This window comes from Lutra lutra, chromosome 2, assembly GCF_902655055.1.
Source record: "Lutra lutra chromosome 2, mLutLut1.2, whole genome shotgun sequence".
In the NCBI taxonomy this organism is placed as follows: Eukaryota; Metazoa; Chordata; class Mammalia; order Carnivora; family Mustelidae; genus Lutra; species Lutra lutra.
This window is the reverse complement of record NC_062279.1, coordinates 155,695,370-155,839,548: the sequence shown is the minus strand read 5'-3', so window position 1 is coordinate 155,839,548 and position 144,179 is coordinate 155,695,370.

Sequence of the window (144,179 nt, the reverse complement as noted above, 5' to 3'; positions counted from 1 at the left end):
CATTTCACCCAGAATCTCTCCATAAAGCCCATGTGGCAAATCTAGCTTAGAATTCAGTGTCAACTTTTAAACTGGACAAATAAGACCTGAAATCTCCAAACACAACACAGTTCCTGTTGACCAAGTAGTAAAACAAAATCCAGGAAGGGGTAATGGTGAGTTTGCGAAATTCAACAACCTCAGGAGTTATTAGACAGAAGACTTTTCATTTTTAACAAGGGCTGCAGGGTACACAAATGAATGTGGTTCTGATTTAAAATATCAGCCACATATTGCATACAAACATTTAAAAGAAGGCCAAGTTGCTGTAAAGTTTCTACGGGATCAGGTTACATCAAAACTCATTCTGAAGAATTTGATTAATATGACTCCATTGAATAAGAAGGGAGTCAATACCCATTACTTCCCACTTATTTTGAAATATGAGTGTCCCATATTGAACCAAAAGTACCTCAAGAATATATGCTCCTTTAGGCATCCATTCCACCATCACTGTATATCACTGAATTCCTGTCTTCCCTCCAGGATCGCCTATAAAAGTGTCAGCCAACCATATTTTTCCTTAAGCAGATGCATCTGCATCTTCAACTTGGTTTGCTGCCCTCATGGCTCCAAGGGTTGCATGCTTATGGCATCATCCTACAAGCGCACTAGTTGGTGGCCAGGACCTCTGCATACCTGTACTTCTCTTTGGTTTGTATTGCACAGCTGAGTGGGTCTGTCCTTGGAGTGACTGCGGGGACAGGGCCCAGGAGATAGTCAGAAATCCAAGTGACAACTTTGCTCAAACAGACCCCATCATCACAGACTGATGTACTTCAGAGGACACGTGCCAACAGCTGGCATTTCCACCACATCTGTGGGCTTAGGCATACATATTTACTTAAAGCCATAGGATTTACAGATCTGCATAGGAGCTTAGAGTCCTCCTTATTTTACAGTGGAAGAAAATGGCACCTCCAGAAGTGAAGGGGCACTTTCACCGGGCACTTTCATGTCAGAACTTGGACTTGAACTTATGTCTGCTGACTCTCCTACTCCTAGAAACAAAACTCTTTTTATAGTCTCTTGAAATTGCATTATATACTATACCCCTGGACCAGGACAGCTAGTGTGTGAGTAGTTTTCCTCTCTTTTTAGACATAGGCTCTCTCTCATTCTACTGAAACTGCCTTGCAAATATGAGCAGTTGATTTATAAAGAGAACTTTAAATGAAAATATGGTTTACTCAGTCTAATTCCATTACCCATTCTGGGAAAGCCATTCAAAGTCTAGGTCCTGTTTATGTTTAATCTCTCAGTATATGTAGTTAATATAGGACCTCTCAATACAACTATAAACCAGTTACCCAATGTATTTTATTTGAATTAATTGTTTCCTTGAATTATTTGGGGATGTGTGTACCAAAGTGGGCTGTCAATTAAGCAGATGAAACTGTCCACATCGATGGAATTCAAGTATACTCATAGTATAGAATAATTCTTCCCATGAAGAAGGTTATGTACACAGTAGACAAGTACTTCCAGCTGTACTGTCTTAGCTATCCACCAATTTACCCTTCCCTGGCCTAGGCAGTATAAAAAGAAAGGTGTTAAGAGGGTGTTAACAATAGGGCTGGAAGGAAGGTTCAATCCATTCCAGATGTGGTAGTTGACACCTTGTCTTAACTTTGTTCTCAGTCTAACACCTCATATATCATTGACAATGGGCCAATCAGGAAACACACCCAAGACTGAAGTATCATGATTAGGTGCTAATAATTAGGGTTGGAATTCCTTTGACTGAAACAAACCTGTTGGTAGTCTGTTTCTCAGAGTTTCATACCAGATCTTTTTTACCCGACTTTGCAATTATACTTTTTAAACCCAATTTTGCAATTACACTCTTTTTATTCTTTTGTTCTATTTGGAAAACATGTGTGTGCTTTGTTTTCCTTTTTTCCATGCTATTTGAAAACCACAGGATATGAAATTCTGAGCTACACTGCAGAACCTAACTTATCAACAGGTATGGGTTTAATGCTATCTAAATGCAGGTTTACTGTGAAAAGTGTTTTGATCCAAAAGGCTTCTTTAAAGAGCTTTGGAAAACACCAGAGGCCACACTTTAAGAACGAATGAATTAAAAGATATTCTCATAAAGCTGACTAATTTCCAAGGGATTGGAGCATGGAGGTAGAGCAGGGATAGAAGCTGAGAATTGAAAATGAGTAACATGCTGAGTGGGGTGGAGGATACTTCTTATACTAGGAAGAGGAAGATTAAATCAATGAAAGAAAGCAAGCATCTGATTAATGTAGAATAGCTTATTCTAGAAGAGCCAAGCCTCTTTAGGTGTGGCATTGCTGAGAGAGAAGAGCCTAGGACAGGTACAGATGCTTGAGGAAATGCTGCAAGTATACACACCTACAGGTAAGTAAATGTGCTGAAAAATCTATGCTAAAATTATTGTTCTCCAAGAGTCAGCTCCAATATATTTCAGGGGAGCAAGGGTGCACCAAACCATTTAATAAATCAAAATCCCTATCAAAACAGAAATGAATGAGACTTCTTATCTTAGACTGGGGATCCTTACACTGGGGAGGTTGTAACTCTAAATCAGACATTTATGTTAGACCTCATAAGAAACTGACATTGAAACAAAGACAACAGGTGAGATGTAGCCATTTAGTTATCTGAGTGAAAAACAGCCAGTGGGACTGCTGTAGGTCAGGAAAATGCTGGGACAATTTAAGAAAACCTGTTAAGGAAACCAGGACAGTTATGCAGAATAGCAGTGGAAATGGTTGCAGAGAATAAGTTTAGAGAGGTAACAGCATGTCAAATTGTGTAGAGTGTTGGAGGTCATTTTAAGAATTTTGGCTTTTTGGGGTACCTGGGTGGCTCAGTTGGTTAAGTGACTGCCTTCGGCTCAGGTCATGATTGTAGGGTCCTCGGATCGAGCCCCATATTGGGCTCCCTGCTTAGTGGAGACTGCTTCTCCCTCTTCCTCTGCCTGCCCCTCTACCTACTTGTGCTCTCTTTCTCTCTATCTCTCTGACAAATAAATAAATAAAATCTTTAAAAAAAAAAAAAGAATTTTGGCTTTTGGGGCACCCGGGTGGCTCAGTCAATTAAGCATCCCACTCTTTTTTTTTTTAAGATTTTATTTATTTATCTGACAGAGATCACAAGTAGGCAGAGAGACAGGCAGAGAGAGAGGAAGGGAAGCAGGCTCCCCACTGAGCAGAGAGCCCAATATGGGGCTCAATCCCAGGACCCTAGGATCAAGACCTGAGCCGAAGGCAGAGGCTTTAACTGACTGAGCCACCTTGATCTCAGCTCAGGTCTTTATCTCAGGGTCATGAGTTCAAGCCCCACTTTGGGCTCCACCATTGGCATGGAGCCTCCATTTTAAAAAAGGTGCGGCCTTTACTCTAAGTGAAATGGGGAGCCATTGCAGAGTGTTGAGCAGAGAACTAACACGATCTGATTTATATGGTTAAAGAATACTCTTGATGATTCATAAATAGTAGTGAAGGGAGAGGCAAAGAAGAAAACAAAGAGAAAAGTGAAGTCCTATGGCCAAGTCCCCAAGGTGATCCCCATCAGTTTCCTTCCCTCCCTGTAGGAGGTACATGCTACTCTTCAACACTAATGAGGAGAAACTCATACATTCCCCTCTTGAATGTGGGGTGTGCATATGACTTACATAAGAAAATGAGATGGAAGCAGTAGAAGTGCTTCATAAAAATCTTCAAACTAATTCTCCTAAGTATACTCTTTTTTTTTTTTTTCCTAAAGTATACTCTTGAGAAGTTCTAGCTGAGAACCTAGCTTCCATGTTGTGAGAAACCCAAAGTACATGGAAAGTCCATATGCAGACAGTCCAGTAGACAAGCTCAGGTGAGCTCTAATAAATAGCACTATCAACTGCCAGCCAAGTGAGTGAAACATCTTGGACATCTAGTCTCATATATCATCTGACTCTAAATGCAGGAAAGTCCTCAAGTAAGAACTACTCAGTGGTGAGCACTCAACCCAGAGCATGATGGGAAAAAATAAAATATTGCGTTAAATCACAAAATTTTGGAGTAATCTGAAGAAATCTATGCAGCTATACACAAATGAAGTATAGACTATTTCTTAGTCCATAAAGAGGTGGCAGGAGAGAGTGCAAAGAGTTTAAAATCTCAATACAACTGCTGAAGAGGAAAATGGACCATCTGATGCCTGGGTGGCTCAGTTGGTTAAGCATCTGCCTTTGGCCCAGGTCATGATCCCAGGGTCTTGGGATCGCGCCTCACATGAGGCTTCCTACTCAGCAGGAGTCTGCTTCTCCATCTCCTGCTACCTCTGCTTGTATAACTCTCTCTCTCAAATAAATAAGCACATAATAAACTCTTTTTAAAAAATGGATCATCTGACTGATTAATGTACAAATGGACGGGAGGAAAGACCAAGAATTAAGAATGACTACACAGTGTTTTACCTGAACAACAGAGAGGTAGAAATTGCTCTCAAATAAGTTGCTGGTTAGCAACAGCTGGAGAAAACATAGGGAATGGATAGGCTTTTGCACAGAAAAGTCATGAATGAGTGATCTATGTATTTATTTGGTACGGTAAATAGGGTAGGCAAAAGGGAAACATTAAAAACAGGAATTAATGGAAGATTATTATCAGAATCTGTTCATAAGGTAAATCTGGCCTTCTTAAGAGTCATTTCAGAATGGATGGCAAACAAAAAGAAAATGTGTAAATCAAAGAATATGTCAAAGGAGACAAAGACAAAGTCCAATGTCAAGGACAGAGTCATATTATTTGGAAAATACAGTCATTGTTTATGAAGTTATACACCAAAGACGATGTCAAGAGTTCTATAGTCAGGGACAGATAAATGGATATTTCCCAGCAATGACAAATCGGTGAAAGTACATTAAAAAATTCTGAATAGGGGGGAGGAGTCAAGATGGCGGAGAAGTAGCAGCTCAGACTACTTCAGGTAGCGGGAGATCAGCTAAATAGCTTATCTAAAGATTGCAAACACCTACAAATCCAACGGGAGATTGAAGAGAAGAAGAGCAGCAATTCTAGAAACAGAAAATCAACCACTATCTGAAAGGTAGGACTGGCGGAAAAGTGAATCCAAAGCGACTGGAAGATAGATCACGGGGGGAGGGGCCAGCTCCTGGCGAGCGGCGGAGCAACAGAGCACAAAATCAGGACTTTTAAAAGTCTGTTCTGCTGAGGGACAGCGCTCCAGAGGCTTAACTGGGGTGAAGCCCAGGCGGGGTCAGCGCGGCCTCAGGTCCCACAGGGTCACAGAAGGATCGGGGGTGTCTGAGTGTGGCAGAGCTTACCGGTATTAGAACAGGGAAGCTGGCTATAGAGATAGAGCTGAGGAGTAAGCTCTAAACTTGGGGTTACCTTGAACCGGTCGCAGGCTCGGTCAGCTCGGAGCGCAGCTAGAGGCCAGGGTGATGGGAGTCATTGGTAGCTGTTCTCTGAGGGTGCACTGAGGAGTGGGGCCCCGGGCTCTCGGCTCCTCCGGGCCGGACACCGGGAGGCCGCCATCTTCATTCCTGTCTTCCAGAACTCTATGGAAAGCGCTCAGGGAACAAAAGCTCCCGAAAGCAAACCCAGCAAACCCAAGCGGATTACTCAGCCCGGCCCCAGGTAAGGGCGGTGCAACTCCGCCTAGGGCAAAGACGCTTGAGAATCACTACAACAGGCCCCTCCCCCAGAAGATCAACGAGAAACCCAGCCAGGACCAAGTTCACCTACCAAGGAGTGCAGTTTCAATACCAAGGAGAGCGGCGGAATTCCAGAGGAGAAGAAAGCAAAGCATGGAACTCATGGCTTTCTCCCCATGATTCTTTAGCCTTGCAGTTAATTTAATTTTTTTTTCTTTTTCATTTTTTTTTCTCTTCTTCTGCTAAATTTTTTTACCTTTTACCGTTTTCTTTTTTAATGTTTTTTAAATAGTTTATCTAATATATATATATATTTTTCCTTTTATATTTTTTATCGGCTTTCTTTTTTTAATAGTTTCTTTTTTTTTTCTTTCTGAACCCCTTTTTATCCCCTTTCTCCCCCCTCACGATTTGGGATCTCTTCTGATTTGGCTAAAGCATATTTTCCTGGGGTTGTTGCCACCCTTTTAGTATTTTACTTGCTCCTTCATATACTCTTATCTGGACAAATGACAAGGCGGAAAAATTCACAATAAAAAAAAGAACAAGAAGCAGTACCAAAGGCTAGGGACTTAATCAATACAGACGTTGGTAATATGTCAGATCTAGAGTTCAGAATGACGATTCTCAAGGTTCTAGCCGGGCTTGAAAAAGGCATGGAAGATATTAGAGAAAACCTCTCAGGAGATATAAAAGCCCTTTCTGGAGAAATAAAAGAACTAAAATCTAACCAAGTTGAAATCAAAAAAGCTATAAATGAGGTGCAATCAAAAATGGAGGCTCTCACTGCTAGGATAAATGAGGCAGAAGAAAGAATTAGCGATATAGAAGACCAAATGACAGAGAATAAAGAAGCTGAGCAAAAGAGGGACAAACAGCTACTGGACCATGAGGGGAGAATTCGAGAGATAAGTGACACCATAAGATGAAACAACATTAGAATAATTGGGATTCCAGAAGAAGAGGAAACAGAGAGGGGAGCAGAAGGTATATTGGAGAGAATTATTGGAGAGAATTTCCCCAATATGGCAAAGGGAACAAGCATCAAAATCCAGGAGGTTCAGAGAACCCCCCTCAAAATCAACAAGAATAGGTCCACACCCCATCACCTAATAGTAAAATTTACAAGTCTTAGTGACAAAGAAAAGATCCTGAAAGCAGCCCGGGAAAAGAAGTCTGTAACGTACAATGGTAAAAATATTAGATTGGCAGCAGACTTATCCACAGAGACCTGGCAGGCCAGAAAGAGCTGGCATGATATATTCAGAGTACTAAATGAGAAAAACATGCAGCCAAGAATACTATATCCAGCTAGGCTATCATTGAAAATAGAAGGAGAGATTAAAAGCTTCCAGGACAAACAAAAACTGAAAGAATTTGCAAATACCAAACCAGCTCTACAGGAAATATTGAAAGGGGTCCTCTAAGCAAAGAGAGACCCTAAAAGTAGTAGATCAGAAAGAAACAGAGACAATATACAATAACAGTCACCTTACAGGCAATACAATGGCACTAAATTCATACCTCTCAATACTTACCCTGAATGTTAATGGGCTAAATGCCCCAATCAAAAGACACAGGGTATCAGAATGGATAAAAAAACAAAACCCATCTATATGTTGCCTACAAGAAACTCATCGTAAAACCGAAGACACCTCCAGGTTTAAAGTGAGGGGGTGGAAAAGAATTTACCATGCTAATGGACATCAGAAGAAAGCAGGAGTGGCAATCCTTATATCAGATCAATTAGATTTTAAGCCAAAGACTATAATAAGAGATGAGGAAGGACACTATATCATACTCAAAGGAACTGTCCAACAAGAAGATCTAACAATTTTAAATATCTATGCCCCTAACGTGGGAGCAGCCAACTATATAAACCAATTAATAACAAAATCAAAAAAACACATAGACAAGAATACAATAATAGTAGGGGATTTTAACACTCCCCTCACTGAAATGGACAGATCATCCAAGCAAAAGATCAACAAGGAAATCAAGGCCTTAAATGACACACTGGACCAGATGGACATCACAGATATATTCAGAACATTTCATCCCAAAGCAACAGAATACACATTCTTCTCTAGTGCACATGGAACATTCTCCAGAATAGATCACATTCTTGGTCCTAAATCAGGTCTCAACCGGTATCAAAAGATTGGGATCATTCCCTGCATATTTTCAGACCACAATGCTCTAAAGCTAGAACTCAATCACAAGAGGAAATTTGGAAAGAACCCCATTACATGGAGACTAAACAGCATCCTTCTAAAGAATGAATGGGTCAACCAGGAAATTAAAGAAGAATTGAAAAAATTTATGGAAACAAATGATAATGAAAACACAACGGTTCAGAATCTGTGGGACACAACAAAGGCAGTCCTGAGAGGACAATATATAGCGGTACAAGCCTTTCTCAAATATAAGAAAGGTCTCAGGTACACAACCTAACCCTACACCTAAAGGAGCTGGAGGAAGAACAAGAAAGAAACCCTAAACCCAGCAGGAGAAGAGAAATCATAAAGATCAGAGCAGAAATCAATGAAATAGAAACCAAAAAAACAATAGAACAAATCAACGAAACTAGGAGCTTGTTCTTTGAAAGAATTAATAAGATTGATAAACCCCTGGCCAGACTTATCAAAAAGAAAATAGAAAGGACCCAAATAAATAAAATCATGAATGAAAGAGGAGAGATCACAACGAACACCAAAGAAATACAGACAATTATAAGAACATACTATGAGCAACTCTACGCCAACAAATTTGACAATCTGGGAGAAATGGATGCATTCCTAGAGACATATAAACTACCACAACTGAACCAGGAAGAAATGGAAAGCCTGAACAGACCCATAACCAGTAAGGAGATTGAAACAGTCATCAAAAATCTCCAAACAAACAAAAGCCCAGGGCCAGACGGCTTCCCGGGGGAATTCTACCAAATATTTAAAGAAGAACTAATTCCTATTCTCCTGAAACTGTTCCAAAATATAGAAATGGAAGGAAAACTTCCAAACTCATTTTATGAGGCCAGCATCATCTTGATCCCAAAACCAGACAAGGATCCCATCAAAAAAGAGAACTACAGACCAATATCCTTGATGAACACAGATGCAAAAATTCTCGCCAAAATACTAGCCAATAGGATTCAACAGTACATTAAAAGGATTATTCACCACGACCAAGTGGGATTTATTCCAGGGCTGCAAGGTTGGTTCAACATCCACAAATCAATCAATGTGATACAACACATTAATAAAAGAACAAGAATCATATGATACTCCCATAGATGCTGAAAAAGCATTTGACAAAGTACAGCATCCCTTCCTGATCAAAACTCTTCAAAGTGTAGGGATAGACGGCACATACCTCAATATTATCAAAGCCATCTATGAAAAACCCACCGCAAATATCATTCTCAATGGAGAAAAACTGAAAGCTTTTCCGCTAAGGTCAGGAACACGGCAAGGATGTCCGTTATCACCACTGCTATTCAACATAGTACTAGAAGTCCTAGCCTCAGCAATCAGACAACAAAAGGAAATTAAAGGCATCCAAATTGGCAAAGAAGAAGTCAAACTATCACTCTTTGCAGATGATATGATACTATATGTGGAAAACCCAAAAGACTCTACTCCAAAACTGCTAGAACTTGTACAGGAATTCAGTAAAGTGTCAGGATATAAAATCAATGCACAGAAATCAGTTGCATTTCTCTACACCAACAAGACAGAAGAAAGAGAAATTAAGGAGTCAATCCCTTTTACAATTGCACCCAAAACTATAAGATACCTAGGAATAAACCTAACCAAAGAGACTAAGAATCTATACTCAGAAAACTATAAAGTACTCATGAAAGAAACTGAGGAAGACACAAAGAAATGGAAAAATGTTCCATGCTCCTGGATTGGAAGAATAAATATTGTGAAAATGTCTATGCTACCTAAAGCAATCTACACATTTAATGCAATTCCTATCAAAGTACCATCCATTTTTTTCAAAGAAATGGAACAAATAATCCTAAAATTTATATGGAACCAGAAAAGACCTCGAATAGCCAAAGGAATATTGAAAAAGAAAGCCAAAGTTGGTGGCATCACAATTCCGGACTTCAAGCTCTATTACAAAGCTGTCATCATCAAGACAGCATGGTACTGGCACAAAAACAGACACATAGATCAATGGAACAGAATAGAGAGCCCAGAAATAGACCCTCAACTCTATGGTCAACTCATCTTCGACAAAGCAGGAAAGAATGTCCAATGGAAAAAAGACAGCCTCTTCAATAAATGGTGTTGGGAAAATTGGACAGCCACATGCAGAAAAATGAAATTGGATCATTTCCTTACACCACACACGAAAATAGACTCAAAATGGATGAAGAATCTCAATGTGAGAAAGGAATCCATCCAAATCCTTGAGGAGAACACAGGCAGCAACCTCTTCGACGTCAGCGGCAGCAACATCTTCCTAGGAACATCACCAAAGGCAAGGGAAGCAAGGGCAAAAATGAACTATTGGGATTTTATCAAGATCAAAAGCTTTTGCACAGCAAAGGAAACAGTGAACAAAACCAAAAGACAACTGACAGAATGGGAGAAGATATTTGCAAATGACATATCGGATAAAGGGCTAGTGTCCAAAATCTATAAAGAACTTAGCAAACTCAACACCCAAAGAACAAATAATCAAATCAAGAAATGGGCAGAGGACATGAACAGACATTTCTGCAAAGAAGACATCCAGATGGCCAACAGACACATGAAAAAGTGCTCCATATCACTCGGCATCAGGGAAATACAAATCAAAACCACCATGAGATATCACCTCACACCAGTCAGAATGGCTAAAATGAACAAGTCAGGAAATGACAGATGCTGGCGAGGATGCAGAGAAAGGGGAACCCTCCTACACTGTTGGTGGGAATGCAAGCTGGTGCAACCACTCTGGAAAACAGCATGGAGGTTCCTCAAAATGCTGAAAATAGAACTACCCTATGACCCAGCAATTGCACTGCTGGGTATTTACCCTAAAGATACAAACGTAGTGATCCGAAGGGGCACGTGCACCCGAATGTTTATAGCAGCAATGTCTACAATAGCCAAACTATGGAAAGAACCTAGATGTCCATCAACAGACGAATGGATAAAGAAGATGTGGTATATATACACAATGGAATACTATGCAGCCATCAAAAGAAATGAAATCTTGCCATTTGTGACGACGTGGATGGAACTAGAGGGTATCATGCTTAGCGAAATAAGTCAATCGGAGAAAGACAACTATCATATGATCTCCCTGATATGAGGGAGAGGAGATGCAACATGGGGGGTTAAGGGGGTAGGAGAAGAATAAATGAAACAAGATGGGATTGGGAGGGAGACAAACCATAAGTGACTCTTAATCTCACAAAACAAACTGAGGGTTGATGGGGGGAGGGGGGTTGGGAGAGGGGGGGTGCGGTTATGGATATTGGGGAGGGTATGTGCTATGGTGAGTGCTGTGAATGTGTAAACCTGGCGATTCACAGACCTGTACCCCTGGGGATAAAAATATATGTTTATAAAAAATAAAATTAAAAAAAAATTTTAAATTTAAATTGAACACACACACACAAAAAAAATTCTGAATAAACTGTTCTAGTCATAAGTGGGTAAATGAAAAGAGAACATATGTCCATATTCCTTTGTGAAAAAAAAACCCACATGGATTATGATTTTTGTTTCAAGGTTGTGTCAGTGTATTTTTGTGTGTGTATTTATTTTCTTTCTTTATGGCAATGAGATGGAAGATAGTTTTGATTTTGTTTATTTTCAGGAGAAGGGTAAATTTGTCATTTTCTGTCTTATTCCAAAATGTTCAGGTTAAATGTTGTGGCTTTATTTGTAACCCAGAGGCACTTGAACTTTCAAGGAAAATCCGTATCTTAACAGATTCTCAGTATAATTACAATATATTAGTGATCCAAATAGATTTAAATAAGCTTTGGCTAAATATCAAAAGTTAATATTCTGTGTGCACAAAATCCCAAGCCCACCTTTGCCCTTCTGAATGAGGAAGAAAGCAAATCTAAACAGTGTTCAAAAGATCAATGCCAAAAAGCATTTTTTTAACAACAAGGACCAGAGAAAAGGGAATATTCATTGTCTTTGATTTTATAATCTTGACTCTTTGCTCTGTTCCTATGAGAAAAGAAGGGATGGGGGTAATATAGGAAGCATAAGTACAGTCAGTCCCATTTTGTCAAACTGCAGCAAGGATCAACACATTTATCTTGATGCTTGAAATTCAATTGTATTTAGAAGCCTAACTCCATCTTTATCATGAAACCTGATTCGCTTCACAGTGCCAGTGTTCAGAGAGGTTCTCCGATAGACATAAGGGGTGTCGATTAGTTTTCCTATCGTCTAGCTACCCTAAAAGCATAAAATACAGTACCTGCACTAATTCTGCAGCCTCAGAATCACTATTTGGTATTGGACATTCCATGTATACCTACTAATTCCTTTATGCATACACATATAAATAATGTGCTTTAAAATTTGGGGTGATATTATTTTCATTATAGGGTAGATTTATGGAGGTAACAGTTTACAGTAGAAACTATGTGGCAGGCATTTTTCAAAATAGTTTGCGTGCATCGTTTCTTCCAATCATAAGAAATTTATAAAGTAGGCATGACTCTCCCTATTTTACAGATAAAGAAACTGAGGCCCATTAAGATTAAATAACTTGTTAACGTTACACAGCAGATAAACTGCAGAGCAAATATTTAAACCTAAGAAGTCTGGCTATAGAATATGTACTCTTAACCACTATACTAGACTGCTTACTTATGTACATTAGAGGAGGAAAAAAGGGAGTGCTATCAAAGAAATTAAGACTGAGGGAAATCAATAGTATGAATTATTAGTGAGATACAAAAATTTCCTAAGGACTTCTAGAAGTCTCTTGGCTTGGTGATAGGAAATAGTAAATGAATCTAGACTCATGTACTTCAGTAAGTGATGAACAAACTGTGGCCTATCAATGCTATGGAATACTACTCAGTAAAGAAAAGTGACAGATTGTTGATACATGCAACAACCCATGTGAGCCTCAAAGCATTACACCAAATGAAAGAAGCCAGTCTCAAACACTTATGTATTGTATGGTTTGATACAGGGTTAAGAGTAGAAGTAGGGAGTAACTATAAGGATATAGAACACATGGAATATTGGGGGTGGTGGAACTGTTCTAAATCTTGATTACAAGATTTATGATAGTGACATAAATCTACACATTTCACAATTTATAGTTAAGTAATTTTATGCCAAAAAGCCCACTTCACTGTAAGATAATTTAAAAAATAAGATTTTAGTAATCCGGAGGGAAAAAAAGGAATCTTGATCCAAGATTTGGTCATTCTATTTAAAACTGTGGATCCTTGATCAAGTTACCAAAGTCTTAGAGTTTCCATTTTTTTCTCTTTAATTAACAAGTAACTAAAAATGCCTATCTAGCAGTGTGTTGTTAATGGTAAATTTGGGGAGGTGCTCAGTACTGTGGCTGAATATTAGTAACATTCAATCCATGATTGTAAATACTATTCATTGTCTTGAAAAAAAAAAAGAAAAAGAAGAAGAAGAAGAAGAAGCAGCTTCCTTTGCCCTATTTCCAGATGTCCCTATAACAAGGATGTGATGATCTGGTCCCAGGAAGGAAGGCTCCTATAGGAGCCGTCAACAATAGAACCATTCTACTAAGCAACTATTTGGTGCTTTTACTACATCCAAAGGAAAACTGTCTTCTTGTGATTACCCAAGCCAACAATGCTTCCAAAGAAGCTGTAGAAGACAATTTCAACCATGGCAGCAAAAGAAATGTTAGCCCATTCTTACTCACTTTTCTTCAGCCACCTCAGTTTCACTGCCCTGCTGAAACACCAGTCTCCCTTTCTGCAAAAATGCCCCCTCTTTTCCCTTCAGTCACCAACCCTGCTCCCTTTGGGCCCATGAAGCCCCAACATTGTCTTTTCCCTGAGTTCTCTAAGTACCTTACTATTTGAGCAGCATGTATCACTCTGTAACCACACAGCCCAGTAGCTGATTCAGCATATCACATGATCAGGCTGTATTGTGCCAAAGAGAACCCAAGTTTCTTGAAGATAGACAGCCATAAAACTAAAATGTGTTATGGGGATGCCTGGGTGGCTCAGTCAGTTAAGTATCTGCATTCAACTCAGGTCATGAACCCAGGGTCCTGGGATCCAGCCCCACGTTGGGCTCCCTGCTCAGCGGGGAGTCTGCTTCTCCCTCTCCCTCTGCCTTGTGTTCCCCCTGCTTGTGCTTTCTCTCCTGATATCTTCCTCTCTCTCTGTCAAACAAACAAATAAAATCTTAAAAATAAATAAATAAAATATATTACAAAGCTGCTGTGTGTCTGGCCTTCTCAGTACTTCAAATGCACTGTTAGATTTTTCTTCAAAACAAATAGGAAACTTTACCCCCATATGTTCAAAAAGAAACAGAGTTAGTCTTTTCCCAAGGGAAAATCATATATGATGAAGCTGGGATTTGAACCTCACTGTGACTCAAATTTCACTCTACGTTTTTGAATTTTACACTACACAAAAAAAACATTTTTCTTTAAATCCCACAGGAAATTAAATACATACAAGCTTCATGACTTATCTGTAGAACATAACTGAACTGAATCTTTCCTACCTACATCAGCATTTTTTAAAATAACAGCTTCCTGTTTCCTGAGGAAGATGATGATTGAGTTTTACCAAATAAAAGTTTCAGAAGAGTGAAGAAGGGGCTTAAAGGTGTTTTTACATCCAACTTCCAAATATAAGACTTGGGACTTTTATTTTCTTGTTTCCTGTCTCCTTTCCTTTTGTCTTTGCCTTTCTTACTGCTGTTCTTCCTCCTCCTTCTCCTCCTCCATCTCTCCCTCTTCCTCTTATTCTCTTCTTTCTTTTTTTGTTTTCCTCCTCTTCTTTCCCCTTTCTCCTTTTGCTTTATCTGTATGTCTGTTTCTCCTTCTTTCTTTTATTATTTTCATCTTAAATTAGATAGGTACCATTTTTTTAAATCAAAAGCGCATCTTACCAAGGCACTGTTAGGATGTTATGGATGGCATTGAGCAAATCTATAAACCAGTTGTGAATAACAAGAACTAATTTTGTGTTTTCTTTTCAATTGGCTATGTGTGAGGTTGGCAAAGGAAAAAAGAGCAAAGAGAAAACACAGCAAATAATTTTTCCTATAAGTTGATGAAAATTATTCTGATAATATTGAAAAGAATGATGAGTGGAATAGAATCTGTGGAAAAGTTTATCTTCCCCTCTTTGTTGGGCTGTGGATGCTCAAGTGTTGTGCAACCCCAGCGCCACTGAGGGAAACTTCCTTTCATGGTAATGGCATAGGAATCAAGTAAAACTCAGGACTCTGGTAATAGGACTCAGGAGAATTTGGAACTTGGTACTAACAGCAAGAGTCCCACATATTGCTCAACCTCACTGATGTATTTTAAATCCATTAGGAAAATATATTTTTACAATACATTATAGGATAATATTTAAAGTTCAGTATACACCAATCACTGTAGCTAAGAACTTTGCATCCATTGTCATATTTAAATCTATAATGATCAGGGATGATTTTCATCATTTGCATTCAACAGGAGAGTAAGCTGAGACTCAAAAAGGTTAAGACATTTCAAAAGACACCCCCTGCCAAGTAGGGGATAGCAGAAGCAGGATTGTGAAAGAAACCACTGAGCTACCTGTGCTCATAACAGCTACACTATGTTGCTTCTCCTGAGGAACAGCATCTACTGGAGCCACCTTCACTGATATCTAATAAAAGAGTCCATATTTATAGTCTCCCTACTGTATAAACATTTGCATTTAGCTGCTGAAATGGGATATTTGCTATGCATTCCCTGAAATTTATTCCGAAAATACAAAAGGCTTTGTTTGATCATTGCCTAAATGCACTCTCAATTATTCTTCAAGCTAGTTTCTTTGGATGGGTATTGATGGGATTTACGCTCACAGAGAAATCCAGCTGACATGCAAACAAAGACAAGGAGAAGGCTTAGCTACAAGCTAGTATCATCCATAATGATTGACCTTGTACTGTGAATTTTAACTGTCAAGCAATTGAATTTCAGACTCCAAGCAAAAGTACAATTGTTACATGAGTATAAGGATAGCATTATGAGATTGCACTGACTAAGGCAAGGAAGAAATCAGGTATCATACCATCATTACTTTGGTAGACATGAAGGTCATCTGCAAAAGTTCACTCACCTGGGGAGAATGTAATTAGAATTTAGGTAATAAACTGGTCACCAGACACTAAGACAAATGCACTGAAGACTCATTTCAATACATCAATATACAATTTCATATATTTTGGAATACTAGCAGAAGAAAAACATAGTTTATTAAAAGAATAACGATGTTATGGCATTGTCTTGGATATAACATATTTTTATGTGAGGGAACTAAATGAAGACTTGTGTTTCCTTTTACTTGAATGTGTTTTTTCAGAAAAAGATGTCATGTTTATTTAGTAGATTTCATGCCATGGACACTTGTTTATGACATCTTTATTGATATTATTCAATACTATTCAGTTAGCAACTTCTATGGGATGATTTGTGACCCCCAAAATTTAATTTTTGAACCCTAAGTCCTAGTACTTGAGAATGTGGAGGTAGGAGGTAGAGCCTTTAAATGGGTAAGTTATAATGAGGCCTTTACAGGATGCCTTGCTCCAATATGACCAGTGTCTTTATAAAAAGACATACAAAAATACACCAGAGATACATAGAAAAAGACCATTTGAGGACATGGTGAGAAAGGAATCATCTGTAAGCCAAGAAGAGCTCAAATCTCAGAAGAAAACAAACTTGCCAGCATCTTGGTCTTGAATATCCAGCCTCCAGGACTGAGAGAAAATAAAATTCTATTGTTTAAACCACTCAGTCAATCTGTGGTATACTGTTATAGCCACTCTAGCAAACTAATACAATAACTATCCTTTAATATATTTTGTCACACTGGCTGGAAGTTTCTTCTTATTCATAAGATATTGGATAGTTTAATGTTCTTAATATTAGACTGAGAAAGTTAATTAATTTTTGCAAAAGTAAACAAAAGAAATTATGTTTTTTTAGACTGTTCTTTGTCATAAAGTCTTAATATATGCTGAAGAATAAAAAAAAAATCAGCTTAAAATAATAAAGAAGGGCAACTTAGAAGTGAATTAGTGTGTGGTGCATTAGAACTGAGGAGTCCAGGGTTCAAATCCCTGCTCTACCCTTGGAGAAATTACTTGGGTTACCCTTCCAGTGCTCAGACCATTTGTGAATTTAAATTATGTCCAACAGTGACTATGGCGAGAGTGCTAGATCAGTGGTAAAGAATATCTGGTTGTTCTTCCGAAGTAGCCAAACTGCCAGCCCAGTTGTGATCCAATTCTTGCCAAATCTCAGTGGAAGGAAAGGTAATATCATCTTGTATCTTCTCTTAATAAGTAACCAAATTATGACAGCCAGAAAGCCAAGTGCTCTGATCTCACTATCAATCCTCTTCATGGAACAAACACCCTGATAATTGTTTCATTCAGAAAGAACACTGGTTGTGGGGTAGAACAATCTAGTCATCATTTCAGCACTGCCATGCTGTGTGTCTGTGTCACTCTGGACTTACAGACTAGTAGGAATTAACATTTTTAAAGAGCTCCCCCAGTAACACTGAAGATAAAATCTGGAAATGAGTGTACTATACTAACTATAAGCTTCAAAAGAACAAAAAACAGTCTCTCTTTTCAGTCTTGTCTCTAGTTCCTTGCAAAATCTATGGTACAGAATTGGGAATCAATGTACACTGGTTGAATGAATAAATGATTATGATCTTCTGGAAAACATAGGTATTAATACTCATTACACAGATGTTGCAGATTAAAAGAGATAAATGATATATATTACTGTGTAGAGAAGGTGCTCACGATAGGGTAGTTTTGAGGTTATCATTCATTCATCTTATTTTATTTTGTTCCCATTTTAGTGTGACCAGTTTGCAAGGCAGCAGAGCTATAAAAGTTGACAAGACATTTTTCCCCAAGTCTACTACAAAGGAGATGGGCAAACAGTGACTGTATCATGCTACCATTAATTAGAGTTTTAAACTGCAAATTTTCTGAGACACAGTCAACATATTAAACTATTTCTTGGATATTTCATTATAAGGGACATCTTGGTTAGCAAAATTAATGAATTCTAAATTTAAATTCCTTGAATCCAATTGTCCCGGTATGGCACAGAGGTGGTTTTCTTCCACATGCTATTCAGCCACCTCCTTCCTCAACCATCCTCTATAGAGTCCTTCTGTCTCTGTATTCAGTGGGAAGATGTGGAAAGTGAGCCAGAAGAGGACATGACTACTTCTTAAACACCTTACCTTGAAAGTGATGCCTATCATTTCCACCCACAGGCCACAGCAAAAGCTAGCTAAAGGATTACACCTCAAGGAAAGGGAATCTGGAAAATGAAGCCCCTGCCTGGGAAACTGCTTTCTATGTGCTTTCTATGCACATTTGGTGGGCAGTTGTACACGTTTGTGCCATCAGCACCCAACGTGGGTCAAGCACTGCCTGCCTGAGTCGGAAGAACATTGCCAAAGTAGCAGCACATGATCTGAGCCTTGCATAAAGAATAGCCATGGTCCAGGAGGATAGGCAAGAAGAGTATCAAGGGGGTTGATACTTGAGTACTTATTTTCCCATTTACATGTATCTAACCAGCAGGTTAGATACAGCAGATGTAAATGGGAAAATAAGGGAGCTCCTTCTTGCTTCCACACTAACTATGTAGTAGTGAGTGGTGGAAGATGAGTCTAGAGGGATAGCTGAGGAGCTGTAGATGAAGAGCCTAAATGTCATTATAGTAACACCCTATATTCTCATTCAACTCTCCCTTCCCCTCAGAGTTTCCATTGATTGGGTCTAGGTCCTCACAAACAATCACTCTCATTCTTGCTCATTCATGAGGATAATCTGCTTGCTAGACAAGGCCACTAAAAGGGAAATCTTTCCTATTCAATGACTGACCTTTTAATTCTTTCCAATTGACTGTGTGGATAAAGCCTGGTCATGTGTCCCAGCCAATTGGCCCTCTATTGAGAAGAGCAGTGCAAGGTTCTCTCATTGACACAAACATAACTCGAGTGCACCAAGGACATGGGCAAGGGGATCGTTCATATAGCGTCTGCTAATTAACTGCCTTTTGAAACGTAGGCAGTTCAGTGTATTGTGTTCTGGTATTGTGTTTCCTCATCGATACCCTTCAGCCAAGAGAGTTCAATCCCCAGTGACAGCAATATGTTCATTTATTTTTAATATTCCATGACCTACTCAGGGTTATGGCCTCATTAAAAAACGATTGATGTCTTTGGCATAAGCCTGTGAAGTGTCCTTGTTGTCTGCATTTAAACATGATGAAGAAAGAAAAAAATGAAAAAGGGTTGCCCTAGATCTTTCCAAGACTGTAACAAAACCTGACAAGAGTAATTGTTTGCTACTTTGGGGACTTACAAAAATAGATAACCAATCAAATGAGGTCAGTAAATTTCACTTCTTCTATATGTGGTTGAAAAGGTGTTATTTTTAAGTTTTAAATAGCTAACATTAATGGGAAAAATCTGGCTTCTTATTAAATTGATTTAATTAATTTTCTGTTCTGTGTAATAATAGGATATGAGAATATGTAGAATCTTTTAAAACTTATTTATGTAAATCCCACAGACCATCTTTTCATTGATCTCTCTATAAATACTATAGTGGGGAGACTCATGAATAATGTGCATAAGTCTCCATGGTTCAGACTGAAAATTAAATACTGACAGCTGTCAAGAAATATGACTATTTGTAGATTATGTGGAAATTTACAGACAGTTACAGTAAAGATAAGACCTTAAACAGAATGTATGTTTATTCTCATGGTTGTTGATAACTGATATTTATAATGAAATATTTCTCCTAAAGCCCTTCTTTGTCCTATAGAATGTCCTGAATGACACAGGAAAGATTACATCTTGCTAAGCATCATTTTGCTAATAACTATTGTAGGACAAATTGATTATTTGAAAACCAAATGTCAATATTTGGTGCATATGTTAACCCAAGTACTGACTAAATATCTAATGTCTACAAAGAATGCTTCAGGAGTGGGCACACAATGATCAACAAGCTAAGGCCCCTGACTTTGAGACATTCATAGTTTGGCAGCGAAGATGAGGATGTGAAAATGATTCTACTGATTTTGCATAAGTATTAGAAGAAAGATGAACACAAAGTCTTCTGGGAGCAGAGGAAGAGAGGAGAATGAAAAGAAATCTGCATGGGACTTTAGGGTTGTATAAATACAGGCTAGAATACCAGACCTTCTGTTTCTTTATTACCTGTGAATGGTGTGATCTTGAGTGTCTGACTTTAGTTCTTCAATCTCCATAGAGATATTTAAAATACATGATGTTGTGAACACTAATAAGAATAACCCATGCAAATGGCTGAAATGATGTATGATAGAATATATTCCCCAGGTGTTTGCTCCGCATTATGTTAATATTAAGGGAGATGGGTAACATTTCAGACTTGTGATATTTAAGATCACTCTTGAAAGGGGAAAAAAAGTGTACTAGGTAGAGAAGAAAGGAAAGAGGAATATTCTAGGGAAGAAGAAAAAGATGCAAAAGCACAAAACTGTGATATTATGGGATCAGTGACTTAGGGTTCCATTTTCTTTGCTTCAAACAAGAAGAGAAAAATAGCAAATTCTTATTTTACAAAGAAAATAAGAAAACTAATGCATGTTGAACGCTGTCTACATAACCTCATAAATCCTCAAGTTCAGGACATCCTATCTTACCAACAAAGAAACTGAAATGCCAACAGACGAATTAACTTGCTTTGGATTACTAGACTAAAAAACAAAGTCTATGGAACACTGACGGCACCAGTTGCTGACTAGGTTATACAGTAACAGAAACTCATTCATTGCTGCTGAGAATGTAAAATGGTACAACCACTTTGGAAAACGGTACAGTTTCATACCAAACATACTCTTGCCATATGATCCAATGATCTTGCTCTTTGATATTTACCCAGATGCGCTGAAAACGCATGTTCACACAAAAGCATGTACATAAGCGTGTATAACAGGTTTATCACAGTTGCCAAAATTTAGAAGCAACCAAGGAGTCTTTAAATAAGTGAAAACAGGGTATGGGGGGGGGCACTGTGGTACCTCCAGATGATAGAACATTATTCAGTGCTGAAAAAATAAATGAGCTATCAAAGCATAAAAAGCCATGGAGTTAAGTTAAATGCATATAAATAAGTAAATGAAGCCAATTCAAGAAGGCTATATACTGTATAATTCCAGCTATGATATCCTGGAAAACGCAAAGCTACTGAAACAGGAAAAGATCAGTAGTTACCAGAGGTTGGTACATTCAGGGGGAAGGATGATGGACAGGGAAAAGAAGATGATTAAGGCAGTGAAATACTCTGTATGAAACCATAATGGTAGACAAATGTCATTATATATTTGTTCACACACAAAGAATGTACACTACTAAAGAATAAACCATAATGTAAACTAGGGACTTTGGATGATCATGATGTGTCAATGTAGGTTCATCATCCTCAACTCTAATGGGAGAGGTTATGAATGTGTAGGGGCACAGGAGTATATGGTAACTCTCTGTATCTACCCCCCAACTTTGCTGTGAACCTAAAACTGCTTTAAAAAATAAATTCCTAATAAAAACAAACAAAGTCTAAAATTCATGCCCCCTTAATCTTATCTCCAAAATCTGTGCTATTTTCACCAAATTAAAGCTGGGCTCTGATTTGACTGTTCTAATCAACATTGTATGAGGTAGAGAATCCATATCATTCAAAAAACAGGAATTCAATATTTAAAAACAAAACAACAACAACAACAACAACAACAAAAACATCCTCGGTCAGGTTGGTTGTTTGACTGAATTATCCAGCAGGATTTTACTTAATACTCAACAGCAAGGAGGTATAACTACTTTGGTAGAGAAAGTGAGGCTCAGAAAGATAATACTGAAGTCTCTAAGCATAGATGAGAAAACTCAGATATCTAAAATGCTGGGGTCACCAGCTCACAAGTGATGGAGTTAGAAATCCAACCCAGTTCTGCCAAACTCCCATGTCTTTTCGATCACATCTGGATACCTCTTTTGATTTATAATTTGGCCAAAACTAATGTATATAAAACCCACTGCATCTGGACACATCTAACAGTCCTTCAGACCACTGTCCTGTATATCTCAACAAAGATGATCAATACCTCTCTTTCATCAGTCTCCTTTTAGGAAGAACTGTATTTAAATAAACTGACTAAAGAATGAGTTGGAAGTTCAGAATGAGTGGCAATATGAGCTAGGAAAATTACAAAGTCAAATCCTCCATCATTCCCATCTGTATTACATTTGTACTCCAATGGTCATTGCCCCTATCCTAGATCAGTAAGTCAGAATGTGCTTCTCCAAGGAAACTTTTTGGCCCAAAAGAAATAGTACCCCAAAAAGCTGATAAAAGAAATATTCTTTAACCAGATAATATCAAAACATCAGTTCTCAGGCAGTTAATACAAATACAACCACCATCCAGACACTCAGATTTCAAAATAGTTTCCCTCCTCTCTATAAACATAACTAGTTTCAAATTTAGCAGTAGTATAAGAAGTGGGCTTCAAAATAAGATTATAGATAATATAATATGATATCATATCATGTGACATATCTATACATATATGAATCATATTTATACATACAGTCTATAAGGAAGACATATATAAATGCATAAGGATATAATATAGTGCATGTATAACGTATACTATATATAACATGTCATCTATCTCTAAATATTATATAAGATAGATCTTTCTGCTCGTTAGGTCACTTTCAGAAATGCAATGGCTGTGATATGGCTGTTTTTAGCCCTGTCAGATATCATTTGAAGAATGAGAGGAAGTGGACCTTGAAAATGGCTAGGCTGCATTTTCTCTACTCATTTACTGTTCCCATTCAACAAATAGCTAACATTAATTAAGCACTTGCCATGAGCCAGATCTAAGAATGTGCATGTATTTTTCAACACAGTCCTTACACCATCCCTAGGAGGCATTGCTATTTTTGTCCCTATGCTGTTGATGAGAAAACTGAGATCCTGATAAGTTAAGTAACTGCTTGTGTTCTTGCAGCTGATAAGGAACAGAAGCAGAATTAATAGCTAGGCAATCTGGCTTCAGAGTCCACACTTGATTTCCTCTCCAAGTACTCATTTGGTATATACTACATAGTGGGCACTGTGCCAACGCTTTCACTACCATTTAATACACCCATTCCTTTACCTTCTGGCCCCTTGCATTTGAGACTGCTCAAGTAACTGACCAATCAAACACATCACTCCTTTTTCTCTCCTCTATTACCTTAGGAAGCCTGGATAAGGAGTGATCTCTGCCAAAGCGGAGATGAGGTTGTGGAAAATACTCTCACTTATTCTAAGATGTGTCCTGTGCTCCCAAAGTAGCTTTTGGTTAGGGGTGCAAAACAGATAACAAGGCATGCAGCCTTTTGAAGTCCAACCAGATGAAGGAACAATCGATGGCCAGCTGCAGAGCTCAGACCTACAAAACTCCTCTGCCAATTCCTAGTCATCTTCCCAGGGAGCCACATTGTTCTCATCAGCATGCTCCATAAATTTTGCAGTAGGATGCAAGCTGCTGGCTTGAAGCTGACACTGATTGAAAAACCTCGCCCCGGGCCAAGGGCTGTAAGAAGAGAACTTGGGGGTCCAGAAGGAAACACCACGGCTTGTTGTTCAGCAGATTTGTCAGCATTTAGAGATCACAGGAGAGATAGAGAACACTGAGATAAGGCTAATTCCCCCAAGGGGAGATATTGCAGGGCTGTGATTTCATTTTCTTTCTTTTCTTTTTTTTTTTTTTTTTTTTTCCACTTTGGTCAAGCCAAAACAAAAATTCCGTATCAGGCAGGTTGTTCTTGGTAGTTACAAAAGGATATTAAGGAGATTCCATGGGCCACGTTTTTTGTTTTGTTTTGTTTTGTTTCCTTTACCTTCCAGTGAACTTTCTTCTTTCTTCCTTTAAGCAGTAAAGAGTGACTAGGCTACAGAAACCAGGTTTTGTCTCATTAGAAAGTAGCCAAGGGCCCTTTAAACTCATAAAGCAGGAGAAAGATCACAGATAAAACAAGAGAGGACATTCAGGTGGGGATGACAAGAGAAAGCCAAGAGGGTTATGTTAATAATTACAGTCTGATGGTAAAAATGAGACCCTTATTTAAAAAAAAAAAAAGCTACTTTATGATGTCTTTACAGCACTTTCAAAATGTTCTGCATAATAAATCCAATTTTGAAGTCTCCCATCCTCCTTCCCCAATAAACAGAACGGTTTTCCCCAGGAAATTATTCAAAAAGCAAAAGTAAACACTTTCCCTCTGCAAGCAGAATTGAGTCATCTTTTACAACAGGAAGAAAATGAAATAAAACATGCACTCTAATACATCGAGATTGCTTTCTTTAGCATGCTGGAAATTCTGGAGGGCACATGTCTGGATCCGTGAAGCAATTTTCCTTGGTAAAAAGCTTACAATTCGCCCCCTCTGAGTTCCCCCTTAATTCAACTCTAACCAATTGCAGGACTTTTCTTTCTACCTCTCCTGTGCTTCCCTATCACATCCCGAGCTACCTGTCGATGGACTGTTGTTTTAGAACACTTCACGTTAGTGCTTATTTATTCGTGCTATAAATTTGTCCAACAGGTACCTAGGGACAAGAGCATTGGCTAGTAGTGATGTAAAATGAATGAAACTGGGTCCCTGCTTTGATTAAGTCACAGCACTAGAAAAAATAGATACACACAGAAATCTGTAATTACACCTTGTGAAGCCTTAAAATGTAATGTTTATAAACACATTCCATGAGGTCCAGTGCACCAGGCTTTGATCAATATCCTTTTCACTTAATACATTGACCTTGGTTAAGTCACTTAAGTTTTCTGAACCTTAATTTCTTTATCAGTGAAATGGACATAATGCAAACCTCAAAGTGTTAAAGCAGCGATGAGTGGCGCCTGGGTGGCTCAGTAGATTAAGCTCTGCCTTCACCTCATTTCATGATCCTGTGGCCCTGGGATCCAGTCCCTCATCTGGCTCCTTTCTCAGCAAGGAGCCTGCTTCTCCCTCTGCCTGTCACTCCCCCTGCTTGTGCTCTCTTTCCTCTCTCACTCTCTCTCTGACAAATAGATAAAATCTTTTTTTTTTAAAGCGATGAAAATAAATGTGGTATATAAAATGCTTCATAGTGAATATTCTAGTGATGAGGCAAATAATATTTTAGGTAAGTGAAGTATGTGACTAAGGCACAGGAGGGACTGACACAGCTAAGGCTTCCCAGGAGATACAAAATTTGAGGTGGGATCTAAAGAAAGTATCACAGACAGAGATGTAAGAGGTAGGTAACAGGAAATCCTGAAGGTCAAATCCATATACAAGTATGTAGAACTATCCAGGACTAACAAGTAATTATTTGTGATTTGGGTTCATGCTGGGCAACAGAAGCAAATGAAACTTGAAAAATGAATTGGGAGAAGACTTCTGTTCCATTCTAAGGAATTTTAATCTCTGAAAATGATAAATAATTAAAAATCTATCAAAAGTGGAATAAAATTGCAGAATCCTACTTTAGAAGTGAAATGTGGAATCCTAAGTGCTTTGTCATCAGTGGGTAACAGGAGGGGGAGGCTAGGGACAGGAAAACTGGTTCAGAGGTTATAGCAAATATCTACATATAATATTTAGATGTAAGTTATATGTATATTATGTATAATATGTATATTATATAATGTATAATATGTATATTATGTTTATATTTCATATAAACCTGTTTCTATTATATAATAATATAAATACAATAAAACCTACATTTATATAATAATATAAAAGGAAAAAAAAAGCCTTAAGTCAAGCAGTAATAAAAATGAAAGAAGGGATGGGAGTGAGAGAGAAGAGCACAGGAACTTTATGATTGAGTCCATATAGGTAATTAGGCATCTGAATATACCAAAAGCATTTCTGAGGCTTATAGCCTGGGAAACTAAGTGATTTGTGATACTTTCATGATTATATGTAACTCAGGATGAATAGGCAGAATGCGGGAGTACGGTGGTTTGGATTATCATTCGCCAATTCTTTATGGTCACCCCATATATATCTACCTCCTTTGCTAGGTGCAGTGTCTCCCACTGGAGGCAGAGTACCTTTCCTTGTCTCATTGATGTTGAGTTTGGCCATGTGATTTACTTTGGCCAACGGAACATGGTTCAAGATGTCAGTCCGTCAGCTGCAGGTTGAGGCTTTAATAAGTATCCTTTATTTCTGCTCAGACTCATGTATTCATTCCAGGGACGCATGAGGAGAAGTGCACATTCCAGGGAGCTTTTGGTCCAAAAAGAATGAGAAAGCAAAGGGAGTGTACATAAATCCAATAGACAACATAGGAAAAATCCCAATCAAGCCCAGCCAACTCACAGCCTGAAGCAAGCTTCTCAAACTAACCTGCAGAACTTTGAGCAAGAAAAATAAATTCTTGCTATTCTCTGCCTTCTTGAAATAGTTTTTATTCAGCATTATTGTGGCAATAGTCCACTAAGACAAACAGGTAGAAATAGTGACATTTCAGTATCTGGTTCCAATTTGTTCCCAAAGCCAAATCTCCCTACCCTTGGATTCTCTGAGCTGCCACATTACTCCAATTAGTCCTTTTTTTTTTTTTTTTTTTTTTTTTTTTGTCTTCTAAATCTGAGTAGAGTGGTTTCTGTTATTTGTCACCCATTTAATTTTATTACACTTAAAATTCTGCTGAGATACTTTAATCTTAGTTATCTTTCCGGATATAGTGGTAAAAGGAGGCCATATGTTAGACCAGGAGTTATCATGGATAGGAAAGGACAATTTCATTAAAGATTTAGTCAACTAATTAATTAACTAATTAATGACAGAGTGGCTTCCATTGCTATAGACTATATGTTCCTTTATGCCAGCTAAAGCATCTTGAAACCATGTTCCACTGAGGAGTAACAAAGGGACTGAATTCAAGAGTACAGGTAATATAAATATTTAAGATGTGATTAAATAAAGAATCAACTGAGAAGGAATATGAATGAAAGAAGACTAGGAAATAGGGATGTTGCTAAAGCAAAATGAAAACTGAATTAAAAAGGAAGTGGTAAACAGTATCGAATACCAGAGAGATAGCAATTAGGTTAGATAACCATTAGCAGAATTGGGTTATAAGTGAATTTTCCATCTGAGCAATTAAAGTGATATTTGTGCCAAGGGAGTCTGAGAGTCTTTACAGAGCACATACTTTCAGAGAGGAAAAGCCTTCCAGAAACTCTTCAGTATCTGGAAAGGAAAAAAAGAGGGAGGAGGGAAATAGGTAGGAAAGGAAGAAAAAATAGACAAGCCCCAAGGTTGTGTTTAAAATATTTCCTGCACCCAAGTTGACTCTTCTCTCTCTATTTTAGTTTCTAGTAGACTGATACTGGTGATGAAATCAAAGCTATTTGTGATTATTTATATCATAATTAGTCATGATTGTGTATAAACTAATTGTTTAGAAAATACGGTGTTAAAAAATGTTTCCCATTTTTTTGTCTTCAAAATTCCCACATTAAAAACTCTATTCAATTCTTACTACACATGAATAGAGGCAAATAAAACCAATTATGTGATCATAGCTTTTGTATCCAACAAACTAGCCTTGGTTTATTTAGACTTTTTTATTTATTTTAGGAAAACAAGTTTCAAATCTGATACTAAAACACAATGACTGCCGTTAATTGGGTCTTTCCAAATAAGCTGAATTTACTTTAAGAGCAGATGTGCTATGAATGTACTTACTGAATGGCCATGAAGGGAGAGAATTTTTATGCCTCTTTTTATAATTATGTTTCCTGTATACAGAACAGTGTCTGACATAGAGTGGTTCTCAGAGAATATCTGTTGAATGAATCAATAAGTGAACATGTGTCTTTGGTTTGTTTGTCCTCTCTCAGCCTTAAGTTTTGAACAATATGCTCTCAAGTTTTTCCCTTCTCCCTCTGCTTTTTCCTCTCTGTTTCAACTAGTAAAATCTGGATAGGAGATTCCACTATGATGAGAACACACCATAGTGGTATGTATGTTTATATATTTATATAGTTATTATGCTTGCTTAGTAATAGCATCCACATCACAATGTCCTTGAAAGAATTGGCAATCAATCTTGTTTCATGCTTCTTTTGGAGTAAATATTAAAGTAGATGAGTAGAGCATCAGGGTAGTGGTTTAGTTGTACTCAGTGGAATGCTAGAGTCCTGATTATAGGAGAATCCATCTGGATTTAAGCAAATCAGAAGCCAAAGTATAGGGACAGTTTTCACATACTTCATTTCTGCTCCCAACAAAGACTAACAGGACTTTGTCAGGTTGCCAGAATCAGAAGCAAACAGGGCAGAACTCAAGGCAAGCCTCCTCACCTGGATAAAAACGGAAGTGTCAATCAGAGAATGGCACCATTGGCCAGAGAGAGTCAAGACCACAGTCAGGCCAAAGCTAAGGAAATCACAGGAGGGAAAACATCCCTCATAAGGGGTTTGACAACTGTCTATTGGAGTAAGATTACCATCCTAAGACCTAATCTGACAGGATAGGTTTAGACACTAAATGGGACTGAGTCTACAGGACTGGAGACTTTTAGTAGCCGAACCTCCCTGGGTCCAGGAAATACAGGGATGGGTGTTCTCCCTGTGAAAGCCCAAATAAGACCACTGCCATGTGTTTACCTTATGCAATCTGGCAGGGATATCCAAAATATTATAGTTTGTTTTAAAATTTATCTCCCAACCTTTGAACCCCTGAGTATTTTTCTGTGCTTTCTAACACACTTTAAACTTTGCCTTAATACAGGGGTTTGTTCTGATGAAATAAATTTCTGTTTCATTTATATTTATTACAATTTACAGAATATCTGAAATCTGGAAGTTCATTCTCTTTGGTGTCAGGAATGACCCCTTGCAGGCGATTCCTGAAGACCATTTCAGTTTTAGTCAATTTAGACATCAGGTACTGTAACTAGAAAGAAATTTCAAGTGCAAGTAAACTAATGGTTACTAAAGAATGTTTGCTGTGGTTTCTTAAGAGTGAAAAACATTGAATAATGTTAGGAAATACCACACATTGTATTCCTCTTTTTGAAATTTCTCAAAGCAATTTAACATCTTAAAAATGTCAAAATTTTCTTTGATGAAAACTACATATGTTTAAGCCACCTTCAAATAGTGTACCACAGACCACTTTATGTGCAAGACATCAATTAATAATCAGTACAACTACTGGTAGCCCTGAATAGCTAAAACCATTCAAATGTGGACATTCATTCTCTTTACTTCAGGACTTGGGAGGGGTTATTAGCACAATGATCCGTTCTTTTTTCCTCTTGTTTTCTTATTCTACTAATCTTCCATTTGAGACTCTTTGCTTTGGCTTCAACTATTTCCCACACCAAGTTGAAACTGACTCCAAGAAACTACTTGCTTTTGAGAATTTTTCTGAGGCCCCTATTCTCACATTTAACATCTTTCTGGACTTTTGCCCTTGGTTGTTGTGCTAGAACACTGAGCTACTCATTTTATGCCTCCCCCAAACTCTTTCCCATCAGAATGGATTACACCAACATACACTCGAGAATGCTTGAATTCCTCCTCCTATATTTCCTCCTCATCATCCTATTAAAACAGTCTCAAAATCCTGTCACTTTCACCACCAAAGAGCTTGCAAATCTTCATCTCTCCTTGCACACATTAATACAAAAAGGCTGTATTAGTTTGAGTTTCCTGTAACAACAAAATCTGAGACAAGGACTTGGGCGCAGGTAGTTGATTGATGAGGTGACCCCAAAAAGCAGGAATAAAAGAGCTGGAAGAGTGGGCCAGAGAAGGAAGAAAAACAATCAAAGCCATGTTGTTGTTCTGCTTCCCACTGTGGGTAAAGGAGTTCAGTGGTGCTGGGGAAGCTCTGCAGAACCACAGAGAATGCATCTCAGAATTTTCCCTTTGAAGGATGGGAAGTGGGTCTTTACACCTTCTCCCTTCCTCTCTTGGTTGAAGGGGTGACACCTGCGTTAAATCTCTTTCACTTCTGGGCTCCTCTGCAAATATGTTCTGAGAGAGAAAAGCTGACTTAAGGGAGGCACTTTGAGGTAGCATGCTGCCCCTGCACACAGAACAGCCCAACACAGCTGCAGCTGAAACCAGCGTGGTCAGCAAAGGAAGCGGTGTTTGCTAAACAGCCTTAATAAGTATGTGAAAAAAGACTGGATAGATACTCTAAATTACCTAGAAGATATTGTGGAGAAAAAGGGCAAATGATTTAGTTTGGCTCACTAGAAGTGGGTATGCAGTGGAGTGGATGGATTGAAAATACGTTTAGAAGCCAGTCAGCGGATTGGCAGTGAATTGGATATAAAAGGCAAGGAGAAAAAAGAAAAACAGGAAAAATGCGTAAATGTTTGGCATGAGCACTCAACAGCAGACCATTTTTAAGACAGGCAAGCCTGGGGGGAGAGTAAGTCTCAGGAAGAAATAATAGGTCTCTGTTGACTGTTAAATTTCAGATGATTATTAAGGTATACATGTGGAGATAAACTTAAATGTGAAATTGTTATTTTCTCACTTAAAAATTCTTCTAGAGCTGTACCTGCCCTCAGGATAAAGACCAAACTTGTTGGTAAGACATATTCTGTATTCAGAAAACTTTCCCTTTTATCTATGTACATATTCTAACATTCAGTCACATTGATATCTATTTGCAAGTCTAAAAATGCCACATTCTCTTCACGCCTCTTTAGGCTTCCCTGAAACATTTTTCTATTCTTTCTTATTCATTCACTCTCCTCCCATCTTAGTACTGGTTTTATCCTTCATAGACCTTTCCTGAAAACCCTCTTCTGAGTTGAGTTCATCCCACTCTGAGTAGAAACACCTCATCCTCATCTGTGCTTTCTGTACTTCTATCTAACATAATGCTTAACACATTTTGTGCTGTATTTTTTTCCACTCTTGATTTGTTTTCTCCATTAGTTGATGTGCAGGAAAACTGTATTTCCAGCATCTAATACTTTCCTTCAGTAATATTAAATATATGATTCTGTTGCTTGAATAAATTAAGAAATGAATGAATGAATGATGAGTGAAAAACACAGAAATAGTTGAACAGCACACGTTTAGTTAGACATCTACACATTCTTGAGTATAAGATAATATTAATTTTACTTTATTCATTTGGGTTCTTCTTTTCAAAGTTTATAATGACATGCTGATAAGAAATTAGAAAAATTCTAACTTCTACTTAATAGTGAAATTAAAATTTATATCTACGTAAGTCCTAATATAGCAAATAGTAAACTGAAGAAAATATTGAAACTTTATTATTTAAAACCATTTATTATTTGTAGCTACACTCCGCCCAAAAAGTTGTTTGATGTAGCAAACTGAGATAAATATGGTAGAAGGATAAATTATACTTTGAAGCAGATGAGGAAACCAAGGATGATATAATTTAAGGATTAATAAACAAAATAAAGCCATCAGTCAACTAATAGCCACAGGGTTCAAAGCTAGCCAAAAGGCAAAGAAATATTTAGAAATATAATTTTTACTTTTATTTTTTTAAGATTTTATTTGTTTATTTATTTATTTGACAGAGAAAGACAGCAAGAAAGAGAGAGAGAGCACAAGCAGGGGGAGCAACAGAGGGAGAAGGAGGAGCAGGCTCTCCACTGAGCAGGGATCCCAATGTGGGGCTCAATTCTAGGATCCTGGGATCATGACCTGAGCCGAAGACAGACACTTAATGACTAAGCCACCCAGGCTCCCCTGGAAATATGTATTTTTGGTGGGGGGAAATAAAATTGTTAAAAGAAAGTTTCAAATGTAACCACCAGTTTAAAGAGTTACAGTTCCTGCAGGATAAAAACAAGTTAAAAAATACTGAAGTCAAGTAAAGTATTTCTGGATCAAGCAACAAATATCTTTCCTTGGAATAAGAGAATGGTATGTTCAAGTAGGTTTATTTAGAATGAATTCTAGTGTTCTTTCCCTTATAAAAGAAAATGATTCAATGATGATAGATCTAAGACTAGGTTTGTGGGTCAGTCCAGGTTCAATCAGAGAGGCAGAACCTCTAGGATATATATTTAATGAGAAGATTTTTTTACAGATATTTGACCATATGCAATTGTTGGAGCAGGGTAAACAATTTCTATTGGGTTATTGAGTTTATATCTGAGGCTACAGCTTGAAGTCTGCAAGGTATGTCATTGGGAAAGGGAGATATTATAAAGTGGGGGAGAACAAGGATGAGCTGGAAACAGAGCAGCAGTGGGAGCCCAGGAAAGCCAGAAACCTGTGTCAGCTCTTTCTGACTTTGACCTTTAAGGCGTGTCTTTCAGGACCCTTCACCACGCAGCTAAACACATGCATCTGGTCCGGGAGGCAGAACAGATGAAGACATATTCAAGGGAAGGTAGTTGCAGACTTGAGCACTGCCGTACACCAACAAAGGCAGCAGCAGATAAGATAATATGTGAGTCACACCAGGGCTTTTATTTCACTTCCACCCTTCATATCTCACACTGGAAGTCCCTCTTTGGTCCACCCTGATGGGAAACATGGGAGCTGGAATTCTGGAAAATGAAGTTCAGTTTAGGCAAGTTGACACATTTCCAAAGCCAACATTGTTTAGCATGATGGACTCACAAATCTAGTATGTATTGAGTAAATGAATGGAAATCTAGGGTGGACTGATGGATAGACAGGTGGATGCATGAATAAATGCATAGGTCTCTGCATTCTTCCCAAAGGCTATTTGTCTGCCAATTTTCCTTGTAATGCCTTATCACCAATTCAAATCATACATGCTTTATGAAAACAATGCATGATTATTATCAGAATTAACATAAATTAAGATTAAACATTAACAGAAGATTGATTCAAAGTTTGCAATTGAAGCTCTAGCTTTAATATTAATAGCTAACCCTCACCGAGTACTTACTTGATCACATTAATGATCTGATTTAGTTCTCACAACAACTTATGAGTTCCCTTATGTCTTATGGCTTTCTTCTAAAAGATACGAATTTAGTTTTGCTTTAGGATTATTAAGATAAAATTTATTTTTTCCCTAATTTTGATTTTTCTAGACTGACATGCCCAAAATATTGCTCTTCTCTTAAGCAATCTTACTAAAAAATATGATAGATTCCCTAAAATTGTGTTATCTTGCACACTAACCCCAAAGAAGAGAGTTGGCTATGTTATTCTGAATCCCAACACAAAGAATATAAGGATAAAACCAACTTGGGTAAAGTGTGAGATATCTGATCAATATTAGTAAGGAAGACAAAACCAGTTTATTGCATCTTTAGTTACTTAAGAGTAATGGACAAATAGGCTCCAAAGAACTATTTAATTGTGAACATTTTATTTAGTAAGATTCAAATTGTATTCCTCAAACAGAGAAAACAGAAAATATCCAAATAAGGAATTAGTTTCACCTACTTAGACATATTTTGAGTTTATTCTATAATTGTTTTTCCCACACTTATTAATTTGTTGGAATAGCTCAAATTGAAAACAAAACATGTGCCCTTTGACTGAAGTCCAGTGGGATATAAGTTGCCTAGGATTCTCTGGAAATATTCTAACTCAAAATTCAAACAATTTCGGAGAACATTGAGATCACCAGAGTAAACTCACTGAACAAGCTGCTTGTCTAAAGATTACTTTAAATGGTTTTACAAACAATTTTTGGACAGTTTCCCCAAAGAAAAAGCACTGCTCTCATCATTTCAGATTTGAACTCATTTCCTCCTGTGGGTAAAATGACTAAAGTTTGGTAGAACTAAAGTAAGTTACTTTACTTCCAGGAACCGTGTTGAGTACTTCATGATGATCATCTCATTTAATTAAACAAAAGTTCACTAAGTGTTTTATCTTTCAAGTCTTTATTCAATGAACTTTAAATACTCCATAAGCAGAGCTCTGTTGTCCCATGCACCCCCCTCGACACATAGTATAGTAGATATTCAGTAATAATTTAAGGATTAATTGATCAATTCAATTCAATCTAACAGTTATTGCCTATCCACTCTGTGCCTGACAACAGGAATACAAAGATGAATCAAATGGGATGGTTGCTCTAAGAACTTCAAAGTCTAGTGAAAGAGTCAGGGCTGTGGGCAAGAAAGTGTAAGTAAGTTCAGAAAGTAATGCAATAGACACAAGAGACAAAGTACCCTGGAAACATGGCAAAGCAATAAACTCTTGGTATGCTTCATCTTGCAGGAGTGTAAGGCTCTTACAGCAGGAGGAGAGGGTATTCCAAAAAATGACAGCAGGGTAAAGAAAATACAAACATTTGGTGACATGGGAAGGACAATATAGGTGGAAAGGGATGGCTGCCTTTTCAGTGTGGCTGTAATAAAAGTTGGGTAACAAAGGAAAGGGATGAAATAGGAATGGTACAAGGGAAGGAGACTAAAGAATTTTGAGTATTCAGCTAAAAAATTTGGACTTCATAATGGAGGCAAGACACATGTGAGACCCTGAATTTGGTTAGCTTTGATTTTAAGAAGTTAAGCCTCTGGGAGCAAGATTTTACACTATGCAAAAGGATTTTCACATTTTATTGAATATTTCTAACAAACCATGCTGGAAATACCATAATTACTTTCATTTTTTTTAAACATTGAAGAACATGAGTGTTACAGAGGTTCAGTATCTTAGCTTGTGCCAAAGACAAGCTCCAAAGCCAGCTAGGTCTGAAAAATTATTAACCTCTTATGTTATCAGTCTCTTTCTAAGTTTCTAAGCTAGAGTATATCTCTGAAACAGTAGGAGAGGTTCGCCTATGCTCTGAGTGCATTTCCTCCCAAGTAGAGCACTGGGTGTAAGAGCTGAACTTAAACGGCTCTAGGTCATGACTAACTAAAGCCATATCCAATAATATAAGTTAGTTTGAAAAGGGACAGGAGTTAAGCGACTAGTGATTTTAAAAATATCTGCTTAGTAATTGGAACTAAGAGTTAGATTTTATTTAATCGGAGTTTATGTTCTATCCTCACAGCCCCAGAAGAAACTCAGCAAAACCTTCTGTAAAAAAAAAAAGTAATATCTTCAGGATGTAGAGATGCAATGTGCAAGAAAGAGCATAGGACAAAAAAGAAGAAAATAGAGACAAAAAATAGTGGATTTCAGTCCTCAATAGTGGTTTGTCCTGGGTCAAACATTTACGATTTCTCATTATCCATTTCATCATCTGCAAAAAGGACGTAGCATTATTCATCCAGTAAACATCTCACATGCTTAAAGTAAAGAGCTTGTGGAATCATGTATGTGAAATGGCTTTGTAAACTTTTGGGTCCCCTAGAAATATTTGCTTTCAACATCACGATAGCCCTTTAATTAAAATCCCCTTTTAACCACTGGAAGGGGAATTCTGCACCACTTCAATTTGATGTTGAGATTAAAATACCTTATTTGAAAAAATAACAGACATGGTCTTCAAAACTCCTAGGAAGGACCATGCATGTCTATACATAGTATCACATATGAAGATTGAGTACTTACTTGAGACTGTGCCAAAACTGTATCAGGCAAAACCATCCTTAGACTTCACAAGGCATCAACACATCTTGTGAGGGCATAACAAAAGCTCTGTGGTAGCTCAGGAAGGCAAAATTTAAGATGGAAACAGCCAGAGACCTTCCGGCATGTGAAAGAGGGGGAAAAAGTGTCTAGTAGTACAGAAGTGAAGAAAATTCAAGGACAGTGACCATAATCTAATTATGGACTATAATTAGAAATTCAGTACATTAAATAAAAAATTGCATGTTCATTTCAGGAAAACAACCTTTTAATGGAGCTGAAAAGCATTGGTGAAAACCACAGTCATTTACTAACTGAGAAAAGTTTACAAAAAAATGGAAAATCTTGTAGCATATTCCCTGAAAACCATGTGGTTTATAAGGTAGTAAAAACAGGTAGGGAAAATATATTCTGAAGTAAACACTTAAAAGAACAAACAAAATATTTTTGAAAGATAAGCACATTGACATTGAAGGCTGAAAAACAAAAACAGACAACTGAATCAATGGTAAAAATATAGTAACAAGATGAAACATTTTATATGACAGCAGGAATAGAAGAACTGGAAATCTAGGTGTTTAAACTCTAGTACAGACCTTGTAACTAACTAATGTGGGCCCCTACCCATGACTGTTTTCTCCTAAATATAATTAAAAGATTGGAAGAGACAATATCTAAAGTTGGTATGATTTTATTATTCTAAGGAAAACTGGAGTGACATTCTATTTGCCCATCAAAACTTTAAGTACTGATGTGATAGCAAAGGTACTAAGAAGGCTTTTTTTTTTTTTTAGTCAAAAATTACACCCATTGCTCCCCCTAATGTTCCAACTGCCTAAAGGAGTACATATTAGTTTGCTAGGATTGCCGTACAAAATATCGCAAAGTAGGTATTTAAACAACACAAATTTATTTTCTCATAGTCCTGGAGGCCAGAAGTCCAAGATCAGGGTGCCAGTACACTCAGGTACTGGTAAACACTCTCTTCCTGCCTTGTATACAGAAGGCTGCAATCACTCCATGTGCTCAGATAGCCTTTCCCAGTTGTGTGCAGGGGAGAGAAAGAGGATAAGGGAAGAGGAGGATGAAGGAGGGGGTGGGTAGGGAAATTATCTCCCCCTCTTCTCCTAACGCCCCCAGTGCTGCTGGATTAGGGCCCCAGCCTCAAAACCTCATTTAACCTTTATTACCCCCTAAAAGCCCTATCTCCAAAAACGATCACATTGGCAGTTAGACTTCAACATGAAGGCAGGGCAGGGGGGTTGCAAAATTTGTTATTAAGGCTGTAGGGTATAAATCTTCTTATAGACAGTAATAGCCCATGAAAGACTTATAGCATGGGAGGGGCCTAATCAGATTTGTGCTTCATACAGGTCACTCTGGTGGCAGTAGGTAGAGGATGGATTGGATGGTGAAGATGTTAACAAAGAGAAGAAGAATATATCACAGAAGGATACCAGCTAAGTCAAGAGTTTTAGCAAGACATAGCAGGGGGAACGGCCATGTGAAGTAGGGGATATGGAGAAAGAATATTCCAGGCAGAAGGAACAGCAGTACAAATGCTTTGGGGCGCCATACTGGAAGAATGCTGAAGAATGGACCAAGATTTGGTCCATAGCACCAACATCTCTGATTTAAAAGAGGTCTTAAAAAATTACTAAACTTTCCCAGTAAGTAAGGTCCTTCCTCATGTCCCAGTTACAGAGACAGATGGGAAAGGTTTTTTTTTTTAGGCAGTTTTGAATAAAGATATGGTGAAGTACAAAGCTGGATCAATAATGCCCTAAAGGTATGAAGAACCACTGGTGAAACTGATCCTTGAAAAATGAAAGGAGTTAGAAGTATTCATGCTTTTACTCAAGAATGTGATTAGTTTGAGGAGTTGCTTGCGGTTTCAGCTTTTTAATTTACCAATCTACCTTTGGATGGAAACTAGCTTTAACCCAAAAATCTAAATGAGAACACATTAGATCTTTTCCCAAAGAATATAAATAAACCCAGGGCAATCTGATTTACTTTGTTTACAAAGGAGACCAAAGAAATAGGTGCTGGAAAGCTTTACATCTTCTCAACTTCTGAAATGGTCTAATGGTAGGAGGCTAGTGATAAGGCAAATGGTTCAGTAGACTCATACTCTATTTCTACTTTATTTACTCATTAGTTAATCCCTGATTTTCTAAACCAGACCAATCTGCATATGTGGAATACTCTATAGTTATCAAACAGATTGAAGAAAAATATACTTTCAATTATTAGAAATGTCTGAATGTCCAAATTCTGGAAGGTCTGTATCGGTTAAATGACATTAACTATGGAACCAACTTTAAGCCATTTCTGGTTCTGTCACTTCTTTATTATTGACCTCAGCCAAGTAACTTGAGCATTCTTTTTCTGTTTCCTCAGCTGTAAATTGGATACAGTAAAAATACCTGATTCAGAGGGTTGTAGTGAGGATCAAAACGGACAGTAACCTTTGAAAAATGGTATGCAGTTGACACACATTACTGGCTCTACCACCATTACTACTACTATTGTCATTATTATTTGATATATTAGAGGAAATTTGTCATCATTCAGTCTATTCTGGTGGCCCAGTATAAAACAGTAAGAACTTTTCCAATTCTGCCTTTATATCTCACAGAACAAAAGGTACCACATGGGAAATAGGAGATATGTAAACTGTATTACCTATCATTGATGGGCTCAGAATTTAGGTGGTGAAACTATGATGTTTCCAAAAGCCCTTTGGAAAAGGAAATTGAGGCCAAGATAGAACCTAAACATATCACTCAAGATCTCAGACCAAAGAACAGCTGAGTTTATACCAGAGTTCAGTCACCTGATTGGAACATCAAGCTCACTCCACCAGGCTCCATGTCAGTTCTGAGAACCCCATAACTTGATGGAAAAGACACAGATGGGGTGGAGTTATGACAGCCCCAAGAACTAAGCCCAACCAGTGACCTTCTGCCCCATTAGTACTGGACTCTCACCAATTTAGCACACAAGAGCTCCACACCTTCAGTAGACAGAAGTGGAACCATCTAGCAATGGGCAATGTGGATTACAGCCTAGGACCCAACCCAACATTGTTTTTGGTGTCTTTTCACAGACATCTCTTCCTCATTGTCAAGCAGGAATAGACCTAAGGAAGATCTTTCTAGGATAGAGAGTTTTAATCTCATCCATAACATGCATGCCCCAAATTTCCAAATTCACTCAAAATATTTATCTTAGTATGCATACAATGCAAACTCTGGGTCAGACCTAATTTGTGAGGTTAAATAAAGGTAAAAGCTTAAGTTTCCATACATACCAGAGATGCCATTGCAGTGTTTCATGACTTTCCGGAAAGTGGACTGGCAAAGGAAGCAATCAGTGTACTGTAATTTTTGTGTAATATTTGTGCATTCCACACCCTGACTCCCACCTATAAACACACAGGGGAAATCATAAGCATGGTTAATGACATATTAGATGTAAGACCTTCGTTTCCTAAGGACATTCTCCAAAGCAGTTGTTCAAAGGGAGTGTGGAATTTTCCATCAGAAAATCATTCTCTTTCTTAATAATGATCTCACATGACATGCATTCCTTTTTCTTTTCTTGTCTTTTCTTTTCTTTCTTTCTTTTTTTTTTTTTTTACTCTTTTGATAGATCTTACACTGTGCATTCTATGGGAAATACTATTTCTACAGAGTCTGAACTTTAGTCTCAGCAATGCAAGGTAATCCTAGGAGGTTAGTAAGAGATCTGATGGAATGTATTTGATCTACAATATAGCCTGGCCCAAAAGAAATCTGAAGGCAGACTTCAGGAGCAAGGCCAGGGCCTGCTCAGCATCAGAGAAGACCAGAACCCAGAGCACTCTGGCCCCTCCCATTTGTTCCACACAGGATAAATCACATATCCTAACCACAGTTGGGGCCATGGTTTGCCAAATGGATCTGTTTTCTCCTAGGCGAAACTCACAGTTGAAGGTGATAAAAAACAGCCAATGTGACATATTTTAAACATCCAGGAGATTCCACAGCTTCTCAAAGGAAGTAGATTTTCAAGTAGATTTCTAATGGTAAACTTTAAGTTGAAATATTACTCTCTGTTCTTTACTCATCCCAGACTAGCTGACAACAAAAACACTGATATGTGACCAGCCTGAAAGAAGCTTTGGGCAATTAGGTCTTGACTTTAAAGATTTTATTTATTTGTCAGAGAGAGAGAGAGAGTGAGCACACACCAGCAGGCAGAGTCGCAGGCAGAGGCAGAGAGAGAAGCAAGGAGCCTGATGCAGAACTTGATCTCAGGACTCTGGGATCATGACCTGAGCCAAAGGAAGCGGCTTCACCAACTGAGCCACCCAGGCATCCCTAGGTCTTGACTTTAAAGAGTACTTTTATTTGCTTCAAAAAGGACTTTCATACTAATGTTCTAACTGTTGAAAAGCCAAAAGCTTCTCTGTTTAAAAATGTATCCCTTTAGATATATCTCACAGGAAGTATAGAATTCTTTTTTCTCCCTTTCTGAAATAATCCAATTGTAACTGCTGAAAAGGACTTCCTAGAATGAAAAAAGAAGTCTAGCAGTAAAACTATTTTTATTATTCTAATAATGAAGTAAAATGTATTACATGGTGGAGAGGAGGAAAAATTATTTTCATTCTTAAAATCTTTTGTTAAGTCAACATTATATATAAAATCATCAACTCATATGTGGAGCTAGATTGCATGGATTCCTGTCTTGGGAGAATTAGTTCTTATATTCTTCAGTTTCTTAGACAAACAAAACAAAACAAAAACAAGGATAGCAACGGTACCTACTTTATGGGTTTTTTTTTTTTTTTATTTTTAGTTAGCCTTTAATAGTTTTTTTTTTTTATTCTTTACTTTATGGGTTTTTATGAGAATTAAATATGTTTTACATACAATGCACTCAATAAATGTTAGGTATTACTTGTTAGTAAGGGTAGCACTATTAGATTATTTCAAAAATCTAAACTTAATAAAAGGCATATCTTTCTCCTAAATTTATATTTTTAATATGCCTAAATTATATTGTACTAAACTATATGCATTCCCTTGGAGGTCAGCTCACTCCACCAAGGACACGTCTGGCACTTGGTTTCCAAATAAACTCACCATCTTATTCTATTAAGCATACTATCACGGTAAGTTGTAGTTTTCTTTACCTGATAATATCCTTGTTTGTGTGACCTCCTGAAGGCAACTGTCTAAGTAAATACTGGCTTCCTTTTCTAGGAATGCACCAGGTAAGAAAAACCATGAGCATAATATTTTCTGCTGAAAGTTGATTGCATATATTGTTAAGAAAAACAACAACTCTGCTTTAATGAGAACATCAAAAACGTTCTTTGAATGTAAGAACAAATCAGCTTGGAATATAGCCAGATTTGGGTCCATATGTTATCCACCTCTGTATCTCCTGCAGTTGAGTCAGAAAGGTGAGTTCAACTGGAGACTCAACAGGATCCTGATAGGAAATTGATGTAAACCAAAAGTGACAATTAAAGAAACCTTAATGATGGATCTATTTACAATCCAGGGGCAAGGTTTAGGAAACCAACAAGAGATGACACAGAGCAAGATTGCTCTTACTCTCTGTCTACCTGAACCAAGCAAAAGGAGGGACCAGCACCTGGAAGCAGGTGAGCTGTGCCAGTAGCAAAGGTCTACTGGACAGAGGTTGTGGCCATTCAGCCACTACCAACTCACCATCTCATCAGGAGGGAGCTGAGGTCATCAACGCTCCACGCTCTCTTTTCTTCCATTCTCTGTACCTTGATAAGGCTTCTCATTGTCCAAGTGCAAATCACTGACTTGGATGATGCCATCACTGTGGCCAGCTTCCCCAGAGTTCACAATAAGGTGGGAAGGGAGGAAGGTGGATCTAGGGATACAAATATCCTGCAGAGTCAAGAAATGCTCTGAACAATGAATGCATCAGGGTGTTTTTGTAGCCTTTCCCATGCTGTAAAAGAATCCTGAAAGCTGGTGCTAAAAACAGACTTTCAGCTTTCAGAGAACCTCACCAAGTCAGAGTTTCAGAGTGTAAACACATTAAACTGGAAAAATAACAACAGAAACTGGTTCTGTTTCTATATCTAGGGAGTTTCCTAGTTTCTTATTAAAAAGATATGGAATTACACTTGTTTTGGTCACTTTATCAACTTTTGACTGAAGAGAAATATATTTCCAATAACTAGTTGTTCTACCTCTAAAACAGGAATTGCCCAACTTTGTTGACCATAAACTCTGTCAATAAGATGAGCATGCACTCCTAATATATGTGTACTTATTAATAAAGTATATATATTGACTATTCTAATATTTTACGTGTATTAAGAAACACATAATTGTGGGAAGTAATGCCAGATGAGACAAAACTGACACAGTGTTTAAGATTTTCTCCCTTACCCCTATGCACATATTATTTACCAAAGTTACTATGGTTTTGGAGACTCATTCACTCTGCAGAGTCTCTTAAAAGAAAGTTAGGATTGCACATTTAACCCAACGGCCATTCTCAGCACAGTATTATTCTATCCCATGAACGTTTTAGCAATCAGGCTCTTAAGAAAGAGCATAGACACCAAAATTGGGATTTTTTTCATGATCAGAAGATGCTAAACAAATAACTTGCCTTTGAGAAACATGTTAAGCCATTGCAAAATGTGGTCAGCACTCTGTTCCAGTAAACTCACAGAACAAGTCTCATCTCCATTTTACAAAATAGGAAACTGAGGCATGGAAATGTTTTAGGAACTGGTTCAAAATAATCATTCTCTGTCAGAAAACTCAGGTTTGCAGAGCTCTGGTTGAACATCTGTTCTCAAGATATCAGGCTTCCTAACTAGCAAAATTTTAATGGAAGAAATTTACGGAATAAACCAGCATTGCACCACAGAACAGTCTATCTGGAAAAGATATGTCATGGTCCCTAAGAGAAATGATTTGCTCAGAGAACTTAAGCTGAATGTCTGATGTATGCCTGGCCTCTTGATTTCTGCTTTTCCCACTGCAGCTGAAAGATTCAAACCCTTTTCACTGGAATGTGAGTCACTCTAGGCCAGGGACTGTGATTATCAGATTATCATCGCTTTTTCTCCAACACCTGACAGAGTGGCTAGCAGTACAGATGCCTAACAAAATGGCCCAACAAACAAGTGTTTATTCTTCAAGGCAACAGGAAATTTGGCAATCAGAATTAGAGAATTATCTCAAAGTTTTTTTTTAAATATAAAGTTTTAAAAATGTCCCATGATCTTTAAAGATTATGAAAACTACCCCAAAATATTCCCTGTAGTTAATTTCAACAAAGGGAAAGAATTCTTGGCCAGTAAGTCCACCTCGTTCACAGCTTCTACCAGTTAACAAGGTACAGTTCAATTCCATTTTGCCTCCAACTCCGTCTCATTAAGCTTGGCTCAGATTCAAGCCCCCGAGCCCCTCCCACTGTCCCTGAATGGTCCGATGTTTCACTTCACTAAAGAAGAGATTAATTTGTAGAAAGGCTTCAGCACATTCCTGGGTTGCTCAAGTGCACTTCTTTTCATAGAACAGGCTTTTGATTTTGTGCTTTAAATCAAAGGCAGAGAGCAAAAATTCCAAGTATGTATGGGCTTCCAACCTTTAAAAAAACAGGATTGTTCAGATGGAATTTGACACAGAAATGTTCTACTCCACTACTCTAGTTAGTTTGATTCTTCCCCAAGATACCCGCTTTCTTCTTTCTACTTAATATCAGCATTTCAATCAAGCTGGTGTTTGGCAGGGCATTAAAGATAAGTGAAGAGTTCGTTATTAGTAATTTATTCATATTGACATTTTAGGCATATTATTTCCTTGGAAAACACAGTGTCTCCAGTTAGGAAACCTGTTTGGTAGGAAATATATTAATACAATATTTTCTGTGTCATGACAGATAATGTGTTTCCTTGGACACTGACTCAGGCATTGTTAAAAAATACTATGGCATACTGGACAGTGTTTTTGAATATTTGTACGAACTTCTGAGTTACAAATTTTTGAGTTCAGTAGAGAAAGAAAGCACGGGAAACATTAAATACTTATCATAGTCCCTTTGAAAGGCTGTTTTCAATCATCTTGAATCTTCTTTATTCCACCATTTGTATTTTTTAAATTAACCAATATAGTTTTACTTAAAACCTATGACAAGTAAAACATAGTGCAGTCAGAAGAAAGACCTTATCCATGTGGGATGGAGATGTTGCTTTGATTTTGTTCAGAATGTCTGTTAAATAAAACAGCAGGTTACCCTTCTTCTTTGGTCTGATTTCACATACGTACACACATACACACACACACTTTGATGAACAATTTGAGAAACAAAAACAGTTTCAAAAGGTTGTATACTCAATGCAATGATTAATCTAGTCACAAAATTATTCTATCTTTCCATATTCAACAGGTGATTTTAAGGGAGAATAAGGATTCCAAAATTGTGCCAGACTTCTGAATGATAAGAATATATTTAAATAATACTACATTTAGTAACAATTTTGACCTTTTTCAAATGCTTTCAACCTTACTTTGCAGATCATTTGACCACATGAAAAAAGGTGCTCTGATTGATTATAAAAGGGGGTGCTTTTCATAGTTGCAATAGAAATTTGATAACTGGAATGGAATCTGGTAAACAATTACAATGAATTGCATTAATATAACAGGTATAGTATGATCATTTGCAGTAACAAATAATCCACCTGCCACAGGTACTACACCTTTTACCATAGTCCTGAAACCATGGTACCCTGTCCTTAACTTAGTGGTATTTAAGAATTACTCTGGAGGGCCTGTAAATGCACCTTACAGATTGCATACAGCAGTTGTCAACTGCTTTTCTAATGCCATGTTGCACTCCACAGTTTTTTCTTGTTATACACATTAGAGAATAGGCAGGCATTGTTCTATAACTTCTTCAGTCTCCTAGAGTTCTGATTTAGTCAGGTTTCTCCCAAGATGAAAGAAAAACAGATTCCTGGAACGTAAATGTGGCTGGAAAAGGGTTTTGACCCTGCCTAATTCAATATAGGGTAGCCAACCAACATAAAAAAAAGCCCAGGACCAGATGGTTTCAGTGGTGAATTCTGCCAAACAGTTAAAGAAGAATTCACTACAATCTTTCTCCTATTCTTCCAAAAAATAGACGAGGAGGGAAGACTCCCATACTCATTCCATAAGACCAGAATTACCTGGATACCAAAGCAATCAGAACAATCAGTTAAGGTAAAGAAAGACAAGGCATCCAATCGGAAAGGAAGAAGTAAAACTGTCTTTGTTTGCAAATGATATGTTATAATAGAAAGTCCTAAAGACCCCACCAAAAAAACCGTTAGAACAAATCAACAAATCCAATGAAGTTGCTTAGTACAAAATCAGCATACAGAAATCAGTTATGTTTCTGTACACTAATAATGAAATATTTGAAAAAGAAATAAAGGAAATGATCTTACAATAACATTAAAAACTAAAACTCTTAAATTGGAATACATTTAATCAAGGAGATAAAAGATCTATACATTGAAAACTATAAGACTTTGATGAAGGAAATTGAAAAAGATATAAATCAAAAATAAACAGAAATATATCTTGTGTTTGTGAATCAAAAGAATTAATATTGTTAAAATGTCCATACTACCCAAAGCTTTCTATAGATTCAACGCAATCTCTATCAAAATGCCAATGGCATTTTTCATAGAATTAGAAAAAAATAATCCTAAAATTTGTATGGATATACAAGAGACTGAATAGCCAAAGTAATCCTGAGAAAGAAGAAAAAAGCAAGTGGCATCACACTTCCTGTTTTCAAACTATACTGTAAAGATATAGTAATAAAAACAGTACAGTAGTGCCATAAAAATAAACACATATACCAATGAAAGAGCAGCATGAGTTGAGAAATAAATCCTCATTTATATGTTCAACTAATATTTGACAAGGGGGCTAAGAATACTCATATAGGAGCTGGAAAGACTCTTTAATAAATATGTTACTGAAAACTGGATAACCAGATACAAAAGAACAAAATGGGACCCCTACTTATACCACTTACAAATTTAACTTGAAATGGATTAAATATATAAATGTATGAACTAAAACCATAAATCTCCTAGAAAAAAATATAGGGAAAATTTCTTGACATTGGTCTTGGCAATAATTTTTTTTTCCTTTTTGATTTGACAACAAAAGCACAAGCAACAAAAGCAAGAATTAATAAACGGACTACAGAAAACTAAAAAGTTTCTGCAGAGAAAAAGAAACAATAACAAAATGAAAAGGCAAAGTATGAAATGGGCAAAAATGTTTGCAAATCATATATCTGATAAGGAGTTAACATCCAAAATATATGAAGAACTCATGCAACTCAATAGCAATAAAACAAACAATCTGATTAAAAAATGGACAGAGGGTGCGCCTGGGTGGCTCAGTGGGTTAAAGCCTCTGTCTTCAGCTCAGGTCGTGATCTCAGGGTCCTGGGATTGAGCCCCACATCAGGCTCTCTGCTCAGCAGGGAGCCTACTTCCTCCTCTCTCTCTGTCTGTCTCTCTGCCTGCTTGTGATCTCTGTGTCAAATAAATAAATAAAATCTTAAAAAAAAAAAAAAAGGGCAGAGGAACTAAATAGATATTTTTCCCAAAGAAGACATACAAATGGCCAACTGGTACATGAAAAAGTACTGGACAACACTAGTCATCAGGGAAATGCAAATCAAAAGCACAATGAAATGTTACAGGGACTATTATCAGAAAGACAAAAGATAAGTGTCGGTAAAGATGTGAAGAAAAGGGAAGCCTTCACTATTGGTGGGAATGTAAATTGATAGAGCCACTGTGGAGAATAGTATGGAGTTCCTCAAATAATTTAAAAAAGAGCAACCATATGACCCAACAATGTCCCTTCCGGATATATAGCCAAAGGAAATGAAATCAGGATCTCAACAAGATATCTGCACTCTTACATTCATTGCAGCATTATTCACAATAGCCAAGATATGGAAACCACCTAAGTATTCGTCACCAGGTGACTGGATAAAGAAGAAGTGGTATATATACACAATGGAATTTTATTCAGCCATGAGAAAGAAGGAGGTTCTGCTGTCTGCAAAACATGGATGAAACTTGAGGGCACAGTGCTAAATGAACTAAATTAGATAGAGAAAGAGAAAAACTGTATAATATCACTTACAGGTGGAATTTAAGTTTTAAAAAAGTCAAATTCATAAAACAGAGTTAGAATGGTGGGACTGGAGGGTGAGAGAAATGGGGAGATATTGGTCATAGGGTACAAACTTCCAGTTTAAGATAAATAAGTTCAGGGGAACTAATGTTTAGCATAGTAATTATAGTTAACAATATTAAATTATACACTTGAAATCTGCTAAGAGAGTAGATCTTAAATGTTCTCATCACAAAAAGCGAATGGTATTTATGTGACACGATGGAGCTCATGTTATAGTAATGTTATGATAGTAATCCTTTTGCATATGTAAGTGTATCAAACCAACATAGTGTAAACCTTACACTTACACAATGTTATATGTTCATTATTTCTCAATAAAGGTGGGGGAAAGGGGAAGGATAACAATAATACGATAACTCTGTCATACCAAAGTTATAACACATGAATTTCTTTTGGATTGACAAAATATAGCAAAAGAAAAACTTTTTCAGATATATGATGCAATGGAATTATAAGAATCTGAATTTTTATCATTAAAATGTGGAACATAAGGAATAACATGGAGGACATTAGGAGAAGGAAAGGAAAAGTGAATTTGGGGAAATCGGAGGGGGTGATGAACCATGAGATACTGTGGACTCTAAGAAACAGAAGGTTTTGGAGGGGAGGGGGGTCGGGGGTTGGGTGAGCCTGGTGGTAGGTATAAAGGAGGGCTCATATTGCATGGAGCACTGGGTGTTGTTCATAAACAATGAATCTTGCATTAAAAACTAATGATGTATTTTATGGTGACTAACATAACACTTTAATTAATTAATTAGTTTAATAAAATAACAACAAACAAAATTCAAAGAAGGGTAACCAAGATGTGACAGTGAAGCCACCATAGCAACACAGCCATTTAGTGCAGTATATACTACTACTTGGTCATGCCCTTCAAGGTCTGTAACCTCAAACGGGGCCTCTTCTGAGTCTCCACCACCATCCAAGAAGAAATGTAGACAAGGTATCTATTAGAGACAAACTTAGTCCCAGAAGAAATAGTGGGCCAAGAAGCTAGGGACCAAACTCTTGAGAAAGAAGACTATAGAAATTTTTAAAACCCCTTTTCCACTGAATAAATGCTTTCCTCTTTGCAGTGTTTCTTTTTTACAGTAGCTGCAGCGAGACCAGCCTGAAACAAATTTTCCTTCAGGGGAACCCCTTTTTTTCTTTCTTTTTGTTTTTTTTTTTAAGATTTTTCATTTATTTATTTGACAGAGATACAGTGAGAGGGGGAACACAAACAGGGGGAGTGGGAGAGGGAGAAGAAGACTTCTCACTGAGAAGACAGCCCGATGCGGGCCTCTATCCCAGGACCTTGAGATCATGACCTGGGCCAAAGACAGATGCTTAATGACTGAGCCACCCAGGTGCCCCACAGAGGAACCCCTTTCTAGGCAGAAACTAGTGTGGAACCCAGAATCAACAGATCTAAAATAGACTGCTTGGTGGAGCTGCTGTCTTTCTGTAGGATACTTTCATATATGTTTTTTCTCACCTCACAGTGAGGATGGCAAGAGCAATTAGGGTAAAGAAGAAGGAAAAGAGGTCCTAGTGGCTCTAGTGGCTCAGCAACCTGATCTTTCTTTGACTTTGTAGCACCAAATACAATAATTAACACTTTATTTTTGATATAGTATTTACTAAGTACTAACTAACTCATCTGATCCTCTTGTTGGCCCAATGGACCTCATTTCGTAGATTAGAAAACTGTGGCCAGACAGGATAACTCAACTGCCCAAAGTTGTAACAGTTAGTAAAAGGCAGAGATGCTTAAGGTGTTTAAAACCAGGCATTCTGACTTCAGGCATCTCAACTGTCACACTATGTTAGTGAATGTAAAGAAGGGCTTTGCGCTCATATCAATTTCAACTCATGGGCTAGGGGGTTCCCAAAGGCCAAATACTAATAAAGACAAAGAGACTTGCCTTGTGCATGTTCCATGAGGGCTCAAAAAAAGATGGCTACAATCATGATAAAATACATCAGCTGGATATAAAGCTCTTAATCCATAGGACAAATGTCTTCTTTTCCCATGGTGCCCCTGAATCTCAAGGACGGAGCACTTGGAGTGCTTAAAATGGACAAGACCTACTGTCTTAAGTGGCTATTCCAAAGTCCTGAAAGTTCACTAAATTTTCTTGTAATCCAATTCTACAACTTCTTACTGATGATTCACATTAATATTAATGCTAGATTCCACTTTGCTTTGCTTTCATCTCTTTCTAATGTTTAAATAGATAATCAACACTGACTTTGCACAATTGCTACTATACACTATTAGGTTACCTTCTTGTTAATAAAGCTACCCTCCAAGATCTGATTTGCTTAGCCTTTCTGAGCTAATGAAAGGCAGTATTTGAGAAGCAAATGCAGGCACAAGATAAGGTGGTCTCAGAAGCTAGGCTAAGGCAAGAGTCAGAGAATAGCCCATACCCCACCCTCCTGTGGGCTACGAGCCTAGATTTCAGAGGAAAAAAATAAAGTCACATGGCCTCAAGAAACACATGATCACTATAGTTACATCACACTGTCCCTTATCATACACAAAGAGGAATAAAATCAACCCATCAAAGTAAACCATTTGCAACGAAAACAAGGTGTCCATGTGGAAACAAATCAATTACTGGAAAGTATACACCCAGACAATTTCTAAACAATGCCCAGTCATGATTAATTTTAGTTTCTGGAATTCAACAAAGAAATACTGTCCATTCAGAATCTCTAGTCCTGCTGAGATTCTGGGATGTTGCCAGTGGCTCAGCTACTATTCACAAACCCTGGCAACCTGAGTCTGAAACTCTACATGTTCAGATAAACAGAAGATGTTACCAGGATCTCATTTCTCTATTCTTTACAGCCACTCTGCTTCTTCGGGGGAAATAGAATCTAGCAAAGGGGAACAGAAGTTACAACCCCAAAATATGGCTCTTTGGCATAAGGATTATTTTAGGCAGACATAGGAAAAGCTCTGAAAACCAAGTAGAAATTACCCTTTCTGTAAGAGACAGTGACATTTATACGGATAATCTCCTTTGGTAAGGGTGTTTCCCCCTCTGTACCAGCAAGAGCATGACTAAATCTCTAGAAACTCTTAGCAGTGAAGAAGGCCAGGACATAAATTTGCATAGCAACCGTACCCTTGTTTATTGTGCTTTGTCTCATAACCTCCCCAGACTGGCTTCTCCAAACCACTGCCCCCCCACCCCAACATCATCTTTTGTCTTTGGCTGGAGATGGCTTTTAAGGTGGTACTTGGACCATTTTAGGAAGTTGCTCAGTTTTCTTGGATGTCTCCCATACATATGGGAGGTATGCATGTTATTAAACTTGTTTTTCTCCAGCTAATCTGTGTTTTACTTTTTATTTTTTTAAGATTTTATTTATTTTTTTGAGAAAGAGAGCACAAGTGAGGTGAAAGGCAGAAGGAGAAGCAGAGTCCCGCTTGAGCAGGGAGCCCAATGAGGTCTTGATCCTGGGACTCCAGGATCATGACCTGAGCCAAAGGCAGATGCTTAACTAAAGAGCTACACAGGCACCCCTAATCTGTGTTTTAATATAGGTCATGTTTCAGCCAAGAACCTACAAAATTAGAGGGGAAAATTATTTTTCCTCCTCTACCTCAGTAAGAATATTTTCCCTCAGTTCTATTAATCATTAGGAGTTTGGTTTATAGTTAAAACTCACTCGGGCATATCAAGGACCTAACTCACAAATCAAATTGAAGAGGAAGTAGAACTGAGGGTCAAACCATGAGAGACTGTGGGCTCTGAGAGACAAACTGAGAGTTTTTGAGGGGAGAGGGAGGGAGGTTGGGTGAGCCAGGTGGTGGGTATTATGGAGGTCATGTATTACATGGAGCACTGGGTGTGATGCATAAACAATGAATTTTGGAACACTGAAAAAAATAAAATAAAATAAAATTCAAAAAGAAAAAAAAAGAACTGAGAGTCAAGGTATAATAGACACAGAAGTTAAGATACTGGATTTTGTTGTCAAATTCAAGCCCTGGCTCCATCATTTCCTCTATCTTAATCTTGGGAAAATGACTTATCCTCTTTTTTTTTTTTTTTGCGGCTAGGTTTTCTCATGGATAAATGGGGATAACTATAGCAGTGTCTGACTCAGACAATCATCTGCAGAGTCATTCCACATGTGGTGATTAGACCAACAGCATCTTGTCAAGTCACACTGAGCTTGCTAGAAATGCAAACTCTTGGGTCCTACCCCAGAAATCTGAATCAGAATTGCAGGAAGGGGACGTGTTAGCTAAGAATCTGTATTTTAACAGCTTTTCTGGAGATTCTTATGCACATTAATGTTTGATATACACTGACTGAAAGCATTTATTAAAATGTGAAGCTTTTGGTATGATTCTTGGTATATAATATGGCTTCAATATATGTTAACTATTATTTTTTATTGGTGTGGAGGAGGAGTGGAGTTAAGGATTGACTGTGATCAGTGATTCAGGAGCTCAAATGGCTCCAGTGAACTACTAGTAAACACTCTAAGATTTTTTCTGAGATTTCTAAGATTTTTTTAAGATTTCTTAGATGTCTAAGATTTTTTTCTAAGTTTCTAAGATTTCTAAGATTTTTTTATTCCTTGTGCCTATAACCCATTCTATTATAAGCCATAACCATCTTGCACCCTCTTACATACTGCTGTTCCGTTTACACAAAGTAAAACACGACTGTTTGCAAGGTAAAAGTCCACCCTTACACAGCACTATGAATCATACTTGAAAACTGGGAGTGGTCAAAGAAACAGAACCTGAATGATGGTCCTTTTGAAAGAGCAGAGCTGCTAATCAGCCATCATGGTACCAGGAGAGCAAATGCCAAGAATATGTGAAAATTTCTGTGGGTACCATATTTAACTTGATAAGAATGGCTGGTGGCCATTGTCAGTATTATCTCAGCTGTAGCCTGACTCAGGCAGTCGGTGCACAGTTCACCTCCTGTAACTAGACAGAGAATAAAGATCCTTCCTTCCCCCTGGACCTGGGTGGCCTAGCCAGTGGAGCATTTGACTTTTGATTTTGGCTCAGGTCATGCTTTCAGGCTCGTGAGATCAAAGTCTGTGTCTGGCTCTGTACTCAACAGGGAGTCTGCTTAAGATTCTCCCTCTCCCTCTGCCCCTACCTCCTCACCCTACTCACCTGCTCTCTCTAAATAAATACATAAATACATAAAATAAAATAAATAAAATAAAATTCTTGAATTTAGGCTTTCAGATAAACAAGTTTTTATTGAATGTATAAACACATTAGAATATAGCAAGTCTAATCCCCATATAAAAGTAGAAATAACTTCTTCAGCAACCTGGTTGGAGAGTCCCTCAGTTCAAAACACCCCTAGTAACGAGATTTTACACCATTCTAAGTGCACATTATTTTAGAATTAGCTAAGAAAAACAGTCTCTCTATATTTTCTGCACATGCAGTACTGCCTAATGTTGGCTCTTTTGTTTCTAATAGTCTGAATTAAATATTGAAACTTTATTACTACCATAGAATTCATTGATCAAACCTGATCAGGTTAAAAAGGTTGAATAGAACAGGAAAACATAACAATTTTAACTTAAAACATATGAAAATGACATGCCTATGTCCACCTTTTGGCTTCCTTTATTTTTCTTACATAAATTTCATCCATAATGCATCTTTCAGAATTTCTAATTCCAGTATCTTTATTTTTTTAAAGATTTATTTATTCATTAGAGAGAGTGGGATGGGAGAGAGTGCATACAGGCACATCTGTGCATGTGCAAGTCGGGGGAAGGGTAGAGGCAGAGAATCTTCAAGCAAACCCCCAGCCAAGCTTGGAGCCCCATTGCACTTGACCTCATGACTCATGAGATCATGACCTGATCTGAAACCAAAAGTTGGTCACTTAACCGACTGAGCCACCCTGGTGCCCCTCCAATTACCGTATCTTTAAATTGAAGCAAGAATTTAGAGGCAGACATGAAATATATGTTTACTGCATTCATCCTAGATTTTATTTATTTATTTTAAGATTTTATTTATTTGACAGAGTGAGAGATCACAAGTAGGCAGAAAGGCAGGTAGAGAGAGAGGGGGAAGCAGGCTCCCTGGGGAACAGAGAGCTGGATGCGGGGCTCGATTCCAGGACGCTGAGATCATGACCTGAGCCAAAGGCAGAGGCTTAACCCACTGAGCCACCTGGATGCCCCCATCCTAGAATTTTATGATTGTTTCCCCTATCTTGTCTCATCTAGCTCTCACCTATACCTTCCAAAGTATTTTTAAGGAATTCCCTTTATTGAGTTTTTTAACATAGTTTTTATTACAAATAATACTCCTTTAACCTCCTCTCACAATTTACACTTTTACAGTTTTACACCTTCCACACTCTCTCAATTTAGAATATTTAATAAAATTATGTAAGTAAACGACAAGAAGTACTGACATAATCCCACAAGGAATCAAAGGAAACTGGCTCTGGGTAAGTGTACAACTCAGCAAGTAGTGGGCCAGCATATGACCAAACCAGAAAGGAGACTTCTGACCTGAGTACTCACAGTGTTGTGGATGCCAGTAGATTTTATACTATAAAGGGGGTTTGTCCGATGCATCTACTACATGGAGCTTGGTCAAGACAGACCATTTTGAAGGATTTTATTTGGGAAACATATGGTAACATAGCATTAATAATTTCATGTGCACTCATCTATCACCAAGTAGAATGGTGTCTTGCAAAGAAAGGCAGAAAAAAGTCTGGGATCTGAAGTATAAATCCCAAAATATATGTAGTTAGAAACTAGTGATTTATGAATAAAGTTTATTTGAAGACCAATTATAAACTTTGTTGGAAAGGCCAACCACTGGCTAAGCTGCAGCAGAGGCTGGAACGTGTGTTGCATTTAGACCTGAGATGGGCTGTAAAGCAGATATGTTCAGTGATTCCCTGCCTTGTCCTTTTGACAATGGTGTTTGATCAGTCCCCTGGATGAATAAACTGACATATTGTACATATGTCTGTACATGGGCCAGTACTTAATTAAATCATGAAATTACAAATGGTACTCTAGAGTGTGATCTGCAAGGACTGTGCCACATGAATATTTTATCTGGAGTTAAGAGCCACAGTTATAGAATCTCTGAGAGAATAAAAGACATTGTAAAGCCCTTGGCATACAGATGGTAATACAAAATGTCAATCATCTTCATACCCTTCATTTTTCCAAAATACTTCTTTTATGAAAAGATTGGGTAACAACATTGTTAGGTCCTAGTGTTCGCAGACCTTTAGCTTTATAATTAATGACAAATTGTTTTCCAAAATAGTTATGTTGATTTATTCTTTCATCTTTTGTGAAATGTCTGCTCGTGTATTTTGTTCATCATTCTATTTGAACTTTTCTTCTATCCAAATTTTTTGCCTTTCATTGCATTGATTCTTATGCATTCTCTATCTTCCTGTACTTTCATATTAACCCCAGGACATGAGTGTGATTTTCCTACTTTACAGATGAGAATCAGAGGAGTAGGAGATTAAGAGACGTGTGTAAGCTCATAGAGACAGTGAATGCTAGAAGGCACATCGAACGCAGCTCTCTTTTACTCCAAAGCTCAGGGGGCTTCCACTAAACAAGCCATCTTGTCTTTATTTTTGTTGATGTTTTCTTATTCCTGTACCACAAACTCCCCTTATATTCTCTGCAAAGAGCCACACTGCAACAGCAAGTGGGGAATGGAAATGCTCCGGAAATGACTAGAGAATAAACCAGCTACTGAACCGAAAGAATGGAGGATATCTGAGAGATCTCCCTTCTTCTTATGGCTCTGAGCCCATCATCAACACTGTCATCGATTACAATCATAATAATAATATTAAAAAGAACCAAAATATCAACCATTCATGGAGCACTTAAGGTGTACAAACCCCTGCACTAAGCACTTCAGATGCCTCATGTAAGGTAATCATAATGGCAACAACAGCAAGTTACGAAATCAACTCAATCCTGTTGCAAGAGGAGGAAGCCCAGTTTGAGAAGAGTTAAATTCTCCCAAGGTCAAATCATCGGTAAATGATAGTCTCTGTGTGAAAATCAACGTGTTTGACTTTGGAAACTGCGGTTCTAATCATTCTGCCACTAATCAAAATACTATTATATATTTCCTGTCTTTTTGTCCCAAGCATGTATACATTTATTTTTCTCTACTGTTACATTACCTAGCACATGAATAATCATACATTGAGAATTCAAAAGGCCTGCTTGTCCTTAGGAATCAAGCCCATTTTAGGCTAATTTTCCAAAGAGAATCACTGTTGACATGTACAGTTGTTAATAAGAAGTGCACAATTAGGTCTTTTTCAGAACAAAGGCATGGCCTCAGAGTTTTAAGAGTCCATGAGGAGGGTTAGAGTGATAGACCGCAGAGGTAGGACATGCATCAACCCATGGTTAGGATCCTTCTGTGGAATTAGAACCTGCTTTTTTCAAACTCAAGGAAAAATATCTATAAAGTTTATAGAAAATCCAGGTACCTTTCAGATGTTTTTAATAGACATTTTCAAAGCTATTTTGGCTTAGGTGAGGCATATCATCTGTCATTTAGGAAGGATCACTCTTCTCCAGATAGAAAACAGCACTCAACTTTTTGTAGACGTACTTGAAAATACCATGTTCCTGTCCTGAAATGTCTTTTTTATGTATCATTTTTTATATCAAGCATACCTCACAATGTAGTAGTCTGATAACCAAATATGAATAATTACATACTTGCCTAGCTTGATGACTTTTTTTCATTGGCATCACCTAAAATTTTATGAGAAACAATGTTTCCATAGAACTTAAAGAACAACCAGAACAGACACAAGTACATAGTAGGTGTTCAGTCAATACAGTTGAATAACAAATAAGATACCAGATCCATAAAGGAACTAATGATATTATCAGCCAGAACATTTCTCATGATTATTCACAGCTGTACCTCAAGGATGACATTACTCCGGTTATAATTTCAGAAATACATATTGAAAACAGCATTTCTATAATGAAGAAAAAATTTGATTTATTCTACTTCTGTACTAACAGTATTTATATTTTTTTAGTGGCCCTACCTCAAAAAAGAAACCTCACCATTTTCAAATGCATGACCTGGTTTAATTGTCTCAATGTTACTTTCACTATTTTACAAATGGGGAAACAAAAAGCCTAAAAGTCCATTTCAAGCATTAATGAGTCATTGAGCCAGCATTCACTTTTGAATCTCCTTGACTCTGAAGCTCATGCTCTCTCTATTGGAGCATATTTCCGTCCCTTCTTTTGGGCAAACACAAGCAAAATCATACTGGGCCTAAAGAAAGGAAAGCACTAGCATATATTGATGATATATTTGAATCAGATGTATCCCATACATAATCCCACTCATCAAGAAAGTCATAATAAAAGAATCATCATATCAGTTCCATTTCTACAAGTGAGGAAACTGAATACACAGAGAAGTTAAGTAATTTGCCTAAGGATGGGATCAGAATTTAAGACCATGTTTACTAAATTAAAAGTTTTCTTCAGACTATTAGAAGTCTAAACACAAGAAGGGAAATGGCACTTATTGAAGGCATATTTTAATTATACATTTTATATATTCCAAAACCATGAGAGAAGTTGTTATAGTCAATCAATTTCTACTGATTAGAAACTGAATCTCAAAGATGTTAGGTAATTTGCCTATAATGATGGGATTAGAATTCAAGTCCAAGTCTATTAATTCCAAGTGATTGTTCTTCATGGGATGCCTGGGTGGCTCAGTCAGTTAAGCGTCTGCCTTCACCTCAAGTCATGATCCCAGGGTCCTGGGATCAAGCCCTGCATGGGGCTAGCTGCTCAATGGGGAGTCTGCTTCTCCCTCTCCCCCTGCCCCTCCTCCCTGCTTGTGTTCTGTCTTTCTCTCTGTCTCAAATAAATACATAAAATCTTTTTTAAAAAGTGATTGTTCTTCCCATTAGAAAATAGAATTTTTTAGCTAGTGGGACTTTAGAAATCGTTGAGGCTAGACTCCTAATTTCATTGATTTCACCTTTCAGAAGGTATGAAAAGAATGTTGTTCCTTGGAAGTTGATGGAACAGAAGAATGGGTATGGACACTATTGCTTGCTGTCTGCCCATAAAGAAGTTTCAAACTCTGTTATTAGAAAGTCACTCAATAACCTTTAAAGGAATTTAACTTTGTATAAATAGTGATTGTGATGACCTTAATCTGAAAACAACTATTTCAGTCAACTCCTACAAATTTCTTGGCAGGGAGGCTGGTGGGAGGCTGAGTCCCCTTTTGCACATTAATAGTTCATAGCACTTGGTGGTATTCAACACATATTTGTTGGGTAAATGACGAACAAAAGAATGAATCATAGGATGTATTTTTGAGAAGTATATTCATTTTATTTTAAACTCTGACAAGCCACTTTTTTCTCCTGGGATATAGATCATCCTTTCCCTACAATCCAATTTATATATTTCTGAAAGATACTGTCCTCACTTTGTTAATCATCCCCTCCACAAGTGGTGAGTAAAACAGTGGTTACACTGAATTAAGGTAAGAACAGTGGGATGGGATAAGATTGGAAAAGACTAGACTAGGGACTCTGAGGTTGGCAAGAGTAAATGATGAGAAGAAGAGAAATGGTAGGTGGCAGAAAGTGAAAACAGACCCTGTCTCAGTAGGGTGATATCTACCTGCACACACATGTACGTATATACACATATATTTGTATGACAAAATTTAGCTTAAACAAAAGACAACTAAAGATAGTACAGTTTTAAGAAAAAGCAGGTTTTATCAAGCAATTAAAGGGGATATAGTGTTCCTAAGCAATCAATTCACAAAGAGTCAAGGAGTGTTTACTGTTAGATACTATTCTAAGTACTGAGGCCTGGGAGTGAACCAAAGTTGCTATCCTCATGGGACAGCAGTTTTTTTTTTTTATATACTTTTTTATGTTATTCTACAGTTGGTTAACCAAATACTATGTTAATTCTCAAAATAGACAGTAGTTTAATTTACTTTTTTTAGCGCATAAAATAAAAAGCAGTGGCAGAACCTAAAACAGTGTCCAATGGCCAGACTGGAACAATTTGAGCAACATAATAAATAATGTAGCATTGGCTTGTAACCCAGAGTAGACAGTAAATGTATGACTCTGTGTGATACAAAGTATCGAATAAATAAATGTGGTGAAGCAACAGAATTTTCTTACAGAATAATTCTGATTCCAGTTATCAGAAAGACAAAACTTACATTCCCTCTATCTCCCTTGAGAAAATGCTAGACTTAGTAGGTCTTTCCAAAGAAGAACACAGAGAAAAGGAAAACTGGTAACTGCCCAAGGAAGAAATCTGAGAAACACTACATTAAACAACTAATGAAGGTTAAAATCACTGGCAATGTCGCGTAGATGTTGTATCCTCCTAATGGGATGTGGTGAAGATGGCACTTTGTTTCTGTGGTCTTGTTCCCCAAACCCATATCCCCAGCATAATCGTGTGAAAATTATCAGACAAGCCCAGCTGAGGGAAGTTCTGCAGGATATCTGGCCCCAGATCCTCTAAACAGTCGAAGTCACGACAAACAGAAAAAGGCCAGTATAGAACAGAAGGACTGTGGGGACAGCTAAAGGCTATGGTGCCCTGAACTGGATACTGGGAAAGAGGAGGTTAATGGAAAAACTGCTGAAATCAAAATTCAGGCTGGACTTTAGGTAATAGTAATGTAATAATGCTAATTTCTTAGATTTGTTAAGTGTATCATGGAAATGTCAGGTGTTAACCATCAGGAAAACTAAGTGAAGTATATATGGGAACTCACTGTATTATCTTTGCAAGACTTCTGTAAATCTAAACATATTATAAAAACAAAAACTATTTAAAAAACAGTGACAGAAATATTAAAAAATAAAACAAAAAGGTAGATGTGGGGTGCTGTTCACAGGTGTGACTATTTTAGAAAATAAAAACCTCAAAAAATGTATTACATTCAAGCACAAGAATTTTGTGCGGACCTGGGTAAATTTCACCCAGTGAACTCTTCCCCATCCTTGTGAAAACTCTGAAAACCCACTTCACATACTGGGCTGATTATCTGCATCAGCAAGCACGATTATAATGAATACAGACAAGTTTATAGCTGTAAAAGCCAAAGTGAGATGAGGGAGAAACATGGATTTTGTCTTTGAAATAGGTGACAAAAGGTTCCACTATGTGAGAACTTACTTCCCAGACCCTGGGTATCGCTTGCTGGAAATATATACTTGGTAGAGGGGAAAAAAAAAAAAAAAAGAAAGAAAGAAAGAAATCCTAAAATAAAAAACATGTGTGAGTGAAGCACTATGAAAGGATAATTTATATCTCCAGGGATTTGGGGAAGTAACTAAAATAGTCAAGGAGGCCTGTATTTCATTCATTTAACAAAAGTTGGAATGAGAACCACTGGGTCATGCCCATTGCATTTATTTCTGTATTCCTAGGATTCAAACATGGGAGGTATGGATGAAGGAATGAAGGAATGAATGAAAAGACACCATGGAAAGATGAAAAACTTGGAATTGTAGGAAATACCACAGCATTCATTTCAGTAGGGGAGATGCTTATGAATGGTTCTGATACTTAAAATAAGAGCTAAAAGCAGTAAGAGGTTTAAATAAACATCGAGGTTTTAATTTGAGGTTAGATAAAGACCAGCCATTTATGCCGAACTTCCAAGTTCTGTTAGGACTTGACTATGGGATATATCAAGGTTCATTTATTCCCTGGTTGTGTGTGTGGTACAAAGTGCCTACTTAAAGCAAGAACATCAAAGTTTGAATCTCAGCTCCACATCTGACCCCCACATGCTTAAATTCTATAGATTCAGTAACTTTATCAGCAACACAGAAAGGAGGAGAATAGTTATTTCTCTCACTGCTTTGCTGGAAAAATTAAGTTAAATAAAATTTGTGATAAGCCTGGCAGAGCATAGTGGCTAGGAGTGGCACATGACTAAGAATCCAGAGGAAAGTGATTGCCAGTTCACTGTTTCTAGTCTAGATGCGCGACTGTTTGTTTGGTTTAATCACTCCACTAGGTGATGATATTTTAACAATGACTGGTTAGACTATGTTGTCTCTAATAGTGGGAATTTATATAAGGGAGAACAGGTAGGAACTTCCCAGACCCTTGACAAGCAGAGTTTTCAGGTGACCAGCCCTGAACACAGTAGCCATCTTTCTCTACTGTTCAGATTTAGACTGGTGGGTTACCAAGACACTCATTTATTGGTACCCAAAAGCATAGCTGCAATCCCTCTGCTTAGACTGGCTGATTTACACATTGGTTTATCCTAGTAATAGATAGTTTTCAATAGCAGTTCCCTAAAATGATATAGTGATATAACTTCCAGTTTAGATTTATAAAGTCTGGTCAGATGTTGAATAATGACTCCTTGTTTTCTCAAATGCAAGAGGGACAGCCAGAAGTCTGGAAGGGTCTTGAATTACTGGTAGGGAGTATAGTATCTGAAAAGCAGCTGTTCATTTGAGAAATCTCATCACAGTTCCAGTATTAGTCAGTTGGCCTTCAATTTTCTCTCAGACACTCCAGAAATCCTGCAAGCTCATTCTTTAAACACACACACCCACACACACATAAAGTTTAAAGTCCAGGGCATCTATTTTAAATGTCTCCATTTAAATGTCTCTAGGCATTCTGTGGTCTTACGTCCTGGTTTTATAGTCAGAAGAATGTCACAAAAGCTTTAAAACATGTTTTCACTTGATTTCATTACTTAATGCTCACAATAGGAATCTGTGAGTCAACCCATCATCTCTGATTTCCAGATGAAGAAACTCAAGCTGAGAGAGGTTAAGTGACTTGTTCAAAGTAACAAGGCAAGTTAGTAAGTCTTTTAACTCTGTGTCTAGAAATTTTCCCCACTATGCCCTACTGTTAATACCTCAGTGGGAATTAATTTTAATTAGTGCTTCCTTCCCAGGGCTATTGGCCTTTAAAATAACATAGCACGTAAAAGGATGCATTCATTAACACTGGAATTTAAGACATTATAGACTTTGAGTAAGTGGATATTTAAAGAAAGCAAAAGGACCTTCTGGGTGTTCCACAAATAGGATAAATTTTAGGTGAAGAGTACCTACTTACATGTAAGATTTGTTTGATGATGTCATTCAGCTATGACTCTGCCTTATTAGTAATATCACATATATTTATGTTCCTAAATAATTTAAGATTCTTTTCTGGCTCCAGTATTCATGAGTCAGAACAGCAGCTGTACCATTACTTTCTGTCATCACTATCATTGGCAGACCAAAGAACAACTGCTTAAGGGACCATGGGGTTATAATGTAAAAGCATGAAAAGCTCTAATGATTCTGTAATAGTTCTACCACTATATCTGACATCTTAAAAGTCAGTAATCAATAATTCCTCATGTTGATAAATCAAACATCATCTATGCAGCTCTTCAAGAAGCTTGGGTATAAAGGGAAAAAAAAAAGACCTACTAATCAGAATCAAAGATCGTAGAATGATTTTGTTTCCAGCTTTACTGAGATATAATTGGCATAGAATGATTTGAACAATAGTGCTATTGGGAAGGGAGTCATTAGGAGAGATGTTAAGCATTTTGATCTTTGAATTTCTGTCATGGATAGAAAAAAAGTACAGTAAATAAGCCGCACACTGTGAGTTTTTAATAAATACCCAAATCAGTTTAAGAAAGCATAAATAATGAAACCTTGGGGTAGCTGGGTGGTACAGTTAAGCATCTGACTCTTGGTTTTGGCTCAGGTCATGATCTCAGGGTTGTGAGATCAATCCCCATCTCAGGCTCCACGCTCAGTGCAAAATCTGCTTGAGATTCCCTCTCTCCCTCTCCTTCTGCTCCTCCATCCGGTGCTCTTCCTCTCTGTCCCTCCCTCTCTCTCTAAAATGAATAAATAAACCTTTAAAAATAAGAAGATAAACTAACAATGAAACCTGGATGGTGCTAATGACAATGAAGAAGATGAAGATGATCATGACACATGTGCACATAGCTACATAGCTTAGAGTAGCCCCAGAGAGGAACTCAGCATGGAAATGGTAAAAGAACACTGCACTGTGTGTTAGGAGACCTTTAATCCAGGCCTGCCTCTGCCACTCACCAGCCTTGTGATCTCGGGCAGTCATTTAATCTTCTGGTCTCCGTTTCCTCCTCTAGAAACTATTCAGTACATTAGACTTTAAGCGTTGGCCCACCCTCTGTGATATAAAACATTCCTCGGTAAGAAGATAGAATTAGTGACAAGTACTCATTTATCCAACTTAACCTTTATATTGTGCTTCATGCTCTGGAATCAAAGATAATAAGAAAGATAATTATCATCCCCAAGTCCTCTCCCCATTCTCTTACACCCCCTGGGTTTGCGAGGCTTATACAGTCCAGAGTAAAGTTACCTTCATTCATGAGAGAAAAAAAAACACAGCACAATGGTTGGTACCATGGGCTCTGGGCACAGACTGCCCAGGAGTGAATCCCCACTCTTGGACAAGTCATGTTAACTTCTCTTTTCTCCCCGTAAACTGGTATGACATTAGCACCTAACTCTTAAGTGTTAATAAAAATTTATTCACATAACTCTTAGAAAAATATCTGATATTTAAATGTACTATATAAATCCTTATAAAATAAAATAAGTACCACAAAATGTTATACGTGGTATAATAGAAGTATTCACCAGTGCTTCTCAACCAGGGTAGTTTTGCCCAACAGAGGATATTTGGGAACAGCTGGAGACATTTTCAATTGCCATAATGAGAGGATGTTGCAGGCATCTAGTGGGTAGCAGTTGGGCATGCTGATCAATATCTTATCAGGAAAAGGACAGACACCCACAACAAAGCATAATCCAGGCCCAAACAGGAATAGTGCCAAAGCTGAGAGATGCTGGCATATACAGAAGAGCAGAGTAATGAGGACCAAAGAATTATTTTGGATGGCAGGAGGTGGGAAGACATTGAAAAGGTGAAGTTAAACAGGGGTTTGAGGAAGATAGAAGGCCATTCCAGGCCTAGAAGATCCCATGGCCAAAGGCAATGAGATGAATTCCAGGTGTAGCCTGAGGTCCTAGGAATCCAACACTGATCAAATTATTTCCTAAGGTATCGAGGAACCCAGAGTGAATGAGGGCATATTTTGCATCAATTCACTTGGTCCACATCACAACCTTGGAAGATACATATTATTACCCCCATTTTACAGATAAGAAAATGAAAGCATGGAAGAGTGTTGAAACTTGCCAAAGGGGGCATAGCTAGTAGTGATTTTAGTATAGTTTGTGATTAAATTTATAATTCACAATGTGTTATTTATCGATCACATCATGCCAAAATAAGTGTCTGGTGGTTTGCAAAACACACACACACACACACACACACACACACACACACACACACTTGTTAAACAGAGGAAAAAAATAGCATTTAAATTTTATACACATCTACATAAAGCCTTCAGAAAGCAAAAGGGAATAAACAGTATGAAAAATATTTGGCCTTGGGGCACCTGGGTGGCTTAGTGGTTAGGCCTCTGCCTTCGGCTCAGGTCATGATCTCGGGTCCTGGGATCGAGTCCCGCATCGGGCTTTCCCCTCTGCAGGGAGCCTGCTTCCTCCTCTCTCTCTCTCTCTCTCTCTGCTTGCCTCTCTGCCCGCTTATGATCTCTCTCTGTCAAATAAATAAAAAAAATCTTAAAAAAAAAATATTTGGTCTTTATGAAGTATGTAGCAGAGTGAGATTGGACTCTGTGCTCCTTCTAAGCCAAACTGAGGCGGAAAACATCATTAGGCACAAAGATACTGAGGTCTGATAAAAGGAAATCAACTGATGTTACTCAAGAGGTGGCAGATCTTCCCCAGAACTCTTCTCTAAAAGCAGCTCACGGTGAGGGACACTGTCATACAAGGTAAGACAAGAACTCTTAAGCAGACATATCAGGCTGCTCATCTAGCAGCCGACTTGGGTTCTTCTTTCTCCCAGGATTAGGCATACAATCATTTGAGGATGCTGGAAGATTATCCTAACTTCTATTAATTTTCACCTTAAAAATGGAGTGATGACATATAGAATCTAATCAGTATGTGAACAACAAGAGATTTCCTTAACAGTCCTCATATCATGATGTTGCTTTAACTCAGCTGGAAAGCCTAGAGCAATGATTAGGTCTGTTGCTAAGGATTAAGGCACTGATTTATGGATGGAAAGAATGTCACCTACTTGTCCATGAAGGGCTGTTCTTCTCAGCCAGGCAGCCAAAGGCTCAATTCTTCTTCCCTTCCAAACCAAGGAAAATGTTTTAATTATGACTTAAACAACTATTCTGGACAAATCCAGAAATAGAATGCAATGGGAATTCTTTCTCTAAAAGGAATGGCAAGAGTTTACCATAAATATATGTTTAATATATGTTCTGCTTATATCCAGGATCCTGTAGCCTTGAGGGAAAAGGCAGCATAAAATTACTTTACTGGTGATTTTTTTTTAGCAGGAAACTTTAAATTTATCCAGTCAACATGTATTGAACACCTAAGTTGAGTTGGTGTCTTTTCCCACCGGCATCTTTTTTTTTTTTTTTTTTTTAACATTCCGTGGACTTATTACTCGGATCAAGAGCAGAATAGTAAGCTATTATGCAACACATGTTATGTAAACATAGCATAGTACATGCATTCCTTCATCCAGCATTTATCAAGAACTTATGTCCTAGAATTTTCACTGAAATCACACAATAGGCAGAAATACCAAATTTTTCCAAAACATATCTATTGACATTGAATTTTTCTCCTCATACCTGTGAGCTCACTTTTCAGCAAACAAAATGGATTCTTCATCTGGCTTATTATAGGGTATTGGGTTTCAAATATCTTCACTCAATACAAAGCTGTTCTCAACCAGCAGGAGGACTCACAATACTATGAGGTAAGCCCTCAGCCCTAAAGCCATTGGACACCTAAACAATTCATATCTACTCCGATATTTTATTTACCAACTCCACAAGCATACACGGAAGTGAAAAGTCTGACAAATGTGCCGTCTTTCCTCCCAGCATTCAAATCCCTCAGCACTGTGGTTTGGTTGAAAAATAAAACTGTAATGTGTGCTTCCAAATATCTGTTGTTTTTTATCAGCAAGCTGGCTGTAAGTGTACCCCCACTTCCCACAACACCACACACACACACACACACACACACACACACCCTAGGTTTCCATTTTCTTTCTCCTCCCTCTCCCTAAACAAACTCAATCTCAGGAGAAAATCCATATAGGACTGAATTAAAGGTGAGTGCTATGCTGCTGTCTTCTGCAAACCAAGCATTGCCCCATTGTGCTGTTCTAACCAAGGGGTTCAGAGATTGAGAGAAGAACAGCAAGCCCTGTCTGGACTACAGTTTGGGGTCAGAACATGAAAAGGAATATGGGAGGTGCCTGGAAGAGGTCAGTGTTCCTACCCTTGAAAGTAGTGCCTGAGCCTGTTTAAGTTGACAACACTGCAAACTCCTGGAAAACCAGGTGCCTCGAAGCCAACTTTTGGAACCCAAAGGTCCTCTGAGGGGAGCAATTGTCTTTCCCAACTCAAAATTCAGGGTTGCTGCTTGTGGAAACAAAAGTCCAAGGACATTTATTTGTTTGCAGTGTAAGAGAAGAGGGGTTCGAAATCGCATTTCTCTTCCTTTTTACCTTGGAATTCTGGAGATGAGCTGCTCTCTCCTGCCTGTACAGAAATTATCCAAAGGTATTTCTCCTGGAGAGGCAGATGGTCTTGGACTCAGCAGGCCAAGGAACACTGACTTGTATTTGAACGTTTTGACAGATAAATAATTCTTGGCTGATATCCTGGGTTAAATATCATCAACTCCTCCCTCCACCTGCCAAGGCAGCTGCAAATTATCTGACCCTGGCAACTAAGGTCTGGACCATGAGAAAGTGGCAGCATCACCACCCACTGATCACCAGGGGGACTTGTTCTCAGGGACACTCCTTACAATGACTTCAGTCCCTCAAAAAATGTAGCTGGAATGTGCAACTCACTGTATCTCCAGAGAGGACAAGCTGATCTTTGCATTTATTTTTAAAAGCCCATCAATATGGAACCAGACCTTGGTATGTCTTAAGACCACATATGGGGTATTCCATCAAGGAATGAACAAATCACAGTACCTGCTTTTTCTCGGTGAGCATGGTCAGGAGTTAAAATTGTTCTTCATTTTTTGTTTTAGTATGAAATACGTATGCTGTGAAAACTAGAATCTTTTGTCCTAAGTGCCTTAGAGAGAAAAATCATGAAACATAAACTGAAGAGATAACTTGATTTGAAAGAGAGATCGGAGAGATTCTGTAAGAAAGAGGAAGAGATAAGTAGAGTATAAGGTGGAGTATATGTGCAATTATCTTGCCTATGGAAAAAGTATATAATGGGGCATAAAGAATAAAATTAATGTGGGGTGCCTGGTTGGCTCAGTGGGTTAAGCTGCTGCCTTCGGCTCAGGTCATGATCTCAGGGTCTTGGGATCGAGTCCCGCATCGGGCTCTCTGCTTGGCAGGGAGCCTGCTTCCCTCTCTCTCTCAATCTGCCTGCCTCTCTGCCTACTTGTGGTCTCTCTCTGTCAAATAAATAAATAAAATCTAAAAAAAAAAAAATAAAGAATAAGGGGCGCCTGGGTGGCTCAGTGGGTTAAGCCGCTGCCTTCGGCTCAGGTCATGATCTCAGGGTCCTGGGATCGAACCCCGCATCGGGCTCTCTGCTCAGCAGGGAGTCTGCTTCCCTCTCTCTCTGTCTGCCTCTCTGCCTACTTGTGATCTCTGTCTGTCAAATAAATAAATAAAATCTTTGAAAAAAAAAATAAAGAATAAAATTAATGTGGATATGAATTTATCAAAACTACAGATCTTTTTGCCATTGAATATTACCTTACCCTTGTTATTAAAATAGAAGACCATGAAAATAATAATAATAATAGGTTCCAGTTATGAAATGTCTACCACATGCTAGAAACTGCATCTGCAAGGAAATTATCAGAAATCCAGTTTTATTTTTTTTTTATTTTTTTTAAAGATTTTATTTATTTATTTGTCAGAAAAAGAGAGAGGGAGAGAGAGCAAGCACAGGTAGACAGAATGGCAGGCAGAGGCAGAGGGAGAAGCAGGCTCCCCGATGAGCAAGGAGCCCGATGTGGGACTCGATCCCAGGACGCTGGGATCATGACCTGAGCCGAAGGCAGCTGCTTAACCAACTGAGCCACCCAGGTGTCCCCAGAACTCCAGTTTTAAAGATGATGAAGTTGAGGCTCGGGAAATAACCAGCTGCACGATGTCATCAGTCCTTAAGCACACATCTATCTGAACCTCAGGCATATGTTAGTAAAAACCAGACAAACCTTCAGGTAGTTTAATGTCATTCAGCTTCTCTTCTTAACCCATATTACATTACACACACCAGCAGAGATTCTGGTGAGCTTTACTCTCTGTCGTTTGTCTATAGAGAAAACAATGGTCGTATGAGTGTGTTTTTCAATATACATATCCCTTTTCCAAAAATACTAACATAGTTCGAAAGAGACTTATTTCATTTCTCAGGCTCCAGCCCCCATCCGTACCTGTATCCTTCCCATATCCATACCCTTGTCCTTCCAGACTGAGAATCATCTGAACAGTCAGGGAACTCAGTCCTGTATTATATACTCTGGTTCATTTATTTGGGCATAGCCAATAGGCGTTATACTGAAATCTAAGAAAATTTCGCTTTCTACAACCGAAGGGATAGGTGTTGCCGAGCCATGTAGCAAATCTAACCACTGTGAGTATAGCAGAAGATGGATTCAAGAGGCATCCATGCTCACCATGGATTTGAATAAGGAGAAAAGAGTGTGAGTGTGTGAGAAAGGGAGGGTCGGTTTTGAGTCTCAAGTTATCATTTACCACCTGTGTAAGACAGCACAGCTCAGAAGTCTGGCTGCCTCAAATCCTGCCTCAGCCATAAAAAAAAAAAACTGTGATTTTCAGTTTGGTACTTTACCTCTCTCAGTCTCAGTTTTATAAGATATAAACCAGAGATAATAACAGCACCTGGCTAATGAGGGTGAAATGAGATAACTGTAAGTTCTTAGAACAGGGACACCTGGGTGACTCAGTCGGTTAAGCACCTGCCTTCGACTAGGATCCTGATCCCAGAGTCCTGGGATCGAGTCCCACATTGGGCTGCCCTACCCTTGGAGGGTAGTCTGCTTCTCCCTCTGACTGCTGCTCCCCCTGCTTGTGCTCTCTCTCTGCGACAGGTAAATAAATAAGTAAAATAAACAAAACTAATAAATAAAATAAAAATAAATAAACACTAATAAAAATTTAAAAATAGAACAATGCTTGGCACATAGTAAGTTCTCAATAAATGGTAAGTAACCATTACTATCATTATATGATCATTCCTGCTGATATTGTGATTGTTACTCTTGTGATAAATATTATTGTCAATGTCTCAAAGTCCAGGAAAACAACAACAAACAAGTATCAAAGCAGTTATTTTTCAAAATAAATGATTGTATTTAGCCAATTATATTCGCTTTACGAAAAAATGAAATGATTCACTCAAGTAATGGTAAACTGGTAACTGATAAACTTGATAGCGTATAATCAGCCCCAAAGACCCTTCACTGGCTACACCAAGGAAGGAGATCAACAATCCTGATATCTCGGCATAAGTCACTGAGGATATTGGAGAGCCATTCTGGAAGTTAAGTATGTCCGCTTTAGACACTACTTTGAAATTCCAGCTCCAATAAAGTTCACTTTTCTTGTCTCTATAATGGAACTAATAATAACTACCTTGAAAGCTGTTATAAAAGTTAAACACATAATGTCACAAAGTAATGAAAACTAACACTTAACATTTCTCTTATTTTATGCCACACACTGAGCTAGGCACTTTTAATGTATTAACTAATCTATTCTTCACAACTACTCTATGTGGTACATGTTATTTTAATACCTATTTTTGTCACTGCTAAATAAATTGCAACTTCAGTTATTTAAGCCAGTGTCTTCACTGTGCTTGGCATTTGTTTTCAGAGACAAAGCCTTTCAAAGACTCTCCTCTTCCAGGCATCATTTCAGATCACCACATTATCTGCCCAGGTTCCCCACTGCCTGTCTTGCCTGAAGGGCTCCAAGCTGAGTGTGGGAGAATTTACCAGGGAGAAAAACCATTTAGTTTTACCTGGGTGACAGCAATTATGCAGAATGACAAAAGGAGCAGTTAAGTTACAAGTTAAGGATGATAATTCACTCTCCGCAGGGACTGTCACTCAGAAAGCCTTGAGAAAAAATAACAGCAAAACAATGGCAGGCTCCATTGTTAATAGTCATGTCCCCATGATGCCTTGGCATTCTGAAACAATAAGGCCCAAAATGCAGTCTGCTGTCCCTCCAAAGCTCCCCAAGCACATATGCTCTATCTCAAGTTGTCATTCCCTGGAGACTCACCATGGAATGGTCGTCAGGCTGTCCCAGTTAGCCATGGTAGCTCCATAGTAATGGCTCCGTAGGACCCTCCAAATAACATACTTGCAATCAGAACTCACCAAGAGCTTTTAAAATACATTGAACCAAGTAGTAGGATAGTGAACTATACATTTCCTCGATCAACACAGATATGAGGGTGGGAGTAGTTGCCAAGTCAGATCGTGACTATTACTGCCTTAACACACTCTGTGAAAAAGTGTTACTCTGGAAACCTCTGCCAAATAGAGATACATTGTGAATGCATGTATCTCCAGGAGTTAAAACATTTTACTGATTTCTATCCATCAGTATTGATTTGAATATCTTCATTTTTCTTACTCTTTGCTATAGTCTTAAAGACAACATCAAACTAGTTCACAGTAAGTCGATGTCAGGTAGCATATCTGTCACTTGAGTCGACAGCAATAAATAGAGTACAAAAGACTAACGGTCTTTGAGAGCTTATTATGGCCTAATATACCCACCTGGACACTGGAACGTGGTATATAGCATAAAGATAAGTAAGATTAGGGAGCCAGCTTGCCTGGGTTCAAATTCCTGCTCTTCTATTTCTTGCTGTAAGATCTTTGGCAGGGAAATCTCAAACTCTGTATGCCTCAGTTTCTGGAACTATAAAATAGGCATGATATTTGCCCCTAAGCCATATGGTTATTATTAAATGAGTTAATATATATCATATGCTTTAAGCAGTGCCCAGCATATGATAACTGCTGAATAAACAATAGGTCTTACTATTACTTATAAACCTATTTAATAGCTAATTTAATCATTTAGTCATTTTTACTCCCATTTTTCTTGATAATGAGACTAGTGCTCAGGAAAATTCCGTAATCTGAGGATCACATGGAAGAGCTGGGACTGGAACTATATCCAAATGGAATCCAATTCCAAATATGTTTCTCAACCACTTGATTCTATTTCTCTAAGAGTAGAAGCTTTGGGAGAGAGTCAAAACTGGGCTCAAATTGCTCACTCTGCTCACCTGAAGCTTACCTGTTCCATGACCTAAGGCAAATGACTGAAACTCTGTTAAACTTAGTTTCCTTGTCTGTAAAATGAAGATAAGCATAACAGCTAATTTATAGGAGAGAAGTAAGGATTTGGAGAGATTTTTATGGCAAGAAACTAGCAGAAGGCTCATCTCGTGTGTGTTACTGTTTGTCATTCACCATGACAGGTGCTCTGTAGGTCATCTGGAAATACTGACCTAACTCTTGCTTTGCTTTGAGAGGAAAGCATTAGAGAAACTATGTGGGGAAATTCTGCACAAGATTTTATTTTATAAAATATTTCCCAAGGAAATATTAGTACTAGTCAAAGGACTCATTAAACGTATATAAAGATTTAAACCATGTGAAAATCTGTATCACCCCAAACTGTTAGCCTCTAACACTTTTGATAGAGTGAGTTTAAAATTTCAAAGTTTCAAAGGATGAAAGAGTTTAGCTTTCAGGAGTGTGTTCCAGCAAAAACGAATCTAGGCGCCTGACGCTCAAACATTAGTATTCTGAACAATACATATTTATTAAACACTTACTGGGTGATGCTCTGTGAACTGGAGTAGCAGCCAGGTGGACAGAGTTTAGGTAGAGGCACAAAAGAAGCCTGAAGGAGGCCAGCCTCCAATATGGGACACAAAGAACAGAAATCTTATCAAAAGAGATACTTAGTATGGTTTGTACTCAGCACTTAGGATGGGGAGGAAGGTGGAGAAAGAGCATGGCTGGGCCAGGAAATACTGCATTGAAGTGTAACTCATCCCTAGCACTACTGGAAGGGTATGGTGAGGGGTGGGAGGAAGGGTGCAAGAAGTCTCAATAGAGATTCACCTTTAAGACTGGACTAGGGGCTCTCCTCTGTGCTCCCAGCAGTTTCTGTGTCCTTCTCTTCTGGCAATAGTGTTAGCTACAAGCTGTTAATCTGTCTCATCCACCAGACACACTAGAGGTTCTTGTAAAAAAAAAAAAAAAGTCCCAGATCTAGGCACCTTGCTTGTTCAGTCAGTAGAGCATGTGACTCTTGATCTCTGGGCTATAAATTCAAGGCCCATGTTTGGTGTAGATACACTTAAAAAAATTAAAATCTTTGAAAAAAAAATCACCCATTTTGTGTTAGCTCCAGGTATGATCCTAAAACATAGTGCCAGTAAATCTTTACTGAAAAAGAAATGAAGATGAGAATGATGGCCCTGACAGTTTAGGCAATGATCCATCCCTGATATTATAAGCAGAGGCTTGGAGAAACCAGGGCATGGAGACCAGGGTAAAGTGAAAATCCCCCAGGCCAATAATTCTTAGCAGAAGTACTTGAAGAACTTATGAAAATATATATGATTCAGTCCATTCAAACTCAGTGTTAGAAGATACCATTTGGAGGGCACAGTGTAAGGATATGCATTCATTCATTCACTCATGCATTCATTCAACAAATATCTACTACATATCTCTTATGTGTGAAAGGCTTTACTAGCTGATATATTCAGACAGAAAACAATATAGAAATAAATTCTTCTCTAAGGTTTCTTGTAGCTTATAATTGGCTCTGATATCAAGCAAAGTTGTTAAAAAATTGAAAGTTAAAAATTATTTCATCATGGGACACCTGGGTGGCTCAGTTGGTTAAGCAGCTGCCTTCGGCTCAGGTCATGATCCCGGCGTCCTGGGATCGAGTCCCACATCAGGCTCCTTGCTCATCGGGGAGCCTGCTTCTCCCTCTGCCTCTGCCTGCCATTCTGTCTGCCTGTGCTCGCTCTCTCTCCATCTCTCTCTCTCTGACAAATAAATAAATAAAATCTTTAAAAAAAAATTATTTCATCATAATGTGATGCTTGCTACATAGAAAAATAGTAGGGTACATTCTGCTATAGACTAGGCACAGGAGGCATAAAATAGTTTGGGGACAGTGCCTTAAGGTCATTCAGAAAACTGAAATCTACTGCTTTGGGTCTTCCTTAATTTTTTCTGACTCTTATTTCTATGATGCTTTTTTTTTTTTTCATACATTAAATCCACTTTTTGAAAACACCTTTACATTTCTTCTTCCAGTGGGCTGAAGCTCTCTAAGTCTGGTGGGTGAGTGGAACAAGGTAAACACTGAGCTATGGCTGGATCACAATATAATGGGGAAGGACTTAAGTCAATATAAACATGTAAACTTTCATGGTATTTTCAACCCAAGCTTCCCAAACAGTAATCTCTACAACTCTCATGACACCCTATCCCACTTCCAGCCAAGGAACTGTAATTCACTTTTAACCATCCATATGACAAATTAGCACAGAAAATCCAAAAGAAGACATGCCTGCTGTTCTAGCTCCTAACATTGTGGCCCATAATAAGTTATAGCCTATCAAAATGACCTTATTTCCCATATTTTTTCCATTCCATTCTTTCATATGATCATTAATAACCAGGGTTTCTGGTGATATCAGTGGAGACTCTGGATTCATTCGAAACCCATGACAAAACTGAATTTTTTCATATCTAAGAGAAATAAGAATTAACCCTCACTAAAAGAAAATTGTAATTTTCATGAACTCAGTGCAATCATAATTTTCTGAGACATCAGTTGCCTGAATTACACATATACACTTTAATCACTTCTGAGGAATCTGGGGGTGGGTTCTGAGTTTGTTGTATGGATGGGTTCAGAGTAAACATTTAGAGTATATGTCCTAGCTGGTTGGACTCACCCTCTCCAGGTTTAAGTTGTCTGTTTTCTGCAGGTGTTCTTTTTGATTCAGAGGTCATAATATAGAAGGAAAAAGGAAAAAAGCAGCCAATTTGTCATTTGGGGGCCATTTTGAGCTGAAGGATCAGGGATATGAAAATCCCTTCTCCAGTTGAGAAATCTCTAGAACGCTCCATGCAGTAATCTGTCATCTGCCACATCTTCCCACTTTTCCTGCCACGAGTTCCAGAGGTGTCTGACCCCATTGACATTGGCAAAGCTTGCCTTTGACATCCAACAGCTTCCATTTCATCTCTGTACTTCTCTACATTGATACACTACACTCATGATAATGCTAAGCACCCTTGTTTCATTATTCTTAGGCACTTGTAGGGCTTTTTATTTTTTAAAGCCAAAGCTATTTGTTACTTCTATCATGTCTTTTTCTTTCAAGTAAACCACAAATTCTTTTCACCAATGGCAAAATGAGCCCTTTCAAAGATTTCTCTGGGTCTTTTATCTTAGTCTTCTTATAAACATAGAGATGAACAAAATGTCAAATTCTGAATCAGTATGCTATGGTCTGAAGAGCACCAAATTGGATTTGAATCCTAGCTTTGCTTTCCAATGACCTTGAGCATGTGAAAGTCAGGCAAGGAATTACATATGAAGAACTATCTGGTCATTTATAGATTTATCTCTCAATTTCTAAAATCTATTAATCTTATGATTTTTTAGAGCATATATAGTATAATTTCTAAGACATTCTCCAAAGAAATCAACAATGTATTAGATATCTGTGTTAATATTTATTTCAAAATAAAGACAGTAATATCCTCCTTCACTGAGGCAATGGAATGAGTCAGATGAGAATTTGAAAGCTTCATCCTTCATCCAGCTGTTAAATAACATTTCTGAGTAACAAACAGATCCCTCAATTTTAAAACAAAGGAATAATGTCCTTTCTCTATGGTTTTTGTGAGAATTAAGCAAGATAATGTATGTGTAAATGCCTAGTATGAGATCTGCCACAGAGGGTCAGAAAATAAATTATAGCAATTTTTAGTATTATTGACACAAAGCCTTGTTCTTTTCAAAGCTCATTTATATACATTATTTCATGCTAACAGACTAAGCTAATGCTGCCAAGAAATTTCATGTAAAAACATATCCCAGGGTCAGTGACATTGTAAAATTCCCATCTTGAAATGAAGAGACTGTCAACTGATTTTAATTTGTAGCAATAAACTCCTTCAATCTATGTTTCACTCATTCAAATATCTCCTTGACCCAAGAGCTTTGTAGCAGATCCATCATATTTTATTTATGCAGTCATTAATATGGCAAATATTTATCAAGTATCAACTATGTGCCTGGATCTTATTTAATCAGAAGCTAGTTTCTTATACTGAAAAAGGACTGGGGAAAAAAAGATCGTTAAGTACAGCAATGTGCTTGGTGGTGAGCTGATGGAAGGAAGGAAGGAAGGAGAGAGAGAGAGAGAAAGAAAGAAAGAAAGAAAGGCTTGACTAATTGTTGAATTGGATATTAAAAATATTTAGTAACTATAATAATATTACCTTACATTTCCACAGTGCAATAAGATTTACAAAGCTCTTTTCCCAAAACATACCCTGGCCTACTCACCTTGCACTAAACCTATTGAAATCACTGACATTCAAGACACGTTTCTTTCTTTTTTTTTTTTTTAAAGATTTTATTTATTTATTTGACAGAGAGAAATCACAAGTAGGCAGAGAGGCAGGCAGAGAGAGAGAGGAGGAAGCAGGCTTCCTGCCGAGCAGAAAGCCCGATGCGGGGCTCGAACCCAGGACCTGGGATCATGACCTGAGCCGAAGGCAGCGGCTCAACCCACTGAGCCACCCAGGCGCCCAAGACACGTTTATTTCTGAGCAAGACTCTTAATAATGCGCCCCCTTAGTCTCCAGGTTTTCACTTTCTGCATCCTTACATACATTTTCTACAGAGCAGCTAAAATTGTCTTTTAGAGTGAAAATCAGATCATTTTACTTTCTGGTTTAAAACCATCCAATGACAACCCTAAATGCATCTCCAATGTTGTATCTAATAGCTGCTTCCTGCCCTTTAGAACCTTGCTCAAGCCACAGCAAACTTTGGCCATTTCTAGAGCAGGCAGATCTGGTTCTTGCCTCAGAGACCTTACACTCACTACTCACTGTGCCTGAAACATGCTGTCTACTGTCCCTATGACACTACATGGCCACTGTTCCTATTTCCCTGGCTCTTCACCATTACTTATAAAAATGTCTATTTTTACACTCATGTGTGGTCTAACTTCTCCACTAGAATGGCAGCTCCTTGAAGGAAGGCATGTGCTTTCTCATTGATATATCCATCTCACAAGGAAGCCAGCTGCAGACAAGTTACAAGACATAAGTAAAGGGGATTGTAGATAATATCTAGGATGATTTCTATTTCTGTTTTATTTTTATTCCTAGGCTGGAGAATTTGTTCATATAAAAAACTTGGCCCCTTGTGTCAAGAAGTCTGAATCTACTTTTTAAATATTATCTCATCAATAGTTAACAATCCAGGAGTTAGACTGTAAGACAACAAAAATACAATAATGTAACAAGACTGAATATGATTGTGTGCCAAGATAATTAAAAAGAGACAGTAAGTGCTCTGATTCTGCACAGTGTTTCAGAAAGTATGTTACAAGAAGTGTTTTTTTCCTCCAGTAAATACTATCTATTGTTCTTTGAGTTCAAGTTGCCTAACTCTGCGGTTATTTGATTTTTCTGTTTGTTTAACTGAATGTCACATCATAGGGTCTCCTAAAATTGCTATATTTCACATATTTATTTTGCAAATTAAACTTATTTAAAATCAGCTGTTTCTTGACCATGTTTTAAAATATTCCGAAACCCCTTAAGATAAATGGAGATACAACATTGGTGATATTCCAAAATCAGCATTGTGGTGGGGGATGCAGGGGTCACTCGTTTGGGAAAATTTTCACTTTTAGCAAAACTCAAAGAAAGCAGTTTATATGGTCTGTTTATCATTTATTTTCAAAAATAAAGACAAATAATTTGAATAAAATGACTTATAAGTATGTTTTAATAAAGGCTTCTAAAATGTTGAACCCAAATAAATATATATCCAAAAATATATGTCAATTATATAAAAATATTAGTAATAATCACATCTCTATTTCATCAAAATTTGAAAATAATGTGTTATTAAATACCTGAGATTCTGTTCAGTCTTTTCCAGTGATTAGTTCATTTAATTATGACAACTACTTTCTGTGGAAGATACTATTATTGTCTCATTTCACATGCCCAGTGGCACAAGCTAGTAAGTTTTGCAGTCATGTGGCTCCACAGCTTATCCCTTGTTACAGCAAAGGCATAAAATACCTATAAAATCAAGCAGCATAAATACCTTTTTTTTTATTTTTAAAGATTTTATTTTTTTATTTGACAGAGAGAGAGATCATAAGTAGTCAGAGAGGCAGGCAGAGAGAGAGAGAGAGAGAGGAGGAAGCAGGCTCCCTGCTGAGCAGAGAGCCCGATGTGGGGCTCGATCCCAGGACCCTGAGATCATGACCTGAGCCAAAGGCAGAGGCTTAACCCACTGAGCCACCCAGGCGTCCCCATAAATACCTTTATAATGAAAGAAAACAGGAAAGGAACACTGATTGTAATCATTCAAGTCAAAATTTAAGTAAAATTACCATAGAAATATTTTAAGATTAAAAAACAACAGTAATTAGTGAATTAGAAAACTGAATATGAATTTTTAAATGCCTAGAACCAAATTTTTAGATTAAAATTTTAGATTAGGAACTCTGAAAAAAGTTATTTGAAAAATACAAATTTAATGAAAAAGGGTAAGACTATTGGAACGAATAAGTGATTATAGCAAGGTTGCAGGATTCGAGGTTAATATCCAAAACACAGGGGCGCCTGAGTGGCTCAGTGGGTTAAGCCGCTGCCTTCAGCTCAGGTCATGATCTCAGGGTCCTGGGATCGAGTCCCGCATTGGGCTCTCTGCTCAGCAGGGAGCCTGCTTCCCTCTCTCTCTCTCTCTCTCTGCCTGCCTCTCCATCTACTTGTGATCTCTCTCTGTCAAATAAATAAATAAAATATTAAAAAAAAAATATCCAAAACACAATCATTTTTCTATACATCAGCAATAATCAAGTAGAATATGAAATTTAAAGTAAACTCCATTCATATTAGCATCCCCAAAGATGAAATGCTTAAGTATAAATCTAACAAAATACATATAAGATCTGTATGAGAAAAAACTATAAAACTGATGAATAAAATCAAAGAACTAAATAAGTAAAGAGATATGCCATATGAATGAACGGAAAGACTCAATATTGTCAAAATGTCAGTTCTTCTCTACTTGATGACAAGATTCCACATACTCTCAATCAAAATCTCAGCAAGTTATTTTTTGGATATCAATAAACTGATTCTGAACTTTATATGGGGAGACCAAAGATCCAGAATAGCAAACAGCATTAAAGGGGAAGAAAAAAGTTGGAGGACTGATGCTACCTGACTTACTATAAAATCACAGTAATCAAGACACTATGGTATTGGTGAAAGGATACACAAACAGATTACTATAATGGAACAGAGCCTAGAAATAAACCTACACAAATATAGTCAACTGAACTTTGACAAAGGAACTAAGGCAATAGAATGGAGAAAAGATAACTTTCTCAGAACACCTAGGTGACTCAGTCAGTTAATTTGGACTCTTGATTTCTGCACAGGTCATGATCTCAAGATCCCAGGGATTGAGCCCTGCATTGGGCTCCACGCTCAGCAGGGAGTCTGCTTGCGATTCTCTTTTCCTCTGCTCCTCCCCCCCACTCGCTTGCTCACTCTCTCTTAAATAAATAAAATTTTCTTAAGAAAAGATAATTTTTTAACAAATGGTGCTGAAACAACTGGACATCCACATGCGAACAAATGAATCTAGATACAACCTTCACATCCTTCACAAAAATTAACTCAAAATGGATCACAAACCTAAATATAAAATGCAAATATATAAAATCCTAGAAGATAACACAGGAGTGTTCTTGGGTATCACTGTGGCTTTAGTTACAACACCAAAGGCACAAACCAGGAAAGAAATAATTGGTAAGTTGGATTTCACTGAAATTAAAAACTTCTGCTCTCTGAAAGGCAGTCAGGAGAAAAATGCAAGCCAAAGACTGGGAGAAAATACTTGAAAAAGACATATCTGATAAAGGATTATTAACCAAAATACACAAAAAACTCTGAAACAGGAAAAACATGAATAACTCGCTTTAAAAAATACTGGACAAAAGACCTGAATAGATACCTGATCAAAGAAGATAGACAGATGGCAAATAAGCATATGAAAAGATATCTGATATCATACGTCCTTGGGGAATCAGGAATTAAAAAACAGTGAAATACCACCCCATACCTGTTAGAATGGCCAAAATCCAGCACACGGTCATCCCAAGTGCTGGTGATGATGTGGAGCAACAGGAACTCTTACACAACGCTGGTGGGAATGCAAAGTGGTACAGCCACTTTGGAAGACAGCTTGGCAATTTCTTAGAAAACTTAACGTACTTTTACCATATGCTCCAGCAACCATGCTCCTTAGCATTTACCCAAAGGAGCTGAAAACTTGTGTCCATACAAAATCTCTGCACAAATGTTTATAACAGCTTTATTTACAATTGCCAAAACTTGGAAGCAACTAAGTCATTCTTCAGTAAATGAAAGGATAAATAGTGATACATGCAGACAATGGAATATTATTTAGTACTAAAAAGAAATGAGCCATCAAGCCATGAAAAGACATGGAGGAAACTTAACTGTATATTACTAAGTGAAAGAAGCCAATCTGAAAAGGTTGAACCAAAAATGAACCCTAATATAACTACAGACTTGGAATGATAATAATGTGTCAGTGTACGTCCTTCAAACACCACCACTCTAGTGAGGAATGTTCATAGTGGGGAAGGACGTCGCATATGGAAACCCTATACTTCTCCTCACTTTGTTATGAATCTAAACCTACTCTAAAAGGAGTCTATTTAAAAGAGGGGGGTTATGACTGATATGGAAGATACCACAAGCTTTATGTATTCTTAAACTTGATTATTCCCACAGTAATATTTTACTTATCCGAAAAGAAATAGAACTTAACAGAAAAAATACATAGAAACAATTTGAATACATTATCAAAGAATTACCTGATATGAAAATTAAAAACTAGGGGCTCTGGGTGGCTCAGTCATTTGAGCCTCTGACTCTTCACTTCAGCTCAGGTCATGATCTCAGGGTTGTGAGGTTGAGCCCTGCGTCAGACAGCTCACTCTGCTTGTCCCTCTCCCTCGGGTGCTCCCCCCAACTCGCACTCACTCTCACTCTCTCTCCCAAATAATTTTTAAAAATCTGTTTAAAAAAAATTTAAAAATCAAAGAGAGTTCACAAGATTTTTTACTCAGTTTTTTCAAGCTTTAAAGGAATAGCTAGATCCTATATGGTATTTACAGTAAAGAAGAAAGGAATATAGACATACCAAAATACTAGAAGTGGACATGTGCGAGTGACAGACTATAAGAAATTATTTTATTCTATCTCATTTTGTTTTATTAAGGGTTTATGCAATCCATGCACATAATTATGCATTTTATGTAAAATAATGAACATAAATTTTTTGAAACTAAAGTGTATAAATAGACATATTTGCTTTATAGCCTATGACCTAAAAGTAAAAAATAAGTAAATAAATAAATAAACAAATTAAATACTGATCACCAGTATTTCTGGCTCCCTGTTTTCCAGGCCCACGGCAGGACTCCATTCACCAGGCCCCCTTGTAGCTAGATGGAGTCATTACTGTCCAATGAGCTACAAACAGAAAAGCTAGGTGCTTAAGTATTCCATTATTAATGCATGCTACTTAGCACTCTTTTATCTATTTGTTACAATAACCTGTAAGGTTCAAGATGATACTGTTTTATTAGTTAGCCTGAATCCTTGAGTGAGAAAATGTGTATGGAGCTCGGAGGTCACCTGCAATGGCTTGCAGAATGAGCACAAAGCTACACCTTTGTTGTCATAGGTCATGAAGATGTTGAGTTTTGTTTTGTTTTTTTGCTACAGAACATCCTAGTCCATCCTGCGTGATACACTCATCAGTAGAAAAGAGTTTTAATCACCATAACTTTATAACAAGTCTAAATATCTAGTTTCATACATTTTCCTTAGTATTATTCTTTTTCATTATTTTCCAAGCTATTATCTCATATTGATTTTCAGTGAAATCTATGTGTGTTTTAATTTGGGTTGTACTGAATTTATAGATGAATTTGGGGTGAATTTAAACTTTTATTATATTGAGTGTTCCAATACAAAAGTGTTCAATTACTTAAAATTTCACTTACGCTCAGTAGAATTTTTAAAAATTTATCTTTATATAAATCATGCATATTTCTTAATCCCATTTCAAGGCGGTTCATTCTTTTTTATCATTCTTATATATGGAACTTTCTTTCTATTATGATGACTCTTACCTGGTTGCTTTTATGCAGGAAAGATGATAATGTTTTCTATATCAATTTTTGAATACCTAAATAAATTCCCTTAGTTTTTCTTATTTTTTTATTTACTTTCACTGTCATGTTTTTAAAATGTGTAGAAACACAAAAGATATTAATTTTACCTCCTCCTTTGACATATTTATACTAGCATCATTTTTAAAACGTCATATTAAGTAGAAAATATTTATACAACAAAAGAGTGGAGAATGAGAGACCATAAAATAAAGTTCTAAATCATATGGCACTAACTGTGAGTGGTATAAATAGTTTTGAAATTAAAATGAAGTATTACCACAACTTAAAAGGTCATTATGTTTAGAAAAAGTAATTTTCCATAAGAAATACTCAAAGCTACATAATTGCAAAAGTATTTTACTACTGCAAAACAACAGCGAAATGAGGTATTAAAATCTGTACATTTCACTAGTTTTGACATTGGCTATAGTCAGCAATATGTTTCCCTACTTATGCATGCAGACCATAACACACCCAACTGAGTGTTTCCACATGGTTTCTGCAAGTTGTTGTATTTATGATTTGTTGTAATTAATATTTAGGTCTGCTTCTTAAGTCCAAACATTACAGGCATTTAGGCAAATTTCTCCCTGCAAAATCTGCAGATATCAAGGCAACACCAACTACTGGCTTTGTTTCCTTTGGTCTCTATCTCTTTCTTCTTCTTGCTGGTTTCCCTGACATTGTGTCTTTTACAGAATCATTTATGCCTTAGTGCCTGACCCGTGGTGGACACATTTCAGTATCTTCATTACATTCCCATTTCTTGCGCTCAGAAAATGAGTGAGGTTGTGAGCTAGTGTCTTTGGTGTTGCCTTTATTGACAGACTTAAGGTCTGGGACTGAGGAATGAGTCTTGGGTGTTAGGGAACATTCCTAAATTACAATGCTTTCTATTCCCAGTAGTTGGTCCTTCCAGCCCACAGTTCCTTCCCTTGGGGTGTTTTGAAAATTTAAGGGTTTTTTTTTGTTCTCATAATGAGGTAGAGAAGAGTTACTGGCTTTTATTGGGTATGGCCAGAAATGCCAAATATCTTGCAATACAAAGTAAAGAATTAAATTGTCCCTCTAAACCAAAACTCAAACCAAATCAAACAAACAAAAAATATCCGAAACAGCCTCATCCTTAAAGCTGCCTCCTCATCAAGGAAATAAAACACATTCGCTCAAGATCTGATTCTCACTTCCCAGCTAGCAACCTGCACTCCTTCCAGGCCTATAGGAGTCGGATTGTACTTCCTACTTTCGTTCAATTTAAGCATTGTTTATGCTTTGTTTCAGCCACTGGGATGTGAAAGGAAGTGATATGTGCCACCTGCAGGTGCCAGCTTTAAAAACCAGTGCACAGGGGCACCTGGTTGGCTCAGTTGGTTAAGCGGCTGCCTTCAGCTCAGGTCATGATTCCAGGGTCCTGGGATTGAGCCCCACATTGGGCTCCCTACTTAGCAGAGAGCCTGCTTCTCTCTCTCCCTCTGCCTGCTGCTCTGCTTACTTGTGCTCTCTCTCTGTCAAATAAATAAATAATATCTTTAAAAAGAAAAGAAAAGAAAACAAACCAATGCACAATTTTCCCAAGTTCCTTTTTTTTTTTCCCCATGCTCCACATGGTAAAATCATGTGTCCGGATAAGGCTCTGACATCCTGGGACCCTGAGAGAACACAGGAAGCCTCTGCCTAGCTACACTGTGCCTATAACCTGACAAAGAAAGTCTTGGTAAGTTGGTCGGCTCTAGGGTGAACCTGGCAAAGAACTTGTGTGACTCCAGAGAGAGTATCTCCTTAAAGGTGACACCTTAGGTGGTTTCACTTGCCTTCACTCCACTCCTGGCCGTGATAAACTGGCAAACTTTATGCTTCATCTGCCAAGTTCCTTTTCCATTATCATCCTCTATAGCAAGTGGAATTCCTGAGCTGAGGGCCCTACTCAGGCGATGGATGTTTTCAGGCCACTAGTCCCAACACTGTCTCTGCTGGCAAATGTGGTAGCAAGATTCTCATACACCCTACACTCAATTCCATTCAATTTATAAAGTAGTCTAAAACACTTTTAGTCTCATACACAATGATGACAAATGAAAGTTCAATGGGCAATTCACTCTAAAAATCAAAGAACATGTAAGAACATTTAGAAATGCATGAAAGGGACAGAGCGTGCCAGGTTTGATAGCAAAAAGCTACTAGATACTTTATTTGAATTTTATAACAAGAAAATAAAGGTCAGAGATGTGTTCCTTTCAGGACTAAAGGAAATAGCTTCTATCAGCTAGAAGATCAGCTCCAATAACTTCGGGGATCTCTTTGGCTTTATTAGGTCTGTTGCCATTGTGATGGGCTGAGAAGTTTTTTTTGAGGAAAAGTAATTACTGTACCAGAGCCCCTAGTCCAAGAAATGCAATTGTGTTAAAAAATCCACTTGCTCAGCACAATTTAGGCTCTCTGTAACTTTCCCTAAGTTGGATCAATAGCTAACAGATATATAGATCTCCACAACTGGTTAGAATTTAAATCTTCTCACTTAGATTTTATCGTGATACTACAATGAAAGAAAAACTGCTGTTTGAAACTAATTACCAAAATCCTAAATAGCACTTTATCACATTCACAAAGTAGTCACTAATGTATCATGGGGGTGTTGAAGCAGAAAAGTATAGGAAAGAATATTTGTTGAACGTGTACCTTTGGCCAGGCTCTGCAAAATGTGATAATCTGACTTACATTATTCGAATGCTATGATTCTCAGTAATACCACAGAGGTGTGGGTAGATAATGTCTGAGTCATCCTTAGTAGGATACATGAAACTAAAAAGAAAGAAATGAAATCTGAACCACTGCTGAACAATTAACCAGTTATATTTAGTGAAAGTTTTAAAAATTGATGTTTGTGGGCACCTGGGTGCCTCAGTGGGTTAAGTGTCTGCCTTCAGCTCAGGTCATGAGCCTGGGGTCCTGGGATTGGCCCTGCATCGGACTCCCTGTTCAGCGGACAGCCTGCTTCTCCCTCTCCCTCTCCGCTCTGCCGCTCCCCCTGCTTGTGCTCTCTTGCTCTCTCTCTGTCAAATAAATAAAATCTTTTCATAAATAAATTAAGTAAAATAAAAATTGATGTTTTTCTGAAATCCCTATGATACATTCCTTAATGCTGGCATTATCTCTATCTAGATGTGCAGTAAATTGTATACAGTTTGAACAAGTGTTCAGTTTTAAGTAACACCTTTATCTTCCTAAAGCCCCTTTGAACAACACCCACCTGCCTGTTATGGAAAGATTTTGAAACCAGACAGATGCACTCAAAACCACAACAGTTAAATTTTCAGGCCCAGAGTGGGCCTCATCTTTTCCTGAATGGTACTTGACAAGTTTTCTTTCTATTATGTTCTTTCTAGCACTGTTGCTTTCTAAAGTGAAGACTACCTGACACAATTTTTTAAATTTTTTTCAAGAAGAACAACCATTTCTTCAGTGTTGGAAGGTTTATGTTGGCTACGTCCTGAATTTCCTTCCAACCAACTCAGCGAACTCCTCCAAGCAAGAATCTTTATTTAAAAAATTAATGCAGAACAAATTCAGTTTAGCATAATCTGAAGATTTAAGTCTCGTAATTCTGAAATGGGGAATACAAATTAAAAGTAAAGTGATATTTTCTCTAATGTTGTGCCGTAGCAGGCTTTCATTTGGGCGGGGGGAGAAAATCCATCTGGCCTTAATCAAGATTGGTATGTTCCAGGTTGTTGAGGTATATTGTTTCTTTTACATTTTTATAGTAAGGGCTAATTTTTAGTGCTGTGACGCTTAAAAAAAATTATTTTATTTTTAAAAGAGGCCAGTCTTATTGATTCCATAAGTCTTCATTAAAAAAAGTAATAAATGAATAAGGGCTGAGCATCTCCTTTGAGATAGTGTGATAAGTCCTACGCCAGAGAGAAGTGAGATGTGCATGAGGGAGAGAACCTGCAGGTTAGGCAGAGCTCCCTGGAGGACAGAGACCTGGGTCAAATTTTGCAAACAGGCAGCAATTACCAAGATGAAGAATGAGAGGAAGGACTCTGATGGCAAAATGAAAAGTGAATGCAAATCACATTACTGAAGTCTGATTATGATGCATTTCAATCTAAATCCTGTGCATTCTCAGATGTCTCATGAGCGTCCCTCATCGGCAACCCTGCATGTGTGCTCCTCCATCTGGATTCCCCATCTCAGGCAAAGGCACCATGAGTAACTATTCCTCCATATCAAAAAGTGTGAGCTAAAATTGGACTCCTCCCTCTTATTGCATTTAACGATGACGTTAAAGGGATCACCAAGTGTTCTCTATTTCATCTGCTAGGTTTTTACTTCCTCCTCATCTCCAGATACACTTATTTATTTAAATGCCTTTTTCTCTTTCATCTGCACAACTTCTATTACTAGTTTTTATTAAATAATCATCTACCTTTTACACTCAGTAATTATTGGCAGTTATGGTAAGGTATGCACTAAGTGTTGGGGATGGGTACAGCATGGCCACAGACGCCAACGAGATCATACCTAGTGAAAGAGCTAGAAACACAGAGAATATTCCAACAAGGTATGTTAAAGATGCACACAAAAAGCATATGAGGAAGCAAAGGAGGCTGGAAAGCCCCCAAGGTGAATTAAAATCCTGTGGGGAGATTTCAAGGATGAAAAGGAAATGCCACAAAGAAAATATTCCAGAGAAAATAGGCAGAATTAGCAAGGATACACAATACTGTGAGCTATATTCAAGGTTGCTGAAGTAGGAAATGATGAGAGGTAAAGGTACAGGAGGGGGGAAAAAAAAAGGCACAGGAGGATCAGAAGCCAAGTCATGCAATATCTTCAGTACTCTGTGAAGTAACAGCAACAGTAATATGTTACTGGATGCCAGTTGTACTCCCACATATGATTATACACTTTTGTATTTCATCAAACGAACTCTATTTTGAAAAAGATACTATTTCCAAGTTACAGACTTATAAACCAAGGCTCTTATAAACCAAGTCGTTGATGAATTCTGATGCACTCAAATTCAAATGTAAATATGATCTAAAACTGTTATTATTCCTCCTTTTTCTTTTCTGCCTTTCCCCAAAGCCTCTTTAATTTATTAACAGATGCTTCTGCTTCTAATTTCATATTTCTCGATTCAATTACACCCAGTCACCAAGGATTATGTCATTCTGTTGATAATTCTCCTTTGCCCTTTGTAGAAGGTTGACCCTTCCTCAAGTGGCTTTCAGTGTTCTTCATGATTTCCTCCTCCTCTGTCTCAATTTGTCTATACCCATCTTCTGCTCCAGAGGTACAGCTTCATAAATTTCCCTGAACATGTCTCTGTATCCCTGCACATGCTGGTTCAGCTTGCTCAAGGGCTCTCTCCCACTTTATATCTTTTTATCTTCCTAGATCCCTGGAAAATACATATTTACTCTTAAGGAACCAAAACCCTGTGTTAGTTTCCTTCACAAGGATCTATCCTCAAAAGATGAGGATTCACTTTCAAAATATGTAAGAATGATACCAAAGACACTGAAATATGATATTTAGCCAAAGAAATGTAACCTTCCATAAAGTCAGCAAGATAACTATATGAGGGAGTATCATAGACAAATATATTTTCTTTAATCGGTCCAGTAGGAAACTATAGTCATTCCCACTGACGTGTGCCTGCCTCTAAATCTTCTAGCCTGTGTTTTATAATCTAGGTACTGAGAAAGGTAACATGTATGGCCTAGCCAAGGCATTATACAAATGAAAGCATAACCATTTCTGTTCTGTCATATGGAGATCACAAAGAGTGTACTTTCCATTTCCACATCATTAGCAGAGCTTAATAGCTCATTCGGCTGATAATGTCTATGGCTGAAGGTGGACAAAGAGATTGAGATAGTCAAAGACGTGTGTGTGTGCATTGCTGAGTCACTGGTATAATATCATTTCCCTCAATACCTATGTAGTGAGAACTTATTAGGTTCCGTGTTACCTTGAATAGAGACACAAGGCCAAGTCCTCATAATAATAAAACTCATGACCTTTTGCTGGAGAGACAGAACACAATATATGGGGAAAATCAATAATGTAAAAGAGCAGTACAGCACATTTCATTCCACATAAGAATATGTTAAAATATGCACTTTAAGATGGCTTGCAGGGGCGCCTCAGTGGCTCAGTCATTAGGCGTCTGCCTTTGGCTCAGGTCAAGATCCCAGGGTCCTGGGATCAAGCCTTGCATCAGGCTCCCTGCTCAGTGGGAAGCCTGCTTCTCCCTCTTCCACTCCCCCTGCTTGTGTTCTCTCTCTCGCTGTCTCTCTCTCTCTCAAATAAATAAATAAATAAATCTTTAAAATCTTTAAAATAAATAAATCTTTAAAAAAAAAAAAAAGGATGGCTTGCAAATAATGGAAAGAGGACTGGAGTCAGAAGTTTGAATTCTTCCCCAAGTCTGACACATAGTAACTCTATGACACACAAGTTGCTTGAACTCTAGGATTTTTGCGTTCAGATAAATACACTTGTTATGCCAACTTCACCAGGCTTTGGAAAGAATCAAATGAAAGTGCTTCTCAGACTACAAAAGAATACACAGAAGTATAGTGCAAGATAATTTTCATGCCAGAAATAATATTTTAGTAGATCATGTACTCAGAGGTTTCTATACGTGTTCTCTTCTTCACTCACCTTCAAGTTGGTTCTTCTCTGACTATACTTGCTAATTACTCAATTAAATATTATTTTTAATCCAAAAATAATTATTGAGCAACTATTATATGCCAGTCACTGTGTATAATGCTGGGGACTCAATTATGGATAGGTCACATTTCTGTGTCATGCAAAAACTGTCTGCCAAATAGTGAATACCAAATAAATGATAGTTTTATATTTTTAAAAAATTGGACTCTGTATTTTTGGGGTACATAGAGAGAAACTATTGAAAGTGAAGAAAAGATTTGCATGATTTAAAAATTGCCTGGGTATGGGGCACCTGGGTGGCTCAGTGAGTTAAAGCCTCTGCCTTAGGCTCAGGTCATAATCCCAGGGTCCTGGGATCCAGCCCCGCATCAGGCTCTCTGCTCAGCGGGGAGCCTGCTTCCTCCTCTTTCTCTGCCTGCTTCTCTGCCTACTTGTGATCTCTATCTGTCAAGTAAATAAAAAAATAAATCTTTAAAAAAAAAAATTGCCTGGGTAGATGAAATTTTTTCCATTGCCATGACAAAGAGTTACACTTCAAAATATATCAGAACAGATTAAAAAAAAATACTCTACAAAATTAATTCCCAAACTTCAATAACTGAAGGGCAAAAGAGAGGAGTAGCAGGTCACACCAGAGACAAGATAAACAATAGTGAAATCTCAACAATTGCTCAGCTTCATTAAGAAAAATTATGTGTGTACATACACATGTACATATAAATAACATATGCATATTTGTAAAAGTGTATATATACTTATGTATGCATATATATACATACAGATTAAATCAAGAAATAATAGCAAAATATTAGCAAATAGATGTTCTTAACATCTAAAAAGCTGTAGCAAAATGGGTATTTTTTTAAAGATTTTATTTATTTATTTGACACAGAGAGATCACAAGTAGGTAGGTGGTGGGGGGCGGGGGAAGCAGGCTCCCTGCTGAGCAGAGAGCCTGATGTGGGGCTCCATCCCAGGACCCTGAGATCATGACCTGAGCCGAAGGAAAAGGCTGTACACACTGACCTGCTCAGGTGCCCACAAAATGGGTATATTTTGAATGCACTTAGAGCACACAATATTTCTGTAAAATAATTTAATTTAAAAATGTATTAGTATATTGGAGTGATGCTACCTGATGACCGAATAATAGGGTATTTTTACTGCTGTGCAATGATTTTTCCACAAAGTAGTAGCTTAAAACAACACATATTGTATCACAGTTTCTGTGGGTTAGGAGTTGGCATGGCTGAGCTGAGGCAGCTTGACCCCCTCTTATGGTCTCATAAGGTTGCCATCAAAGTGTCAGGCAGGACTGGGGACTCATCGGGGACTTGACTGGAAAATAATTCACTCCCAAGCTCTTGAGCTGTTGGCAGATTGGTTCTTTGTGGCCGTGCCCTTACCTGCTAGAGGCCATACACTGTTTCTTGCCATTTGGGTCTCCCCAACATAGCTGCCTGCTTCCTTAAAGCCAGCAAGGGACAGACTCTAGAAAGATGGACATTATGATCTCACACAACATAATCATGTACACATAATAATTATATCCCATCACCTTTGTCATATTCTATCATCTCAAAGTAAATGAAGGGCCACCACACCACACTTAAAGGGAGGGAATTACATAAGACCACGAATAACAGAAGGTATAGATCATGGGGACCACCTTAAGATTCTGTCTGCTAAAAGAGTATCAGGAAATATACCCCAAGGAAGTAATTCAACATAAAAAAATACCTAGACGATAATGTTTACTGGTGTACTGTAAATTATTTGTATACTGTACATCATTTTTAGAAATTGATAAAACCCTAAACATTTTAATATCAAGATAAAAAGATTTTAAAAACTTTACACCGGGGGCGCCTGGGTGGCTCAGTGGGTTAAGCCTCTGCCTTCAGCTCAGGTCATGATCTCAGGGTCCTGGGATCGAGCCCCGCATCGGACTCTCTGCTCAGCAGTGAGCCTGCTTCCCCCCTCTCTGCCTACCTCTCTGCCTACTTGTGATCTCTCTCTCTCTCTCTCTCTCTGTCAAATAAATAAATAAAATCTTTAAAAAAAAAAAACTTTACACCGATCACATTTTGACTAATAATGCCCAATTTCCAAATTAGAAGTTAGAAATTAAGAAATCACCTTAACTTTGCTGTGAACCTAAAACTGCTCTAAAAAATAAGATCTAGGGTGCCTGGGTGGCTCAGTGGGTTAAACCGCTGCCTTCGGCTCAGGTCATGATCTCAGGGTCCTGGGATCGGGTCCCGCATCGGGCTCTCTGCTCAGCAGGGAGCCTGCTTCCCTTCCTCTCTCTCTGCCTGCCTCTCTGCCTACTTGTGATCTCTCTCTCTCAAATAAATAAATAAAATCTTTAAAAATAAATAAATAAAATAAAAAATAAGATCTAAAAAATTTTGAGCTCTATATTACAAAATAATAATATAGCATAATAAAATCAAGTTAAATTATTCAAAGAATGTGAGGATGTATATATATACATATATATACATATATACATGCACACATATATATACATATATATGTATATATATATACATGATATACTGTATAGTACATCAAATCAATGTATTGGAGGGAAAATAAATTCTTAGAGTAATATATTTAAAAATGCATTTGATACAATAGATGCAATTCATCATTTTTAATCAAAATTTATTAGGTAAAGACGGGACAAAATACTATTCAAACAAACAGAAAAGGCTATTCTAAATCATTAGATGCAATGTCATTTCCATCAAAATTAGGAAAAAGACATTATAATTGTATATTACCATAGAGACACTAGTTAATAATATAGTGAGTCAAAAATAAAGTTACATACATAAGTCCACTGACTGTTGAACAAGAAATTCATCTCTACAGACATGTTTGCACACCTAGAATCATCAAAAGAATTTAGGGTTTTTTAAATAAAGATTTTATTTATTTATTTGACCGAATGAGAGAGAACTCAAGTAGGTAGAGGAGCAGGCAGAAGAAGAAGGAAAAGTAGGCTCCCTGCTAAGCAGGAAGCCCAACGCAGGACTCGATCCCAGGACTCTGGGATCATGACCTGAGCCAAAGGCAGATGGTTAGCCAACTGAGATACCAGGTGCCCCAAAAGAATCTAGTTTAAATAAAATAACACACACGCACATAAACACTCACACACAAAGATGAACCATCAAAATTAGAAAATAATAAATACTCCAAGTATATTTCTTGGAATATATTTCAAGTATATTTTAGAACCAGTTAGAATAAAAAATAAAGAAAAATTATATTTATAAAAGCGATGTTAAATGACATAGTATTTACTAAAAATTTGCAAAAGAATTGTATAAGACTCTAAGATGAAGAAAATAGCAAATATTTATTGAAATGTAGCAACCATGTATTTCAGTAGAAAAACTATATGAAAGTGTAAATCTTTCCATTAGTATAAGATGAATGCATTATAAATAAGATCAGAACATCAGTTATTATTTTAGAAGTGGATATGGTGATGTTGAAGTCCATATGAAAGGGTATATATGTGATTGGAGCAAACAGAACAAAGCAAAACAAACCAAACAAGCAAACAAACAAAACCAAGAGGAGTAGATACAAAAACTTACAATAAATCAATTATAATAAAAGTAATGGGGCAATTGAATAAATACTGACACTGCCTGGTCAGCATAACTAGTTCAAAATAGATCCACCTGAAAGTATGATTTAATGAACGACAAGTTATAGTTCAATAAAGTAGTAAAACAGAGGTTTATTTCATAGCCAACACAAGTGGTGAGCCATCTTTAAGAAAATCAAGCACAAGCCACATAAAAAAATAAATTTCAGGGGTACCTGGATGGCTCAGTTAAGCCTCTGCCTTTGGGTCAGGTCATGATATTGGGGTCCTGGGATCGAGCCCAGTGTTGTCTGCTTCTCCCTTTCCCTCTCCCTCTGCTATTCCTTCTAATTATGCTCATATATGCATGCTCTCTCTCTGTCTAATAAATAAAATTTTAAAAAAATAATAAATAAATAAGCTTCTTATAGACTAATGTAAAATCAATAATTAACTGACAGTTCAGTGCACAAAATACTATGCACTACTTAAAAATAAGTTTATTCTGTATTTATTGACCTAAAGAGATGTCCGTGCTATATTATTAAAAGAGCAAAGAAAGACAAAAAGTAATGTGTATATAATAAACTACAAAACTTTTGGCATGCCTGGGTGGCTCAGTTGGTTAAGCATCTGACTCCTGATTTCAGCTCACGACATAATTTCAGGGTCATGAGATCCAGCCCTGCGTCCAGCTCTGTGCTAGGTGTGGAGCCTGCTTAAGATTATCTTCTTTCCCTCTCTATCTGCCCCTCGCCACCTCTCTCTCTCTCTCTCTCTCTCTCCTCCTAGGCCCTGTCAGGAAAAACAACAACAGAACCACAAAACCCTTATATATGTATCAGAGCTTCCACAAGCAAGGAGTTAGACCTGGCACAGTATCAACCAGGGTGTTAACACTGGTTACTGTGGGTTAGGCCATTGAGGGTGAGTAGGGCGTTAAATTGCCTCAGTAGTTATAACTCACTAACTTTTTTAATATTTGAGAAAAAAATTAAATTTAAAAGAAAAATGTACATTTTGTTGAGAAGAGGCTATAGGGTTTATATATTTGCAAAGTTTGAGATTCATAAGTCATGATGTCCTATTGTCATTATTGGTAATCTATTTCTGCTCAGTTTTTAGTATTATATTTAATAAAAACCATAAAAACTATAAAAGGACCTGGCTGAACACGAGATGGAATGTGAAGAGAGAAATTTAAGCTAACTGCCCATCCCTTAAATGTTGGGATTCTTCAGTCTTCTGTCCCAGATCCTCTTCTCTTGGCTGGTGACAGATGTAACTGTATTGTATTAGAATCACCTTGTTACTTTCGGTTTTCCCTTAAGACTTAAGGTCCTCACATGGCCCAGGGACGACGACTTTATTATACTCAGTAGCTGTAAACTAATAGATATTCAACAGATATGTGCTGAGTCGTGGGAAGAAAGAAGGATAAAGGGAGGAAGGTTAAAAGATCCAAGATCCATAGCAGCACGCCTGTCACACGGATGATCTTTACAGAACATTAGCACCCCAACATCCCTTTCTCACTTTAGTCCTCCTGCCCCTATTCCCTTAGTCCTGCATACTGCTCATTTTCCTGAGTCAGATACCATAGCCAAGCAACAAAAAAGTTATCCAGTGATTCATCAATTCCTCACCTCCCATGCTTAGCTTTCCTGGCTACATTTCAACCCCTGGTGGGAGATCCACAGCCTCTGGCTATGCTTACAGAATGGCCAAAGAGCACATCTGGATTGAGCATTTCATTTTCAATCCAAACCTGGTTGTATTAACGCTCTGTCATACTTAATATATACTGGGCAACATGTAGTCTGCCAGACTTGTACTCACTGGAAAAAGACAAAGCATGACATTGTTGAGGCCATACCAGCAGGGGGTATAATTCTTTGTAAAGCTATATAATATGTTCTAAATATACTGCAGCTGTTGATAAGTTTTATTGCATTTGCAGTTAGGGACCTTATTATATTTGCAGGAAAGATTTATTATTTACTTTTATTACTTTAACAGTTTGGGATATTTTCATATTTGTCATGAACGTACTCCATTTACGCTCATTGAGTTTGTATCTTAAGTTTGCTACATGAGCAGGCTATGAATATTTTCACCTGTTGTCATTATACTTGCAGTCAATTTTCATTACCACTCTGCTAATATTTCACAGTATTTGCAGGTGCTGCATATTACATTAGTGGTTTGAGTATTTTAAAGTCATCAGCAATGGGGCAGTGCAATCAGCTGGAGAAAGGGCATAGACCTATCAAATGCTCAAACTCTTGGCAGATGGAGGGAAATATGCTGGGCTACAGACGTTGGCTATGACAACTAGACTCATCTTAAGGAGTACGTGTCCAAAGGACATAAACCTTAGTCTGACATGCTCAGGCTCAAACTCCAAATTGTCTGTATATCTTACTGCTTTGAATTGCCCTTATTCTTCTACCAATTAACTAAATGAAGATAATAAATCTTGAACATATGACAGATTATGTTTTCAAAATAAGTCCTTGCCTGAATTATCTCTACCTTGAAAAGCTAGGCGACAGTCATATAAACCCACACTGTCAGTGATAAAAGTGAGTACTTGGCCTAATTCTTAGAAGGGAAATGCCTATCTCCTGATATCATGACTCAGTAGAGTGTCTGATCATTGTAGGAGCACCCCAGGTGATTCTGATGCCTTAACTGTCCCCAGAGAATTAGCTAGCTTTAACTGCATACATTAATTAGTTTATTGTAAGTAAAATAAAGAAATAAAGAATTAGAGGAAGATTTTGCAGCAGGGCAACACTCTAGGCTTTCCACCATTTATAGCCACTGTAGTCTACTAATAAACAGAGTGTTTGATGCAAACCTTTGTTTGAATTTAAATGATTTATTGTTGCTTTTAATGGAACCAGTACGGAAGGCGATCTGGGGACAAGAAGTAACTTGGAATAATCGTGGCACAAGCTGGTAGCAGCAGCTGCAGAAGAAAAATCATTATAATCCTTGTAGCTTAAGTTTATGGAGTGTTTACTACTTGCCAGTCGCTGTTGTAATGCACTTGACTTGAATCAAATTAATTAATCCTAATGATAGCTCTATGAGATGTTTACATTACTTTAGCTCCATTTTACAGGTGAGAAACTGAGTCACAGATATTTTAAGCAACCTGTTTAAGGGCACAGAGTAGGATAGATAAAACTAGGTTTGAACACAGGCAATTTGACTTCAAAATCTAAAGTCTTAACCTCTGGACCATGATATTAATTCCTACTTCCCCAACTCGACCAAGAGAGACAGCCTCCTATTCCTTAATCAAATAAAGATTTATACTTAGTTCTTATTCATGTTATGAATTATGCTATGTTCACTGGACTTTCTCCAGACCTAAAGAGGCTCCTATTTGGCCAATATTTAAATAAATATATTTTCTTCCAATTATATGGGAATCCACTAATTTACACAAATACATGGTTCCCCTCTCCCAAACTATTTTTAACAATCTAACATCAGTTTAAAGGCAGAGTACATCCTTGTAACCCCTCTGCCCCTGATATATGCTAAAATAACGTGTGCTGAAATTAACTATAGCAGTTAGGAGTGTAGTATAATTCTTGAATCATCCCCTGAGCTAAAACAGTGAAAGATAGAGTCCTGGACCAGCAGTAAGTAAACCTAGATGTGGTTTCTGCACTATAGCTCATTAACTGTGTGATACAGGAAAAAGCCACAGATTTGCAGAATATCAATTTCCTCATCTATAAAACCAAATTTAAAAAACTTTTGCTCTGCCTCTCTCATAGGTTGCTATGAGGTCATAGGGTTACCAGATTTACCAAATACAGAAGTCCAGTTAAATTTGGAATTCAGATAAAAAAAAATACATTTTTAGCATAACTATGACCCATGCAATATTTGGGACATACTTGCATGAAAAAGATACTCATTGTTTGTATCAAATCTAACCAAGCATTATGTATTTTATTGGGTAATTCTACAAGTGGATTGAGTGAAATAATGCATTAAAATGTAGTTAAACATTTTGACATTTTGAGATAATACATTAAGATGATAAATAAAAGGCACCTGCATGGCTCAGTCGGTAAGCATCTGACTCTTGTTCTCAGCTTGGGTCCTGATCTCAGGGGTAAGAGTTCAACCCTCATGTTGGGCTCTGCACTGGGCATGGAGCCTACTTTAAAAAATATATCAATTAAATCAATTAATCAATCAATCAATAAAATAAGATGATAAATATGGTTAATCCTTCCAAAACAGGAAAAAAAACTCAGGGAGGATTTAATATAGAGTCCTAATGTTGATTGCCTCCCAAGAAATTTTTCCTCAATAGATGGAGGGCTCATTCTGTGGCTACTTTGGAAAAGAACCAACTCTTAGCAGAGAATACACAATTCAGGAGGAGGCAAAGATCTTTTGTTGCACAGAACAGGACGGGAGGTTGTTGTAGCCTTGTTCATGGACCAATGTCAGGCTAGCTACACTAGGAATCAACAGACAGGAAGTTGATCTACAAACACAGCCTCCTGGATCCCACTCCCAAGAACTCCAAAATATAACCGTGTATGTCCAAAATTCTATATATGCAGCAAGATTTCCAGATGATTCTGAGGAATACCAGGTTTGACAACCACTTTTAAAGAGATTTTCAGGGATACTAAATGCTTTTCTCCAGAATACTAAAGACCACTGCCAATGGCAATGAGTCTTGTCTCCAGGATGGGCCTTACCCCAACATCTACATCAGACATTTTAAGGAGCACTCCTCCCAACCAGAGCACAAATCCTTTGAAAAGGCCCAATATCTGACCCAACCATGTATTAAATGGACCAGAGGCATTAAATAGGCCTTTCACTGTTGATAAATATGAGTACTAAGGAGGGTACTTGTGATGAGACCCAGGTGTTATAGAAAAATGATGAATCACTAAATTCTGCTCCTGAAACCAATATTATACTATATGTTAACTAACTAGAATTTAAATAAAAAATTACTGACAAGAAACAAACAAAAAAAAATTTTAAGTAATGTTTCTCTAAGTTTAATGAATACACCCATCACCTGTGGTTCTTGTTAAAATATTCTGATAGAATAGGTCAGGTGTGGGGCCTAAGATTCAGCATTTCTAACACAGTGGCATGGCAAACCACACTTTGAGTAGCAAGGTTGTAAGAATACTTTGGGAAATACAGCTCTGACTTCAACTTCAGGTCTTAATGGCCATTTTTGTATCTTCCCCACCATAGCAACCTGAGCTCTTGTGTAGGGTCTGGCTCACAGAGATGCCCATAACTATTTTAGAATTAAATGTATGTATGAAAGATTGGATAACTTGAAAGATTTGCTCTGTGATAAGATTTACAATTTGGGCACCTTTTCTCATAGGCTAAGCAGAATACCCTCATGCAAGATGGGGGAGGAAGAGGGAAAGTATGGAAGGAAAGATTCACAAGAGTCCTTAGGTAGCTGGAGGGTAATGAGAAGGAGCTAAGTTAAGGGTCCCAGTGTCAGGCCAGTGGGGCTACACACAGGCCAGGTAGTGGGAAATTAACCTGACTCTAAAGTAATGGTCTTCAAAATTTTTCAGGCCCAGTGACCTGAGGAATAAAACATACTGATCTACAAAACCACTGTTTGTAGCTCACTTGAAAAGAGATTCTCAACTGGAGATGGTGGAGTTAAATATCAGAACTCTCTATCTGCCTAACTTAGCCTGAAAAGGCCCTCTCCTTCCCCTCATTCTAATTTGTGACCACACTCCCAAATACCACATACTTGAAAGCACTGGTCCAAAAAAAGCACCAAAGATTTTTTAAAAGATAGTGTTTCATAAGGAAGGTTCTGTTTATTACTCTAAGCAACTAGCATATTCTAATCATCATCATCACCATCAATATAAGTAGATTGAGAAAAAAATCATACCAGCTGCAAATTTATATGAGCATCTCTTTCTCTCTTTGATATTAGTATGCAATTAATGAACATTAGTTTCTCAGTTCATTTAAGTTCTCAGTGTTTGTCTCATCATTTGAGAAATGAAGTTCAGAATCATGATGATATTTGTTATTCGCAGAATAGTAATTCTCTACTCCTTATGCTTCCAGGTGAAGAAGCTTCAGCTACATGAACGTTTGCCCCCACCCATCTTATTCCTTCTAGTGCTAGGAGAAATCAGCCTGCTTCATGGTGTGGTTAGGAACAAAAGCTGACCATTCTTGCCATGGTATCTTCTTCTGTTCTCTCTGAGGTCTTTCTACTCACATAGAGCTGTACCCTCCTCTTCCAAGGAGCCAATGCTTTAGTGGGAGAACTCTGCCATGTTAGACAAAGTCTTCAGTCATGCAGTACTGCCTGTGACAAGGTGAATATGTCTGCTCAATTTGGGAATAAAGTATTAACAACCCCTCTTCCCTAGAGATGTGTAGCCAGTGTCTACATTTACCTTAATGTCAATAAAGTAGATACCCTTATTCTTCGGGTCTCTGTCTCCTGGATTTCATTTTGTTCTGTACTAACGTTGGGAATAAAGTTAATATTTATTAAATCCCTTCAAACTCAATGTTTGCATGCATTAACCTGGATAGAAACCTTGAGAAAATACCAAAGGAAGAGAAAGAGAATGGCTGACAGTTTTATTCTTTAGGCTTTAGTAATTGTGGCCCAAGTGGAATTTTGTCCTTGGTGGATCATTATGGTTTATGAAGGCTTTGTTCACAGCTAACTGACTTCACTGATAAAGGTAGGGTTATTTTTAGCAGGCATAGCTCATAGAAAATATAGATCTTTGGCAATAAGCCTTGCAAGGGCCTTAGCAAATGTGGGCAGCTCTACTTCACTAAACAGTCCATGTTGGGCCTTGACTATGTAAAGCCATAGCTTCAATCTTGAACTATAAGACTTTGCCCTCTGCAGAAACCAGTGAGACAGAGATTAGACATTATGTGCAAGATGATGCTAAGGGGAAAAAGTATAAAACTGAAGAGATCTCAGGCAAGTCTCACTTTAAGTCATCCTCATAATAGACAGGAAAGAATGGTAGCCTCCTTTGGTGGGGCAGGGATGTTGTGCTACAAGATCACATCTGGGAAAAAGCAAAGAAACCTAAAGGAATCCTAGTAGACATCATCTTGGTTTGCCAGTTCATTGCACTGTCAGCCCTCCAAATAATATAAAGTAGAATAATTCTAACTTGATTGTTCATGGCTTATGGGAGAATCAGATAATGAGGCAGATTTAGATCACCAAGGCTCATGGGTGGAATAGGAGAGATTTCACAATCTCAAGCCATAAATTTACCTAGAGAAAGGTTGTTTCATTAATGAACAAAAGAAAGTGTTGAACTGCATTCAGGGGAGGTGATAAAGGTTATATTTTTATCTCTTTGTCAAATTACCATTTCTCTTTTCTTACTGGTTAAGAATCAGGTAAAGAAAGCAAATATTTGCTGAACGCCTAAAACCTCAATTAAAAGAACAAGCATTTGTTTTTAACTTTTTGGTTAATTTTTCTCTATCTCCTTTTTACCATCACAACAATGCTAGATAATATGTAATGAAGACCGTGATCAAGGGAATGAAAGTGTAATGGTGAAAAATTGATGGATTCAGAATATACCTTAGAAGCAGGGGTAATGGAATTGGCAGCAGTACTGAGTGTGAGGGAGAAGAAGAAATGCAGGGAAATATACTTGCAGGTTCTAGTTTTTATTAGTTACATAATTATGATTAACTGAAATGGTAAGAGTTATAAAGGAGCAGGTTTGAGGGGATGAGATAGAGCTTATTTAAATTCAGTGAGTGTTTACTTATCTTTATTATATTTTCTAATTTGTAAAACAGGACTGATAATTGCTCTATCCTCCAAGTTTTACAGTAAGAAACTAATGAAATATTCTATAGAAAAGTGGCTTTGAAAAGGGCAATGCCTTCTGAAAATACAAACTCTTACCTGAGGCAGTTATCCAGGTAATAGAAGAAAAAAGTAAATAATTCTTGTTCTGAATTTTCTATAGATGTTAGATGTGAAAAACTGCCCCATTTTTAAATTTTATGGAATTTATCTTTAGCTCTTGAGAGCTTCTCATGAGATGCTTTTACAGAAATAACAATAAGATCTTCTTTAGTTATCTTTTTTAAATCAGGCAGGATGGGGTGTCTAATACAAAAGAAGTAACAAGTATGGGTTCCAGACCCAGGTCATCCACTTTACAAGTATTCCTTTATATTTACTTAATTTCTTAATTTTCACATCAAACCTGGGTAGCTATGATTTTGCCCATTTTTCAGATAAGATTTAGAGAATAAAAGTAACTGGTACAAGGCTATGATGTTACTAAATAAGTAAATCTAGGATTTTAGCTGAAGTTTTGATAACAAGAAAATACATCTAATCCACAAATAGGTCTTAAGAGCCCACCATACGCCTAGTGTCCTGGCCTGACTGTCTATGCCAGCAAACTTTCCTGGTTACATAACAGCAACAAAAACAAGCAGACGTAAAAAATGTGAACAAGACCCTGGCCATGATAAATATTCATTGCAGACTTCTAGCTCTAGGGATATGAAATCTTGCTAATGCAAACGAAATAGTTTTTAGTAGTGATTCTGGACTATAAATCTAAAACTAGAAGCTGTAAGGTTTTGTCCCTAGTTTCGCTGACATTGTTTCCTTCATCTCAGAAAACAACCTTCCCCAGAAATTACATACTTTGCTAAGTTTATTTATGTAGCAAAATTGACAGCATGTGCTGAGAAACTGTGAGGGGTGGGGAAGGTGAAAAAGATGTGTGCACTTCCAGGTTCCTGTCATTCTATATCAGGCATAGAACAGAGAATGAGGATTCAGCTAAGACAATGCTCCCTACTTTCTACAAACAGAACAAGTTACAAACAAGTCATCATTTTCCAAAGGTGCTCTTTGAAAGTATTCCCTCACACTGTGGTATGAGGGCAATAGAATGTAAGTATATTGAGAAGCTGTCTTGTTAAAAATGCCAGATTCCTCAATTTAAGAACCAGATGAACACTTCAGACCACTTCTGACTATAAAGTATCTGTCCATGGAGGTATACAAAATCCATTTCGTTTATTTTTTCTTTATTATGCTGTAATTTGTATTGGAGCAGATAATTCTGATGATGTAGATTATGACAAAAGGAATATGGTTCAGATAATACAGCAGATATTCAATTGGTATATACCTATGGATTTTATCATTCAATAATCCATTTTTATTTTGATCGTGTTTTTCTGCTGGTAAGCCACTTTTATATACAATGACATAATAACTGTTTGTGGGGAACAACAGAAAAATAAGAAAGAGGTGATTATTTATATAAATACAATTGGGAAAATCCTGGCAGAACCTGGAATCACATTTTCTGGACTGTTCCAAAAGAAAGTTCTGCATTAGTCTCCAATGAATATTTTTTCCTTAAAGAATAGGAAAGATACATTCATATAAGTACATGTATTATTATTATTGCTATATTTTAAATTACATAATAATTATTATTATTAATTATATGTCTTAATCTGTTCAGGCTGCCATAACAAAATTCCACAGATTGGGTAGCTTAAACAATAGAAATTTACTTTCTCGAAGTTCTGGAGTCTAGAAGTCGAAGAGGAGTGTCCCAGTATTGTTAGGTTATACTGACAGCTCTTTTCTGGCTTGTAGATGGCCACCTTCTTGCTGTGCCCTTTCATGGCCTTTCCTTCATGCACGCATGTGGAGAGACAGAGAAAGGGAGAAAGAGATCTCTTCCTTTTAAGATCATCAATCCTACTGGATTAAGACCACCCTTATCATTTTGTTTAATTTTAATTAGTTCCTAATAACCCTATCACTTTGGGGGTTAGGGCTTTAACATAATTTGGGGGTTGTTAATCCATAGCATTAATACAGTAAGAAAATTTTTTTCAAGCATTCCTACAGTAGTTTCACCAAGTCATCTAAAAGAAAATAAAATATCTCATGGTAATGCTATTTGGTATGCATTTTTACATTATCAAAGATCTTCATTAATTTCTTATATTACTACTAATGTGAATTCTTTTTTGGAGTGTTCAAATTATGGATGTTTTTGCTTTCCTAATTCCAGTGGTTTGATGAGAAAAAATGTTCATTTCATTTGAAAATGTAGTTGCAATCTACTTTGGTTAAATGTGTAGTTTCTATTTAGTGTTTGTAGCAACTTGAAGTGAGGTTATAGTTTATGCTCAGGGTCCACAGTTATAAATAGCCATAGTCTTATCCACTAAAATTAAATAGATAAATAAATAAAGTATATTCTATTGATTCAAAAGACCTGTTTATCAAAGAACAGGAAGGAAAGACAGAAAGAATGATTAAATTCATTGGTAATAAAACTCATGTAAATTAAAGACAAAAATCACATTTAATACCTATCAAGTGACTAAAAATCATAAATTCCCAATATGACAAACTTGAAAAGCCATTATCTCCATACACTACTGTTTATATTACATATTAATAAGATTCTCATTTAATATGTCACAAAAATATTCATAACTTTCACCACAGAATTTCTCTGCTAGGAATATTTCTTAAGAATATTATTCTAACATTTTTCTAAATTAGAGAAATAGAAGGATTTATATGCATAAAATGAAAGGAAATGCTGTGCAATTTTATCTAAATAAAAATTTATGGATCCATTTAAATAATTATGAAGACTGTAAAAAATGGGAAATACTTTATAATATAATAAGTGAAAAAGGTAAAATAAAAATTATGAACACCTCCATATTATATGAAATGCACATATAGACAAGATCCAGCAGGAAATACTGGAGGGTATATGCACAAATACACACACAAACACACAAACACACACACAAACACATAACAGAGACATTAATGAACTTAGGGTTTTGGATTTTGAGTCATCTATTTCCTTTCAAAAGTTCTTTTTTAGTTTACTATAATATTTGAATAATAAATGAAATCCTATGGCTATAAATACAACTGAAATAAAAATGAATATAGATTTAACGTAGGGGATTTTCACCCTTCATATTTCTGCACTCAGCAGTGTTTTTTCTCAATTTAGTTCTAACAACAAAAGTTAAAATGAAAAGGAGGTATCTCAGTGTGGTTTTGATTTGAATTTCCCTGATGGCTAATGATGTTGAACATTTTTCATGTGTCTATTAGTCATTTGTATGTCTTCTTTGGAGAAGGGTCTGTTCATGTTGTCTGCCCATTTTTTTACTTGTTTTTTGGGTGCTGAGTTTGAGAAGTTCTTTATAGATCATGGATACCAGCCCTTTATGTGTAGTGTCATTTGCAAATACCTTCTCCCTTTCCTTGGCTTTCCTCTTTGTTTTGTTGACTGTTTCCTTCACTGTGCAGAAGCTTTTTATCTTGATGTTGATGAAGCTCCAAAAGTTCATTTTCACTTTTTTTCCCTTGTCTTTGGAGACATGTCTTGAAAGAAGTTACTGTACTATGGAAGGAGCCGAGATGCCCTTCAACAGACGAATGGATAAAGAAGATGTGGTCCATATACACAATGGAATATTACTCATTCATCAGAAAGGATGAATACCCAATATCTGTATCCACATGAATGGAACTGGAGGAGATTATGCTAAGTGAAATGGTCAAGCAGAGAAAGACAATGATCATATAGTTTCACTTATTTGTGGAATATAAGGAATAGTATGGAAGATATTAGAAGAAGGAAGGGAAAACTGAAGGGGGAGAATCAGAGGGGGAAACAAACCATAAGAGACTATCGACTCTGGGAAACAATCTGAGGGTTTTAGAGGGGAGGGGGGTGGGGGATAGGTTAGCCTGGTGATGGGTATTAAGGAGGGCACGTGTTGCATGGAGCACAGGGTGTTATATATGCAAACAAAGAATCATGGAACACTACATCAAAAACTAGTGATGTACTGTATGGTGACTAACATAACATAATAAAAAATAAAAATAAATAAACAAACAAACAAACACACATACACTTGGGGAAAAACAAGTGAAACCCAAATGAAACCTGGCTAGCACAATACATGATGATAGCATACAATCTTAAACTAATTATCAATTTTATCATAGTAAGGTCAATAGCAAAACTTACAAATCCATGCATGTTGCATGGGAGAATAGAGAGATGCAGAGAAGCATTTTAATGTATCTAATATTTTTTAAAATTTCTTATTTTATTTTCTGTCTCTAGTACAAAGTTTTGTAGAATGCAGGCACTCAATAAATAATCATTGAATTGACTTATATTTTGTAAGAAGCAGCCCAGGCATTAGATATTAATGTCTCAATACATTTATATAAGTTATCTTAAATATTAAATTATGCAAAATAGAAGACTTCTATATCTCCTTCTGAATCAATAAAATGAATATTAAAAAAAGAAAATAAGCTTTGGAATTAAATACAATAAGCACACAATAAATACTTATTCAATGAATGAATAAACAAATTAGTGACTGAATGAATGCATTTTCTTACTCTTAGATTGCTTCTTCCTGCGGAGTACTACCTACATTGGTGTTTCTCAAAGTGTGGTTCACATAGCATCACCTGAGAACTTAATAAAAATGCAAATTCTCAGGGCATCCCAGAAACTCAAGGAGTGAGCCTCCCCCCTGGTTTGACAAGTTGTCCAGGTGATTCTGAGGCATGTAATGCAAGCTCAAGTTGAAGAACCAGTTATTTACCATGTATTCCACAGCCCCTATTCCAGCAAAACAAGAGGAAGCAACTGGTATCACAAAACACATGCTCTTAGGACATTCTATGTTGATGTGAGATTCAATTCTGAATTAAAGAGCCAAATTTTAAGAAGAGTTTCAACAAAACTTCAGTAAAAAAAAAAAAAAAAACAACTTAATGATGTGTATCCTCAAAATCTGGAAGATATAGGTAACCTAGTATTTACAGGAAAGCCCTCAAGTAAAGAAAATAATTAAAGGCTGTGCCTGAAAATGAGATTTAAGTAAGCTCCTAAATCAACATTTGATCAAAGCATAAGACAAAATCCACATCAGGGTAAAAGGCTGAGAAAGCTAGTTTGCCAAAAGGCCAACCAAGGGGTCCCCATGGGAAGAAAATCTATACTTTGGATACTTATAGAAAAAATGAGTTTGGAAATCAACTTTGTCATTCATCAGGGAACTTACACAGGGGGAAACCCTATAAGCTTTTTTGTTGTGAGAAAATCTTCAGACAAATGTCTAAATCTTATTTCTCTGGAGAATCCATTTCAGGGAGAAGGCCAATAAAAGTGATCATTGTGGGTAAGCATACTGTCAAAGGTGATATCTTCATGCTTACTCATGAGTCCATTCAAGAGAGAAACTATATGAAATAAAATCAGTATAAGGAGGAAAATTTAACTAGACGTTGCTTGGAAAAGCCACATAAGAAGCATTCTTAAAACATATGCAAGTTAGTTGTGGGTTGCCTGCTCTTAAAGGATTACTTATGCTACTGTGCCCCTTGGTTGCTGGTGGTTAATGAGTAAATTCTATGTAATGCAACAAAAATTACATGTATGGTTACTACATATAAGAACATTCTCAAAGACTATGAAGGCCACTAAAAAAATGCACAAAGCATAGTGCCCTCCCTCTAAGAAAACTGCAATCAACCCACAGAGATAACTCAAAATGCAATCATTTTTGTGTGTCTGTGTTTGTTCATTCAAACGCTAAGTAAGCCAGGCAATATGTTTAAAAAGTGACAAAATATGAAGAATGGATGCATATTCTTCCAGTGAGGAGATTCTGGAGAAGTTGAATAAGAGATGAACTTTGACAATGAATGATGAGTCAAAAGGTGAAGGGGCTTAGAGAAGACATTCTGAGATGGGAAAGGGATAAAAGAAGCAGGGGGGGGAGCTGGAATCAAGAGAGAAGAAAACATGGTACCCAAGCAGAATTATGCCCCTTTGAAAGATGTCCATTTCCTAATAGCCATAACATGTGAGTATGTCAGGTTCCATAGCAAATGGAATTAAGGTTGTAGATGGAATTTATGTAACCAAGGACCTGTCTGTAAGGTCCCATTATCCTAGACTATTTTGGGTAGTCTCAATGTAATCACAAGAGAGAGGGAAAGAGATGACAAAGGAAGAACAGTAGAAGTGTTGTAATTTCAGGTTTTGAAGATGGAGGAAGGAGACCATGAGCCAAGGAATATGGAGCATCTTCTAAAAGCTGGAAAGGCAGAAAAATGGATTCTCTCCTCTAGCCTCCAGAAAGGAACACAGACAGAATGATTCCTTGGTTTAAGCCCAGTGAGAACAATTTGAAGTTTGATCTTCAGAACTGTAAAAGAATAAATTTGTTTAATCTTAAACTACTAAATTTGGGGGGAATCTGGCACAGTAGCAATAGAAAAGTAATAAACATAGATTGTGGGAAATGACTGAATCACAGTGTGTTCTATAGATTTCAGGCCAGTACATGGAAGGCAAATTGATACCATGGTGAGAAGCACCTGATTCCCAGGGGGAAGGAGATCTAAACTCAAAAATCGAGTGAAAAGTCATCATAAATTTTGAGCTCAGGATTTTGGGGGATAGGGAGTTTTTCAGATTTAACCTAGTGTGTAAGATGGATTTGAAGAGAGAAAGAAAGAAGACTGGAAGTCTCCCTGGGAGGCTGATAGCAAAGTTTAGTTAAGATGAACTCAAGGTCTGAAGGACAGTGGTAGCAAGAATATTAAAGAAGGTAAATTGGGTTAAACATTACAAAGATTGATCTACCTCTATGTGGATGGTTTGGAGCCTGGGGTGAATTGAAGGGCTCAAAGTATTTCAAGAGCAGATGAATAAGAAATATATATATATATAAAGAGAGAGAGAGAAGTCAAAAGAAGCAGGGGAATCAGGAACACAATAAGTATACATTTTGAACATATGAAAAAAGAAAGAAAAAGAAAGAAAAAAGAAAGAAAGAAAGATTTTTGTATTTAAAAAGTGGAATGAATATATGTCACTTTGATCTGAACAATATTTTACATAACGAAAATGTAGCAGAAATGCAGCTGTTCACCAAAATCATCTCTCTCCTTCCATCAGAATAGAGATCACAGCTAGATACAGATCTAGACTAAATGTCCCAACCTCTCTTGCAGTTAGATCACATAAATGGGGTCTCTCCATTGGAATGTGGGTAGAAATGGTATGAGAAAATTCTTGGTTAGAATTTTTAAAGAAAGCTAGGGTGCTACTTCCACAATTCCTCCTCTCTGTCCCAAAGGATGGTACATTTACAAGCTAGAGAGGGACTGGGTCACAGCAGAAATGAGGGGAGGAGAATTATCTACCTGAACAATCTTCCAGGACAGTTATGTGAGGAAGAAATTAGCTTCCATTTTGTCAAGCCAGTGACACTTTTGTTTCCACAGCTGAGCCTACCCTTACACACACACAGAGTCTCCAGAACAAAATGTGACATCAGTAAATCTAGTTTTGAGTTTCTTTATAGAACATCAAATTCCATTTATGCAGATTTAAATACTCACAGTCACTCATGATGCACATACAACTCCTTTAAACCCGGAGTTTCTTCATTCAAAGATAAGATGGCGATCTCACTTTCAGAACTATATTACATAAATTGAGATCAAAACAAAACTCTATAAACATACCAGCAAGTCATAAACACACTTGACTTCAAATGGAAAGTGAAGGGGTATCTGGGTGGCTCAATTGGTTAAGTGTCTGCCTTTGGCTCAGGTCATGATCCTGGGGTCCTAGGACAGAGCCCCATATTGGGCTACCTGCTCAGCAGGGAGTCTGCTTCTCCCTCTCCCTACCCTCCAACTCATGCTCTCTCTCTCCTCCTCTCTCCCTCTCTCTCTCTCTCTCTCAAATAAATAAATAAAATCTTTTAAAAAAATGAAAGTGAAAAGAACAACAAAAAAAGAAAAATATTTATTACTGCTCCAATTGAGAGACATCTGGGGCCCTCCATTGTCACATTTTCACCAAACAGATATACCCATATGTGCATATATATACAGGATAAACTAAGAAAAACAACCCTGCTATTGTCCCAAAGTTGATAATAGTTCATCAATGATCTGGGTTGCCATGTGGGCCACACTTCTCCAGAATGACAAAAGAAGAGCCAAGCCGATGGTTTCTAGAGGAAGATTTTCTGGACAAAAACTTCATCTACTTTATATCTTTTAGACTGAACCACAAATGTATCACCTCACAGCTCATTAGGCTTAGAGAAGGAATAATTTAGCTAATCATTATCCAGCCTTAATGATGCATGGAAATGGGCTGAGCTCAGCTCCAGGCAGGCTGACCTGTTCTGTCCTGAGGAAAGGGCAGACAGGCCATGGCCACCACCTCCAGCTGTAAACAGACTGAGAGTCAGACTCACTGAAGCCAGAGGGCTGGGAAGAGCAAAGAGTTCCTTTCAGTTTTGATATTTCAGTATTTCCATACTGTCAGGACTCCACAGGCTGGGAACCACAGTAGGATTAAAGTCAAAAGACAAGTGGGCTTCGCCATGTGGGTATAGAAGTAATCTGAGCATCCTATAATTCTAAGATAGAGGAAAGAAGAAGGGAGGCAGAATGAGTGGGTGATTATAAAAGAGATTTCACATAGCCAGCTTTGCCAGCCTGCCTTAACTCCATTTCTGTAGTAGCATCTTCATCTCCATCACTGGGTGAATTCCAGTCTTTGCTTCCTGGCTCATTATAGACACTTAGTGGTTTTCTTCATTGCTTTTCCCACTATGGCAATAGTGTGATCTGTTTGTCTATTTCTTGCATTGGACCATATATTTTCTAAGAGTAGGAAATATATCTCATAACTCTGCATCTTAGTTTCCTTATCATAAAAAATGACAATTATAATGATATTACTAACTTAATAGGTCATTATAAAGGTTAAGTTGATTAATTCATGCAAACTGCTTTGAATTGTGCTCAACACAGAGTAAGTGTTCCAGAGGTATTTGTCATCATTGTTATTAATTGTTATTATTCAAATGAGTCAAAACATAGTCTTTGTCCATGAGGAGTTTCAATCTATTTAGAATTAAATTTAAATTAATTACAATTAAATAAAAATAAAAATTTGGTTCCTTAGTCATATTGGCCACATTTCTCAAGTGTTTGATAGCCATATGTGGTTAGCGGTAACCATATTGACCAGAACAGATATAGGACATATCCATCATCCCAGAGTCTTCTATTGGACAGTGTTGATCTGAACTGCTCTCTTGTCAATTTCCTAATTCCTCATCTCTTTCACTAAAGAAAAGGGATCATATCTCTTTCATCCATCATTCTATTTCTAGCACCAAAATGTTGTTATTGACTGAATACACTCTACAACAGTCAGCTCAGCTTATAAATCCTCCCCCCATATTCAAAAAGTAAATCAAAGGTTTTCTCTAAATTTCAGATCCACAGACTGAATTTCTGCCAGAAATCTCCAGCAGAATGACCTTCATAACTTCACGTTAAACATGTTTGGCATCACTGTTCTTGCTGTGGATTGTTTATATGAGTTGGTGACCCCGCCACCTATGCAGAGTTACATGTTCAAATCCTCAAAATCATTTGTGAAAGAGGGAACTAGCTGTCTCTTAAAACCTGTTCTCTTCTTCTTTGCCTGGATACATGACTCAAAAATATTTCCCTGCCTTCTTTGTATTCTGATTTTGGCTATGTGACTGATACAGAATGCAAGGGAAGTAGAAGTTATATGTGTAATTTTCAGGCGGAAATTTTAGGAAGTATCTCTTCCTCCTGCATGCTCTATTTCCCCTTCAGTCAGCTGGATGATAGGATTCCAAGGCATTAGAGCATGGAAGAACCAGAAGATGGTGCATTTGTGGTCCCTAAGTCACCACATGGAGAAAAGACACTCACCTGCCAGGAACATCTGCTTTGGAAAGTTGTATGAGAAGCAAAGCTCGGTTTTATCAAACCTTGGAAATTTGGGGTTTATTTGTTACAGAATCTAGCATCATTTTTCCTAGTATGTCAACCTTTCTTCTTTTCTGACCTTCATGTTTCAAATTCAACCATAAATGATGCTGATAATATGCCAAGTAAGTATTTTTCTGAGTTATCAAGTATCTTCCAGCATCCTATGTCAATCCCATTCCAATTCTTACTAAGTATTGTATCTAACTCATAAAGTTTCTACTTATCAAATTAAGCAAGTAGTACTCATATCATCAATCAAAATCCACATCAACCTTTCCAGTGTTCTCTTCTTTCTCACTCTCTGTCCCCACCAACCCAGACTGTTCATTATTTCTGTGTGCCTCTACTCATATTCTCATATCCATGCATTAAGATATTTGTTCTATCAGAATACCCATAGCTACCTTTCAAAATCATACTCATTTCTTAATGCCATACTTAAATTTTATGACTTCCATGATACTTTTTCTTCTCACATTTTTTCTACTTGTAGATTTATAGTGAGTTTACATCTTTGTGATCCCAACATAACTCCTTTAATCATCACACCTGGAATACTACATCATGAGAGAATGAGAGACTATATGCAATAGTCCTTTCCCTAATTGAGCCATAGTAAGTATCTCAAGGGAAGGAATTCTGCCTTACTTTTAATTAAAACAAAAAACAAAAACAAAAACAAAAACCTCAGAAACAGTATCATGATCATAGTAACGGTTTCTAACACTTTTTAGTGTTAATAAACAAATACTCAAGTTAGTGCTGAAGGTGCTAAAAGAATGGTCTTGAAGATGTTACCAGGCTGAATCACAGCTACCTCCTGCCTCCTGGAGTTCCCAGTCTTAGACTGAAGGGACCCAAGCCAGAAATTTGGACAGCATCCTTGTCATCTGGCACTCCCCTCAATCCCCCAAACCTCTCAATTCATCAGAAAGTCTCATTAGTGTCACCTGCTCAAGTTCTCTTAAATCTGGCTTATTTTCTATCTAGTCCAAATTACCATCACCTTTCCCCTGAGCACCACACAACATTTGCCAGTTGACTCACACAAATTGAAGACAATATAATCCTGTTCTTTGCTGATGTTACCACTCCACCCACCCCCACCTCTGCCTTTAAAGCTGCTAGCAATTTTCAGGGTACCTGAGTTGATTAAGCCTCTGACTCTTGATTTCCGCTCAGGTCATGATCTTGAGGTATGAGATCAGAGCCTGGGGTTGGACTCTGTGCTCAGCAGGCAATCTGCTTAAGATTCTCTTTCGCTCTCCCTTTGCCTCACCACCCATACTCTCTCTCTCTCAGATAAATAGATCGTGTTAAAAAAAAAAAAAAAAAGCTTCTGGCAATTTTCTATTTCTCTTAGGACAGAGAAAGAACTCCAGATAGGTCTGGTCTTTACCTCCCTCTCAGCTCACCTCCCACAAAGTTCCCCTTTGCTATGTCTAGCCATATCAGCCTTATACTGGTTCTACCACTCATCTCAAGGTCTCTCCCTGAGGTCACCTATTCTGATCTGCTGGATTTGTCAAAATTTTCCTAGAGGTACCCTCACCCTATACCATTACCCTCATAGAATTAACCATAGTTGTAAAAATAAACTTGATTCTATAAGAGTGCTTGATAAATGCCTGCCTGCCCTAGGTGAGATAGTTCCATGTAAGTTTGATGAAGGCGAGGACTATGATTTTTACTGATACTTGCTTGCTCGATATTTGCCAAACGCTCTATAAATATTCGTTGAAAGAAAGAATGAATGAATAAATCATCCTGAATCTATTAATCCTTTTCTTTGTGAAACTCAAGTTTCTTAAGGAGCTCATGTGAGGAGTTGCCCTACATTATTACAGAAGTAAATGAAAATAATTATACAGACACAAAGGAGCTCCTAATTTTACCAGGTAGCAGAGGAAAGTTCAAAACATGAATACTTTCTGGCTAAATTTTAAAGGATGGATCAGAGAGCATCAGGGAGCAATATTATGAGATATAGGAAGGTTATTAGGTCAAATGATGTCATTGTATAAAACAAAAATCATGAAAGAACTTTGCCTGTTTCAGGAATTCACATTCTGAGAAACATAAATAATGTGGGAGGGGAAGTCGCAGGCCACAGAGCCTATAGGGAAGGTGTAGAAATAAAGATAAATGTGGTGGTTTATCAAGGGATGTGTGATTTTATTTTCTCCAAAAAAGTTATCTCATCTTAATTTACATAAATGTAATTACCTAGCTGTATAAGTAAAAGTGACACAGTTTATAAACAAACTTTCATTTAACTAATTTTTTTCCTGAAAAAGTCTTCCAATTGGAATATATACTCTAAAGCACACATGGTCATGCTTTTATAATATTAACCCCAAATGCTGTTTCTATATATTCATATTTTCTAGTTTAAAGAACAATATTAAAACTGTTATTTTTGCTTTCAGGTACTGGTGTGTTTTTCTGCAAGGATGCCATGGTAACTATTTCTTTAAATAAATACTGAATATCCTATTCAAAGTTTACTCAAAAAACAAATTACCATTGCATATTTTCTGGTTAGTAATTTTATAATAAAATCCCCAATGCTGCAGCTATGTATTTCTTACCAATACCAACCCTTTCCTTAAAATACACTCACTCACATACAGAAACAAATAATGTTTTCTTTCTCTGTTTAAAAACTTTATTTATTTATGTGAGACAGAGATGGTGGGAGAGAAAGACAGAGCGAGCACAAGCCAGGGGAGGGGCAGAGAAGCAGTCCCTGCTGAGCAGGAAGCCTGACATGGGACTGGATCTCCTCACTCTGGAATCATGACCTGAGCCAAAGGCAGATGCTTAACTTACTGAGCCACCCAGGCACCCGACAAAAAAGTGTTTTCATTAATTGCTACCTCTATAAAGGTTAAGTGTTCAAGTTTTAACTAGCAAAAACATTTCAGAGATATCTTACAAATAATACCCCTCCCCATCCCAGCTCCCACCTTGGTTTCCTGTTTAGTAAGACACGTTTTGGTTATAAGAACTTTCAGGCAATGGCAACAGTGACAAAACTGTTGAAAATTTTTTAGAGTGACTACTAATTTATTAAAAATAATCCCTTTTATGTGCTTTGGACTTTACAATTTACTGTGTATTTTTGGTTCTACTGTATTCTAATAAAGTATTTGTGATAAGGGCATCCATATTTAACAAATGAAGATTCAGTGACTCGGAGAAGCTAAATGACCTGCCCAAGTTCACCCAGCAAGTTAGTAGAAGCAGCATCAGCCAACAGGACCTCTTATAGGTGTCTAACTGGAAGTCCAGTGCTGTTTATTACTAGAGGTGAAAGTATTAATAGATATCACAATATATAGAGATACTATAGGAATATTTCTCCTTAGCTAAATATGTATCCATTCTTCAAAAATAACGGGTTGCTTATTTCCCTTTACTTTACTGGGTTTCATGGTTTCTGGTGTTATCTTAGTTCAAGAAACAGAAAATTAGGGGCACCTGGGTGGCTCAGTGGGTTAAAGCCTCTGCCTTCGGCTCAGGTCATGGTCCCAGTGTCCTGGGATCGAGCCCCACATCAGGCTCTGTGCTCTGCAGGGAGCCTGCTTCCCCCTCTCTCTCTATCTGTCTGCCTCTCTGCCTAGTTGTGATCTCTGTCTGTCAAATAAATAAATAAAATCTTTGAAAAAAAAAAAAAAAGAAACAGAAAATTAGGGCACCTGGTTAATTAGGGCAATTAGGAAACAGAAAATTAGGGCACCTGGGTTAAAGCCTCTGCCTTCGGCTCAGGTCATGATCCCAGGGTCCTGGGATCGAGCCCTGCATCGGGCTCCCTGCTCAGTCAGGAGCCAGGTTCCCCACCTCTCTCTGCCTACTTGTGATCTCTCTCTGTCAAATAAATAAATAAAATCTTAAAAAAAAAAAAAAGAAACAGAAACAGAAAATAACATTCTTCTTGAACCCTTCATTGCTATAAAAATAATCTGACTACTTAATCACTTGAAACCTTTACTAACATAAGGAAAAATTAAAAAAAAAAAAACCTTTACTACAAAGGACAGTGTAATAGAAGTTCTTATATTTACTACATGGTGTTATGGTGTAAATAAAATGTTTTTCATCTGGAATACTTCTTGAGTTGTAATTAATCATTCTTACCATAGGCATCAACCTTCAAATAATAAAAATAGGCTTAAATATTCATTTTCATGTCTGCATTTCCCTGATTGACTTCTATTCTGAACCACAGGCTGTGTTAATAACAAGCAAAGAAGCAGGGTGTGAACTCACATTCACTTCAATGGTTTGGATCTTGGATTTATAAAAAAATAATGCATAGAACTTCTAAACCTGATGGGACTGACACAGCCTTGCATCCTCATCTTTACTTCAGTAAATTGTACAATATCGTGAATTAGAAGAAAAGAGACTCAAGTCTCTTGGGAGAATATTACTGTTGTCCAATACAGAAAATTGAAATTTAGAATCGAATAACTCTAAGTTAGTCTGATTCCCCACATCTTCATGGTTGACATTAAATAAATTACTTGAAGTATCGAGAATTTGGTTTCTTTATCTGTAAAATAAAACAATTCCTATCTGTTAGTGTTGTGATGAGGAGTTTTAAATAATAAATATTAAATAATATTGAATAAAGTATTTAAATCTTAAATGTTAAATAATTTTAAATAATATAATATAATGGATACTTTGTTTCACTCTATAGGATTTTACTTCTCAGACATAGGCAAATGTAAGATGTTATGGGAAACTTCATATTTCCAACAACTTTCCTTTTTTAAGTGTTTCTTCAACATTACTATATCTATCCATTATAAAATGTCATGTTTTTTTTTCATTTGTGGTATCCTTTCTCAACTCTGTATCTTTCCATAATTGCTATAAGTTGTGGAGTGCTTTGCCAATATGGAAAAGTTATCTTTGCTGACTAAAGCAATTTTCCTTAAAATAAACATAAGCCTTGTGGCTACGCAAGAGCCCTCTTTGTGTGTATTTAGAAAGGACTAACAATGTGGTTAGTTGAAAAGGTTTGGGAGCAAAGAACAATGTAAACAAAATTTTCTGAATTTTCGATGGTTAAGAGAGTAACTTGGAATAGTTAGCTTATGCCAGCTTTTGAGTAACTCCTACTTCAAGACGATTTAAAGTGGACTCCTAATATCTGGTCACTTTGGCCCTTTCCTCAAACAAGGATTATGTTGTAGAGGTGTCACATCAAAATTAAAGACAGTGATGAATATCTGTGGATTCGGTAAAGCACGTTACTTTCTGTGGCTAAGTGACTTGATCCTACTCTAATCCTAGATCCACATGGTTCTGATTCTAGGGAGAGACCTTTTCTCAAATAACTACTGAAAACAAGTTTAGAAACACTAGCCAAGCACTTGGCCCTCACAACTCCCACAATTCTTTTCTGAATCTCTTCTTCATCTCTTGTTCATCTGTCTTTCCTCTGGATTCCTTAAGGTAATATGATGTAAGGATGGTACACCCTCTGACTATACCCACTTCTCCCTCAGTCACGTAAGGAAACGGACTTCCAATAGGTGAGAATGGGTTAACAAAGACAAAAGCAAAACCCATTCAGGTATTCATTCTGTGAGTCAGTCATTCATTGAACTAATATGGATATGGTACCTACTCTGAGCCAGTTCTAGACACTGGGAATATGTTTAAAAAAAAAAAAAAAAGGAAAAAAAAGGAAATAGAAGACCTTGCTTTCATAGAGCTTACAATTTTTGTGGGGTGTGAGCTAGAGAGAGAGAGAGGAAGAAATAGAATGGAGGAACAGAAAAATAATAAATTCAATGAAAAGTAAGTTATATAATATATTAGAAGGTGACAAATGATACACAAAAAATAATTCAGACTGAGGGGGTTCAGAAGGTTCAGGTTAACATTATTGACTAGAATGGCTCATTACAATAAAATCTGAGTAAAAGCTTCAGGGAAATAAAGATATTGACCATGTGGCTATCTTGGAAAAAGGCTAGATGAGCAAGAAGTGGAATGGTCCAAAGGCCTGAAGTGTTGAAGAAGTGGAAAGGAGGTAATGTGCCTAGACCGGAGAAGGAGAAAGGGAGAACACTAGAGGATAATATGGGAATATTAACTGGAAAGTAGATCATGTAGGACCTCAGCTAGTACAACTTACTAACAGTTTAAAGAAGAAAAACCATATGATCATGTCAATTCATACAGAAAAAAAAAAACATTTGACAAAATTTATCATTCATTCAAGATGAAAGTTCTCAGCAAGCTAGGAAGACAAGAGAACATCATTGACTTATTAAAAGGAATAATTTACGCAGCTCTTATTCTGTTGCAGGTACTGTACTCCAAATTAAGTCCAAGTCACATCTTACTCATATCTTACAACTTCATAAACTGAGTTTTAAGAGGTTAAGTAACTCATTCACAGCAATCCAGCTGGATTAGAGCACAGTGATTACACAGGTCTCATACTGATCCACTGTACAACTTGAATGACAGTCTATACAATATTGTAAGTGCAATAAGTAGTCAGAGCTTGAGGCAAAACTCTTTGAGAGTGACATGATATTTTATAATATTTATAATATTTTATCGCATAGGCTATGTCAGGGTGCTAACTCATGAGGAAAAAATCTATTTTTAGCTGAGACTACAAATTGACAATGTTTGTATCATTTTTAAGTTTTTAAAATTTGCTCCTATAGTCATGGGTAATAAATAAACAAATAAGTGCTGTCAATATAGAGAATATTGGCCCAGAATCCTCAGGTGAGAGAGAGAATGACAACATATGTCTGTATTCTTTAATCAATAAGGCAGACAAAGCATCAGCATTATGCATGACCCATTACTAGGAAGCAAAGTCCTTTTTAGAAAACAACTATCAACTAATAAAGAAATATTATTTAAAGAATACAACTTGGCCTACTGTATAAACAAATGAACTTTTTCTGATGATGATGAAAAAGTACCAAAGCACGAAGTAGATGATGTAGCACAGAAACTGTGAAATAAACTAAAAAAAAAAAAGATTATCAGAATCAATGGAGAGAAGAAAGGTAGCTGAAGCTGCAAAAGAGATTTGCTTCTTAAACATGCTGGGTCAAAATCGTCAATACTTGAGTAAGAAGTGACTGGAAATTTATAACAGAACTCCATTACCACATATATTTCTTTTAATGTATATTATGTTCAAATGTATTATATATAGCACAATATGCTCATCTCTTCCTACGACCTATATTGTCTCAATAAAGTAAAGTATTCCTACAGCTCTCATTTTCAAAATGCCCTTTGATTAATGAAGGGTGCTAGCAAGGTGGATTGGTTAAGACTACAAGCTGTGGAGACACCATTACCAGGGCTCAAATCCCAGTGCAGCTATATACTGACTCAGAAGCCACTTTATCTTTACTAATGGGGGATTAAAGTCCATATCAATCTCATACAGCTGTTGTGATGATAAATTAAATATTTTATATAAAGGTGCTTATGAGATATCTGGAAAAGAGCTAAGAATTTAACAAATGATAGCTGTCATTGTTCTTGAGAACATGGTTCAAATAATGCCGATAATAGTCACAAACTAGAGACATGATCATAAAGAAATTATTCCTCATGACCAATGACTCAGTGGCTTTATATATTGCTTATTGTAACAAAAAGAGGTGAAGATGATAAAATTTTATGAATGTATGAAAGTAATACACTAATGATGTGCTTATAAATATTGTGAGATCATTAGTATTGGTCAGAAGCATGATGTAAATTTTGAATTTTTTAATTCACCTTAACATTTGATAGCTAAGCATTTATATTCTTGGGGAAAAAAAAAAACTTTAAGCTGAAACTTCCATATAATGGCTGGGTTTTTTTAAGGGAAATCTAAATCTCTCACATATGATTTGCTTTTATAATGAAATTTTGTAATATGAAGTTTCTTAAGAACAGAATAAACTAGTACCCAAGTGTTACTTTTATGTCAGTATTTGAACGTCAACATTCATAATAATAATAATTCAAATCTTTTTGGGGGCTCAAGATCTACAAAACAGGATTAATTCCTTATGATACCCAGTTTCTCCTTGGATTGGGCAAACTCAATTTTATAAAATTCTTCCTTAAGGAATTGAACATATTTTTCTAAGGAATAGAATGTAATTTTTGAAAATGAGAACATTTTTCATTACGTTTAGAAAACTCAAATCATTTGATGCACCAAATACCGAAAAGCTAGAATGGAAATTGAGTGGTTTCTATTCACGAGGAAGGCCTTTTACTCTGGCTTAGACTGGTCATCTTTCTATGTGGAATCTTGATGCATGTACTCATGCCAGCCTGCTCGATTTGGCATCTTTAAAGCCTCATACATTTCTTGGCACAAAGTACATCTTCAATGAATCATATGTAAATGATGACAAAGTTAAAAATACCAAAATGCTCAGTCCTGGCTAGAGAGAATTAGAACTACTTCAAGAAGCACTGACACCTGACTTTCGCTTTCAAAGTTAACATAACTTACATGGCAAATTTTTAAAAGTAATATAACACTTTTTTAGTTTAGTTCACCAACAGTGACTTCTTATATACATTATGAGTTTACAGAGAGCAATTAAAAAATAAAGTTTGGTCTCTGTAAGGCCTGGAATCTTTTAAGTGTTGCCCAGGTTGAAAGTTATATTTCCTGATACTGGGTTCATACTTGACCCACCACAACCCATTCAGAGCCATCTGCCTCCATCAGAGCAAACACTCTCATTCAAAATGCATATCTGCAAATTATTTGTGATACAGATTCACAGAGGACCAGACAAATCTATGCGTGTGTGTGTGTGTGTGTGTGTTGGGGTCAGGATCTACTTCGCATAAGCATTTGCAAAAGGTTTGTCCTGCACGGATTCCGCTTGCACCCAACCTTCACTCTCAGCATCGCACTCCCAACTCCACCTTCACCAGTCAACTTTGTACAATGATTTCTTCAAAACTCAGCTCAAGTTTCTCAGATCAGGGAAGCCCCTTTCTCATACATTTAGCTTTTTCTTTCCCCACAGGAGGAGCTTTCATCCCTAGTCTCCTCTGAGTTTACAGATTCACATATCACCACAGCCTGAGCTTGTGCCCTTGATGTCCCAATTCCTGGAGAAGAAACACATTCTAATTGCATGAACTCTTTTGAATATGGGCCCTGCAGAATCTACTGACCATATTTCCTCGAGATGAGCAAACTCTGTTAAGATAAACACAAATTTTCCTCTGAGCTGGCACAGTGCAACCTTGTATACATGAAAGGGCATTTATTCTATTAGCTGAGATTTATTCTGTTGCCTAGAAACAATTAAACATAGTTACAGACTGAATGTGTGTGTTCCTCTAAAATTCATATTTTGAAACCCTACTCTCCAATGGGATGATATTAGGATGTGTGGCTATGGAAAATAATTAAAATTAAATGAGGTGATGAAAGTGAGACCTTAGGAATGGGATTATTGTCCTTACAGGAGTCACAAAAGAGCTTGCTTCTTCTCTCTCTGCCATGTTGAGGACACAGCAAGAAATCAACCATCTAAGAACCAGGAAGCTGCCCCTCACCAGATACCATATCTGCTGGTGTCTTCATCTGGAGTTTCACAGCCTCTAGGACTATGAGAAATACCATTCTGTTGTTAAATCACCAGTTTTGGTATTTTGTTACAGTTTCTTGACCTGACTAAACAAAGATAATCAACATTTGTCATCTATGTTGTCTCTTCATTACTCTAGAAGAACAGTTTTGCTGGAGGAGGTCTTATCTTTCTCCCTGTCCCCCTCCTGAGAAAATGGGGTGAGAAATATATACTAATTTATTCTATTACCTAGAAATACATGTAAATGGGATTGAAAGAAAAGTGTTTCAAAGTTAGTGATAAGTCCTCTGACTAGAGAAAAATAAGAAAACAATGGGAATTAGGTTGTTGTCATAGGTGTGTCGAGATTATCAAGAGAGTTTAAAATCAAACAAAGACATTTGAATATAAGTAATTGGGCACCAACCAGAGCTACTATGACCTCAGAGATGGTATAATTAGAAGCCGCTGACTTCCAGGCTCAAGTTCTAGAAAATGTTCTACAAGAAAATTCTCTCTGTCTTGCCAACACATCTGTTCCCCTTAAATCCCCTAACTCATTCCTTGCTCAGTTCTGTGACCAAAGTCATTTAGGACAGAGTTCAGTCCATTTAATCACACTATATCTTCTGTCATATACTCTTAACAAGCAGGAATAGTCATCTGCTTAAGGCTCTCTGGTTGTGGTCTCCAGTTCTGGGATAGAGCCTGACATCCAATCTTGGGATTGAGCCCTACACTGCGCTCTCTGCTCAGTGGGGAGTCTGCTTCTCCCTCTCCTTTTGTGCTTTCTCTCACTCTCTCTCAAGGAAATAAATAAAATCTTTAAAAAAAAAAAAAAAGCAGGAACCAAAACAAAGACTAGAAATTTTGGAAATTTTGAAGAAAGACCTTTATGTCAACTAATAGCTTTATCTGCCACAGATAAATCTTTGCCTCATCTAAAAAATGGAGACAGTAATACTCACTCTACAAAATTGTTATAGGGATTAACTAAGGGGGAAATTCCCCTTTTGTTCTTTCCATTACCTTTAAAGTCAAAGGGAAAAAGAAAATTTAAAACAAAACAAAAAGAGCCTGGTTGGCACATAAACACATTTCATCTACTTAAATGCAAGTCAAATCTTCCCATGTAACTATGTCACTCTTTTTTGTTGTTTCATGATGCTGTCATATTAGAGCTCAAAATTTCCCCTCAGCCATTACATACAGCACAATGAATTCTCAGGGGACATTTTCTTCAAGCAATTATAGACGCTTTAATATGATATGCTTTTAGTTTGTACAACATGTTTCATGCAAATCACATCCCAAAATGCTATGCAGAGTTAAATAATTCACTTAGAGAATTCAATAATACATAAAGGGAACTGGAAGAAGAAATTAGGAGATGTTGGTGAGACAGGGAATTGAAAACCTGAGGTTGTAAATAAAAGAATTAACTCCGGTGAAGCAAAGAATTAACAGTGAACAAAGCAATTGCTGCAGAATATGCAAAGTGCACGGAGATACAAGACGCTCACATAAATATAACATTCCTTATCTGGATGACAACAGGGCCAAAGTAACATAAAGCCAAATACCATGAACATTAAAATAAGAAAAGAGATTCCAGAGGCAGAAATGAAAAAGTCTATAGGACTTATAAAGAAATGACAGAAATTGCTTTATCCATCTCTGAATCCTGGACATGTTGTGTTTACAAGATACTTGGGAGTAGTAAAGAATTTGCCTCCCCAGAAGGAAATGAATGGTTGAGAACAGTAATTCCTGTAGCTGCTTGAGATACTGTCATAATTCATGGAAAAGTAGAGGATTTGGGTTCAAAATAAACCTGACCATGAGTCTCTCATCCCACCATGTATTACTTTTAGCTTGTTTATCTCTATACGAGGGACTTAGCTCTGTGTTTCAGATTTTCTCATCTGCAAAATGTTGCTTATAACAGATATGCAGAGGGGAAGATCTAAGCACTTTAAATTGTGGAATCGTCTTAAACAAACATTACTTGATAGCTATTCTTATGTCCTCCCCTCACTGGTTCCCTTGGGGCTGGATATTCTCTGCTCATTCATACTGGCATTCATTCAACCAACTGATGCTTGCTGCGCCGTTATGGCCGGGACTGATACTGCTGCCTCAAACAGTACTGATCAAGAAAGACAAAGATACTCCCTTCATAGAGTGCCCAGTCCAGTGGAGGAAGAAAGACATCATGCAGCACATAAACAAATTATAGAGTCCAATGTGGAAATTCATAACCATTATAAAGGAAACAAAGGTAATGTAAAAAAGAATGATAGAAACTGACCTGAAAGTCAGAACATCCATAATGTCTTTCTTTTGAGGTGACATTCAAGCTGAAACATGAATAATTAGTAGGAGCCCAACCATGTGACAGCAAAAAAGTATGTTCAGGGACAGAGGAACCAGATGTGTAGAGGCCTTGAGGTGGAAAAGACTCAATGGGGGAAGAGAGTGCACTGGGACAGCTGGTCTTCCTCAGGGCTCTGAAACCTCTGTGCTTCCATCTATCCCGGGGTGTCTTTCACACTGTAGTATCATTTTTTGTTTCCTGGTGGGCATCTTCTACAGGATTGAAGTACTAAAATTAGGAGCTGGGTCTTTCTTCTCTGTAAATTCATCTTGTCTACTAAAAATCTTAGCACATTATAGGTATCCCATACATGTTTGTTTAGCTAGTGAAAAAACAGCAGGCCCTGGTGAAAACTACTAGGAAAATAAATATTTAATTGGTGGAAACATATAAAAGTTAAGTCCTTGACTTTCAATTATATACTTCCTCTACTCAAAATATCAAAAACCTATAATGTAATATGCAGTACATTAGCTCTAAGGTACAAACAGGAATTAGAGTCCCTGTCTTCTGTGATCTCAGAATATAGTGGAAAGAAGAGTAAGTAAATGAACAATTAGAGAAGTGCATGTTAGGTTTTATAATAGACACCATGGTGACAGCCACAAAAATCAGCCAAGGGTATCTTTGAAGGATTTTTGGGGATGGTTTCTGCTTTTTTCTATAATATTTGTTTCTTAAACTTAGTTTAAGAAATAATAATTCCACTTATAAAATGTGCAGAGGCTTGTTAAAGAAAAGAGGAATAATATTAAAAAATGACAGAGACTGCTCTCAACATTTGGTGGGGTGTATGTAAAGAACTCCAGAACAAGTCATTAATTGGAGGTACCATGGAAATCTCATTGGATTACTAATAAGAAAGAATACTTTAGAATATCATAGAAATCTTCACACAAGAGGTATAGCATGGGCTGGTCATGAAACAGGGAAGAAATTTTAGAAAAAGTAAAAGAGTAACAGGAAGATATAGGACACATGTAAAAATAGTAGTAGTTAGATTAGTACTAGTCTGTCTATATTCAAACAGGGATAGTACCTAATTATTCCTATCAACAGATCGGAAAACTGAAGCTCAGATCGGTCAAAAGTAAGTTTTCCTAGGCCACAGAGTAAATAACAAAATTAAAATATGTAACACAAAGTCCAGCGCTATTTCCAAATGGTTGGTTGAGAATTTGTGGTGTATTGCTCCAAATAGATGGACTTATAAGGAGGAATCAGCAAAAGTTCCACACCATGGATCCAAACAGTCCTGGGATCTACAAATAACTTATTCGAGAAATTCCTCTGATTCTCTCTTTCCTCAAGCATCTTTCCCATGAAGCCCACTGGTACCAAGGAGACTGAATAAGATGGTGGGTATAATTAACTGAATTGTGCCCCCTGCCAAATTCTGCCGGAGCCTTAACCCTCAATGTGGCTATATTTGGAGATAAAGCCTTTAGGGAGGTATTAAGGCTAAATGACGTCATAAGAGGTTCTAATCTGATAGAAATGGAAACCTAGTAAGAGGAAGAAGAGATGCCAGAGAACTCTCTCGTCTGCATGCACAGAGAAAAGCCCAGGAGAGAACAGAGGGAGAAGGGACCATCTACAACATACAGAGAGCAGCTTCACCAGGATCCAACCCTGCGGGCGCTTTGATATTAAACTTCCGACCTCCAGAACTGTGCTAAAATAAATTTCTGTTGTTTAAGCCGCCCGATCTGGCATTTTGTTATGGCAACCTGGGCAGACCAAAATAGGTAAGGAGAAAGGTGGTAATTAGTTTTTGTAAAATTCCATACCCAAGTCACAGAGGGGCTGCTGCAACCCATCATGATGATGTCCGTCCCCCCAGTGGACCAGAGTAACTGTGGTAAAGTAAATCTATGAGATTCCAAAATGCAGAAGAAGAGCTTCTCTGCATGCCTCGTCTTCCATTATGAATCTTCTCATAAAGTGCTTTATCCTCATCTGTCATAACTGTGAACATTGCCTCTTCTTTCTTTTATAGACTCAGACTCTCAAGTCTTTCTAGAAAACTTCCATGGAAGAAAAGGCAAATTTCATTTTACAAGTAAAGAAACTAAAGACAAGGAGCAAGTTTCCAAGATCACAGAGACAGTGACACCTCATTTATTTCCTGCAGTTTTCTAGCCTGTTAGGTCCTTTTGACATATCCCTAAAGTTGGCTCATTGGCTACTGGCTGCGGGTTGACATTATTCTCTAATATTTCTGACTCAGTATAAGAATCTATGCCCTTTCATCAGATTCCAAGTCCTAACCAGATTGGGACAATCCCAGGGAAGCCCAAACATCCATTTTCCAATCTGAGTTCATCTTAAACTGAAGTAAGCAAAAGAAAATGGATTTGGATTCAAGCAGAAAGGAATCGAGTAGAAGAAAACTTTGTTAAACTGCCAAATCCTTCCTTCCCCAAATATGGAAACTGAGACCAATGGTTATGACTGTCCTAAGATCACACAGCTATCTAAAGACATTATATTTATGTTCATGTGTCTTATAGGAAAGGAATCTCAAGTCGGAAAAGGGAAAGAACTATGAAACTATTGTTTTGTTTGGTTTTCAGTTTGGAAATCATGAGGAAAATACAGTGCATATACCACAGGAAACAAAAATGCATTAAGTACTTTCTATATGCTACACAATTTATTTCACAGTAGGGAAGCTATGGTTAAGCAAGCAATTTTAGTCCAAGCCCAAATACAGGAATAAAGCTCACTGAATTACAGCAATGATAATCCTAGGTGTTCTTCAGACATATCCCCAGACCTCCCTTCTCCACCTCCAAAATCCCACACTCCCTCCCAGGCCTAGAGCCACACCCAAATACAGGAATAAAGCTCACTGAATTACAGCAATGATAATCCTAGGTGTTCTTCAGACATATCCCCAGACCTCCCTTCCCCACCTCCAAAATCCTCACACTCCCTCCCAGGCCTAGAGCCACACTGCAGTCTAAATCAACTCTTTGTTTTTGCTAAACTCATTTCATAAACTGTTATATCCAACATTGACCTCAATTTAAAGTGCATGACATCTACACGTCCCCGTACCTTCCAGTTTTGCAATTCTTTCCAAAATAGCAATCACATTTTTCCAGGAGGATGTATTTTCTTACAAACACCTGTTGCTTATTGTCCACTCTCCATTTCAGCCCATGCACATGCAGAGCTGCTTGTATTACTTCTTTATTTGTGAGCTGAAACACTGAGAGTGAATTTACTACTCAGTCAGCCATGAATCCTCCTGGGTATGGAAGAACAAATCTACTTACCCAGAAACGCTCCATCTTCCAGAGCCTCTAGGGATAATTTCTACACTTTCTTTCCAGGAAAGAGCTGGGGGAGGGAAAAGCCAGTGGCTGTCTACTGGAAATTACAGCAAGAAGCCTGGCATTATAAATTTTTGTTTGTCCTGCTTCATGGGGAAAACCTGACCTCATATAGCCCAAGCCTTCACCCTAGGTGAACTCTAAGGTTCGCCACTGTGTGAGACACTCCAGGGGAGCTTAAGCTGGTGGGATGCAATTTAGTGTTACCCAGCAGGAAAGAAAATAACCCACTCTTTGTGTCAACATATCCACCCCTAACAAAGAACTTAGTCAATCAACCAGTCAGAAAGTTTTGCCTTAAAAAAAAATCAACCAAATAGGTTGCGGGTGTGTGTCTGTGTGTATGTATGTGTACATTTTTCATTTGATCAAACTCTTCCCAATTTTTTACTGTTACCTGTGATTAATTGAAACCAACTGCTTGATTGCATCAACAAAAGAAAATTACATTAACTGAAGTGCTACTATGAGCTCAGATATTTCCATGTACACTAGCTCATTTAGTCCTTAGTAGGAATATTTTTTTAAGGTTTTATTTATTTATTTGACAGAGAGAGACAGCCAGAGAGGGAACACAAGCAGGGGGAGGGGAGAGAGAGAAGCAGGCCTCCTGCCAAGCAGGGAGCCCGATGTGGGGCTCGATCCTAGGACTCTGGGATCATGACCTGAACCAAAGGCAGAAGCTTAACAACTGAGCCACCCAGGTGCCCCCTTAGTGGGAACATTCTAAGAAAATGTATTAACTCCTTTATCTGCCTACATAAAATCTGGTTCCCTAAGCAGCAGGATGATAGCCTACATCAATTAAGTTAATCTTCAAATAAACCTAAATAAATATGATAATTTTTATCTATTGTCCATGGGTCACTTTTTGGGGGGAGGAGGGGCAAAAGCTGGTGGTTCATGTTTACAGTTTAGATGATTTAAAAATAGACACTCTCAATCAATGGTTCTTAGCTTGGTGTGATTCTGCACACCCATGCCCACTGCTCTACTCCCAGTGGGAATATTTAGCAATGTGTGGAGACATGTTTGGTTTCTACCACTTTGAGAAGAGCTGGCATCTGGTGGATGGAGACTGGGGATGCTGCTGAACATCCTGCTGACAGTCCTCCACAACAGAGACCCACATAGCCCCAAATGTCCATAGTGCCTAGACTGAGAAATCTGGCTACAGATCTTTTCTTCTAGGTTTTATTCATTTAACACACTTTATTTAACATCTGTTATGCACCCAGTATTTTGTTATAAACTAAGGGGAAAAAATCTAAGACAAGTCTTTGAGCTCAAGGATTTCACAATCCACAAAGAAAGAATGAAGACAATACACAGTGGCTGAGGCCTTATAAACACCAGGCTCTGTGCCAGAAAGCAGTAACACGCCAGAGGCCAGTACAGATCCAGGCCTAGCCTTGCTGAGTTTAGGGTTTCATGAAGATAAACATCATCAAATAATCTGCATTCCAAAGGAGAGGGGTAGAGCTGCTTTTAGGCTCTTTAACCTGAGGACCAGAAAAGTTTGTCCCAAGGAACTGACATTTGGAGAAAGATCTAAAGGATGAAGAGGGATTCACAGTCTTGGAGAAGGGGATCTCAGAATGCATGAAGGTGCATGGACTGAAGAAAGCAAAGGAAAGGTAGAGAAGCATGAGGTGAGGCTGATGAGTTTAGGCAGGGACCAAGTACTAAGACAGATGCTATTCTGCCATCATAAAGTATTGTTAACCTAGACTCATTTTAAAGAGGAATTCATATCAGAGCTAGGATCTGAGAGTGGGGTCATAGCAACTTAGGTCCGAAAAAAAATCCAGGCGAAGGAAACAGAGGTTAGAGGGGTTGTGGCTCTCTGGAAGGTGTGGAAGGTGGCAAGGGTACACAGGGTTGGAGCAGGTGAGCACACGAGAGCCAGGAATGGAATGTCAGGATTGAAAGTAACTGGGCCTCCTGCTTCCTCTTGTTTCCTGTCTAGGGAGGTGAACGGTTTAAAATGACTTCCTTCTCCTTAACGTATGTGTAGGATTCCTAACAGGCTCTTTTTTATAAGCATTATGAACTTCAAGGAACCTTTTTACCCCAAGCCCAGGTAGACCCTGTCCCAGCAGGCGTCTAAATCTGATGGATGAAAGGGGATCTTAGCAAGACCTTTTCCAATCCCCTCTGCCCTGCCTTTCTCTAAACTCCCCTTTATAACTGATTGTACTTCCTTAGCTTCAAGCTCTGTTTCAGTAAAAAGTCCCAATTCACCTGGGCCTCATGCCTTTGCACCTTCACTCAATTCCAGGCTTTTCAGAGCCCAGTGGCTTTCTGATTGCTGGTGTTCTTACAAAACTTTTGGCAAATCACTCAGCACCTCCCACACACAGCCAGCTCTTCATAAACAATAGGAGTGCGTGAAATTCAATTCACAACACTGCAGTTTACACATTCCAAACTCACTGAAGAGATAAGCCCTCCAATTAATGATCTCCCTGTGTAATTGCTTTCCCTCGCTTACCCAATTTGCTTTTGATCATGCCCTGTTACAAATTCTCTCACCTGCTTACACGGTGAGATCCTTTCAAAGGAAACCAGTGGGGGCTGAAAGGAAAGGGCTGGATAGTTGGATACACAGTGAGATGGTTTTAAGTGGACTTTTGACCTGTCATCTTTCTGCTGAAGACTCCCCTAAGTGTTGTATTAGGACTACCTGAGGTCTTCTAACTCACACTTCTCACTGCGCTATGAATACAAGTTGTTTCTTTTTGTTCCTTTTACCTTCTCTTTTAAGAGACTGTCTATCTTGAAAAGAAAGGAATCAATCTCAATTTGAATGCCTCCTGCACATCCAGAGCCAATAATAAGACTAATCAGCCTGATGGCTGATTTCCCCAGTGACAATGCAAGCTAGGATGTCAACTATTCTAACTTACTCATCTATTCTCTTATCTTGGGGCTCTGTGTGTGGCACAAAGTAGGAGTTCAGTAAATATTTATAACATAACTATATGGATGAATATTTAATAATGGCATCAAGTGCAGCTTAAGGATTTTTTTTTTAAAGAAGTTGAAAGACATGAAGACATGGCAAAGAAATATATACTGAAAGCAACGGGTTAGGAACAACATCAGAAGCCAGAGGTTCTGATTAAATAAATCTGGTGTGGGGACTCGATTTTGCAGTTTACAAGTACCCTGCTGGCCTTGATTTGATAAGAGCAGATGGCTATTCAAACTCTTTGAGAACACTTGTGTAAACAAGAGACTGGTCCTAGGTAAAAAAAGTCAGGTCTCAAAGCTGGGCCTTCGGTTCAACTCCACCATTTTCTAGTTGAGAACGAACTGCCTGAGATTCCTACTTCGACAGCTTCCGTCTGTGCCAAAGGAGAATGCCAACAGCATCTACCTCCCCGTCTCAACACAAGGGGCAGATGAGAGAAGACAAGGAAAATTATTCACAGACTGCAAAATTAGCTATAGTTATTCACCAAAACAGAATGGATTAGAGTCCATTAAGATGAGATCAATACTTTAAAAGACATAGGTGACAAACAGAATAAGAGCTGGTGACTGGAACTTCTTTATTACTTTCATTTTATTTTATTTCATTTTATTTTATGTATGTTTAGAGAAAATGACTTTAGATGGTCTTAGTGGTCTATAGAAGGTATTAGCATTGGAATATGCATAGCATGCCATAGTATTCTTGATATAATATTTATTTGATTTCACCTGCCATAATAAGCGACATTACATGTCTGGGGTCTAAAGGTTGGTAGGGCATTCACTCAGCTAACATGTATACAGATGGAGTCTTTTCAGAATGAATCATGGATAAGAACATGTCTTTGGAGTCAGAGCATAAAGTTTCCTAGTCTTACACTCATTTCTGTGACTTGAGTTTTTCTTTGCATGAGAATATGATTATCTCTGAACAACAGTCCTCTCCTAACACTCTACTAAGGAAATGGAAATAGACACAAGGTGCCTTTATTTCCTATTTGTCCAATTGGCCTCTGGGTAGTCATAAGAGGAAGCTGATACATTACACAAATGAATGGAGTTTTCTACAAAAATGCATTCAACAGTGATCTGAAGATCACATGGCAGTCATATGGGATAATTCGGTCCAATCATTTCATTTCTCTTTAACCAACATTACTGTATGTTTCCAATTACCCAGGAATCATACAGGACGAGGGAGTGTGTGTGAGGGGAATCCAAACATGAGGGCCTCCCCTAATCTGACAAGTAAACACAGTGGGAGACTTAAGATACATTTGTTTCCTGACCCAGGACAAATCCTTCCTTGGCTATATTAACATTGAAGAGACAGGCTGAATTTTCAAAAACTGAAGTAAGAGAGGTCAAAAAGAAGATCACCTCAGAGAGTATCTGAAGCAGAAAATTAATCTGACTCTTCAAGGGTTTCTAAACTCACACTGAAGAGGTTCTCTCTCTCTATTACATCTATATATAGATCAGAGAAATCTACACACAAGCCTCAACATTCAAGATCATTCACCTAGAATTTTCTTTTTCAAGTTTCCTTAGACAGCCATTTATTCAAAGCTAGTCTCTCTATATCTTGATGGCCAAAAACCACCTTTCTCAATTCCATGCTGTCCACCTCTATATCCATACTCAACACATTCATTCTTCACCCCTCCATCTCTCTCCAGGGTCCAACACAATAGAGTAACAGAAGATGCAGAAGGTTGGGGAGGCTGCAGAAAAACAGAGTATATTTTAATCAGAATATTTCTGAATTCTCCTGCTTGAGGATAAGCCAGGAAATGGCCTTCCTTTTATGCCTCTAGCAGACAGAAATTTCTAATGTCCTCCTATGAATCTAAAAGCACTGTATTTTTTTTATCTTTCATTAGGCAACTATGTTCATTACCTTCTGTTACAGGTGACCTGCAATCTATCTATTATCTTTTCTTAAGCGTATTTAAACTCCTTGCAGCCTCGTTCATACTCTGGTTCATCTCTGCTTTCTTCACATAGCCAAACACAGCAGCAGCCAGATATATGGCTGTTGCACAAAGTAAGAGAGGGGTTTGAATGATAATACAATAGTCTGAGAAAGCTTCATCTCATTAGTTGAGAAAATTCCATACACAGAAGCATCTCTGAAGAGTTCTTGCATTTTATGATCTATGTAGAAACATTTCTAGCTCCTCATGGCCATTATCATATGCCATTTGCTATTATGATGAAATGTCTCATCATGTGACCTCTGGAACTACTTTAGCTGAGTTTGCAATTCCAGATAACAGTTCACTGAAGCTTCATTACTTACTACACCAATAACCTTAAAAAAAAAAAAAAAAAGAATTAAGATCGACTGCAGAAGAACTTGAAGTAGTCTGTCACTTCAGATGAGTGATGCCATCATTAACCTTTAAGGTCACATTAGCTATTATTGAAGTGTCACATATCACTGTGTCAAGATTAAATTAAACAAACTATTACCTCATTATTATGCTAACAAATCTCAAGCTTATCTGAATTAACGTTATACAGACTGGAGACCTCCTTAGGCAGTTTACTAATAGCGCACAGATTTAAACTATTTAGATGTAATGTATGAGATCAATTTCCTAGCTGGAAAAAATCATCTGAAGCTACTTTCAGTTATGGTAAAGTCATGAACAGATCTGGGACTAAATTACCAGTTGGCATTTAATTTTAAAGCAACATGTTGAAGGAAAGTTGATGCCTATTGATTTTATTCTGGAATACTTTTCCCTTTAATGCCAGAATTTCTCAGATATAATAAAATAAGTTTATACTTTATCTGAAGAGAATACACAGCTTTGAAAGAATCAAAGACAACTTGAGATATGAAAGAACAGTGCACTAGATGTCTTGTTTTGAAAAGGTTATCATCCAATCAATACACTAAAATATGGTGTGTGATATGTCAGAGACAGCTGGCTGGAGGTGTGGGTTAATTCCAGTTTTATGTAATGGCTGGGAGAAAGCCAGGACTGTATCTTGCTTCAATCCAGTAAATATTAAGTCTTATAACAATGGCTCTGGAAAAGACTTTAGAGATCAGCTAGTCAAACCCTTGTCATTTCGTGAATGAGGAAATAGGTTCAGAAGGTTTAAGTGATTTGCTCAAAGTTACAGAGCCTAAAGCAACACGAGCAAGCAGAATCACTGTTGTATACAGAGGGCTGGAAGCAAGAAACTACACAAGAAGCCTCCTTACTTTGTTATCTCTAAAATTTGTGAAAAAGCAAAATTTGTCAGTTGAGGAATAAACGCTATGTGCTGGGGATTCTGTTCATGAAAGTGCTCTTTCTATCATAATCAAACTTATATGAATAGGCTTATCTTCAACAAGTACACGGCCAATCCAGAATGAAATTTGTGCCTTTGACATACCTATAGATTATTTATAACTGTATTTAATTATAACAGACTAAGAATCATTGTCCTTCCCTTTTTATAAAAATAATAAAGCAAAACAAAATAAAATTTAGTATTAAATTTACATAATTAAATATATCCCTGTGAAGTTCCCAAGGGAAAACCATTGACTGATAGCTAATGCCACCAAGGAATATTCTGAAATTTTCACTTATAGTTTGTTTTTTTTAAAGATTTTATTTATTTATTGGACAGAGAGATCACAAGTAGGCAGAGAGGCAGGCAGAGAGAGAGGAGGAAGCAGCCTCCCTGCCGAGCAGAGAGCCCGATGCGGGGCTCGATCCCAGCACCCTGGGATCATGACCTAAGCCGAAGGCAGAGGCTTAACCCACTGAGCCACCCAGGCGCCCCCACTTCTAGTTTTTTATAGCAAGGTTAAAACTCAGCATATGAAGGTCAATTTATAGGTGTCAATCTATAATATACCCAATGAATAATCACTCAAGCCTGGAAGGTATTACAGTTAAGAAAAGCCTGATGTATGGTAGAGAACATGATAATAAACTAAGCAAAATATTATTGAAATGAAATTGAGGATATGATTACCAAGGGGCTCTAAGAACTTTTTCAGGGCCAATGACCCAGAAGATAAAATGAATGAAGGAGAGAAGAGATACAATTTTTGCCTTCCTGCCCCCTCAGAAAATAAGAGACAGAAATAACAATGACAACATCGAAATTCTAACATTTTTGATATGCAGATGTACAAAGAGTTAAGAATGATGATGACAGTATTTTAAAGGCATAGAGCTGATACTACACAATGTCAAAAGCACAGATTAAAGTGAAAAATTCCAGGGAAAATGATGGGTCCTTCCAAATATCTAGATGTTGAGGTATGTGGAGCCTGAGATTGTGGTAAAGCAGCCTCCTGGGCTGCCATGATGGACAAGATAGACAAAAAGTAGGCAGAACCCTTGCTTTCCCATTAGCTCACCAAACAGGGCACTTTGCTTCATTTTTACCAATTATAGCTCCAAGTAAAATTTCATTTGAAAGCAATAATTCTACTGATCTAGACAAAATGCACAATGTTTCTCTGGGTCTTTTGTTTTCCATTTGGATGTTGGTAGTCATGGAGACACCCAAATTTTCTAATCAGATCAAGTTTAATCATGAATATCTCACAGAATTCTTTCTTCTACAGGGTACCTGGTGGTAATTATCAACTATGAACTCATATTTAAAACTCTGAAGATAACAATCTTCTCATGTAAAGCAGCATCAAGTATAGACTCTGAGAGGCATTTTTTTTTTCAAGATATGCTTTCATGCTCCAAAGTTATTCACTTCCTGAACCAAACCAGTTGCTGATTAGATTGATAAGAATAGACCTTTTTCCCTCAGAATAACTACAGAAAAACATAGCCTTTGCAACATAAAAAATCCTATGGTGCCATATTCCCTCATGCTGACATCCAGCTTTCTTTGCCTACTCTGATCCCCTCCCCCACTAGGTGCCCCAGTCCATCCCCACCCTTCACCAATCCTTACATGATTCATTCTCCTAGATCAGAGACTCCTAACACCTTGGTGTATGTTGTAAACCCCTTTAGCAGTTTACTAAAGCTTAGTTATTACATTTCAGAAATAACATCTTTAAAATCATTATAGATAGATACATAGACAGATAGCTATGACAGGTAGATAGATACGTTAAAGGAATTTATATATATATCAACCAGTTATATATACATATATGTATGTATATATAACAAAGGAAGCTAGTTATTGACATTTTTAACAATAAATTTAAAATACATTTTTCTTCTGTATAACTTCCTTAAATAGGAAGATATTGCAAAAAAATCTAATTATCCCATCATCTTCAATTAGTGATGAGTTAAGTTACATTTTGATATTTCCATAATAGCTATAATATGATATTTTAAAAAAGTACTATGGCTTTTATTGCCCACAGAGTCACAGGTCTGCCAATACCACTGAGATCTGTTGTTCTCATTCATAGTTGATAGGAATGCTAAATACCAGTTGGATGCTGGTAAAATTAAAGATGTATATTTTTCCTGTCCAAACTAGTGGACTCCGGAATTAAACACCCAGATTAAATTCTCGATTCTATTCAGGAATCACGTTTTTAGAACAGAAAGTTTTTAGAAACTATTCTCTACCCCCATAACTATCCTTTCTCAGTATTCTGAAAGCAGCAGATATTTGCTTCTACCAGATAACTTAGCCCAGTGGCTTCCCATTTTATTATTAATTTCATTGTATGTGTTTTAAATACAATGTATGACACAAATAAAGACAAAAACTCTGTGGACTAATTTACCCTCACCCCACCATTGCAAATTACCCACCTAAAATCCCATTCTCTTCTTCTAAAGTAACAACTATTATAATTTTTGTTTGTATCCTTTCAGATCTACATTTCAGGCGTACATAAAAACTGTTACTTGTTGTTACAATATAAATTGTTGTTTATGTGTGCTTGAGAAGCTTTTAAAAATATTAAGAATAATATAACAAATGTCTGTATCCCAAACACTCAGAATTAATAGCTATTAATGTTTTACAATATTTGTTCAAGGTTTTTCAGGCAGTGACACACTACATACAAAGGTGAATCTCCCTGAAGCTCTAAGCTCCCTTCCATTTGAATTCCCTTTATACCATCTGGACCATTAAGAAAAATACATAATGATTTTAGTGCATTTGTATATACTAACAGTTCGCATATGTCTGTTTTTGTAAATTTACACATATAGATATACATAAAAACGGTTCTATGTTTAATTTCCATGGATTATATCATATTGCGTATATAATTGTCTGTTTCTTTTTAATTCAGTTATGATCTGTCTACACTTCTATTTATAGATCTAGTTTATTTATATTTAAAGTATCATAGAGTATTCCACTATGACTATTACATATCTTATTCATCCATCCACCTAATGATGAATATTTTGCTATTTTAAACATCTTACCCATTATAAACAACGCTGCAGAGGACCCCTCTAGATATTTCTGTACAAGTGTAGGAAAGTTTTTCTTTGCATAATTGGAACATATGAACTTGCATAGGTTTACTTTCAATTTTATCAGAATATGTCAAGTTATAAAATGTACCAATTTAAATTCTCAGTAGCTGAGGACGATGATCCTATTCCCTCTAATGTTTGTTACTATCAGATTTTTAAAAAATCTGATGACATTACTGAGATATCATTGAAGTAAAGAGCATATATTTCAATAGTACAACTTGAATGGTTTTGACATCTGTATATGCATATGAAATCAACCACAGAATCAAGATAACAAATGTTTCCATCATCCCCTAAAGTTTCCTTGTAACCATATGCAATACATTCTCTATCCCACGGCTGTCTCCAGGGAGCAACTGACAGGTTTTCTGACAATATAAGTTAGAAATGGTCTATATGGTTTACATGGTCTATCATTTTATATTCATGGAATCACAAAGTGTAACCTCTTTCTTGCCTTGTTTCCTTCACCCAATGTATCTGTGAGAGTTGTGTTCTATGTACCCACAGTTCATTCCTTTTAAAGGTTAAGTATCCATTCACATATTTGTATACAGCTGAGTCATTTTCATTTTGAGGCCATTACAGATAAAACGTCTAGGAATGTTCCTTTGTAAGTCATTGTTCATACACATGTTTTTGCTACCCTTAGGTAAAACTGAGTCACAAGGAAGGTATACATTTAATGTTTCAAGAAATAGCCAAACTATTTTTCAAAGTGGTGATACCATTTTTCATTTCTACTAGTAATATCTGAGAGTTCCAGTTATTCCAAATCCTAGTCAATATTTGTGCCTCATTCTTTTTCATTTTAGCTCATCTAATGGATATGTAGTGGTATCTCATTGTGATTTAATTTGCATTTCCCTGATAATTAATGATATTGAGTACCATTTTATATACTTATTTGCCATTTCTATTGCTTCTCTTGTAAAGTGTCCAATATTTTGCCCAATATACATTGAATGGTTTATCTTATTGAGTTGTAAATATTCTTTATATATTCCAGCAACAAGTCCTTCATTCCATGTTTGTGGTAAACATTTTGTACCAGTATAAAACCTTTCTTTTTTATCTCAAATCCTTCAGTGGCAATTTTTAAATTTTAGTGAGATCCAACAAATTAGTTGTTTCTATGTCATACTTCATATTCCTTAGAATAATTTAAAAATTTGATATCTTTATAATTATATGCCTTCCAATTTGTGAGTACCATAGATCTCTCATTTATGTCTACATTGATTTTATTCATGTTTTATCAATTTCAGTACAGAGAATTTGACTATGTTTTGTTAGATCTATCCTTAAGTATTTTGTGATTTTGATGCTACTGTCAAAGGGATTTTTAAAGTTTTATTTTCCAGTTGTTTTCTCCTTCTAGTATACAGAAGTATACATTATATTTTATATTGAATTTATATCTAAAACTTTGAAAATTCATTATTAGTCTTAGAAATTATTATTAGGCTCCCTGGGATTTTCTGTGTAAACAATCATATCTCTTAAGATAGGGAGAGTTTAACTTCTTTCTTTCCAATCTTTACACTTATTTTGTTTTCTTGCCTTATCGCTATGCCTAGCATCTCCAGCATGTTAAATAATCATGGCAGTAGTAACATCCTTGTCTTGTTTCCTGTCTCAGGGGGAAGAGATTAAGTCTTTCACTAGGAATATAATATTAGTTGTGGAATTTTCATAGATGCCCTCTATCATTGAGAAAGTTTCATACTATTCCTAATTTACTATTGGCTTTTATCTTGAACAGATGTTCAATTCTGTCAGATGGCTTTTCTGCAACATCTGAAATAATTGTATTCAATTTTCACATTTCAATCATATTTCTAAAAATGTTCTCATCCTTTTTTGTTAATATGGTTAATTACATTGATTGATTTTCAAAGAATAAACTAAAATGTTGTATTACCTGTTCTCTGCCAATTTTTCTGATGTCATCTTCATCTTTCTACTTCTTTTTCATTCCTCCTGATGATACTGGCCTATTTTCTATTGTTGAACAACAACACCAAGAACATTACACTCACCTTAATGCTTTTGTAATAACTACCCCCTCCCCTTTACTGAAATCCTGCCCCAGATCTCTACATTGCTGTGATTTCATTTTCTCCCCCCTGCACTCTATTTTTACCTCTTTATTCTGTCAATCTAATGCCCCAATCTCTCTCAGATCTATCATGGCATTTATTACTTGATATAATCATGCCTGTTTACTGGTGCGTCAGTTTAATATCTTTCTTCCCAACTAGTATGTTTAGCCAATTAAAAGATTAACCTTGCATATACTGCTCACTGGTGTATTCACATAATGCTAGATAGTAGGAACTCTGTAAATATTTATTAAGTGTATTATCTTTTTTAACCTTCAAAAGAACTCTATGGATTAGCCACCATTAATGTGTTTGGGAAGGCTAGATAGCACGTTAAAACAGCCTTAATTAGATGCAGAGACCAGATTTGAATGTATGTCTATCTGGCTCTGGAGCCTGAATTTTTACCCAGTAGGCTATGAGGCCTAGGATAAATTCCAGACATCTTGCTTGGACCCCCCTAGTAGATGACAAGAAAATCCAGAGACTGTGTTCTCTGATTGGAGAAAAAAATAGAATAAGTAGCAAAATGTTCCACTTCAGATGCTTGTGGAACATACAATTCATGGGTATGAAGTTGGATGGTGACACATTTAAAATGCCATCATTTGCAACTCTCCCCCAGAATGCCATGTGAGCATGAATGAGAAAGTTCAGATACTAGCATAGTAAAGAAATGTCAACACATTACCTAACAGTATACTCTGAACATTTGAATGGCTGAACTACAGTAGTTCCAAATCAAAGTAATTTATTTCTAAATGGTTTAATATGAACAAAGTGCAGACAAATGCTTCTGTTAGTGTTCTTTCATTGGGAAGCAGTGCATGTATAAGGAATACATCACAGTATCAGTGGAGCAATTCTCCAGAGCTTAGCCTCCATGGTGAAAAACAGACCAAACTCTTCTTTTTAAAATTAAATTTCCACTTGGTGTTTTGATAAAAGATATTTGCTTAATTTTTATTTCCTTGAGTGATGCACATCTTATGAGAAAATAAACACTGACCCTAAAAATAAGTTATTTAATTACCTTATATTTGCCTTTGAGATTTAGTTTCCAAAACTCTCTCAGTTTTCTAATGCCATACGTAATTTGTATTGCATAAAGAGGCTTTTGAGTTCTATATCCTACTGATTTGGAACTAAGAAAAAAAAAATCCTGCTGTTTCCTCGAGGTGGGTTTTGGTTATAGTCAAAACTTTTGACCTTTTTGCTAATGGATACAAAGGAAATTGCAAGTCAGATAACAGTTGCTCCAAACCAGAACTAAAACTAACACATGGAAATAAATAGAACCTGAGGCACAGGCTGATGCAGCACAGAGTTAGAAGTTAGAAGTTAGAGCACAGCTCATTTAAAAGGATGCAATAGGTTTGATCCCAGTTCAGTCACTGTCTGGTGCCTTGGGCAAGGCACTTTCCTCTCTGACTTCAATTCCCTCATATGTTTGGAACCTGTCTAGCCCCTATTAGGTATCACTTTAGGAAGTGAAATTCACAGGGATCAATGTGAATAGCTTTCTAGCTAGACTATCAATAAAAGATGTAGGTCTATTTTAATGTGCATTCATCTATAACAATAGCTCTTTCAATGTCTTTTGTATTGGAGTCTCTGTACCATGGATCAAGGTCAGATTGGTAGAATGTACAATGAAGCATTTACCACGGGATCTCAAATAAGATCCATGATTTCAGTGATACTCATATACAGTCTCCTCCTCCCTTGACCCACTCTGTGTTGTGCTTACATGGCAAAGCTTCAGCTCTCTACCTATGCCCCACCTACACTTGTACACAAAATTTGGTTAGATAAAATCATGCTAAGTAGATTCTCTTTAAATGCCTCAACTCTAACTTCACATAAGCCATTACGGATACTGAGAAATTTTAGTACAAATTTTCCTCTTTTCTATTTTCCTAGGTAACTTTCACAATTTCTCTCTCCTCAAACTCCAACCCCTCCACCACACTCCTTCTCAGTCTATGTCCTAGGATCACATTTCATTGACAAAATGGGAACAATTAGAAGGCATATCAACATGCTGTGATGAAAATATCTGCAACAAAACTACTTTTGCATCTATGGAGTCCTACTTCATTCCACTTATGACAGATGTACTGTCCATGTGTCGAGGACAGTCCCAACTGTGGTGCACCTGAATTCATCTTTTCTCACCCACTTGAGTAGGTCATGGGTGTTCAGAGATTTGTAAATCGTCCACCTTTTACTCTTTTTTGGATCATGCTCATTAGCATATAAATAAAATATAGTAACTCTCAAGTTAAAAACCAACAGGAAACCCACCTTTGACTCTCCAATGCCTATTCTTCTATATAGAAAACCTCCTCAAAAAAAAAGGCACACATGTGTTATGTTCCCAATTATCTCCCATTCTTTTCTGAACCCAGTCTGATCAAGCTTTCAACTCAACAGCCACTGAAACTGCTTTTTTTCAATTATAAGCCCACATATTACCTTCTCTACCAGCTATACCTGATACAGTCTATCAATGTCTTCTTGAAACTCATTTATTCATTTACTTGCAGGGGTATCTCTTTCACCTGACTTTCTTTCTACATCACTGACAGCTTCTTTTCACTTACCTTTCTTTCTCAACATATTCTGATCTCTAAGCAATGGAAAGGCATGAGTGTCAATCTCAGATTTCCATTCTATCTATACTCCTTCACTAAGTGATCTCTTCCAAACTCAAGTTTTTGATTATCATCTCCAGTCTGACAACTCCTAATTTTTTTAATCTTCCCCCCCAAGTCTTTCCATAGGACACTAGACTCATAAATACAACTACTTACTAGACACCTTCACTTGAATGATTAATAAGGACTTCAAACCTAATGTTTCTTAAAGTGGTAAGCTTATGTCTCCTCCCTTACCCAGCAGACTTGCTTCCCCAGCAGTCTTCATCCTCTTTAATGGTAATTCAAATTTTCTAGTTGCTCAGGTCAAATCATCTATTAGAGAGAGATATAGGTTAAGTTTCTTCTTATTTTCTTTTTCTTTTTTATTTTCCCTCCATTTTTTGCAAATAAATGACCAATTGTTTCAACATCAGTTTTTGAAAAGGTTATTCTTTCTCTATTCAATAGTTTTTGCACCTTTGTCAAAAATCAATTGACCACATTTATGTGGAACCACCTTGGGGCTTTCTATTCTGTTTCATTGATCTATGTGTCAGTTCATTCATTTTTATCAACTTTGTCTTCAATACTTAAAGTAAGACTGGGAACACAGTACAATAGATAACAGAACAGTTTTCCTTGTAACAGCAGATCTCATTGGCACGTAAAGGCCTGCTTAATGTTCTCTTAACTTGGTTACATAGCATAAATCCTCAAAGACATGAAAAGTCTCTTTAATCTCTATAAATGTTTTTATATACAAATACAGCTTTCAACAAAGATAAATATTAATATTAAAATTGCGGGAATAAGTGCCTGATATCTAATCCCAAATACAGTGCTTAAATATTTGAAGACTTTTGGATAATGAATCAAGCTGGGTAAAAATAAATGGAGTATTGTGAGCCAAATTATACCATCTTTTCCTGAATCATTAATCAAAATATAAGATTTCTCTCCTTTAATCTTTTCTTTGCTAAACCAATCTAAAACCCTCTGAAATTATCTTAAATTTCAAGGGGTAGTTAAATTATTAGTGTGTTATTTGGCTGTGGCTTGTTGTGTAGGGAAACTTGTGGACTCTCTTAGGATGACCTAGAACAGTGGCCTTTGAGCTGTAGGAAGATAAGATGGTAAGAACTTGTTTTGATTTGCAAGTATTATCTCCTAGTTTATAGTTTGGAAATTCCTTTATACTTTAAGTTATAGGCAACCTCAGACGTAAGAGACAGGACTAGAAATGGAAATAGAAGGAATGAAAAATCTAATTTGAAAATAAAAGTTTGAGATGCCCTAGTCCATGTCTGCTGTTAGCCTCCTGTCCATTTTTTGTTTGTCTCACATCCCTTGCAAAGATGCCAGGCACTGTTTTAAGCCATTAACATGTACAAATTCATTTTATCTTTACAACATCCATAGGAAATAGGTGCAGCCTTAATATGGCCTTTTCATAAATGAGCCAAATGAAGCAGAGAAAGAATAAGTTCCTTGACCAAGACTATACTTGCAAGGAAGAAGTAGAGACACAGTGCAAACTCAGGTAATCTGCTTCCAGAGTCTATGTTCTTAACATGATCTTTACAGCTGCTACACAAGACTAAAGAGAAAACATACTTATAATCTTGAATAAGTGCAATTATCTTCCACAATTCCTTATGGTATAATATGTGTTTGATGAAATTATATGATGTATGCATTTACTGTTTAAACTATTATACCATAAGCAATAACATACGTATGAAATACTTATATTATGCATGAACTATCGTGTATACAGGTATGTACATCTAATTTAAAATTATTTTTATGTCCTTTGAATACTGTTTCCCCTCTCCCTGTTTGTCTAAACCCTCCTAATCTTTCAAGATTTCTTTTTCCCTTGAAATCTGAGAACTGATTGCTCTTTTCATATCCTAAGATATAAATTTTAGAATAAGGTAATTAGGGATGCCTGGTGGTCCAGTTGGTTAAGGATCAGCCTTTAGCTCAGGTCATGATCCCAGGGTCCTGGGATTGAGCCCCATATTAGGCTCCTTGCTCGGGGGGAGCCTGCTTCTCCCTCTGCCTGCCACTCCCCCTGCTTGTGTTTGAGCTCTTTCTCTCTTGGGCAAATAAATAAATAAAATATTTTATAAAATAGAATAAGATAATTAAAACACATAATGTAGACCAAGTATAGGATACTTGTGGTACGAAAGTTGAGGAAAAGGTTTGCAGGGTTGAATGGATTAGCTAGAAATAATACTTGATCTGAATCATGTCTAACTTTGGATAGATGTGATTGAAAAAATGTAGTGAGGTCAACGGGGTACAGTGTCCAAACAACCTAACATCAGTATGCATCAGTGTTCCCAGAATGAGTCAAGAATCTGCTAGATAAAGTCATTACCCAGAAGATCTGTTCCTGGTATACTACAGCCCTAGACACTTGGTTAGACTTTGGAAATAAGACTTGGCTCCTAGGAAAGGAGAATAAAAGGAAAAAAGAGTAGCACAAACCATGTGTTTCTATTTCTTTGAAGGAGGTGTAAAGAGTGAAGGGAATCTGAGAGTTGAGTCTGCATGACAACATAATTGACCATTTTCACTGAGGTTTACAGTTTAGTTTTTTCACTGATTTTCCTCACCTAAGGGAAAGAAATGGAAATGTCATGACTGAACTCACCCATCCCATAAACACATTTTTCCATTCTCAGTGAGGAATGAGATTCACATAATGGGATATTTCTGAGCACTGACGTTCATACATTAAGAAATATACTTTTACCAGTGTGGAAATCATTCTGAGATAAATTAAACAGCGTCAATAAATGACTAGAAAATTGAAGCCTGTGGCCAGATAGAAAAATCTGAAAACAATAAAGAATCCAGTGAGGCAGTAAAAGCATCAACTGAATCAAATCAAGAGGTGAAGAGAATTAGCTGCAACCTTAGTTGTAAATATTAAGTAATGGTGATAAATGAAAGACACCTAGGAGGGATATGTAATGCATTAGACTGTATAATTAATTGCAGCCAGAAGCCCCAGGAATGGACTGGCCCAATTACATAGCAGCCAGAACTCAATTATAAGAAGAGGCTAGGTATATTCAACTGTGGTTCAAGTGGACTCAACTGGTGTATGCCGCTGTTCAAATTCTATGAGACAATCTTGCAATACACTCAGGCCAAGGGCACCAGTATGCAATATCAAAAATCTTCGATGAACATTTTACAAATAGACAAACCAACAGATAAAATACACAAAAGGCATGAGTAGTTCACAGAATTAGAAATTAAATTATAAATTTAAAAATATATATATTTAGCTATAAAATATATATAATTAAAATACAATAAAATATAATGTTTTGCCTGAATTATTAACAACAGTTCAAAGCTATAATATCCATGTGATACCTTTTTTAACATTGCTATTAATATCTATGGTGAGAGAATGCCATTTATGTTATTTCCGCATTTTATTTTTCTTGTATCTCTTGTATTTTATTTTTTTTAAGATTTTTTTTATTTATTTATCATTTGATAGAGAGAGATCAGTAGGCAGAGAGAGATGGAGAAGCAGGCTCCCTGCTTGCGGAGCAGAAAGCCCGATGTGGGGCTCGATCCCAGAATCCTGAGATCATGACCTGAGCCGAAGGCAGAGGCTTTAACCCACTGAGCCACCCAGGTGCCCCTTGTATTTTATTTTTATGTGCATCAACACTGTGTTATTGGATGCATGCGTATTTAACAACTCATATATTTATTATTAAATATAGCCTTTAACATTAGAAAGTGTTCTTATTCGTCTCTCTTTATGTTTCTTGGTCTCATTCAATTTTGTCAAATACCAAAATTATGACCCCTGTTTTTTTAGTTTGCAATTGTCTAGTACACCTTTGTCCACTATTTCATTTTAAATAGTTCAGAATCTCTTTGTTACATTTCTTATATATATTATTCTATTACATTTCTTATATACAGCATACTATATGACTTCCTTGCCTAACTCGGATGCTATGTCGTCAAGTCAGCGTCATCTTGTTCCCACTCCTCCCAGGGGCGTTTCTCAGAATCCCCTTCCCTGTATGGTTCTAGGTAAATGACAGCCAAGAAGAGGAAGTTATAGGAATTTAAAAGATAGAAATGAAAGAGAAGACATTCTTCTCTTAAGGCAGTTGCAGCTGGACCTATGGGCATGTGAGAAATTCCTGAGAACTCTTAAGTTACCTGCATCTCCCTTACAGTTGGCGATAATTGGTGGGGAATTCTCAGATTCTCAAGAAAAGCAGCAGCTTCCACTTCTGTGTCTCAGGTTAAGATGTCAATGCTGACTCCTCTGACTTGCAGGAGACACTTTGACTTTCAGTAGGAGCTTCCCTGATCTCTGTTCTCACACCTCTTCCAACAGATACTTAAGACCCTACTCTACATTAAAACAATTAGATCTGAATACCTAGAGCGGCTTCTGTCTTCCTTTCCTGATGGAAATGTGACATTCTTTAATTGATTTGGCTTTCTGGTTTCTGTGATATTTTTCATCTTATGTTTACCTCTAAATGTTCTTTTACTATAGTCTCTCTCCCCTATCTCTGTCTCTCTCTCTCCTCTTTCATACTATTCTCACTCTTACTCTCTCTGCACATCTTTAGTATTTAGACAAGTCTATTATTTTGTAATAGTTACCTTTATACTACTTTCTTTACATTATACTCATTCTTTTTTTCCTCTTTTTGTTTTATACTATAATGTAGTACAATGTCTATTTGTTTTCTACTATAAGCAAGTGTTCTAGGCAGAACTTCTTCTTTTGTTCCCTTTCTTCTCCTTGCACTTAATTTAAGGAGATATACTTTAACTCCCAGTTTATATCCATAAGACAATCAATAAACTCATTCTGCTTTCCTTTCTCTCCCCATTCTTCCTAAACTGATTTTAGTTATATTGATAAAATTCTATTCAATGTTTACTGTAAATATTTATGAAAGTGCTTCTTTATACTTTTTCATTATCTTAAGATACTTCTCTTGGGGCGCCTGGGTGGCTCAGTGGATTAAAGCCTCTGCCTTCAGCTCAGGTCATGATCCCATTCAGGGTCCTGGGATCGAGCCCCACATCAGGCTCTCTGCTCAGCCGGGAGCCTGCTTCCTCCTCTCTCTCTGTCTGCCTTTCTGCCTACTTGTGATCTCTATCTGTCAAATGAATAAATAAAATCTAAAAAAAAAATATATACTTCTCTTTAGTATATTTCTTATGAAGGACTCACAAAATATTATGCATGTTAACAATAGGATGTGCGAGTTATGTAAGATGTATTTACATTTTAACATGAGTTTGGATATGCGATTGTTGGCTTACATTTTCTTTTCTGCAGTGCCTCCCATATATTACTACATTGTCTTCTGGCAAAAATAACACTTGTATAAATTCTGATAACCATCTATTTTTCTTGTAAATCACTCCAACTTTGGGGGATGATAACTAAAAATTTTGTCTCCCTAAAGTCCATAATTATGCTAAAAACTAATCTTCATGGGTCAATTTTCACAGAGATATAGTGTGTTCTTTCAATATTTAGTTTCAAGTAATTTTTTTATTCCAGAAAAATTTAGCTTTCTAGTGTTTGTTTCTTCTCCTTCTGAAGTATATATATGTTGCCATCAATTACCTACTTTTATACCATTATCTCAAAATCTTTTTTTCTTTTTCTTTGTATTTTCTTTCCTTTTTGTCTTTCCACTACCTGTGTCCTCTGTCCTCATGACATGATGGTCTTCATTCTTATTTAAGCTTTGCTTCTGAAATTATCTTTTTTCTTTCATCTCTAGTTATTTAATGGATTCTGTTAGTTCTTTA